Here is a 142833-nt window from a genome sequence, read left to right as displayed (position 1 = left end):
ATGTCTGGTCATCAATGAATTCCGTTTGTTCTACAACATGCATCCTGCACTCTGGCCCCTCCTCCAGAACCCGTGACACCTCTCCCCAAAAAAGAAAGTGATCATTATTAACCACTCTTCCTCCAAAGTCACTGGTGCTTAAAACTGAAGTGTGGTCAAGGTAGAAGTCATCCGCACTAGGACGCACATATCTATTACAGAAGCAGGACTTGCCAACCCCGCATTGTCCTTTCTCCTTCTCTGTTCCTGACAATCCCACGGCAACGAGGTTGTAAATGGGCGATCGGGCATCCTGCTTTTTTGCCATCATAGCCTGCTGAAGCTCATCCTGCCATAAATGGGCACTGTACCAAGAGGTCACTTGAATGTTTGTCCAGTTTGTGCAGTTGCTGATCGGCAGTGGATACCAGATTTGTCCTTCTTCACCGGACTTCAATTTTCATACCTAGCAGTGCAATGATATGAGATCTGGGTTCATTTATTCCTTCGGAATTAGATCCTGTCAAAAAAACACAAATATTACAAAATCAGACAAACAGAGAAATCATGAAAAACACATTTTGAATGAAATAGGAAAACTAAACAGGGACCGAACCTGACCTTTAGCATTAGCATAATCAAAGTAAATAAGTAACTGCATTAATATTAATGCCGTACAGAAACTAAGTTTATATCAAAAACTGCTGTAATATTTGGCATTTGTCAGAGACCCAGCAATGCCAAACTTAGCAATTCAAAATGAAGAACCACTAAATTTCTACATTTTATACATATATTCCCAATTATTGGTCAACAACTATTGTTTTTATTGTTGAAATAACCTGCTTATTATTTTCTGAAATGAATTGATGTTCACACGTACCCTGGAGCAATTTGAGGCATTTCTGTTTAAATAGTACTTCACAATAAAATATTATTTTGACAAATTTGTCAGTGTTGCCAATTAATCCAGCGTCAGCAGTCTAAAATGATTCATTGGCTAATTTCAGCTCTTGTTCTCTTGTGGATGGATTTTCCACATCAAACCAGCATTAATACGATCACATTACCAACAATGAGTCATGTTGGGAGCGGTGCTGAATGAATGAATGAATTTATTACTTAACTTGTGGGAGTTAGACACATGTATAGTCTTTGCTGATAAAACTCCACTTTCTTAATGGTTTGAACATCTCGTGTTACACATCCATCCTTTCAGCAGGGATCAGTGTCACCAATGCAATTCTGGATTGCCAGATCATAACATCAAAAATGACCAACCGCTGAATTTCACAATAAGCCTTATGTGACTCAATCTGGAGTCAAACATCAGGACAGACAGTCATAGTCCAATCCTGTCACATGGAGTGACCACGCATTAGGAACAAACCGCTCTGGCAGGCTCAAAAACCACCACGGGGGCAGTTTCCCCCCCCCCCCACACACACTATAGCTGAGATATGGGCCTGAGTGCCCAAAAATGAACAGACATGTTTTGCACAATTTGCTAAAAAGCATTTTCCAGCCATTTCCAATTGCACAACCGACTTATACTTACTTCGATAGGATTGTGTAAGTCTGCATGTTTTTCCAAAGGATTAACAGTGAACATGGTCTTCAAGGGTGCGCATGCAGGGGGGGGGGGCGGGCTGACCGCGCCAGGCCTGATGCTGCTGTTCAATAATGAAACTGCAGAGGAGAGACCTGGGACGAGCCATGCCTTCTCCACACGGGCAAGACAAGCTTTGCATGCGTTTACGCAGCTGGCAGCGCTGGACATCATCGCTGGGAAATAGCCCAGAAAAGACGCAGGGAGAATAAAGAGAAAGAAAGAAGGGTACATACCATCGCGTCCCCCCCCCCTGGTCTCCTCTCGCATCTGTCAGGCCGGCGCTTGCCGCAGCCTTTCGCCGCCTGATGTGAACACGCGTAAAACCGCAGAATACAAAACCAGCCGCCTCAATTTAAACACTGGACTGACAACGCTAGAACGTGTGCGATGCTTCGGTACACTGATTTACATTACCCGTGAACTGGATTCTCTCATTCAGCATCACAGCTTTCGCTGAAATTAACCACAAGAATAAATTATTAATATCCCCAAGTGATCAATATTCATCCGGATCTGTTCGTGCCAGGGCTTTCCCCCCCTCGTGAGACATTCAGCCGCCGCTGTTTCAGTCGCCTTCCTCTCCGTTCACCACGTTGCTTTTTCCTCCAATAATTATTCTGTCCATTGTTGTGCGCACATTACGCTGCGCCGGCCGCGCACACGAGACGACGGCGAGTTCGTTCCAATCGCGCGCGGCGCTTCGTCTGAAATTGTGCTTTTGGGCTGCAACAAAAAAATCTGCTCGTGTCCGAATCATTCCGTGGCGCAAGACTGCGCGTGTGAAAGTGGGATTTCAAGCAGCTTTTCCGATAATGGCGGCGGCGACCCTCCTCCTCCTCCCCCTCCTCCTCCCCGGACCTAGATCTCCTCTTCTTTTCTTTTGGAAAAAGGGAGCTGTGTGGAGAAACAGAAGCAGCGGAGAGAGGGACTCACCCAGCGGCGCCGTCACACAACTGCAGCAGGTCGGCCCTCCGCCGCCGCCTCAGCGCGCCCTAGCGCGCCGCGCCGCGCCGCGCACACCGGGCGCGTTACTCCAAAGTAATCCATTTCTGACAGGCACAAAGAACCGACTATATAATGCCGCGGGTGCGTTTCACGAGGAAATATGTGTGATGTCAGTTGTCTCTGAAATTCTCATTATTAATGTGATGAAATGCTTCATATGAAGCCCCGATTAAGCTGTATCAATGGAAGATGTGTAGATGAAGTTTAATGAAATAGAAGGAAAAATAAACTGTTTTTGAGTTATATCATAGAGTCACATATAAATATATCTCATTTTACAAGGTAAAAATGAGCTGAAAAATTCAATCTAACCAGTAAAAAGTCACAACTTTAACTGCATGTGTGTTTCAGATTCAGAATCCTTCAGTTGGATTTCATCCATCTGCGAAAGGTACGAACTTACTGTATGTCTCAACAATATATTTTCTTCTGACCTTCTGGAAACTATTTTTCGATTGTTTGAGCTCTGTCGGTCCTTTTTTAGTTTTATCTTATGGAAACTTTACAACTTTACTATTCTGACTGAATAGCTGGAGAAATGGCAAATTAAATGTAACCTTATGAGGTGGTTAGATCACCGTTTGTTGAGACCAAATAGACACACTTAGGTATAGGAGAATAAATAGAATGTTGGTTCCTGCTCAGCTCAAATACTTTGCATTTGGAATACTGCAATACTTTGAGTTTTGGTGCAAATTTGACGACAAACCAAATAGCAACCAAACATAAGGTTGCTGATATAATTGCTGCACGCCACTCTGGTGGCTTTTATCCATAGCAGCACCATCAAGTCACCCACTGTACGGCACACTAAGAGATTCATCTATAGCCACGCTACCATGCGATTTTCACAGATTTCTTGGAAGTGAATTTTGATCCACAACATATAGAAAGATGTTTGCATTGTCACCCTCCTCTAACCATCCATTTTCAACAGCATCATCAGCATCATGATTACATGATGGCGCTGCCGCCCCCTAGCGGACATGCCGAGTATAAACACTCTGTCTCAGGCGCTTCATGCAGAGACAGAGAAAATCGATAGCTTTTAGAACAAAAACAAAAAATGTAGAAATATATAACTTTTAATAATTACATTAAGTATTTTACAAGGAAATGCAAGCACGTTTAAAACCATCAAACCCATGTAATCTGTAATTATGAATCATCTTGTTAAACTGCGTGAAGTATAAACCGATGCATTTTGTTTTAGAACATTAGATTAAAGAAAAAAACCCCCACTTGGACAGTCTCAAAAGGATTTGTCTAAAAGTCACTCCATCGGCCAGGACATCTGTAGTTTATATTATTACCAGCAGGCGGCGCTCTAAACCTTCCCATTTTACAGAGCAGTGGATTTAACGATGAACTCATACTTGTTAATTAATGTTCCACGCAAAGGTCGTTAGATTAAAAACCACCATACTCATGTATATTATGTTTATTAATAACTTGATATAACAGATGTAAGATCGGCACCCATGATAGATATTTATTTTAATTCCTGCATCATAAAGCCCTACAGCTACGGAGTTGATGTGTATCTTTAACTTTTGAGTGCCAGCCATGCTCAGAACAGCCATCCTCCAGAGTACCAGCAGTTTTTGCTCATTTTTCTCTATATTTCAGGACTCACAGAATATTCTGAACTATGACTATGTGAACAACAAACCTATCAAATGAGAGATTAAAGTCTCGTCTCTCATCAGGAAAAAAAAGTGTGGCAATGGCATACAATGATTTAACTGATTTTTATTTTCAATGTTAAATGTTAAGATTTTTTTCCTGACCTCATTCTGGTTCAGATCCTGATTTTTTTTTTTAATCCAGATTGTACGGCTCTCAAAATTGGTAGGAAAGATGTCGATGTGACAGCAGAGGGAGACTGAGAGAATTGGAAGAAGAGTGAAGAAACAACTTTTTTCCACCCCGCCTGGATAATTCCTCGCTTATTCATTGTTACAACAAATTGGAAAACCTTAGCAGCTGGAAGTGCCCAGTGAGGAAACGGGAGTTGTATTATATCAGATAATCTAACACTGTATAAACTGGTGTGTCAATGACAGGAAGGGTATGTGAGGAATCTTTGGATTTCTTATGTAATATGTCAGAAGTCGAGAATAAATGTTTTTATTTCTTACACAATTTCTCTGGAGTTAACAGTTAATGTTTGAGTTTTAAATGTAATTATGTATAAGTCAAGTCATGCAGAGGGCTGTTTCTGGGAATAGGATATTATTAGATTTTCTCATTTTCAAATGTTTTTGGAAGGAAATTGTCTGAAGGGCTCATGCAACAAGGAGCTAAAGTTTAGGATGACACAGTTTACGGCTGAGCTATGCTATGCTCAGCCGTAAACTCATGAAGGAAGAACCCGCCAGGAAGCAGCTCGGAAGGAACTCCTTCGTACAGGAATTGCTAAACAAAGATAGGAACAGCTCAGCTGGAAAATAAAGCAGCAGATTTAAGCTCAGGTGGTAACAATGCACTAGTGGGAATTATTTCTGATTTTCTTTAGACCCTTTTTCATTTCATTAGAACCAAGTCTGTGTCAGATGCTGTTATGTGCGGCGGGTATAGAAACCAGATGTGGTAGGAGAGTATTCTTATGTTGTCCACATGCATGAGTCTTGGATGTCCTTCAAAGGTGAGCCCAAAAAGAAAAGAACAAAGGCTGCCGGTGATTTATCACCATTATAATCTCTCTTACACACCTGGGCATGGTTTTCCAGCTCATCAGTTCAAGTTGATTTTTTTTTTTTACCTGTCGTATCCTCTGGAGTTTCTGCAACAGCTGCCAAAACTGTGTAGTACATTTCAGAATTTGTTTTATGAATTAATTTACACAGTTGCTGTATTTTAAAGTAATTCCGGTCCTTCCCACTGATCTTTACCATACAAGGACGGAACGCGGTCTTGGGAACAGGTTTTTTTTTAAGGTGGTAATTACAAGAGTCACACAGAGATCCCTCTGCCAAGAAAGTCAAGGGGTGGATTTAGGATTTTTTGTTCACTATTTTGAAAAAAACAAATATTTTGATGTGTTGAGTATCCTGAAACTGGATGAAGGGATGGAAGAAAGCATCATAGTTTGGAACCAGATCTAGAAAAATATCTTGGATGTGCTATCAAACTAACGTGGCTTCAAATTCTCGGGGTAGTTTTGCTTGAACAAAGAGTCCTATTACTAGTGTCACACCTTCATGGGACATTATGTCATTGCTTCTATGACATAATGGGGGAAATGAGACGCCTTGGCGGAGGCTTGCAGTCTGTGAGTGCTCTCTGGTAGAATGAAGTTAGGTAGCTTGTACCAGCAGCCGCTGAAATCAGCGTCGCCCATCCCTGGTTAACAGTATCTGCATGAAAAGGGCTCCGTAGAGTAATCAACATGCTGCGCTCACACTTCTGCTGCTCGGATTTGATAGGGGAACACAATGATAGCAACCATTCTGCTGTTGCCAGCCTTGCTGTGCCGACTAAATGATCAACTATCACCTCATGAATGTGTGTTCTTTTTCATTTTTATGGTCTATACAAAGTAGGCCAGCATTATCGATCATTTATGGTGATGCTGGTGTGAATAGAGCGCATACGATTGAAAAGGAATGAGGTAAACATGACCTGCAAGGACTCCTTTCCATATAACTAAAGAGGCAGAGGCACGGTACTAAAATGAGGTTTTGAGTGACGCCGGTTGAAACCAGATTTATTACAAATATTTACAATCCATGTGTAAATCCTCTGCCCGGTTACCTCCACTGCGGACTGATAGGGAACGAGCAGCGTGAAGGTTTTTCCATCCTTGGTTGAAGAGCTGTTGAAACACACATGACTGGTAGCATCATTCAAATTCCTCAGTGCTGAATAATTTACAGCGCCGGCTCAGGGAACAGACAGGGGGAGAGAGAGTGTGAGGGTAAATGGGGCGATAGGAAAAAATGTGGGTCTGCCAACCAGAAGGGGGGCGATGATCTCTCACAGAGCCCTGCGGCCTGGTTGCCCTTCCTAAAAATGCCAAAAAGAGGACTGAACGAAAGCAAAGAGGAATCTAGTGGTGCGGGCCTCTTTTCACATGTGATCATTGTAGCTGCGCAGTGCTGATATGATGCAGGTGATTTCATCCACAGTGGGAGGCAGCCATCAGGAGACAGGCAGGCCTCCTGGTGAAATAACTCCTATCCCACGTGAAGCTGTCTCAGCTTGCGGAAGAAAAGGGAGGGTGCAAACTAAAAGGGAGGGAAGGAAAGAAAGAATGTACTGAGATCTCATCATGTGATATATGTGTGTGTGTGTGTGTGTGTGTGGTGGGGGGGGGGGTTCTCTCCTTTTTATAAAGCTGCTCAGTGATTACATGTTTGTAGTTTGGGGCTCTTAGTCATTTTTTCCAGCCCCTCTCTGTACTCTGTTTCTCCAGCTCTTTTTTTTCCTTTCATTATCCAACAGCTTACTTTCCCTTGACTTCTTTTTTTTTTTTTTTTTTATCCAATTGTGTGACGTGTGAGAGGAGTTCCTGCCCTTGTTTCATGCAGTAAAGCTTAAAGGGAAGGAGAAGGGCTCGCGGTGAGGCTCACATTTACTTGAAGATGAACTGAAGGTGCAAACCAGAGGGGTTTGAGTTCGTATGCTTTGTCCTCACAGGGGACGGAGACAAATTGGAGGAAAGGCAGAGAGCGTGTGGTAATGTGACTGACGTGGTGGAGCAAAGAAGAGGATACGTTATCTAATCCTGTCGCCTGAATGAAAGGTGGATGAAGAGTTGCAGTTAAGGAGTCGATCAGGAACGGGAGGGGGAGTGCCAGCCTGGGTGGAGGGACCACCAGTTCGGCCTTCTTCCAGAAACAACGGGACAGGATGAGGTACCAGGGCAGGGTAAGATCCTGACTGCCATGATGTCCGTTGTGTGTGTGTGTGTGTGTTATCTGCACAGCGAAGCATAAGATCCTTCAGTTCACAGTTTTCCCTCCTGCAGGAAAAGCAGCAAAGCAGTGCAATGAGTCACTTTCGTGCCTGTGTGTTAGGCAAAGTGCATTCTGGCTTTTTTTTTTTTTAAATAAACTTTACATCATTCAGTTCCAACAGGAACTTGGTACTTTTCCACCGTAGCCATTAGCAGCCCGTCAGCGGTGCCGAGGCAGCTGCGGTACCAGAGCAGCTCGCCTTGGGGTAGAGCGGTGTTGGCATACCTTATAAGGAAGACAATCCGAATGTAGTCGGTCCAACAGAGTCGGTCATGGGGCCTGGAGCCAAGTCCCACTGTTAACTTTAGCCCCTTCACTGGTTGCCGCTGCTGCTGCACCTACAAATCTATGGCTTTTTTCGGTAACACTCCCTGCTGCAACGACCCAACCTCAGGTCAGATGCAGGGATTACACTGTATGCTGGTTCTACCGTCACTCCTGAGCTGTACCCTGTAAAGTCTCGCCACAAAAAATGTGTTTACTCCATCACAGCAGAGGTTTGTAGTTCTTGGAAGAAAAGAAAAAACTACTCATGACTGCTGGGAAATAGCTTTCTGAAAACAATGTTTGCTCTGTTCATGGGCTTGTGATTTGTTCCTTGTGGCGTCTCGTGTATCAAAGCGCGTTTAATGCTGTCTTGAAAAAACCCCAAATCTGGACACGATTGTTATGGTAATGTGGATGTGGCGGACACTGGAGAGGTGGCTTCTTCTCAACAGATGTTTCAGCACAGCCACATCTGTGCATCTTAGAAATATGACAGTTGAGCATAAAAGGTATCGGGTCTGAAGAGGATGGAATGAAAGGCTCGCGCCAAGGGCAGAATCTGCAGCAGATCAGAGGCAGGTAGGTCTGGTCAGGATCAGCTGCTGTGAAAGAGGTGACTGATGAGCTTCATAATCATCTTTAACTTTGTGAAATCATCTCGTAGAATTAAAGAAAACTACATCAAGTAAATATTCTGGCTGTAACTGTACCTGCATTATAACATCTCTGACAGCCGGTCTAAGGATCACTTTAGATCTGCGTTTCTCCACTTTGGCAGTGGAAAGAAATGCACATTTCTTCGACACACACACACACACACACAAACACACACAAACATCCACATCCTAAAAGCAATGCACACCGACCTACACCCTCATAGAAACATTTACTGGCATCCACCGAACCCTTGCCCTAAGTCTGACCCCAACATTCCTAACATGCATCCTTTGGAAAATCTGAACCATGAACCACAAGCACTATCTGTAGGAAGCCCACCTGCTTGAGTGGGAGAACAATACTCTAAGGTGAAGCAGAGAGGGGGGAGCTGCAGTGGAAGTGTTCAGCGGCTTTCTTCTGCTCTCACTTCTTGGCTATCTTCCACCGTTGTCCTCTTGGTTTCTTTGGGTTTTTTTTAAAACGGATCTTCCTGCATTCAGCGTTCCCAGATAACGACCTTTCAACAGCTAAACGAGACCCCTGAGAGCGGTTGCATTCAACAAAAAACAGAAGTGGTGAGAAGTCTGGCCCCCTCGTTCCACTTTCGGCTTGCTTTTTTTTGTGAATGTGTAAGGAAACGCAGCAGGGCTTCTCTCATGAATGTATTTGTCATACTGAAGTGCAGCCGGATTGAGAGGGTTATAGTGAACTGATAACACATTGATCTGTACTTCTGGATGTTTATGGTCTGTAAGTATCAGCTGCTGATATTCTTGTCTCCTTGCTTGTGGATTTCTCTGCCTATAGGGCTGCGAGATGTCTTTAGGGTGTGTCTGCAGGTGAATTAGATCCCGTCTGCGCTGCGGTGTTTGCCATCACAGCGTGGTTGACATGCACACACACTTTGACAGTGGCATTGGTCAAATCTCGTGTGGTAAATTAGAGCTGTGTGTACTGTAAATACATGATAACTCACCCGCTCAGTATTGCTGCATGGTAGTGAAATCCACTTTGTCCGTTTATAGTTTAGAACGCTTAAATGTCTCTGTTGTTTAATCTCGGTTAGTCTTGTGATTGTTGTTTTGGGAATGTGTGCAACTTGGCAGTCCAAAAAATACGGCAGTGTCTAATAGACTTTGTGCACCCCCTGCTGGTCAGCGGTGTGTAATTACATTGAGACGATCATAAGCGTGGTCACTGGATTGTCATTGAACGGTGGATGATTCCGATCATCTTTTTTTCCTCTTTCTTCAGGAGGTGGATATCGAAGGACGAGTGCGGCTGGTGATGGAGAGCGCGCTGACGGCCCGGGATCGGGTCGGGGTGCAGGACTTTGTCTTGCTGGAAAACTACACCAGTGAGGCGGCCTTCATAGAGAACCTTCGGAGACGCTTCAGAGAGAATCTCGTCTATGTAATAAATCGCACTTCATATGTTTCGAAAACAATTCATTTGTTGTGGCGATAATAGAAAGTGTCCCAACGTTTGGCCTCAGACGTACATCGGATCGGTGCTGGTGTCGGTGAACCCTTACAAAGACCTGGAGATTTACTCCAAGCAGCAGATGGAACGCTACCGAGGGGTCAGCTTCTATGAGATAGCGCCTCACATGTGAGTCTCTCCTCCACCCTCCTTCACTGCCAACTGCTAATAATCACACGGCCTGTCGAGATTCCTGACTGAAGTTCTCACCGCTGCGTTCTCCTGTGTGCTGACTTTGTTCCTCCGCTGTGTTTCGGCTTGATCCGATTAGCTGTCGAAGATGCTGTTTGTGTTTTCCCTTAGCTATTCCCTGTCAGACAATGCTTACCGGGCCTTGCGGACCCGGAGGAAGGACCAATGTATTCTCATATCAGGCGAGAGCGGTGCAGGTAAAACAGAGGCCGCCAAGAAGATCCTCCTCTACTACACCGTCACCTGCCCCATTAATGACAACATGGCTGCCGTCGGGGGCCACCTCCTGCAGTCCAACCCGGTTCTGGAGGTATTGAATAGTTTACACTTCAAACTGAGCAGCCATTCTCAATTTCATCAAAGGATTTATCTGAGTAATCTGACATATCACTTTTACCTAAAACATTTTACTTTTTTTTTTTGTCCTTGATTTCTCCTTGTTCTTCTAATTTTCTATTTTCTTTACTTTTCTTTTCTTTTCTTTTCTTTGTGCAGGCATTTGGCAACGCAAAAACACTGAGGAACGACAACTCCAGCCGCTTTGGAAAATACATGGATGTCCAGTTTGACTTTAAGGTAAAGACAGCTTCATGGCTGTCTCCAGCTTTTTATCACTAATATAAGCCACGCATCCTCTAAAAAGCTAAACTTGCTTTTTTAACGGCCCCTATCTGCGTCCATCTGCTTCTGTAACGTCTCTTAGGGAGCACCAGTGGGTGCTCACATTCTGAACTACCTGCTGGAGAAATCCCGTGTCGTACACCAGAACCACGGGGAGAGGAACTTCCACATCTTCTATCAGCTTCTGGATGGAGGGGATGACAACCTGCTTAATGCGCTAGACCTGCAGAGAAGCCCCCAGAACTACCGGTATCTGGTCAAGGTGCGGGAGATGCAAATGTTTCAGATGCTACTCGTCTTCAGGATGAGGTCTACGTTATTATTGCATTATTGATGTCTAATATTCAGTTTTCTTTTTTCAGGGGAACTGTCCCAGACTCAGCTCTGTCAGTGACAAGAATAACTGGAAGGTTGTAATGAAGGCCTTATCTGTCATCGGCTTCACCGAGGAAGAAGTGCAGGTCAGGACTAATCCCAGCATTGAATGCGCACAATATTCACCTCCACTGAGGAGCTTGTGTTTTTAGCTGTTTTTAAACGTGTCTGACCTCAGACTCTGCTGAACATCATCGCCGGTGTTCTCCATCTGGGGAACGTGCAGTTTGGGGAAGGGGAGGAAGGAGAAACTTACGTCACCACTGAGAACCACATGAGCAATCTGGCAAAGGTCAGACCATTCCCCGTAGTGTTATTGGATGTTCAAATATGCACAAGAAGGCGCAGCTGAAAGCGGATGTGTTGCTCTTCTTGCAGCTGCTGGGAGTTGATGGCTTGGCCCTCAGAGAGGCGCTCACTCACAGGAAGCTCACGGCCAAAGCAGAGGAGGTGCCCTTGCTCCTTAAGTCTTCACTTGGTTTGCGTGCACCGCGCGCGGCTGTACGTCTGTGTCTTATTTGCATTTGTGTATTACAGATTATTAGTCCGTTAAATTTCGAGCAGGCGGAGGCCGCCCGTGACGCCTTGGCTAAGGCCGCGTATGGCCGCACCTTCACTTGGCTGGTGCGGAAAATCAACGAGTTGCTGGCTGCCAAGGTGCCGAAACACTAGACACCCTGTTTGTGGGCCTGCTTCATTGTTTCATTGTTAACATTATTTGTTGTTGCTATGTTCTGCAGGACATCCGCAACTACAACCGCAAGAGTTGCTGTGTTATCGGCCTTCTGGACGTCTATGGTTTTGAGGTCTTACAACACAACGGGTACATGCATCACGTTCATTTTGACTTTATTTCTGTCATGTCTCAAACAGTCTGTAAACCAAATGGTTTTGTTTTTATTAGTTGCCTCTAGCATTTACGCAGAACTTTAAACACATTTCTTGATCTCATTTTATTCTGATATTTTTCGCTGACAGTTTTGAGCAGTTCTGCATCAACTACTCAAACGAGAAGCTGCAGCAGCTCTTCACTGAGCTCAGTCTAAAGTCCGAGCAGGAGGAGTATGAGACGGAGGGAATTACAGTAAGTCATTTGTTGAAACAAGGTTATTTAATACATGTTTATTGATATTTTGAATCTCACATAACATTTCCCTGTCATTTCAGTGGGAGATGGTGAAGTGCTTCGACAACCAGATGATCTGTGACCTGATAGAGGAGAAGCCCAAAGGCATCATCTCCATTCTGGTGTGCACAGCAGCTCTTAGTATTCATGTTTGGATCTGCTGTCATCTCATCCTCCGTCGCTGGTAGGTAACGTCTGTTTTCTTCAGGATGAGGAGTGTCTGAGTCCCGGAGAGACTTGTGATGCCTCCTTTTTAGAGAAGTTGGAAGACACCCTGGCTGACCATCCCCATTTTGTCGCGTAAGCGTCACATTATTTCTATTATTTTATTATGAAGACGCTCTTCTAACCGCAGCTTCTTATTTCATGTGTTCGTGCGTACATCTGTTTGCGTGTCTTTCAGCCACAAGGCAGCAAATGGGAAAACGCGCAGGGTGATGAGCAGGGAGGAATTCAGGCTGCTGCATTACGCCGGGGAAGTTAACTACAACGTCAACGGTGAGAGGGAACATTTCACCTTTCGCTTCTAAGGGACGACGTTTATTCTAGGCTTCATCTCACAGCCCAATGTGTAGCATGTCTGCACAGACTTTTGTGCTATCGATAACTTCCTTCCTTTCCTTCGGAAAATGCGGATCAAGCAAATGTAACATGATTCAAGTTTTAAAACACTATCCCTGATCTTTGTTTTTGTCTGAAACAGACACATTGTATCTGCAATTATGTTTTTTCACAATGAAAACTAGAAGACCAATGACCCCACCATACTTAATTAACATTTGTATTTATTTATTTTAGCTCAGTACTCAGAATATTTAATGACAGTCTTAGTGTTTTTGATTGTTTTGTTCAGGATTCATCGACAGAAACAAAGAAATGCTGAACTGGAACCTCAAAGAGGTGAGGATAATGTACATTTTCAAAGTAAAGCCTCACCTGAACGTCTGAGTGGAGAAGAGGAAGAGGAGGAAGGCATGCTGTGTTGACATGCGGTTGTGTTTCGTTCTCCGGTCAGGTCATGAGCCAGTCAGACAACCAGATCCTGAGACACAGCTTCCACAGTGAAGAAGGGACACGCCCTAAATGCTCCGAGATGGTGAAATGAAATATCTTTCTTTCTTTTCCTCTTTGACAAACAGAGGCGCACAAATTCACGTAGAATTTCTTTCTTCTTTCTGTGCTTGTGCTTCAGGCTGCCACTCAGTTTAAAAATGACCTGATGAAACTTGTGGAGATCCTCAAGTCTAAAGAGCCATCCTATGTGCGTTGTATCAAACCGAATGATGCCAAGCAGCCAGGTACATTTTTTTTTACATTTTGAAATGCGGTTTATTGTTTTTAGACTAGTCATGTTTATCTACGGGTTGAATCAAAAAGGCGTCACTGTCACTGTGACTTCCTGCAGGACGGTTTGATGAAGTTCTGGTGAGACACCAGGTGAAGTGCTTCAGCCTGGTAGAAAACCTGAGGGTTCGGAGAGCTGGATTTGCCTACCGACGTTCTTTTGAAGCATTCCTGCAGAGGTGATTCTCATATCACGCGTTCATTCTGTTTACTCAATGTTCAGCCTTTTGTAATAATAATTATATGCAAATACTTTCAGGTATAAGCCCTTGTGTCCTGAAACGTGGCCTCACTGGCATGGCAGAGTGGAAGATGGCGTCTCAATACTGGTCAACCACTTGGGCTACAAACCAGAAGAGTACAAACTGGGAAGGTAATGAATAACTGGAAGGAGAGGGAGGACAGTGTGAGGAGAGTTTGCCCGGTGCAGCAAATTACCATACGGAGCTAATGAAGAAACCGAGGCAAACTAGTCACACTTATTTTCCTCTGTTCGGCAGGTCAAAAATCTTCATCCGTTCCCCCAAAACGCTCTTCATCACTGAGGATGCACTGGAGGCAAAAAGGCCTGGGATGGGTAGGTAACAGTGGAACGACAGGGAATCCGAAAATGACAAAGGACAAAGATCCCGGTTAAATGTCACCTTCGTAATCCGACACCAGATTTTATTGTTTCTTTGTTCTGCTCCAGCTTTGACCCTGCAAACATCATGGAGAGGCTACAGGGAGAGAGCCAAGTACCGACGCATCCGACACGCAGGTCAGATCATCGTTTTTTACTTCTTTGAATCTTAATTTCTGATTTCCTTTCCATGAATATAGTGAAACAAATTGCCCCTCACGGGGATAATAAAGTTTTCTAAAGTCTAAAGTCTAAAGGAATTTGTTATATGAACAGTATGCATGCACATGAAAACGCTTTTGAATGACCATCACAATGTCTTTTTTATTTCAATTTAAATACATTTCTTTTTTTTCTAACATTCTTAAAGCTGACTGGCCATCATGACGTGATGAAGGTTAGGGTTAGTGTTGGTGTCTGGTTGTTAATATGTGCAAGGACGTGTTTGTACAGTGATAGTGATCCAGTCTGCGTGGCGAGGAATGAAAGCTCGCAGGAGGGCCAAGAGGCGCCGACAGGCTGCTGCGTTAATACGCAGGTGCTCAATCCATCATTTATTTATTTTTACATGTTGAAACTATATTTTATGGTTGCATATTTCATCCTCCGTCTTCTGTCTTTTGCTCTCAGGTTCATTGAAGGCTTCATCTACCGTCATGAGGAATACTGTGCCGAGAATCAATATTTCCTTGATCACATTCGCTATTCCTTCCTGAAGAATCTGCGTAAAAACCTGCCAGAGACTGTTTTGGACAAAAGTTGGCCGACACCTCCTCCCTTACTTGCCGAGGTACAGAAAGCCTGTACACACACACAAACACACACACGCACACACCTGCAGCGTTATTAATGCAAAGTCCATGCTATTAATTCCATGATTCCCTGCAGGCCTCTGACCACCTGCGGAGGCTGCACATGACAAACATGGTCAGGAAGTACTGCAGGAGGGTTCAGCCAGAATGGAAAAAGCAGGTAGGCGGACAACAAACGGCGTGACCTTCAACGTAGGTGTGCAAGACGAGTCGGCTAACTTTTCATCCTGCATGATTTGCTTTTTCTTTGCTCTAGATGGCACAGAAAGTTGTAGCAAGTGAGCTCTTCAAGGATCAGAAAGACAGCTACCCTCAGAGCGTGGGGAGGCTGTTTTTGGACTCCAGGCTGGGTACATGTTGATGCATGCCTTCCTTATCTTTGCACATATTTAACACCATATAGAAAGCATTACCACAAAATGCATTACATTTACAGCGGCTATTCTACTTGCTTTATGTAGAACATGAGCAAATCAGTCTCAAAGTGACCCAGACCCTTGGAAATGACAAAGTGCAGGTGGGATGGATCCCTTGTTTTCCACGTGTTTATGGTAATAAAGTTGTTGTTAAATCCTTTGGCTACCTCACAGTGATGTCTTCTTCTTCTCAGTACGCCGTTCCAGTCATCAAGTACGACAGGAGGGGCTTCAAGCCTCGCCCACGGCAGTTGCTCCTCACCAACGCGTTTGCTGTGCTGGTTGAAGGGACAAAGATCAAACAGAGGATTGACTATGCAGCGCTGACGGGTAAAAACGGCCCTGATTCAGTCGCGTCCTTTGACAGCTGTAACAGGTTTTCCACTATGTTTGCTTTTCTTTTACCTTAAGCAGTCAGGATTTCTCAATCACTGAACCCTTTGTCAAAGAAAGGTTCTCTAAACTGAAGGGATGATAATCAGTCATGAAACCAAATCAGGGGACATTTTTTTTTGTCTGATAATTGACCATTTGTATAGTTAGGCCTGAGCGCCTATCTAGTTTTCTATTGTATTTTTTCCCTTTCATTTAATTTACTTAATGTATCTTTATAACTTCTGTATGTCCTGTCACTTTCCTATGATTATATTATTATGTCTATGTTCGTTTTGCGAGTCTAAAGGCAGTTTTCTCTCTCACAAGCAGGCATCTCCTTGAGCTCGCTGAGCGACGGGGTGGTTGTTCTGCACGTGCCCAGCGACGACGGCAAGCAGAAGGTCTGTCAACACAAAGCAGCCTCGACTACTTACGAGACGACCACTCTAAATGCAGCTGTCTCCCTCAGGGCGATGTCGTGCTGCACTGCAGCCACGTCATCGAGCTGGTAACAAAACTATCCTTGATGGCTACCAAAGTCAACTACGTCAACATCAGCCCGGGCAGGTGAGGCCTTGTGCGACTGTTTGTCCGTGGTGGTCGCTGTGACCCATCGGTGCTCATCGTTCCATCCCGCCTTTGTTTGTTTCATCCCGTGTGGCTTGCAGCATAAAGTTCGCCGTGGCTCGAGGCAAGCAGGGAATCATAGATTTCGTCAGGGGTTCAGAGTTGAAGGTTTCCAAGGGCAAGCGAGGACATCTGCTGGTGGTGAGTCAGAGGCTCCTCTGATGTCGAGAGGAGCCTGCAAGACTAGTTTTTTTCTTTCTTTTAAAAACACACACACACACACACATTTCAGCCACCTGACTTTTTTCCGATCTGATTTCACTCTACAGACTGCGCCACGGATCAACAGCACATGAAGAAACAGCAACCAGGCCAAACAGCAACCCTATTAGCTAAAGCAGGGGTGGGCAAACATTTTGACTCGCGGGCCACAATAGGTTCTAAAATTTGACAGAGGGGCCGGACCGAGAACAGATGGATGAAGTATTTGTGTGAGCTAGTATAAATGACACATGAAAGCTATTGCATTAAAGGATTTGGCCTTTTACAGGTAGCATTACAGGGATTAGGTCAAATGAATGAGGTTTAATTATAATACAATTTTATTTAATGATATAATTTGGACAAGTTTGGCGGGCCGGATTAAAAAGACCAACGGGCCGCATATGGCCCCCAGGCCTGGGTTTGCCCATGCCTGAGCTAAAGGATCGTCTTTCAAATTGTATCTTGTTATTTGGCAATACCACAAAAATTAAAGTCTCTTATTATTTCATTTACATTATCATCACGACAACAATGTCTTCAACTTTGCAGTAATTACTGCTACTTCTTTAAAAAGGTTTGAAAATATAGCACAGACTCGTCACTGTTCCAAATGCTTCATCCTTTTATTGTCAACCATACAAATAATACACAACTAATATATATATATATATATATATAATACATCAAATATAAATAAAATATATTTTAATGTAAACAATTTCTCTGTAATGTAAGAGAAATAAAATAAACTGATTTTAAATAATTTGCATGTTAATAAATAGATTGATAAATAGCAAATGCATCTTTGGAAAGTCCAGTAGATTGTGTGTGTGTGTGTGGGTGTCGGGGCGTGGTTGGAAAGTGTTTGTTCTTGCAGTTTACTGCTAATTTACACAATAGAAAGTTTGGAAAGTACCCAAGTAAGCCCAGGAATAAACAAAGTAAAAAACAAAGCTTATGCAAGCACTTCATGTAAAGTGTAGATAACTAACACTAACTAGTTAAGCACTGAGAGTCTTTTTTCAGTGCTGAGTCGTGTTCTTTGAAGCCAGCAGCAGGAAGTCTCTTGCCAGCTTGATGAGGTAAAGGTCTAGATCCCTCAGAATGATGTAACCTTCCACTCGTCTGTCCCAGACTGTTTTAGAGCTGGATTCCGGGTTTACGGGTTCCCGCACCGTAGGAGATGTGGGCTTCATCTGGGATCTCTGGATGTAGCTCATCTAAGGAAGGAAGGAAAACATTTTTTTTTTTACAAGACATTGATGACTCTTCTTTAAAGTGTTGGATGGCTAAGAGCCGGACAAGACATTTAGTAGATTTCCGCAAGAAGACTGTGCTTACCTGACTGTTGACTTGGCCCATCAGGTCCCTCAGGTCAAACTGAATGTGTTTGAAGCTCTGAGTTAAAGTATTATGCACCACCTGTCCTGTCGCCTGCTGCTTCTCCTTCTCCAGCTGCTTTCTCTTCCATTCCAGCATATTCCAGTAGGATTGCAAGTCCCAGAAAGCAGCGTGCAATCGTTCCCCGTCCTGAACGAACAACAACAGACGACTGCGAGTTACACAACGCCCCCCCTTTTTCTATGCCTGAAGTTCTAAAAGGGGAATTCCACACAAGTTTTTTCAATCTTTCAGAAATGACGGACATCTCATAATAAAGCATTGAGAAACGTGTATTGCAATGATCAAGGCAATAAATACTAACTGTCAGCATTAGCCAGCTGTAGAAATCTGTAGAGAGCAAAGGCAGGTTCTCGAGCTGCTGGCTTCTGTCCTCAAAGTCCTTACTTCCCAGCTGCTGCTCTTTCTAATGCATAGACAGAAAAAAAAAATCTAAACATTATCTTCAGTGAAAGCTAACAGCGGATATTTACAGAGCCATTTCAGTACCCACGTATAAGTTCTTCAGCTGCTGGACTCGGGTTCGAGTGGAAGTCGTGAGATGAAAGGAGTTATATTTCCTCCTCCCTCGGTATGGTGGTTTAAGAGAAGACTCCACGCAGCTCAATACACAGCAAAAGAGAGTGAGAAACCGCCACCAGACCGCCATCTGAAGGGGAGAAATGGTCAGCGATATGGTTTATATTCATCATCTATTGCTTTAAAACGCTGATTTGCTGCTTTCGGATGTAACGCCGGTCTGTCGGCAATGCTGTTTAAAGAATCAGGTGTTCAGGGACAGATTCACTTTTTTTGGGAAGTAATAAGCTCTCTATTTCCAGTAAGAGTATCTGAAAGGAAGTTCATAAATATTTGTTTAAAAAAAATCCCTCACACATCCTGACACACGGCATCCCCATGTGTTTTTTTTACCTTATGTAATCCAGTAAATACAACTCCGGGGAGCACGTGCATGAAAAAAAAAAGTGTCATGATTCCTCTAATCAGACTTTACAAAATGATGCAAGCACACCACATGCAGCAGCCACATCCCGGAGTTAAGTTTAGCTTTTCTTTCCGGGGAACAAAGTCCTGCTTGTCCTCTTTGGTCATTTTATTCCGTTGCATCATGCTTTGTTGGTGAAACTCAGACTTCTTAGTCAACATCTTTATGACAGAACCAAGGTGACGAGGCTGAGATGAAAGTGATTAAGCTTAATGCACTTGAACAGCAGAAAAGTTGTTTAAAGTAAAGCAATAATGAATGAAATATATAAATCATACAGACACATTACTAAGCATTAAGACGAAGTGTGACATGAGAATCCCATGTGTCAAATAGATAAGAAAACACACACTTCCACCTGCAAGCTGTGTTTTCTAAGAGGTTTTCACATGGTGGAATGGTAAGTGACTCCCAAAATCATATTATATTATAATATATCATCATGCATTATATTACATTATATTATATCATGTTATATTATAATATAATATAATATATTACATTATATTGTAATATATTATATTATATTTTATTAAAGTACATTATTATATTATTCACATTACATTATAATATAATATTATATAATATTATATAATAATATAATATTATATAATAATATAATATTATATAATAATATAATATATTAATTATATTATATTAAAGTACATTATTATATTATATTACACTATTATATTATAGTATATTATATTACATTATTATATTATAATATAATATATTATATTATATATATCTACACACACATGATATTTTAAAGATCGGCCTACCTTGAAGCAGCAGGAGTGAGATGCCATCATGGTTCATTGACACTGTTTATATATTTGCCATGTTCCTGCTTTCAGTTTCTAACAGAGCTAACAGGGTGTTTTCCCTCTGCCTCTCTCTCGGTATCTTGTGGTTAACATATGATTCATGTTTCAGAAGAGAAATGTTATTAAACAGTTCTTTCTTTCTTTCTTTCTTTCTTGATTTAATAAATTGATTTAATAAAGAAAGAAAAAGAAAAGAACGAAAACTTTATTGTCATTGAGATGTTTACCGCTACAAACACTGCAATGAGATTACAAGGGACCCCTCAAATCAATCATGCAGAGAGGGGCATAGGGTGAAGGCGCACCTGGACCAGTGCCTTGCTCAAGGGCACCTCAGCAGCACCCTGGAGGTAGACTGGTCCCTCTCCGGCCACCGGCACACACTCCACATTTTCACCTGGGCTGGGACTTGAACCGGTGAACTGGTGGCTCTCTCTTGGTCCCGACCAAAGGCCCCCACTGCCACCCCAAGTGATATATTATTGCTGAGTTTCACTGTAGTCTTATTAATGGTGAAAGCTCAGAAATTGAGTCAAACCAGCAGCTGGAACGGTTCTGACTTCATCTTTATTTGCATTTTAAGGGAATGTCTTCAGGGAATATTTTGTGAGTTTCATAATGAATAATGACTCAGCATCAGCCAAATCCATAAAAACAAAATAGCCAAACTCTCAATAACATTTCCCTAAAATCCTGACAGTCGTCAATAAAAACAGGAGAGTTGTGTAAATAAAGTCACTATTTAATCCCAGTTTACAGTTTTTTTTTTTTTTTTACTGTTTATTGGTAGTAGAAGTACCAGTAGCAGGCTTGGTGATAATCCACTGCATGTAATTTCCCTACAACATTTATAAATCCTTCGACTTTCAAAGGAATTACAACTTGGGTAATGAATTACATGTTACGTATCCTACACACAGACACACACACACACTTACACACACACCTACACGCGCACACACACACACACACACATACTGAAAAGGATTGTTAGATTGTGATGTCATGATGGGACCTTTTATGAAATTTCCTCAAAAATATTTACAATTCCAGATGAAATTCCTCCTCAGTAGCGACACTGCACAGATGCATTTCCAACGTACCTCTTTGCGACGCTGTCGTTTCTCCTTGGCATGCCACCGTTGGGTTTCTGCTCTGCAGCAAGAAAATCGAGAAGCCTTCTTTGTGCCGCGATTTTGCACAGCCATGATAACAGTCAGGTGTTCAGCAAGGTTCAAAGTTCACCCTGTCTGTAGCTAAGTGCTATAAATCATGTCACTTTTCTTTATTACATTCTCATTGCCATTACCCATTGCTGTTATAGTGCAACTTAGTTATCTCTCATTGTAATTTAGGGTTCAATGAAATTTCCAGAATAAATAAAGCTTAACTAAGAATTTCTCTTTTTTAATGACTTTGTTGCACAAAAATGACACTTCCACTACATAATGAATGCAGTAGGCCACTATGATGGTGCATGAAAACAATGACTTAAACAGAGTCATTGTGATCCACAGGTTGTTGTGATCAACAACCTGTGATCCACTTGTCTTGTTATAGTGTAGTCACTAGACTGGGTACTTAAGAATGAGGGCTTTCCTCATTTTCCTAACTCCACCCCCACACTAAAGGTTTCCTTCATAGAGTAATGTTAAATTTCCCTCATGACACATCATTTTCAGCCAGTTTTTGTCTCTTTCTTTGTGGTTTCAGACATAACTTTTAGTTTTGCTATGCAGTTCCTTCCCCTTTTGAGACTTCGTCAACAAACCACGTCTCACGCACTGAAGTCTAATCCTGTTATAAAGAGTATGATAAATTAATCATGCTATATCATGTTTCTGACTAAAGGGATACTACGCCTTTTTTGGGGGGGGGGGGGGGGGGGGGGTGTTATATGTATCTCCATAAGCGATCATCAAATATCTTCACATAATACACTTTTATCCAATATATTAAATTTGCGGACCGTGGAGAGTCAACTCAATTCAACTTCCTGTTTCATGTCGAGAAAGTCACGTCACAGCAAGAGTCTTGAGTTTTGCCGAAACTTCAGATGATTTCTCCTCAGCGTGGCTTGAGATTTCATCATCCACATTTGAAATCGATTGAATTTGCTCTCAGGAAAGAACTTTGCTGCAGCGCAGGATCTCTAAACGTCATCACGATTACAAATAATTTTTGCAATGACAGACCCTGATTACTTAAATAACATGTTTTCATTTTAAAACACCAACTATATACAGATGGTGGTAAAAACCGACAGGGATGAACACATGCACGATAAACAATTGCCACTTCTCACCTGAGGGAGCTGAGTTGTTCTCTTAAAAGCAATGCCACAACACGGACATGTTCATGTGTGGAAGAACACAGGACAGCTGCACAAAGTGTGGTTGGAACAACAACACATTTCTGGCCTGACTTGTGGAGATGACCTGGTATAAACAAACCAGGCTTTCTATTTAGTTTGGATCACTTTAATAAACGAGAGGAGGAGAAGAGGGTTCCAGGAGGCCAGCCTGGAGGCCAAAGCCTTTCTGCCTGGTGTTCAGCTTCATAATGGGTTTGTTCACCGTTAGATCATCAGATGTTACATGACTATTGTCTCCATTATGTGTGTCTCTTGTGTGTTTGAAAATCAAAAATCATATATCTAACATTCAGCCACCTCAGTCCGCTGCTGCTGTAGTTTAGATCCTTTTGGTTTTTAGCTCCATACATACAAGGAATCCATTCTAGTTTTAATGTAAATGAAAATGAAAAGCAATCAATACTTTGTCTGGATTAAAGCGAGATGGGAGCAAACAGACTGCATCCCTACCTGGAAAATTACCTGCCCCCCCCAAACAAAACTACAGGTCCGTAGAGTTTTTAGTTAGCTCCTTATATTTCATTGTCTAGCGGTGCCTGTCCATTAATGATTGTCCCCAATATCTCACACCTGACCTCCTTTTGCGGAGGTAAACTCAAAGACATCTGAGGATAGTTGCATGAACCCAAAGACATAGGGGTCGCTACCCACTGGGAAGGGCCTTTTATTTGTTTCGACAGCTTGACGTTTGAAGTCCAGCCTCCTGGGTCTTTTCATGCAACGCTGGGTAACTCAAATAGTTCCTTTCCCCTATAAAAGCAGCGTTCACTTCGCTGAATGCTTTGGGCTAATTTTGACATCTCTGACTTTATATCGTGACTCTCTTTGGAGCTGGAAAATGTACGCAGCCATTTCACTCTTCGTCTTGGCGTGCTTGACTGCCGCCAGCCACGCTGACCACCATCACCCATGTCGTAAGGATTTGCATTCATTCCTTTCTTGTTGTCTGCTTTTGTATTGTCCGGATATAAGGAATATTTTTGAAAATTATTATATTACAGAAAATAAGTCAATTTTCTTTTTTTTTACTATAAAATGGGTACAATGCTGAACGTTTTCTGAACTGATTTTGCTTGACTTTCAGATGCACCTAATATGACAGGATGCATGACCGTGGTAAGTTGTTTTTTCATGCTTTTCAGGCTAAACAGACTATTATTCCAGTATGCTTTGAAAAGCATTTTAAGCATATTTGCACTCATTGTCATTTCCTCCCTGGTATCTTTTCCTAGATAAACCGAAAGGGTGAAGTGAGAGGGTACGGCTCCTTCACTTACGATTCAATGGCCAACAAGCTGCGGTTCAGATCAAACGAGAGCCACCCTGCAAACACATCATTAGGTTTGGATCTTCTGATGTTTTTTAACGAGGTAACGGTTTCGCTTTCCTCCAAAATAAATGTCACATTTCCCACGATGCTCTTTTGAATCTTGACATCTGATTCTGTGACTGCGGATCCTGCAGGGGATTTTCTACGAGATTGACAGCAAAAATCAGAGCTGCGAGAAAAAAGCTTTGCATTGCACCATGCACCCACTAGATATTCCCAACGATGCAAAGTCCTACGGGATAATCAACAGTGGGAATCCCTCCATTGAAGGGGAGGGATTGAAATTAAATATATGGGCAGGGTCAATGCGAGGAGTGAAAGGTAATTGATCTGATATTAAATTAGACATAGGTACCTTTTATTAGACATTATTCATGTAATTCTTTTTTTTTTTTCCAGGCCATTATGTCATGTCTGCAACTATGGGATGTCTGCCTCTCTCCTCATTGTACTTCACTGAGTCCACATCATTCATAATCAGGTTGGTGATTTCTCATAACGATTTCTTTTTTTTTTGACAAGACAAACTCTCCAGAGGCAAATAGCAAGCTTTTAAAGTCTCTGTTGACGGCACGGTCTGAAACAAATGTCAATGAAATGTTTGCATGCCTCTCTCGCAGCAACATGGACGTTGAACTGGAGATCAAGGATCCCGATCTCCTCGTGGTGCCTTCCTATTGTCAGGGGCTGCCTGTGGAGGAGACACCTGAAGGGACAGTACATAGCTTCCTGAATGAGTTCATGTAGGTGAAGCATCTCCAGAAGACAATCAAACCCCTCTCCACGAGCGGCCTGCCAGAACTTTTCTCTCCTTTTCACGTATGACTCGAGTTCCTTGTGTGATACCGCTGCACTACATCTCATCTGCTTCGATCACAGCTTCTACTGCGCTATGAAGATATGGCTTTGAATGGATCACACTGTATACATACATTTTGATAGAAAGGAAAGTGATATGCCAGTATTTTAGAAGTAGTTATAATTACTAATAGTTGGTGGGGTGTTTTTCTCCAAGGTGGCACTGCTTATAAAACCTGTAAGATGTGATTAATGGAACAATAAAAATGTCAGAGCTGTCAACGGTGTGATGAGTTTTAATCTCAGATTGTGTCATTTTTAAATGTTTTGATGCTCTGCAGCTTTTTGCATTGATTTATCCTCTGGACCAAAGAATAAGGCTGTGACTCCATTTTCTTTAGCTACCTGTGTTCATGTCACCTAAAAATGCCCATCAAGTGGAAGTGTAACCAGCAAAACTACACATGATTTACTGATGTTCTTTGCTTAGATAAATAGTCATGAAACACTCAAATAGGCCAGGTTTCAAATGGGACAAAGGATCAAGTCTGACAGAGTTCATCGAAATAAGATTTTAATATAAATGTTTTTTATTTACATCACTGATTATATTCTGAATCTGAATCCCAGAATGAACAAATTCAGAAGTGTACTGCCACTGATCTGAAGGCCAGTATGTGATGTACATGGTCACATCAACAAAAAGGTATTCATGATAGGACATTAGAACACGCAACAATACAAATATAGACGTATGGAATTACTAGTGAATTTGGCCACTATCATTTACTGATTGGAAAAAAAGAAGCGCTCACTCTGTAAATTATTTCTAAAATAATTATTCTTAATGCACTGTAGTTTTTTTACAAAGCAGTTTTTCCCTTATTTGATGTAAACACTTTAAAATCTGTGTTTCGAAAGAGGTTATATAAATAAGGTGTTACTTACTCATACAAGTTTCTCTTTATCAAATTGAAATAATGATACATATTTAACTAACCCGATCACATTATTTAAACTTGCTGTTTCCAGTCATCTGACAATTAACATGTTTACATGTTCAAAGGTGCAACATAAAAATGCATTCCAAGCAGTTATATTATCAGACTCATGTAGATGGATGCATGGATGGATGGATGGATGGATGGATGGATGCATGGTTGGATGGATGCATGGATGGATGCATGGATGTTGTGTCCAGTCATCCAATCAAGCTTGTAACCAACAACAAACGTCAGGCAGAGCAGAACCCATGACATGACCCCTTTTACACGCAGTTCACGGTACCCGCCAACAGGTGGCGTGTGTGCTCCGTGCACAATAACGAAAACACAAACTGAGCCTTGCTAGCCACCAAGGAGCTTCCTGCCTGACGTTAGCTAGTAAATAAAACGATACATTTTCCAATTTGAAAAAATTACACGTAGTACAGGAAATTAACGAAAACATCCTGTTTGCAAAGTGCGCACCGTTTGGATTATATTGTTTCAGTCTGTCTTTTATTTACAAGGTAAGTTGTAAAATGGCGGAGTAGCCCACGGTAACATCCACGGAGTTCGTCATTGATGCTGCAATTCTGGGAAAACGTTAGCCGACCTGACATTTGACTCTAGTACTAAAAAGAGTCAAGTGCGCAGAAATAATACTGGGCTAACGTCATTTATAATTAACGCCAATAATGATTAAATCCCCGCTGGTGTTACGCGGCTAATATCGCCATTATCCAGCTACATCGAACGATAATGCCGAGATCGCAACGAAACTGGTGCTGCAAATGTTTGAAGATTCCTCCAACGAAACGTAATCCAGACATTTGTAGCTCGGCGCGACTAGAACAATCAAACACGGTGTTCAAAGGAATCGGCTAACACGTTTCATGTCATTCCACTTAGCATGAGAGCGGTTTGGCTGTCAGGAAGCAAATAGACGCGGAGGTTCGGAGTCACCAGCTTCGGTTGCGTTTGTAGCTCGGAAGTGTGAAAACTGCGCGTCGGAATCATTTTTACAATCAGCGTTTGAATCGGAAATACCGTCGAGCATATTATCGGAACGACCTGTCAATGATTTGCTTATGAGAACGTGATGTTCGAGGAAGTAACGATTGGTGACGCCGCGGCACTTAGACATAGCATGCGCGTCCATTTAAGGCGCTTGGAGTCAACCGTGTCATGTTTACGTCGTATTTCGGGATTGTCCGCCGTGTTACCGGGTTATTACGTAACCACGCCCACCCCGAGTTCCCCTGCCTGCTCTCCTGCTCTCGCGATGACTTCCTGAAAGCTGCGGAGTTTTCTTTTTTCTTTTTGAAAGCTGCGGAGTTCTAGCAGGGAAATCATTTCCGTTTATTTTGCCATTAGAATTTCAGAATTTCACGCCCAAAATCCTAAATAATAACCTTCTCAGTTGAGACCATAAAAAAAGGTTTCCCAGTTTAAAGGCCACTGACAAGTATTTGCTGCTTTTTAACCTAGTATTACGTCATGGCTTTTTATTTTGCCTCTTCATAGAGCTCTGCTATTGGCTGATTTCTATTTCACCCATCAACAGCTAACTTTTGTTGCCTCTGGCCTTTCGATGTTGATTTTCTTTTAAGGGTACATCCTCAACCTTTGCCCCGCATTAAGCGTATTTGCAGGTCACTGGCAATAAAGAGGGCCTACGCAGTATAAGATTGGAATGTTACGGCAGATTGCTGTGCACGCAGATTCATGAGTGTGTTTGAAGTGTAAACCTCACCGTTTAGGAGTGCACAGATTTCTAAACTGCGAGCGCATGATTCACATAACTCATATGACAATGTGATTTATCAGCTCTACCTTTATGCTTCTCTTTCCTGAACATTACAAGACATTTTCCCTACCAACCCCAAGACCTAAACTTGCACTGCCACTGTACAGGATTTATTCAGATTATCTCTGTCATAGTCAGATTGAACTTTAATTGTGTTTTCTCTCATTCTTGTAGGGGTGGCTCATCTGGCAAAAAGCAAAGCATAATCTGATTAAATTCAAAGCACAATCTGATTAAATTGCAAACATAATACCAATTTGAGAGAATGACAAAAAAATGTGAATAGAATACATTATATGGGTTTACGTATACTGTACAACGATGCAGTTTTAAAGTTAGATATTATCGATTTCTAACCTGAGAATTAGCAGCACAGACAGACGCTTGAATGCTGAGGAAAGCGCGGCCGTTAAGCCTCTCAGAAACTGTGTTGATGAGGAGAGGAGAGGAGAGAACGAGATCATAGCAAGGCTGCATTTAATCATTGATGCAGTTAGTTTCTTAGATTAGACCCAAGAATGAATACGTTTCTGAGAAGAATCGCATTGCGTTCAGAGTTAGCTGAATTGTTTTGCTATCAGTGTCGTTATCATTATTATTATTGAGCTGACCTTTAATGAGCTGCAGCTCATTTTCTTGGCCTTCTGTCAAACAAGATATCTAGACATGTTTGTCAAGTCCTCTGCGTTTAAACAGGTGCCGTGTCATCTTTCACTCTTCACATTTGTCTTGTTTTCCAGGTGCAACCCCCCCCCCCCCATCAGCCGGGGTCCATGTCAGGAGAAGCCACCTACTCCAGCATATCCATAAAATGTTAAAGAAATGATAGCAGCGCAGGATTTGCACACAGACTTTCAATGTCCTCAGTAAGCAGAACGTCACAGACATGCATACGTGCATGAAATGTGCCATTGTTGTTTTATTGGTTTACATCTTGGTCTGATTTGTGTTCTGCACAGAGAGGCAGAATCTCAGTTGTATTCGGACGCTGACCTCGAAGATCCTGATGGCAAAAATGCAAAGACAGGAAAAGGCCTGGTATGTTTAAGATCTGTTTTTTGTATCTTCATTTTTATTTTTCTGTTGGTGTTTAATGAGGGGCACGCGGAGGCCTGAGCATGGGCCAATCCCAGCATGCACTGGGTGGAAGGAACACTGTGGACTGGTTCCCAGTGCGTCACAGGGCTATCGCAGATCACCAGCAGCGTGATACACTGCAATGTTATTTCCAAGTGATGCTAATGCACACAAATTGTGTTCACAGTCACGGAAACGCAAAAATGCTTTCATCGTCCACGTGCCGTCTTTTCTCTCCAACAGGCAGCCAGGAAAGGGAAGAGGACAGTCGGAGGAGACAAGGCCAAAGGTGGGGGAGCAGGGAAGCTTCCTGGTGTTGGCCGGGCGAATGGCCACCACAAGGAGAACGGGATGGAGACCATGAGCCTGTTTGAGGTGGTTAAAGTGGGGAAGAGTGCAACACAGGTCAGTAGACGGCGGGGAGATGGATTCTGTCTTGCCGTGTGTTTCGTTTCATTGCATTTGGCACGCTGTGTGTTCCAGTCAGTTGTCGATGACTGGATAGAGGCTTACAAGCACGACCGGGACGTGGCTCTCTTGGACTTAATCAACTTTTTCATTCACTGCTCTGGCTGCAGAGGTAAAGTAGCGGCAGAATTTGGTAGCTGGGTCGAGCGCCGAAAGCGAATCAATGCAGTGAACTTTGCTGCCGCTGTGATTCCTCGTGCAGGGGCTGTGAGCGGGGAGATGTTCAGACACGTGCAGAACTCCGAGATCATTCGTAAAATGACGGAGGAGTTTGATGAGGTGAACGTCCTGCGTTTCTACGTCCAGATTGTAACCTTCAATCTGGGCAGTTACCCAATACAAGCATCGAATATGAAACGTGAGCTTCCTCCACCGACTCGTGTCTCTGTCCATCACCAACAGGACAGCGGCGACTACCCATTAACTCTATCAGGACCGCAGTGGAAGAAATTCCGGATAAGCTTCTGTGATTTTATTGCGGTTCTGGTGCGTCAGTGTCAGTACAGCATCATCTATGACGAGTATATGATGGACACCGTGATCTCGCTGCTCACCGGCCTGTCTGACTCCCAGGTCCGAGCATTCAGACATACAAGCACGCTAGCAGGTCAGTTCTGAAGGACGCACGTCGATTTGGTGTCTCCGCATGTCTGTCTCTGTGTGGGAGGAGCTTCAGCTTCTCCAGGTGTTTATTTTAAGTTTTTTTTTCTCTTTTCTCTGGCAGCCATGAAGTTGATGACAGCCTTGGTGAACGTGGCTCTGAATCTGAGCATAAATATGGACAACACCCAGAGGCAGTACGAGGCGGAGAGAAACAAGGTCGTTGCCAAAAGGGCCAACGACCGTCTGGAGCTCCTGTTGCAGAAGCGTAAAGAGGTGAGAACAATATTAGTTTGAATTTCACTCCAGACATATTAACATGAAGGATTTAGTTTAGGATGTATTCAAAGTTTTTTTTCTCAAATATTTAGTCTGCATTCACACACTTTGAATATTTGTGTCCTGGTAATCACCTCCACGGAGGCGGGGCCTATGTAAGCAGTGGCGTTAGTTGGTCTGTCTGTCTGTCCTTTAGCAACATAACTCAAAAGGTTACAGACGGATCTTGATGACATTTTCGGGAAATGTTGGAAATGTTAGAGTCCGGAACAGATGATTACATTTTGGTGATGATCCAGAAGAGATCCTGAATTATGGATCAGTTTGACATTTTTGTTAACATTGAAGTCAACGGAGCTTCAACATTTGAAAAACATTCTGCTACACAAGTCTTTCCTCACACTTTTAAAAGCATTATGCAATCTGTTCCTTCATTATCTTCGGAATTGTATTTTATTTTAATGGCCCTCAACACTTTCCTGGAGCTCTAAATATACTCACCACTGTACCAAATGTGATTGTCATTTCTTTCCCCCCCTCCAAATACTTGGTTTACAAACAATAGAGAATGAAGATCCGGATTATTCTAAAATTACATTGAAACCAAAAACATTGAAAGTCATGTTTTACTTGGATCCAAAGAAATGTTTCCTCAAACTATTTAACAGAGTATCTCCTCTGTGTTTAACTCCCAGCTTCAGGAAAATCAAGATGAAATTGAAAACATGATGAACGCTGTTTTTAAAGGAGTCTTTGTTCACAGATACCGGTAAGTGAATCCTGCAATGACTTTATTTTTTATATTGTAATTCCTCCAACCACACTTGATTCTTCTTTCAAGCAGAGCTCTGTTCATTTCTAACTGTTTGGCGCCCTCTAGCGTCAAATCTCGGCCCGCGCTAATATGAGTCTTCAGCATTATAAGCCTGTACCCCTGTCTAAACTGAATAGGTGAAAGTCAGCCTGCACTCTGAATGTAATCAATGCTCGTGTGTTGGCCAGTGACTCCATTGCTGAAATCCGAGCGATTTGCATTGAGGAGATTGGGATGTGGATGAAGCTCTACAGCGACGCCTTTCTCAATGACAGTTACCTGAAGTATGTCGGCTGGACAATGCATGACAAGGTGAGCTAACAAATGGTTAAACAAAATCGCAACAGCCCACCAGTAGCGGTGAGTGTTAAATAAGCCCAATGGAAATATCACATACAGTCCATATGGCTTTATTCATTTATTGGTTTATTTAACAATGCCTTAGACCAGTGTGGGCAGGTATTTTGCAGAAAATATTCTGGAGGGCCGGGCTAAAAGGCTGAACTCAATTCTGCATAATATTAATTGTATTTCTTTATTTAAAAAAAAAAGCACAAAATAGCATTGTTTGACAAGCTTGTAAGAGTGTATGTTATAATTAAGCAATTAAAAATTGAGGTTTTTATGGTATACAAAAATTAATTTATTCAATTAAATTTCTCAACACAATGGTAAAATAAATGTGATTGTTTTACCATTTGTGACTTATATTAGTGAACATTTTGAGTTTAATGTACTGTTGTAAAGTTGTGTGGAGGTTCTTAGCATCCTAAATACATCACAATCTTTGTGAATAGCAAAAAAATAGGTTTCATTGTTTCAAAGATAAAATAGAACGTGAAACATGACGCCTGTTTCTAATGCGACTCTAGCAAGGCGAGGTGCGGCTGAAGTGTCTCACTGCTCTGCAGAGCCTCTTCTACAGCAGGGAACTCGGCGCACGACTGGAGCTCTTTACAAGTCGCTTCAAGGTGAGTCCCAGAACACGTCGGAGGCTCGCTGCGCATCATCAAACCATAATGGCATTTTCCAGATTGTTCTCTTGCTGTTTGCTTATATGTTGATCGCTAAAAGGCACGAGCGTAACTTTGTCTTTCGCTGTTTTCCAGCCGATATCCTGTGCTTTAATCACCGATTTATTCTTGCTGACAGGACCGCATCGTGTCTATGACTCTGGACAAGGAATATGATGTCGCAGTGCAAGCCATAAAACTACTGACACTTGTTTTACAGTGAGTAACGCCCCCATTTTCTCTTGTTGAAACCGTATTCTATGACCTTAAAGACATCACACATGCTGATTTTAACACAATATCCCTACAGATCTAGACTGAGTAGGTTGTGGAACAGGGAGGAGACTTAACCTTTAACCCCTTAGAGCTCGCCATTACCGGTAGTCTAAAATCGGCAGAGTATTATCATGGCCATCTTTTCTTCCTCGGCCTAATGACGACCCCCCCGATTCACTGAACTGACTTTTGCCGCTAAGAACGCCCCCCCTTCATCTAACAGGAGCAGCGATGAGGTTTTAACAGCGGAGGACTGCGAGAGCGTTTATCATCTGGTCTACTCGGCGTATCGCCCTGTCGCTGTTTCAGCAGGAGAATTTCTGTTTAAGAAGTAAGTGCTAGAACAAATATGTATTACTGTGATGTACTGTCTGCTACCGTATTTAAATTTAAACTACCGGTAATGAAATCACAAAATCTTGGAATGTGTGAGTGCTTTATGTTCGTCCTGCCCCGCAGCTTTTCTAAAGTGCCTGCAGGCAAAGTAGTTATTTATTTCGCCTGCTCCAGGTATTTTAACAGCTTTTTGTGATGTTGATGATCAAAGGCTCTTCAGCCATCGAGGCCCCGAGGAGGAGGGATTACCCCGGCGGGGCAGACAGAGCCTGAATGGCAGCCTTATCAAGACTACAGTCTTCTTCTTCTTGGAGAGCGAGGTGATGAGTTATTTACATTTTTAACCACGTACTCACTGTAATTAAATAAATACATTTTAGGCTGGCATATGTTCATCTAGAAATTACTTTATCTCATTTTAGTTTTGGGCGAGGCAATTGCCTTTGCTACCATTTAAAAAAAAAAAAAAAAATTCAGCTATGAGATGAGGAATCTTAATTCTAATTTACATGTGACGCTTTATAGCTGCACGAACACGGGGCCTACTTGGTGGATAGCTTGTGGGAGTGTGGATCAGAGTTGTTGAAGGACTGGGAGACGATGATCAGCCTGCTGCTGGATGAGCCCGTGCCAGGAGAGGAGGGTGATGGTCCATTCTTTCAATTACTGGCGCTCTGGATTTCCAGCACCAGCATATAGATAGAAAAACATAATGAAAAGGAACCTTTGTTTTTTTCTTCTTCTTCAAAGACCTTGTTTTGTTTCTTGCTAGCTCTAACTGATCGCCAGGAGACGGCCCTGGTGGAGCTCATGCTCTGTGCAGTTCGGCAGGCTTGTGAATGCCACCCTCCTGTCGGCAGAGGCACAGGAAAGAGGGTGAGTGTGGCCGTCGTGTTTCATTTGAAAGGAGATTCACTTTATTTAAGGATTTAATGTTGTCATCATGGTTGCTTTTGTTGTGTTTTTTTTTTGCATGGAAAAGGTCCTGAGTGCAAAGGAGAAGAAGACACAACTGGATGATCGGACACGAATCACAGAGATGTTTGCGGTTGCGTTGCCTCTTTTACTGGCAAAGGTAATTCAGCACAATGGCCAGCAGCTCGGTGACTTTTCTATCTGGGCCAAAGCTATGATTCCTAACCCTCCCTCGTGTGTCTTTTCTCTCCTCGCAGTACTGCGTTGATATTGACAAGGTGACAAATTTGCTACAGATACCAAAGTTCTTTGATCTTGACATCTACACGACGGGACGGTTAGAAAAGGTTTGTCAATTTCTTTCAATGCAATTTTACATCACGCAACCTTAAAAATCGCTGCTGCATGATGTGCTTACATTTGATCTGTAAGCATTTGGATGCCTTGCTGCGCCAAATGTGGGCGGTCCAGGATAAGCACACTGACACTGAGGTCCTGGAGGCCGTCTCCACCACCTACCGCTCCCTCTGCAACGAAGAGTTCACTATTTTCAACCGCGTGGACATCGCCCGCTCTCAGCTTCTTGATGAGCTGGTAGACAAATTTAATCGACTCCTGGAGGACTTCCTGCAAGAGGTGGGTGCTGGAAGACTCAGCTATGTGGGTTGTGTGGAAGCGTGGGCGAATGTCCGGGATTTCACTGCTTTGATGTCTCTCACGTCAGGGTGAGGAGCCAGATGAGGACGATGCCTACCAGGTTCTGTCCACACTCAAGAAGATCAGCGCCTTCCACAAGTAATGCAATTTGCTTTCAATATAACATTATTTGTTGAGGGGACATTTATGTAGTGAGTTTTTATTTATTTTTTGTCAGGTAAGATGTAATGAATGTAATCTGCATGAATTCCTTTGATGTAGATTTGTGTATTTAGCTTTCCCCCCCCCCTTTTTGCTTGTAGCGCACACGACCTCTCTAAATGGGATCTCTTCACCAGCAACTACAGGCTGCTCAACACGGGTCTGCAGAATGGAGATATGCCTGAACAGGTATCACAGCCCTTAAAATTGGCTCCGTTCGTGGTTCAAAAGTCCTTAAAATGCACGTCTTGTAAATTTACACTCCACTTTCTCCAGTCAAAAGGATTTTGCAAACACGAATGTTGCGTTTATCTAGGCTTGTAGTAGCTATTAGTGGTTTCCCAGCATACCATGGGAATAAATTTGTTCGATCTTGTTGGCCTCGTTTCTTCCAGATTGTGATTCATGCAATGCGGTGCACGCATTACATCATCCTGTGGCACCTGGCTAAGGTTTCAGATAGCACTTCATTCAAGGTATTCAACATGTTTTTTTAGGGCGACCGAGTTAATTATCGCGATACCGCGATTATTATTTAACCGACTTTTTGTTGCTTTTAGAATGACATGGTGACCTTGAGAAAACAAATGAGAGCTTTCTGCTTAGTCTGTCAGCATTACCTAAACAACATCAACACGGCGGTGAAGGAACAGGTGAGATTAAGATGATCGGTCTTTCACCTTGGAATTTTCTGTAGACCAAACTGGTTTCCCAGTATTTTCAGAAATGCTTAAGCGACGTGTTTTATTCCAGGCTTTCACCACACTGTGCGACCTGCTGATGATCTTCAGTCATCAAATGATGTCATCAGGCCGGGAACAACTGGAGCCTCTGGTTTACGCACCAGATTCCACCTTGCAGGCAGAGCTGCTTAACTTCATTGTGGATCAAGTGTTCATTGAGCAGGATGTGGATAACAACAGCACAGGTAAGAGTCGGGCGCCATCGTGATAATCAGCCACGCTGATGATAGAAAGAGGATGTCGTTAATGGTAATGATCCATTTTCTATTTTATTTTTCTTCTTAGATGGACAGCAAGATGATGAGGCCAGCAAAATTGAGGCTTTGCACAAGCGAAGAAATCTACTAGCTGCCTATTGCAAATTGATCATTTACAATGTTGTAGAAATGAACACCGGAGCAGAAATATTCAAACAGTATATGAGGGTAGGCTCAAACTCGTTTTTATAATGAGTTGTGAGGAATGGTTTCTGGTCCTCTGGACAACATCCATTCTCTTTCTTCCTAGTATTACAATGACTACGGAGATATCATCAAGGAGACGATGAGTAAAACGAGACAAATCAACAAAGTGCATTGTGCAAAGACCCTCGTATTGAGCTTGCAAATGGTAAGATTCTGTATCCAGGGGGGGAGGAATGGATCACCTATAAAATAAAACAAGAATATTTATTGTTACCTTTCATCGATGTGTGTGTGTGTGTGTGTGTGTAGGGGGGGGGGGTCTTAAGAGGTTTTTTTATGAGTAGGATCTTTATCCTTTGTGAAACCATCTGTGACAAAACGTGAGAGACGTTTTCTTCTCTCGTTTCTTTTGTAGTTATTCAACGACATGTTGTCTGAACTTGGCATTAATGTCGACCGCTCGTCGTCAGCCTTCTGTGGTATAAAAGAGCTGGCCCGGCGGTTCTCATTGACCTTTGGGCTGGATCAAATAAAAACAAGGGAGGCTGTTGCCATGCTACACAAGTAAGTGCTCTTTTGAATCGAACTTAGAATACTGTGTGTTTTAATCGGGCAAAGCTTTATCATTATTTCCACTTGTATTTGTCTCAGGGATGGAATTGAGTTTGCGTTTAAGGAACCTAGTCCCCAGGGAGAAGGTGGTCCTCCTCTCAATCTGGCCTTTTTGGACATCCTGAGCGAGTTCTCCAGCAAATTAATCCGGCAGGATAAGAGAACAGTGTAAGTTTGAGCTAAAAGATGTGCGCTGTGGTTTACGTTTGCACTAAACATGAGGAGTCTAATGAGGAGCGCTGGTAAAGAAGCTAACTGCCACTGCTTTCATTCTGACACTTCTACAGTCACGTGTATCTGGAGCGATTCATGACCTTTCAGATGGCCCTGCAGCGAGAGGACTGCTGGCTGCCTCTCATCTCGTACAGGAACTCCCTCCAGGTTGGGGGGGATGATGACACAATGTCTGTTGTTAGTGGTGTCAGCAGTCGGGGGTCCTCCATCAGGAGTAAGAAGTCCAAACAAGCCACTGCTAGCAAAAGAAAAATACCTGACGGTGAGCTCTTTTAACATCATTGCTAAATGTGACATGCTGGGTCCCTTTAAATCGTCTTACATGTGCATTTCAGCACTGTGTTGGACGGTGACATTCATTTTCTGAAGTAGCTCTTCTGTAAATACCAGGACTTTAAGCCGTTAAATGATGTTCTGTGACAGAGGAGAGCAGCTGCAGCAGCGCTGACGCAGGTTGGTTGAGCCCTGAGCAGAGCATGCAGACGCCGGTGATGATGCATTCTCCCCACCGCACCTCCACTGTAGTGAGGGATCCAAAGAAGACGAGACCAGAGGACAGCTATGTCCCTGCATACACTTTGTCAACAGAGCAGCATCCCCACCAGCATGTGCCTCCCCAGCAGCAGCCCCAACACCACCAGGCTGCCATTGATTACAAGTGTGAAAGCCTTTCCTCTTAGTGAATGTTTTTAAATGTTTCTGATTACTCTCGTGTTGCTTTTGCTGCATTACGGGCATCATGAGGTCGTTATAAATTAGAAACATATTCCCACAGTACCCAGGTTACTTGGATGTTGACACAGAGGCAACAAGCTGAGGCCTGTCAACAGCAAGAGCGGATTAGCATGCACTATGCCAAGATGAGGAACCACATGCAGCAAGCAATGTGAGTCGGCACTTCTCATCAGACTCTATTTAAATGGGTTGGAATTGTGTGGCCTGTAACTGTTCAGTGCTTATGTGTGCTTCTCAGCCGCCGAGGTTCTGGACTCATGGAGGATGATGAGGAGCCCATTGTGGAGGATGTGATGATGTCATCAGAGGACCGCTTGGAGGACATCAATGAGGGCATGGATTTTGACACAATGGACATTGATCTGGTAACTAAACTGACAGGCGTGTTTTTGTTTTTTGCCACTTAGAGTCATGGGATGCAGGTTGTGAACAGGATGTGGATGCCTCTTCATCTCTTAAGAATTTATAACAAACTTATATGCAGACAGTGCACATTTTTTATTATTCATTCAATCCCCCCCCCCCCCCCCCCCATTCAATGGGGGGGGGGGGGGCATTTCCATTGCATTTTGTTGTACACTGTTCTGACTGAGTTATTATTTTTCAGCCAGCATCAAAGAATCGCAGAGAAAGATCTGAACTAAAACCAGACTACTTTGATCCGTCATCCATCATGGATGATTCTGTAAGAATTTTTCACTGTATATATATTTTATTTATTTAATATGTAAACGAAATATTTGCTATCATGATTTTGGTGTTCGTTAGGAGCACGAGAGCAGGGGAGAGGGTTGCCATGGCTTTATGGATATTTTAAGACTGTAATTCTGGTGTAATGTATGACTTGTCATTTAAGGATGATTATTAATATAATATGTTATCTATAAATGTCAGATATTACATTTTACTAGCATTTACTCCATTGCCTTTCTCATATTTTAAACTCCTAGTATGAAGTTAGATTACAATTATCCAATTACGGCATTTGTGCTCAAACATTTGTTTCTAAATACTGGACTATATTTCTAAATTACTTTTCTGTATGTTTCTAGGTTCTCAATGTTCCAATGTTCTAAAACAAATCACCGTAAATACAGCAAAGAGGATGCATTGTCAAATCCCGAGAAGATGCGGTGGATGGCTGTTCTCTATGGAAATGGGGTGAACTATTAATGGTTTTGAGACACCAACGTTTGCCTCGTCCACACTTTGTTTAAAGGAAGAGTTTGAATTGGAATTTATTTTTAAATATGCTTTCACACTCTGGACTTTTGTCACACCGCAATCAGAAAAGTATCTGCATTTGTTTAGTTAAACGACTTAATATTATAGTTTTTACTAAGCTTAATCAGGCTGGTGCATGGTGAGAGGACAACAACAAACTGAAATTCAGATTTATATCATAGAAATTTCATTTTTCTCATTCAGTAGACAAATATTGTCTGATGTAAATACGTAGTGGCCCATATACAGAAAGGGTGAACACAATTTCATGAGCACCAGCCGATAGAAACATAATCCCTGCAAAGTATTAATACCTTTATGATGCTTGTTGCATTTTGTAGTTGTTGTTGAACTTTGTAACAACAGAGCACTCCGTCAGAGGCATTAATTCAACACTATGGTAATTATCGTCGGCACTAATCACTGCCTCGCTAATGCAATTTAATGAAAAAGCAAAGATTCTTTTAAGATTAAATTTGTTGATGTTCTATTGGATTAGATTGCATTGCATTGCAGTGTTCATGATATTGTGTTCACCTGCTGTATTTTTAAACTGTAGACTTTGGCATGGCATGTAGCCATATATCAAAACATATTTACGCAGTAAAGTATAATGTGATCTGACATGTTGTACCGTTGGAAGGCCCTGCCACAAATGACATGTACGACATTCTCAGATTTCTTTGTGATGTTATTTTTTAGAAATATTTGTCCTGCTTTTATACTTAATAGATGACTTTTGGTTTATAGATATTTTGTAATGACAATCAAATGTAAAGTAATTGTTTCTAATTGTGTAATTTCACATAGCTGAAATAATCCTTTTTAACAAATGTTATTGTGTTACTGTAAGTATGGCCAGCTATTTGTATTTTCATTTCTTTATAATGAATGGGTGCAAATGGAATTCATTGCTCAAATTTAGTGATTTATAAAAGTTGATGGCTACATAGAATATTTTTTAAGACTTGGAGGAGTGACTGTCGTGCATAAAATTTTGCCTCAATCTTAAACACTTCTGTATCTTGAATATTTCTCCACTATGTCGTATCTAATTATATAGACACAACATAATTCCAACCTTTAGAAGAAAGTCTTTTAAAATGTTTGAGAAGGGTTTGTATGTTATCCCCCTACCATTTGTTTGCGTGCCGTGGATCTTTTTCAAATTGCCAATTTATTTTGTGTACCACTGTTACGTGTATAAGAGTTATATAACTATTCTGAATTACAAAGTTTGAGAAATCTTTATAGCTATTATAACTGTATATTATACAACTACAGATATGTAATATATTGTGAATTGGTGCTCATTTTATATTTGCAGTTTGCTTGAAATTTTAGGGGAAGGGTAATGATATAGAATGCAACTTTAAAGCTAGCCTGCAAATAAGCAAGTACACACACAGCACGTTTTATTTGCATTTCAATAAATTGCAGCTAAATTCCCTTACCTCTGTGTATTGGACAGGTTGGCAGATTAAAATCTCACGGAAAATAGTAGTCCATTCAAATTTTAACTCCCTAGTTTCAGATCACATGGTCTTAAGCATTACCATGTACATATTAACTATTCATGATAGATTGATGAGAAAATACATCTTAGAATTACATGTAAAGAACAAGTACTTATCTAGGATCTTTTCTGTTTTACAGTGAACTTCTGAAAACGTGCATACATCTGTATGTTTTCACATTGGAATACTTGTGTACATTAAATTTGTGTTTTTATTTTATTTTCAAAGTGCCCATTGCATTCCTTAAGGTTTGTATCTACTGTCTACAGATGTAACATGAACAGATTCACAGAATAAACACTTGGTGACTGATTATATTGACACGGCTGCCCATCCATACTTCGGCATTGGGTATACAAGACGCAGATTGTAATAACAACATAAAGAAATAGTATAGACTTAGTTTGCAGTTATAAAACAATTTTATATACAACAGTCTAACCATATTAGTAACATTTTAGTACATTTTATTGTAACAGGATGGTACTATAAAGGTCAGGTGAAAGTGCTTGATGATTTCGGAAGCTCTTAAGGACAAAGATGTTTGTGACGATTGTTTTAATGAAGTTTAAACAAAGACACTGGTATTTCCTCTAATTATTGTCTTTAAATAGTTGGATCAAGTTGAGTCCGAACGTGCACTCAGACGGTCCCGCAATTCAAAGAGATGCAACAAAGACTGCACTTCGTGTCCCAGCATGCAACAGTCACCTAGCTGAAGCTAGCTGCTAGCCGCATTTGTGCGTGCCATGAAATAGACATCCGGGCTGTGTGCATGGAAGATGGCGACATTAATCCTCCCTTGCGAATGGATCAAAAACTGGGAAAAATCAGGAAAACACGAGTTGTGAGTAACCTTGAACTTTAAGTTAGTCTAAGACGTTGTGGCGTTTGCTGACTGATATGATTTAATGATAAATACGTAGTTAGCGTTGCGATTTCGCGCCCAGCTATCAAGTGTGCTGGCTGTGGCTAGCACAAGTGCTAACGTCGGCGAGCTAGAGAACATTTCAGGTGGCCCGCTAACGCTAACACCACAAATTATAATAATAATAAGTTGATACTTGGTACGGGTTGTTTCGTATTTGTTTAGCGGAAACTACATATTTAGCCAACCCATCTAATGCTAGTAATTTGGCTAACGTTCGTTTCCACTGTGCCACTATTGAATTTGTAAATAGTCGATATCAATGCTAACTGAAGCTAGTTAGCATTCGTGGAGACCATGGTCCGGCTGCATCAGTGTCATTCTGGTTTACCCACTCGTGAATTCGGTAAGAAAGTTAGGGTTATCGGTTGGTGTTACAACCTCCCAATAGATAATTTAGCTTTCGTAAAAAGTTCACATCCCAAACTAGAGATCGTTGACAGTAATAGTATTCAAAGAGAAGAAGAGACGGCTCTTTACATAACGTGAGTTAGCTGTAATGTTAGCTCCATCGTCGGTGTTGCAGAATAGTTGTTAAACCTTCGCGTCAAACAGCATGCTACCGCGGAAAATTAAAATGGCATTATTGAGGATAAATACTTATCTAAAAAAATGAAGCCGTTTGGGCAAGCTACCAGTAGTAACCTGAACGTGACGCTAACTGAAGTACACATTGCTGTATCGATATATACACGACCATCGTCTAATCTTGCCGCTAACATTATATAAAGATCTATTGATTAGGCAGTTTTTATCACTCGTGCAGTGGAAAACGATTTTTCACGCATTTTCCTTTAGCGCAGCCGTAACGTACAGAACGGAGACACAACAGGCTCATCCATCGTGATAGGCCTTATTTCTGAGTATATGTTAGGCCTGCCGCGAGATATACACAAGGCTTATATCTGCAGTTTACATGCAGAAAATTAAGATCTTGCAAAATAACCGTTTGAAAATGAAAAAGAAATCCCATCGATGGGAAAACGCGTGTAAATGGTCCACGTATTCAGTTTCCCTGTCTGACTGATTCCACCCACTGTGCACTGACAGTAAGACATTTCATATTGAATCCAAGATCAGCTACTGGTCAGACCTGTGATGAAGCTATAACGTTTCAGCCAAATCAAGTGTTAAAATATGTTTCTCGAGTTTTGTGCAGCATTCCATCTACTCTGAGGTTGTACTGTCCTACAACGGGAAAACAACCAACAGAAAAGTGCGCTGAGTCGATTAGAGCTGCGACTGCGACTCTAATATTTTGGCCTGCTTCATTCGTTCTGTCTGTGTGTTAAATATGGATAGAACACTTCCTCGTTTGGAGCTTGGGAGAGTGATCAGGACAGCAAAGCGCTTATATGCTCATTATCAACTGCAGGAAACACGGTTTTATAGATCTTAATTGTTATTTTAAAAAGTACTAAACACTTGAAACTAGTGACTTGCTGTAGTTTAATTATTGGGAAAAAAATGTGTTAAATACTGAATGTTATTAAAATACTGTTGTACAGGTCATTGCAACCAATAATGCAACTGCATTCGAATTGTTTTTCATGGATAGGCATTGTTTAAATAGGCTATTCAATGTAACTTTAAGCCCCTGTGGTTATGATTGACATGGTGAGTTTTGACGAGTCTTACTGATCTGTGTTGTCTTTTCTTTCCTAGTGTACAACTCTGTAAAAGCCTCACAGAGAAAAAATCCAATGGAGGTGAGTTGACAATGTCCTTGGTTCTGTTCTCTACTCATCTTTTCCTTGCCTCTCATTATTGAAATACATTTGGGTTACGCCATAAACTTTTTAAGAAAAATAAATATTTCTCTACATTATGGCCCACAATCATGCATATGTGAATCCAGCTGTCAAGAGCTTTTTGTGTTTAAAACTCCGCCCCCCAGTGCATTCCGCTTGTCTTAACAGCGATTTCTTGTTGCTAAACACATACTTTGACATCTCGGGAAGCCCGTCGTAACTCCGAGTTGTCTTTAAATGAGTACGTCGGTAAGCGAGGACCACCTTTATTCTGTCACTCTCGTCTTAAGATGAATTCTGTCTTGTCTGCTTTTGTCCAGATATTCAGGCAGCGTTGTATGAACTCTGCTGGAACGTTGTACAGGGAAACCTGAAGTTGGATCTTGCTGCCAGTGTTCTTGGAGACATAATGGTATTTGAGCGTATATTTAAAAAAAAAATAATAATAATAATAATATATATATATGTATTTACTTTAGGTTTAATCCTCTGAGTCTTTTGTTGATGTCACCCATCTGGTGTTTCTGGCACCTAAATAGGAACGAAGTTTGGGTCTTTGATTTCGCTTTCATACATCCACCAAGCACACTGAAATATTCACCCAGTCCGACCAGTGAAAAGCTAAATTACATTTTTGACAGTTTTGTAATTTTACTTTCATGGTGCTGACAAACACGTTAGCTGTCTTTGTTCTCCGGCTTAAACAGTGACAATTGCTTTGTTTTGTTTTCAGGAACTCAAAGATGACATGCCATCAATTTTGGCAGATGTATTCAGTATACTTGGTAAATATGGGTTTTTATTTTAAACATTAAGTTATCACAATAAATCAAAATAAATATTTAAACAAACAAAACTCAAATATTGTTTTTGTGATACTTTTCAGATTTAGAGACTGGAGCGCTGGAAGAAAAAATCAAACGTGACCATTACACACAGCTAATGGGAGCGTGTTTGGTGGGTCTAATTCTCTGAATGAACATGTTGTTAACTTTTTTGTGTTACTGATGTTGTCAAACGAACTAATGCAAATCTTTATTCCAGTTTTTTGTTCCGGAGGTCATCCTCAAAGAGAGACTGGATCCTGAAACCCTTGAATCTCTTGGACTTATAAAACAAGCCCATCAGTTCAACCAGAAGATTGTAAAAATCAAGACCAAACTATTGTAGGTCGAGGATACAGTTTGATAGCGCTTGATACACACTGTGCATCTTTCATGTACGTGTATGATTTGTTTGATCTTCTAATTTCTTTACAGTTACAAGCAGCAGAAGTTTAACTTGCTAAGGGAGGAGAATGAGGGCTATGCTAAGCTCATCACTGAGCTTGGCCAGGATCTCTCAGGCAATGTAACCAGCCACGTTATTCTGGAGAGCATCAAGTCCCTCATAGGTGATTACGATTACATGACAATAACTATGTACATGCTTGGCATGTCTGTTTTGCTTCCACAAAGGCTATATTATTAATTCAATTATTTTTTATTTCTATAGCGCCAAATTCTAACAGTTATTTCAAGGCACTTTACAGGTGTAGCAGGATAAGATAGAACCCAACTTCTCCCAAAAGAGCAAGCACTTTGTTGACAGAGGCAAGGAAAGACTTTCCTTTAACAGGCAGAAACCTTGAACAGAATCTAAGACTCATAGTGGGCACCCATCGGTCTTGACCGGTTGGGTTAAGAAAGAAAGAGAGGCGGAGACAAGGACAGGTAGGAGGAGAATCAAGAACAAAGAGAGTGATGGAGAGAACAGGAGCAGACAAAAACATAGTGTCCTTTATACTCTCTCCAGTGAGTCACAAGATAAAAACTGCAGATCAAACCACTGACTAAAGAGCTGCTATATGGAGCTATAACTGCTAATGCTAGCTATAAGGTTACTCGAGTTGACAGTCACAGGTCCAGGTTCTGCAGCACCACGGACAGAAGAGCCTGCAGACTGAGAGAAAGAGGAACGAACAGAGGGAGAGAGTTAAAATAAGAATGCCTGTTTAACTACCATTTCCTTTTGCTGCAGGATGTTTCAATTTGGACCCAAATCGTGTTTTGGACATAATCCTGGAGGTTTATAAGAGTCGATCTGACCAAGACGAGTTCTTCCTGTCTCTCATAAAGTCATACATGTGTGAGCCTCTCACCCTTTGTCACATCCTGGGCTTTAAATTCAAGTTCTACCAGGTGAGAATAAAAAAAAAAAGGGAAAATCAAAAATACCATAATGTCTGAAATTGTTTAATCTGACCTGAAAACTGGTAATCCGAGGCTAAAAATAGTCTTGATTTTGATTTGATTTTAGTGAAAATTAATTGCTTTTATTTTTAATTTTGTCTTTAGGAGCCTAATGAGGAAACCCCAAAGTCACTTCATCATATTGCTGCCGCTCTGCTTCACCATAACCTGATAGAGCTAGAAGATCTCTATGTACATGTAAGAGAAAGGGCATTTCATGTCACGTTAATAAAATATGTCATTGCACAATGTTCATTTATCAGTCAGAATTTGGGTATATGGGACGAAGATGAATGAAAGAATGAATGTCTTTTCCCTGTTCTACCAGCTCATGCCACTAGATGCCGTCATCTTAGAGGAACACAAACGAGATGTCTCGGAGGCCAAGCAAATTGCCCGAAAGCTGGTCATGGTTGTGTTGCCCTCCGACAAAAGTGAAGACAAAGAAAAGGAGAAAGAAAAAGAGGAGGAGAAGAATGAAAAGGTATCAGAGCATTGATTTTCTTGTCGAGGACTGGTGTCCATTTGGATAAAATAAAAAAGAGAGCGCTAACAAAATTGTGGCATGAAAGAAGCCGATGAATAAAGCAGTTCAGTGGGACAGGAATAAAAGGGTGCAGAAATGCCCGCAGTTTAAGGCTTATCAAGCATGAAGCCTTATATTATAATAATTATAATAATAATTATATTATCGATGTTAAAAGATTTTACACAATGTTAGAACCGAGTGGTCTGATGTTGAAGGCAATGGAGTTTAGTTGGCCTCAAGATTGCTTTGCGTCCTTGCATTCATTTGCAGATATCTATCTGTCTATTGATTAATCATCTTGATTATTCCAACTTCATTCTCAATCTCATGTTGCTAACACAACAATCATGGCCTAAATTACAATTTTCTGCAAATCTTCAGGCTGCTGGAAGTTTAGAATTAATGAAATACTGGCTGTGGCCATATCGTTGTCAGATACTGATCCGTAAGTGATTATGGTTTTGTTTCTGTTTAGCTGGTCTCAGGTACTAGAATATCTTTTGTCTCGTTTGCTCATATGTCAGCCTTCCTTCCATTCAGTCAAACGTTGCCATGAACACGTAAACTGGTGCAAACTTTCATTGGAAGGATGACTGCGGTACTCTCCTGTGTGACTAACGTCAGGAAACGCCTGCAGATACAGCATTGAATAAATCTAAAGGCCTCTTCTGTAAAGCATCCACTCCACTTTGTGTTGTAGTGGGGGCAGTATTGCTAAAATACAAACTCTCTCCATCCCTAGCTGTAGCTGGAAGCTTGTTTCTGAACTTGACCTTTAATAATAACACAGTGACAATCCGATGCTGTTCTCTGCGTCCACAGCCACCTGATAACCAGAAGCTTGGTCTGTTGGAAGCCTTACTTAGAATTGGAGACTGGCGCCATGCCCAAATTATTATGGACCAGATGCCTTCCTTCTATGCTACTTCACATAAGGCAATTGCTCTGGCACTTTGCCAGCTTGTGCACCTGACTGTGGATCCTATTTACAGGAGGTATTTTCACGTCTCTCACAATTTGTAACACAACTGCATATTTCATAGTTTGAATCGACGTATATAACTAATAACCAAAGTTTTAACGCCTAGAAATTCTGTGAAAACTGAGAAATTGCAGTTTCTGACACGTCTGTTCTTCACAGCGCTGGCCTGCCGAAGGGGGCGAGAGGGCATGTGCTGCACCCGCTGAACAACAAGCGAGCCCCTCCGCCTGCAGAGACCTTTGATGACCTGCGCAGGGACACATTTAGCATGCTCAGCTACCTGGGCCCCCACCTCTCTAATGACCCTCTCCTCTTTGCCAAGATTGTTCGTCTGGGAAAAGCCCTCATGAAAGAGGTATAACGCTATAATTGTCGCGTTGCTAAACCGTCAGTATAACTAAAAAACGTATTTTGACTCGCATTTATTTGCTTTCAGTACCAAAATGAAGGACGGGCAGATCTCAGAGACAAATTGGTACGTATCGAAACGATGCTTTCTTTGGGAATTTACAACTGTCCTGTAATGTGATTTGAAAGGCTGCATTCAAGAATCAGCCAGTTTGTCCGTGTAATACGTTACTTGAACTCCTGTCGACGGTGTGTTCATTGCAGGATACTCTTTTGAGTTGCTTCCTGAGCATTGCAGACCAGGTTCTCCTCCCCTCTCTGTCTCTGATGGAGTGTAACGCTTGTATGTCTGAGGAGCTGTGGGGTCTCTTCAAGCTCTTCCCCTATCAGCACAGGTGAGAGGCTTATTTTATGTGGAACTTTAATTTAGGTGTCAGATAACACTCCCTTAGGGAGTCCTCCAGGACGTTAGCAAGAACTGTTGCATCAGATTTAAGTATTTTTAGGAGTGAAGTAGAGTGGCTATAATACGTGGTGAATGAAATGAGCTAATATATTTTTTCAGATATTTCTGTGGACACATTTACCGTAATTCCTGGTGTACAAGCCGCTACTTTTTTCCAATATTTTGAACCTTGCGGTTTATGCAACGACGCAGCAAATTTACATATATTTTCCCACTTTTGTTACGAGCCGTGTTTCGTTAAAGCCTATTTATTTCCGTTACGAAATTAACGCCCGCCCGCCCGGAGGGAAAGCCCCTGTCCGCCATCCGCTACGCGGCGTCGGACGCGCCGCCCCGCGGGGAAGGAACCCTCGACCTCCCGGGCGTTCCCACCCCTGCCGCACCACGCTCCCGCGGACGGAGGATGAGGGGCACGGGGGCAAGGGGGACGGGGACACCCCGCCAGGCGGGCGCGCGCGCCGCGCAGCCTCCGACGGGCGGAGAGGGGAGGGCGACGGGGCGACTGCTCCCCCGCGGCTCGAGCCCAGCCCCGCTTCGCACCCCAGCCCGACCGACCCAGCCCTTAGAGCCAATCCTTATCCCGAAGTTACGGATCTGATTTGCCGACTTCCCTTGATCTAACATGCCAGAGGCTGTTCACCTTGGAGACCTGCTGCGGATATCGTTACGAGCCGTGTTCCGTTAAATATTGTTTGTTTCAATGTACCGGTAGACACCTGCAGTTTACGAATATGTGCGGCTTATTTTTGTACAAAATAAATATTTTTTTAAAATTCAGTGGGTGCGGCTTTTTCACAGGTGCGCATAATAGTTCAGCAATTAAGGTAACCACCTTCCTCTGCTCTCAGGTACCGGTTATACGGGCAGTGGAAGAATGAGACCTACTCTGGCCATCCGCTGTTGGTTAAAGTCAAAGCTCAGACGGTGGAAAGGGCCAAATACATAATGAAGTAAGTGACTTTGCAGAAGTGATGCACAATGACTGTACAGCCATTTGTCTTTATATCTTTTATTGATTTTTACTACATTTCTACCCCCCCCTTTAGGCGACTGACCAAAGAGAATGTGAAACAATCTGGAAGGCAGATTGGCAAACTGAGCCATAGCAATCCCACCATCCTCTTTGAATACGTACGTGCATTTCGCTGTTGTCTCATTGAAAGCGTGCGGCAGTAAAGCCGTGTTTGTTCACGTCGCAGGGATCCATCTGTGGATACATTCCCGTAAAGACGATGCGCATCTTTGATGGCTGCCGATGCCGCGTGTCCTGTTGTATTGCAGATGCTATCTCAAATCCAGTGGTACGACAACCTCATTGGACCTGTGGTGGACTCCTTGAAATACCTCACATCCCTCAACTATGATGTCTTGGCCTGTATCCTACACCGTTTCAACTTCATTCAGTCAGCTTGGGAAAAAAAGACGTTTGTGTGAGGTTGAGTCGGCGTATAGTTGGAGCTGGGTATTCGTTGTCGTTTTCTGTGCCTTTTCTTCTTAACGCAATGTTCAGATTGCATCATTGAAGCGTTGGCCAATCCCGAGAAGGAGAAGATGAAACACGACGACACCACCATCTCCTCTTGGCTTCAGAGTATGTGGCTTCATGGCTAACTTGGCTAACAAATTGAAAAACGGTTTGATGTTGTAACATCCGACACGCGCCTGTTCTGCTTGTCAACCAAGGCCTGGCGAGTCTGTGCGGAGCCGTGTTCAGGAAGTACCCGATTGAGCTGGCTGGGCTTCTTCAGTATGTCACCAATCAGCTAAAAGCAGGGAAGAGGTGAGTTGGGTCAAGTAGTTTGCAGTATATGCCGAGTCCACGCACCAGTGGGGGTGGGGGGGGGGCGGGCTTAATGCCTTAATATCACAGTGATCAACGCTAGATTCTTCGTTAATGTGTGCCTTTTTTATGCCTCAGGACATGCACTTTACATTAAACGTCTTTCGTCTCGCTGCAGTTTCGACCTCTTAATCCTGAAGGAGGTGGTGCAAAAAATGGCCGGCATTGAGATCACAGAAGAGATGACCTCGGAGCAGTTGGAGGCCATGACTGGAGGAGAGCAACTCAAAGCCGAGGTGTGAGACTAATGTTACATTCTGTAATGCTGTCTCTTGACTAAGACGTGATTCCTGCCTGAGCTCGGGTTCAGTACCGGCGTGTCTGTCTCCGCAGGGCGGCTACTTTGGCCAGATCAGGAACACTAAGAAGTCATCGCAGCGTCTGAAGGACGCGCTGCTTGAACATGAACTGGCCTTGCCGCTGTGTCTGCTCTTGGCCCAGCAACGAAACGGTGTTATTTTCTTAGAGGGTGGGGAGAAACACCTCAAGCTTGTCGGCCACCTCTACGACCAGGTTTAAACGCCGCACCAAAATCTGAAACTCATCCATCAAAGGATTTATTAGTAATAAATTGAACGGAACCTAACCTGGCTATATCTGCTATAATTGACTGCAGTGTCATGACACCTTGGTGCAGTTCGGTGGCTTTCTGGCCTCCAACCTGAGCACAGAGGATTACATCAAGCGGGTTCCCTCCATCGACATCCTCTGCAATCAGTTCCACACGCCACACGATGCCGCTTTCCTCCTGTCTCGACCCATGTATGCTCATCAGATTTTGGTGAGTGGACGACTGGCAGTGTGACGGGAGAGTCTTCAGGATCAAGGCAATAATCAAGTGTTTCAGCCAGAAGATAAGCTCATTAGTAGATTCTTGTTTCTTGTACAAAACGGTACAAAGATGATGTATCTTATGTTTTGGTTCTTTAACATCATTAATATTGTTTTTTTTAGCTTTATTCATGATTATTTTGTGTTTGCAAGTCATTTCAAAATAGTTGGGGCAGAACTGGTAACATAGAATCCTGATTATTTGTGAGGCATCTTGTAAAACACGCGTTTCTGCAAAGGATATTTCTGCATGCATTCAGGAACACCTTTTAGTTCTAACAATACATCTGTAATCGGAAAATGTTGAATGTAAGAAAATCTTTTTGTGCTCAAATTCCAGTCGAAGTATGATGAGCTGAAGAAAACGGAGAAGGGCAACAAACAGCAGCAGAAGGTGCACAAATATGTGGCGGCCTGCGAACACGTGATGGCGCCGGTGCACGAGGCCGTGGTGTCCCTCCATCCGACCAGGGTTTGGGATGACCTCCGGCCTCAGTTTTATGCTACCTTCTGGTCCCTCACGATGTACGACCTCGCCGTGCCACATGCTGCCTACGAGCGCGAGGTCAACAAGCTGAAGGTCCAGATCAGGGCCATCGAGGAGAACCCAGAGATAGTGAGTAGTTTGTCCGCAGTGGTCGATAAACGTCACTCCCGACCATTGTTACGGTTTAGCTGAAGGTTACAAGGTCACAAAAGCAGCAAATGCATTAGAGCTCAATCTTTTTACTGCAGCATTCCGTGTTTTACGTATTTAAGTGATTATTCCTCCGAAAATACAGCCCTTGAACAAGAAGAAGAAGGAAAAGGAACGCTGCACTGCCCTGCAGGAAAAATTGCAGGAGGAGGAGAAGAAGCAGCTGGAGCATGTCCAAAGGGTTTTGCATCGCCTCAAACTAGAGAAAGACAACTGGTTGTTGGCCAGTAAGTAACCAGTGGCACCAGTAATGCAGCCTTCTTCTCTGCGACTGGTCTTTCAGCGTTTAAACTGCAGACCAAATCATACGTTCATTACAAATGAATTTGTTTTCAGCACTACAAAATGTTTTTATTTGAAGAGGAAACTTAATTTCCTTGTAGACTCGAACTAACGTGATAAATGATGTCTGACAGAATCCACAAAGAACGAGACCATAACCAAGTTTCTGCAGCTCTGTCTGTTCCCTCGCTGCATCTTCTCCGCCATCGACGCCGTTTACTGCGCCCGCTTCGTCGAGCTGGTCCACCAACAGAAGACGACAAACTTCTGCACTCTCCTGTGTTACGACAGGGTACAGACGAGCTAAAATAAAAAAAAGAATAAGCATTCATAATGCTTTCACTCACCCAAACCCACTTGCTTGTGTGACTGCAGGTGTTTTCCGCCATCATTTACACCGTGGCGAGCTGCACGGAGAACGAGTCTCACCAGTACGGGCGCTTCCTCTGCTGCATGCTGGAGACGGCGACCCGCTGGCACAGTGACCGTGCGACCTACGAGAAGGTGCCCTGTTCCAGCCGTCGTTCCTCGCCTGTCATTTTTTGTAATTGTGGCATTTTCTACCCGCGACGATCTGGGAACGAAATGTGTCTCTTTGTGTCGTCGCAGGAGTGCGTTAACTACCCCGGCTTCCTGACCATCTTCAGAGCTACAGGCTTCGACGGAGGGAACAAAGTAGATCAGCTCGACTATGAGAACTTCAGGCATGTGGTGCACAAGTGGCACTACATGCTCACTAAAGTGAGCTGCCGTTCTGACGGTGTTTCTGTTCAATTTTAACAATCCCTTCTGGATAATGGCTTTCGGAGAATGATTGGGGGGGGTGGTGTGTGTACTTGTCTGATTATGTCCTCCATCTCTTCTTCATCCAGGCTTCAGTCCACTGCCTGGAGACCGGAGATTATACGCACATCCGTAATATTCTCATCGTACTCACGAAAATCCTGCCGTGCTACCCCAAAGTCCTGAATCTGGGCCAAGCGCTGGAGCTGCGTGTCCAGAAGATCTGCACCGAGGAGAAGGACAAGAGGCCAGACCTCTATGCCTTAGCAATGGGGTAACACAGCATTGTGTGCTGTTAAGCTCTCTGTTATTTAACATGCACAATTTGGTTATAAAATGACGGATGGGGCCCAGAAATAAGAATTATAGATGTTTTCATTTGAAGAATGTTGGATGCTTAAGATTTTATTTTGTGGTTAGATGGGTTGTTGGGTATTTTAATGTGTTTCTGTCCTAGACTTTTCATCATAAGTTGGTTTTTCCTCTGTGTTAGTGACTTCCTGCTGAGGTCAAAGCTGCTAATAGTGTCCGTGCTTGCATCTATTCACAGTCAAGAATGCAGGCGGTTTGTAATCGCTGAAACGCCATGCCAAGAGTTTTTCTCCTTTTTTTTTTTTTTACACTCAGACGTTCTTGCAAGTATTTGTTTCTGCTTTGTGCAAACAATTTCTGCATCTTACAGTTATACAGGTCGATTGAAAAGCCAGAAGGTTCACATGGTACCTGAGAATGAATTTCACCACAAGGATCTGCCAGCACGAAGTGCCACCCCTGCCAATCAGCAGAACGGCCCCGGAAGCACGGGCAAGCCTGCCACCAGCGTGAGCAAGACGGAAGAGGGGACGTCTGAAGATGGCGGTGAGCGATGAGAAAAGATGTCAAGGATTCTTTCAGTTTCATGGTTTTATCAGTTTGCGATTCGATGTTTCAATCTCCGGAGCCCCTGCTGAATCGTGCATCGATTCACGAGTGTTGTTTTCAAAGAATCGCAACAGAAAGAAACAAATCAGAAGTTGGTGGTAATGAAACTCGGTCATTGTCTGTGTCGTGTCTCTCAGCCCTCGTGTTGGCATTAACTCGTCCTGTTCTCACGCGGTTCTTGGCTTGTTTTAATGCAGATCGTGGCAAAGATAAATCTCAGGGGACGACAAAACCAGTGAATAAAGGCAACAGTGCGACTGCAAAAGTGACTGCCAGCAACGGAAACGGCGCTGTCAACAGGTGGGCATCGTTTAGAGCTGCGGCGGCACTAATCTATCTCACAGAAAAGTTATTCTGATTCCTGGTATTGTCAGCTAGATGTCTATTTGGTACAGTGAGGAAGTAGTGATGCATTTTTCACCCCTTCTGCAGCGCCAAAGCCATTAAAGAACGAGATGACAAAGAGAAGAGCGGCAAGGAGAAAAAAGAGAAGAAGGAAAAGATGCCAGGCGGCACTCCTGAGACAAAGGCGGAGAACCGTCGGGAGAAGCAGAGGGACGAGAGAGCAGGGAAGGAGGAGCGGGCGGTACGCGAGGGTAAGGAGAAGACCCCAAAGGCAGACAGGGAGAAAGTGAAGGCCGAGGAGAAGGGCATCAAAGACGACAAGGTCAAAGCTGGAAATGGCGAGTCTGTAGAGCCATCCAGGGAACGCGACGCCATCAAGGAGTCCAAGAGCAAGGAGAAAGCAGACCGGAGCGCTGTAGCCGGAGCCGTCAAGTCACCAATCCCCAGATCGGAGTCGGCTGAATCCGAGAGGGGTGAGGATGGTTGTGTCTCTCACCCGCGGTTCAAACCTCTCCTTGCAAGTATTTCAAGCTCACAGTTTCTTCTCTTCTTTCACAGATCACAAAAGACGAAAGATTGACGGTCACTCTTCTCCGTCCAACTCCTCGTCTGTTAAGGTTAGTATGGCTTGAGGAAGGCTGCCCGTTTCCTCTCTGTGCCGGAGCATTAGCCGCATTGCACATTCCAGCAGCCCCGAAGACCACCAAGGAGAGTTGTCACAAATGGCATCTGGAAATCCAGCCCCAAATCCGTGGGAGGTGGAACGAATTCCATGGACATGTTTTGGAAAAATTGGGAGATCATCCCTCAAGGACTTAGCCAAGTGATTATTGTATATATTGAGTATTTTTATAATGAAATATAAATCTATTTTCATATTAATGACAGCGGTCGGTGTGCCTTGGCAAGAATTTTCTTTTTTTTTTTTTTTTTAAGAATTTCTATATTTCTTGTGGATTTTCTTTTGCTTTTTGAAAATTACATCCACCTGAAGTGAAACGGCCAAATCAAGAATCTTTGCATCTTCCAAAGGCTTTCGCCCCCCTGAACATCAAGAGCAGTGTTTTAACACTTGAAATGGTGCCTGATTTTATTTCTCCATTTTGTGAGCCAAGAAGATTCCCTGGTTAAAGCATATTGCTTTCCCCGGCAATATCCCTGGATCCGGCATGGAGTCGTACGGTGTCCAGCAAGCCCCCCTCCACTGCGGGAGCATCTGCCCCCCCCCACCCAACCTTGTCTCCAGTGGTTACGACGGCCCGCATTCAGCCTTCACTCCACAAGACGTGCATCCGGCCAGTCCTGCTGCAGTGCCGTCCCTGCAACAACCTGCCAACGGCGTCCCCGGTCGCACGGCGTCAACGGTCACACGGCGTCAACGGTCGCACGGCGTCAACGGTCGCACGGCGTCAACGGTCGCACGGCGTCAACGGTCACACGGCGAGCCTTCAGAGGGAAATCGGAGCCACCAGCAACGGAGAATGAATGTCGCAGATTTGAGTCAGCCCAAAAGTACAGAGGGAGAAAGTCTGCCCCTACACAGAGAGAGTGGGAGGGAGAGAGTGGGCGGCGCCTGAGTCGTCTGGAAGCTTGTGATAGGTCTTTATTTTACCCTTCCACCAGAGAAATAGGCTCATACCTATTCCTGAACTGTAAGTGACAGCTACAGTTACCTATGTAGGGATGCAGTCAGGCACATTTGTCTTGCACACACAGGTACATGTACACACACACACACATTATTTATACCACTTGCACTTTACATGTATTTAATACCAGCTGCACTGTAGACTTTTAAATTATGCTTACTGGAAGTACGGACGTGTCTGTAGTTAGGACTAGCACTTCATTTTTATATGCTCAGGGATTCTCTAAGTATTGACATTCCAGATGTTGAGCTTACGAACTCTTCTTTATGTCATAACCTTGTCAAAGCCTTAGTCCTTGAAGGTCAGAGGTCGAGGGAAAAGCACGGTGTTGGTCTGGCCAGCCCCCAACTTCCCCACCCCCCCCCCCATCCCTTCTTCCAACTACTGCTGTCTACAACCTCCTCCCAACCCCCACCCTCTCCCAGCTCATCTGTCATCTCCATTCATCCCTACAGGACGGTAGCAACGAACCCAAGGAGACCACATCCAAGGTTTGAGCTAGCTCTGCTACTTCCTCTCTTTGCCTGTTGTTGTGTGAAGCTGATTCAAGTACACCGTTACTCTCCGTCTCCCCCTATTGATGTTGTTGTGATGGGTTGGACCACTTGTCTTTTCCTAGTTGATGGCAAAATCCCACCAGTCTTAGGATGCGCCACAATATTACACACCACGAGAATTAACAATACAAATTCACTTTAGACACCCCCCCCCCCCCCCCCCCCCAAAAAAAGGCTCGCCTGTCATCAGGTTGTTGCAGCATTGAATGTAAAGGGGTTTAGATGAATGAAATGAATCTCAAGTAGTTTAGAATAATAGCATTTTGTCCGCTTTGAGCTCTCGTTTAGCCGGAGCTGCTTTTCTGATTTTGTGCCTGTGAATATTTTTCTGGTTTCTGTCAGAAGATGAATGAATTGGAAGTTGGTGGGTGAATATTTCCAATCACTGAAAGGCAGAAGTCTGAAGGACCTTTTTCATTTAGCCCCAGATCAACAAGCGGCACAGGCAGGTTAAGCCCCTCTAAGAACAGCTTCAAATGGTTTTTGAGTTGCAGGTTAGTTTACTGAATTGTTAGTTGCTGTTAAAGGAAGATTCGTGGTCGATGGTAAATGGACTGTTGCGTAGCGCTTTCCCACATTTTGCTTTACAATTTGGCCTCACCTCCCCTCACTCGCACTCCAGTGGGTGCCTGCTGCCAGGTCCACTGGGCTATTTTGGGTTCCAAGGACACTTCGACATGTGGACAGTCAGAGCTGGGATTCGAACCACTGACCCACTGATCACTGGACGACCTGCTCGACCAGTGACAACAACAGCCGCACAACAACTGTTTTAGTTTGTCATAAAATGTCTTTTAATTATTTCTTTGTGTTCGCTTCGGGTTCGGGTCGTCTGTTATAATTCTGACCAATAATGGATGAACTGAATAGCAAATATTGTATGGTTTGCAATAATACTATGCAGATACTTTTTTCCCTTCAAATATAATCAAAGGATTCTACCTTTTTATAAACATAACTCATTAATCCATTTAAATTCTGCATTACACTTCAAAACTGTGGCATTTCCCATCTTCCTTTAAAAACGATAGCTTTTTTACTTTAAGAGACGGTGGCTCTGAGGAAGAGACAGGAGGCGGAGCTAGAAGTGGTGAAGATGAAGATGCTGAGGTTCTCCTTGGGAGTGACCAGGTTGGATAGGATTAGAAATGAGACAATAAGAGGGACAGTGAAGGTTAGACGTTTTGCAGACGAGGTCAGAGAGGCCAGACTTTGATGGTTTGGACATGTCCAGAGGAGAGACAGGGACTATATCGGTAGAAGGATGCTGAGGATGGACCTGCCAGGGATCAGGGCTAGAGGTCGACCCAGGAGAAGATGCATGGACGTAGTGAGAGAGGCTGATGTTGGGGAGGACGATGCAAAGGACAGGGTGAGGTGGAGAAGGTTGGGTTGCTGTGGCGACCCCTCGTGGGACAAGAAGAAAGTCCACTAGTAGTACGTAAAGTGTACTTTAGATCATTGTGAAGTACGTAAGCATTGAAATCCACATTCATTATCTCGGTATTTGTAATTGTTTAGATTGATGTTGGGAAAGACTCTCGTCCTCGTTTTCACCACGTCCGTTACAACTGCAGATATTCTACGCGAGCAGCGTAACGACTCTTTACAAAATGAGCATGTTTGTCTTGTTCTGTTCACACATGATTACATTCGCAGCACCACGTCACCTACAATTCACTAAGCCGGTCCAAGAGCAGAGAGCGGGAGCTGGAGAAGAACGACTCAGACAGCAACACGCAAGGGCGAGCCAAAGAGAAGAAGGACGAAAAGGAGCGCAAAGACAAAAAACGAGTTAGTATTCACAATATGCCGCTGCAAAAGGTTGAGGGAAGGCGATCCTTCGTTTGTTTTCCACTCTTTTAATGTGTCTCGTGTTTATATTAATAATATATTAACGCTGCCACAGTAAATGCACGTCTCGTCATTCGTCCTCAGGACCACGCCGTCAACGACCGAGAGGCGAGCCAAGAATTCAAACGCAAAAAGGATGAGAACGGAACCAGTATGTTTACCAGCAATGATTCTGGCGCGTCCGAGTCAAGCGGGACAAAAGGCTAAAGCAAGAACCTCTGTCCCTAGATTCCTTCAAAAACAGCACGAGTCCTTCGTGTGACTCCCCGCCTTCAGCCGAGAGAGAGAAGAGCAAAAGATCCAAATCTTCCAGTAAAGAGAAGACGGAGTCTGTGAAGCCTGAGCGGACGTCTTCTGGAGGCAAAAAGGTCACCCCGGTGTCCCGGATGAAGCTTGTACTTCCATTCCTGCTGACCTTTTAATCCATTCTTTTGTTTTTGTGTCGCAGGAGTCCAGGCACGAGAAAGACAAATCTGAAAAGAAGGAGAAGAGGGACAGCAGCGGAGGAAAGGAGGAGAAAAAGCAATATCCTGAAATGTTCTCTATTTAGAGCGAAGGCGTTTGATTTAAATGGCTTGCAGAATATCATCTGAAATTGATGGAACGTTTAGGTCAAGTCCTTTTTATATATCAGATGATAAGGCGTAAATGGTTTAGATTGGTTCTTCTTTGATTTGACCCCCCCCCCCCTTCCTGAGTAGCAGCGGCTGATCCGTGAGTATCCGGTACGTAGCATGAAGAGTACACTCAGTATTTACTCAACACGGCTCGGAGTGTAAAAATGGCTGCATCAGTCAGAAACTTGTCAAGACGCCAGATCGAAGAGATTGAATCTTTCTCCAAACGCCCTGAGATGCTCTAATTATTTAGAACGGCAGAAGGCGCCATATTGCACTGGGAAGCTTGCCGTCATTTTCTGTAATGAAACCAGACGCCATGATTCTTTTGCTCCCGCTCGGCATCCTTTTAAGACTATGTTGGCGTCTACGAAGACGTGGCCTGAATGCTTCGAGGCTTAACGCTGCTCTTTGACTCGGTCCGTGTCTTTCTTTTGTGTGCTCCATTTGCCATTTCCCTTAATAATCCTACTCATAAATCCTCTGACAAGCACAGATAATGTGCACCGAAGGTAAGACGCGCTCCGCTCCACTTTAAACTGTTCCTCATTCTCCTCTGGTCAGCGGCTCATGCGTTTCCTCTCTCCCGATCTAACGCAGAACTGGAGAAGTCGTTTTTATCTGGGAGGCGTCTGGAGCTCCATCTGCACCACGTTAACTCCTCCTCTCACATTTGGCCCTGTTGCTTTGCTATAAAACTCCCCTTGTTTTGTTGTTGGATGTAATTCTGTCAACTTAAAGACCACCTTGATATTTTTGTCACTTCAGTATAAAGCAAACCAGCCTAGATGTTTTTTTTTTCTACTGTTACTAAACAAGGGGCACAATGTGCTGCTTTAATAATCAGAGGAGCGGTCCTGTGTGAAATGGGTCTTTGTAATGATTGGTTGTGGATCCTTTAATCGTTAGTTTATTTTCGGGGTGGGGGGGCGGGGGGGTCACAGGCTTAGCTTCCTGGTTATTTTATTGGAGATACTTTGCTTTCCATACTCGCCTCATATCCTTGTTGAGATACATAAATAGTTTTATTTATTTATCTCCATCTTTTAATCTGATTGAAGCGGTAGGCGTAAGTGTGGAAAAAGATACAATGGACCAGTTTGTATATTGTGTAAAATAAACTTGTTGAAAGTAACATGAGATCCACGGCATTTTAATTGTGTTTGTTTGTTTATGACGCTGACAGTCCTGTTATGTATTTGTCTTTATCAGGTTTTTACATAAGTTATGAATACAAAACCAGTTCAACCTTCGTTCAAATATAGAATTGCAACGAAAAATCCGACAAACAAAAACATCAGAAGCTATGTACTCCGAATAGGTCTTGAAAATGACTTTTGGAGATTTTATCTGCTGTACTCAATGAGTGTACGCTTTTTTCTTTTTTTAAAAACAAACCAATAAATCATAGTTTTCCTAGTGTGTCACTTTGATGTCTGCTATGTTTGTGTTTCTTTTCTGCAAAAACGTCGCATTCATCCACAGAAGGATGAATCTTGTTGTTAGCTGGGTTTGTCTAAGCTCTCTGATTGTAGGAATATATTCAGTTCAGTCTGTAATAAAATTAAAAAGATGTCTTATTAGAAAAATTGGACAGGATAATTCCACTCCAAAGAAGAGCCAAAAAAAAGGAATCTTTATTTTAAGATAGAAAGTTTGTAAAGTAATCTTCCACATAATAAAGGATGCAAGCCCAAAAGGTGAATATAAACCGGCTTTTATTAAGGAAATGTAATAAAATCCTGTGTACATGACCTCTCCACAGAGGCTCATTTTGTCCATACATGCAACTCGTAGTTGAGGTACTGTTACAAATAAACTGGGAAAAGTAGAACTTGATCAAATCTTGCCACCAGATGCTAAATAAAACAAGGTCCATCTCCAATTGTAGTTTGCAAAACTATCACCAAATTCACATGCATTTTATCTGGGGGGCTGAGGATGAAAAAGTCTGATATACTAAACAAATGTAGGCGTACACGGTTTGTCGCATTTGTAGATTTCACCTTTTATATATAAAAAAAAATAAAAGTTCACATATACAAACAGACAAGTGTTTCATTTTTCATTCACAACCGAAGAAGCTATGGTGTGTTATCATTTACCGGCGAGCTCCACAGCTGCAGATGCTGCGTTTACATGAGAACAGCTTCTACGCGAGTACAAAGTGTAAACCATAAACTCAATTAAACTATTTCAATATGCTGTTACATAAAAAGAGGTCACACTCCCAATCCTGAAGGAGTTGATTTCAGCAATATGGCACTAAAGTGATTAAAAGCAGTCCTCATCTCAATTAAAAAATGGTCACATATATGATTTAGAGAAACAGACTCGACTGTATCTGGTGTCCAACAGGCTTTTTTTGCTTTTCTTTTTTTCAACATAACACCATCGAAGCAGTTTGGGATGACCACAAGTTTCATACAGTTGTTTTCTGCAGCAAAAACCAGGAACAAGGTTGTCACTTTATTTGATGCTTAACCCTATCGATTGATGCTTGTCCTAAACATTATGTAACTGAGAATAATAGCCTTATAGTAAAACAAGTAAATGACTTTACCACTAAATATAACATTTATCCCACTTAAGAGATTTCACCACAAAAAATATGTCTGTAAAGGATTCAAATGACTTAATAGGTACTCCAGGGTGGTTTGTAATGCAAATCATGGCTTTCTTCTTCATTATAATAGAAAACAACTGAAGTTACATCGTTTGTCGAATTGTCATGTGAAGAAAAGTTGCCCTAATTCCAAAGATTTTTTGTTTTTGTCCAAGTGAATAAAATTTTCTTTGCATTGCCATGATGCCAAAAATGCTCCTTAAGGCACTACAAGAGGCAATCCTCCTGTTTCCAGAAGCAAAAGTCCCGTTGTGTCGCTGCCCTCTGTTAGCGTGATGGGCCTCACAGCCCAGAATGAGCACTTGTTGACTTGTAGGCTTGAGTCCAAGCTGATGACAAAGAAGGTCGCCGCCTTCAGGACGCCGGCCTTGGGATGGCGGGGGGGGTCACACCCCGGCGGGAATCAACACACTTTTCATTTCTGCGGAGCCAAGAGATATGCAAAGACGACGATTCAATACAGTTGTGGGGTGGGGGGGGGGAACTCACTTGTATTCTCCAAACTAAGCAATGCATGCTGGGAAGTCAAATCCAAAGACTTTTCCATGTCAGAGCAGCTCATGATTAGAAATTCAGAGAAATTACCTGGAAACAATGAAGGACATACCCCCTAGATTTTGACGCTCTCTGTCCCGTACACGTTGTAGCCTTCACGATACGTGGCAAAATTCTGGCTGTTTGCTGGAGGGGCTGGCTTAAAGTTTTGGCCATTCTTTGCCAGCTTCAGTTTTTTGGTTTCTTGTCGTGACTTATAGCAGAACTCTATCAGAGCCACGGTCATTGCCAGGCCAAGCCCTCCGACCAGAATATAGAAGACTCCTGCCACGTTGCTCAGACTTAGTGCACTTGTCTTGTCCTGGGGGAGGTAGAGACCACCGTTAAGACTTCTTTCACTGGTGCCGTGAGGTTGACTTCAAACACGACAAGAACCCTACACTGCGTGTTCACTCTGTTGCTCTCGGCCTAAGCAATAACACTGAGGATGCTCTTAATAGTGTCTCTGGCATAGATGCAATATTAAGCCTACAAGTCTTCTACACTAGAGCAACTCTAACGCCAACTTCTCCTGTCAGGTTCTTTCTACGCTGACGAGCTGAATGTCTATCCTGGTTCATGGTCTCTTTACGAGCCCACATCTAGAGGAAGGTGGTCGTGGTCGTACAGGTCTACCCATTAAAGCCCTTGATCCACTATCGTAGCTGCTCAGCGTCAACACGTTGCATTTGTACAATCAACTGACAAGCTGTGGAGGGGCGAACGGAACCATTTTGCTGCTATTAAAAGCCAAACAGTTATATTGAAATGAATTTATGTGAGTTTTACCATTTGCATTCTGGCCCTGAGGGGTATTTGGGCTCCTAATGGCAGTAAATCCTACTTTTATATTTCAAAAAGGCCGTTATCTTGCTTGTATGCCTCTTTCCATTCATTCAAGACGTTGAAAACGGTTCCTTACTGTGATACTCCGTCTATATGAGACAAGGCTATTAAATACCATATGACCATTTTCTGCTCTGATGGCATTTAAAGGTCAGTTTGGACTTTGTCAGAATAAGGACACGTCGTGTCTGAGATAACATACAGCAGTCTGCATACAAATGATGAAGACCACCAATAAACTACATTTCAATAAAGGTTTGGGAGATTAAAAAAAAATAGCAGTATAATGGTTTCAATTCGATGACTTGACGTTTAAAAATCTGATGGCATGGATTAAAAAAAGAATCATGCTGCAATTTTATAAATCTGGAAATGTCTACATACGGCAGTGATGAAGTCGATGAATGAATTATGACCAGAGTGTAAACATGTTGGGACTATGTGTGAAGGCGCTTTTAATGCTTTTTTCCCACACGAGGGAAGCAGACGAGTGTTCAGAAGTCTTGATTAACATGTCGGGGAGGATGTGTGTTTTGGATGCTTGCAAATGAACAGTTGGGTCAAAATGAATTTTGCAATCAGTATAAAAAGACCTGCAGCGACTGACCTTACTTCCAGAGTCCTTGGTTCCACATTCACCCTTATCGTACCACCATTTGTTTTTCAGCTTGTCTAAGATGCCTTGCTCACTGAGTTTCAATACTGCAAGGTTTACAGGAGTTCTTCACGTGGGAAATAACATAAATAACATCATATTATGTTATTTTATGTTATTCAACTTTTTTTTTTATATATCTACTTTATACTGTGCAAAGCGATATAGTAGGGTCCTGGCCAACACATCACAGATAGCAAGCAACACTACAGTATGCATATGCTAGTATATATGCGACCTCTGATAATCCATGACTACCCGGGCATGCCAGACCCCCACCTATATCGCTTTGAGTAATCGGCACACACTGATCACAAGAAGAGAAGAGATTTGGACTTGCAGAATAAAAGCTGCTGTTGCAAAGCTTTAACAGAATGAGAGAGAACAGACAGCAATCGCTGAGGGAACATTTAGCAAAGTGGATCTAACAGGAACCCTTTTCTTGACTAACAGACAAAACACAGCTGTTCGGTTTCACTGGCAGTTATTTTAGGCTAATGTCTCACAAAATCACCCCTTTAAAGCACAGTAATGCAAATTTAGATCCTGCTTTAATAATAATCAGGACTACGGTGAGCTCCGTTTATCCGTTAGTGTAACCGCTGTTGACCTGCTAGATCAGGAATTGTGAACGTGAGGATCTCTGAATGAAACTCCTGATGAGAGGGGGGGTTTGTTCTGATAGACATTATGCTTGATTCCATCAACTGCTAGATTTCCAGCCTTATTTCCTTTCAGAAAAAGGTCAGCATTCAAAATCATACGTCATCAAATATATTGTATTCACCGCTGTCTTTCATGTACATCAAATAGAATGCAAACCACATTTTCTGATTGTTTGTAAAAGAAAGAAAAAAAAGACATGAAGAAGAAGAAGTCATGCATGATTTTCCTGTTCTCCAGTCAGAAAAGTGAAGTTATGATGTCAAAGCAATGAAGAATAACTGAGGCACAGCAGAGCAGGGAAGAATGAGAGGGTTTGAACCATTTTGGATTCATGCGTTCCTTCTTTATGAATTTAGATTTTACATACTGAGCTGAGCCGACTCTCAGACACACCACCAGGTGGCGCCACGGACTGTACAATGATGTACATAATTTCATCAACAGTCTTTATTTTTTATGTATAAAAGAAGTATCGGATCAGGACTCGGTATCGGTTCAAAATCAAATGACTCGGACTCGGAGTCAAAAAAAAACCTGATTGGGACATCCCTCGTTGTGTTGGTGAACAGCTCCACCTGTCAAAGAGTAAAGTCGTCTCAAACCTGATGGTGGCGTCCTCAGCTCCACGCAGTGAAGACAGACAAACAGTATGAACATGTGTCAAACGACGCCTTTTAACCTGGAGTCTATTTGATTGTCATCCATTCAAACTCATTGATTAAGTAAATGGCATGAACGGTTTACCTGGACACCTGTGAAATCTGGTGCAATGCAATGCAACCGCTAGTGCTATAAATCCTACATTTGGGAAGTATAATGTTCAGAGGTGTATTATTAAAGAGTTTGTCAAAAATATTGGTCGAAAGTGACGGACAGATGTCTTTAAGGTGACAGTTTGCGTCGCTTGGATCACGTTGTCCCTATAAACGTAACAAAAATAGTATTTATTATCGTCTTTGGTATATTGTTCAGGTGTCTCGATGTGTCTGTCCTGAGTGAGGGTCGACTTTCACACATCAAAACTTTACCCTTCAGTCTGTAAGCATAACAAAAAAAAAAGAAAAAAAACTCCCATGCAAAATACTGACCCTGGAAAACATAAACCACACGCTGTACGATGTCACCTTAACGTCATGCGGCTTAAACTGTAAATAATGTATTCAATCATCCAGCTACGATCGGTTAATAAAAACATGAAAATGACCTTTCTACAGCGTAAATATAAATTCTGATTTACGTGTCATTAATTTAACATGTTTTTTTCCAGCAGTAGTTACATACAATATATTTCCTTCTCATCCTTAACTTGCCCACTCATGCATTTCTGAAAGAGAAACAAGGACAAAGAAATGTGTCAGATGTGATAGTCTTGCGTTAGTAATCTCCTCTCTTTCTAACCAAGGGCTCGAGACAAATTGCCAGCGAGAGGAGACGGCTTTGTTGCGTTATCCCACCGCTAGTGTCAATGTCCTGCTTACTCAGGATTCCTTGACAATAACAGCGAAGTTTGCCTCGTCTCTTCTCTCACAATTTGCGGTGGTCATGATGCCGAGGAGCAGAGTCAAAGCTGGATCCACAGTCGGCCTATTAACGCCTGCTGGTGTGTGAAACACAGGATCAGGGGCCTCAGCTATGGATCGGCTTGATCAACCGATTTGAAAAAAATATGTTAAATTGTTTTTATTCATGTCGACTAATTTGAATTTGACATATTATTATTTACACTAGCCAGAATACAAATTTCATGACTCGTCTCTACATTTTAGCATGTCAAAGATAAAGAGGTCAGCGCTTTTATTAAACAATGTCACTGTCCTGTAATTCTCACAAGCGGCCACTAGTGGCTGCTGTTTAGCATAAGTCGCATCATATCAGGTCTCCTGTGTGCTTTCACAGAGGCTTTAGAATAATAGTCACTGTAAAATAAATGATTGCGAGCCGAATCAAATCTTCTGGTATAGATGAGGCCCCCGGTCATTTCTCACACTCGGCCACTTGCAGGGTTTACCAGGCCAGTGTGGCCGTGGATGGATGGACTTTGACTGGCCTTGATTTGAGACCAACCAAAGTTTTACTGTCAGTCTCAAGCCAAATTTGTGAAAGGATGTTTGGACAAAAAAAAGTTTGGACCATTAGTCATCACACTTTCATTAGAATTCTCACGTTTGCCTGCGATGCTTAGTCCCCTCAAGACAACGCTGTTCCCCGTGCCTGCCCTACTGCCCAGGGGGGGCAGATTGGAGAGTGCATATATTGTTCAACTTGGGGGGGGGGGGGGTTTGATAGTAGGATAAGATGTTAAGATCTTCCCTTAATCTTTCCTACCAGTGGTTTGAACGCCACACGTGATTTATGAAAAGCTTTTGCATTGGCCTGTAGATATAGAAAACAGAGAAACGCTGGCGTCCGCCTTTCATAACTACAGGCCAAAAACACAGGATTACTTTATCACAGATAAAAGATAACACTTTATACTCAGATGCCAAAACGTCTTCTTCTATCCTACTTCTGCACTTTGGTTTATCTCACATTATTGGGCTCCCCCCCCTCCCTCATCCATTAGTCAAGTAAAGGGTTCCCAGTTGATCACATTTGTATAATAAAAATACAAAAACATTATTAAAGATATTTGGGCCAGACATTACAGTCAGTGAGGACAGCCTTGCCGATTACTCTGTTCTAGGATACCCGACTTTGGTGACATTGAGGCTGACCTTAGAGTCACCTCCCCCGCTGCCGCACTCTCCCTTGTCGTACCACCATTTGTTTTTCAATTTGTCCAAGAGGCCTTGCTCATTCAGTTTTAACACTGCCAGGTTAACAGCATTTCTTGAAACGATAAAACATAACTTGTAAGAAAATGAACAGGTCCGTGAGAAATCTAATATAGAATATTAGTAAGAAGTAGTGATAAATATCAATGGTTCATATGGGAAGCACGGAAGGAACAAATTGGTAAAGAATTTCTCTGGTGTGGAAGGGTAAGAAGCATTTTTCTTTTTTTTTCTTTACAGCAAAGGAAATGTTAAATATTAGAGAGGTGGCATGGGGGGGGGCTGCATTGCTTGTAACTGAAGTGTGCGGGATGGGGACATCCTGTCATTGTTGAATCAGAAATAAGAACGTCTAGCATGCAGCTTAACATTCAGCACAACTGACTCGCATTTAAACTAGCAAAAACAAACATTTTGCAGTGTTGACTTTGAAGCAATACGAGAAGGCACCACAGAAACCAGGAGGGAGGGAGGAGGGGTGGGTGGGGCAAACAAGGTCGAGGACGGTGATGATGCAACATCGACATTCAAATGGATTTAATGAGTGGCTGGGATACCAAAAACCTTTAAGAGACAGACAGTAAGAGACAAAAAACCAGATAGATGGAACAGAACAGGACAGAAAATGAGTGTGTCGATTACACTGACAATACTCGTCACTCATTGATGCACTTTGAAGAAGAAGAAAAAACAAGAATTAGGGAGTGAGGAAGAAGAGAATGGCAAAGGGAGACATCAGGGTAGGTGGAATACTATAACAACATGGAGGACATTGTTATAATATCCCACCCACCTTAATGCAGAGCCTTTCGGTGTGGCCACGCCATAACCCTTAGAGTCGAGGTTGCCGCCCACTTTCATGGTGTCGCAGGGTTTCCGCTGCTCTATGTACTCATTCATAGTGGATTCGAGAAGAAAGGCAAACTTTCCTTTTGACTTTCGTACCCGGGAAACCCCGTCTTCTGTCGTTTTGGCAAACACCGTAGGCTCAGCTGATTTCATGTAAGACCACATTTTCTCATAAACTGCTATTTTGGAGCGCTGCATTTGAAGACACAGAGAGAGAGAGAAAACAGAAAGTCATGCATTTAATAAGACATAAACACCTGTGGAAATATTCCTTATGCGTGAATGTGGAGTGAAAGCGTTTCGACATTTCGAGGAGCAGCTGTATCAACCCCACAGCAACAGATCAAATGAGCAGATGTTCAAAATGTTGAACTGGCCCTTTAAAGTCACTCTGAAGCTTTAGCCGCTGCACTTCCCGACCATGCCTCGTCGCCGTCACCGATTGGGTTCAATCAGCAGTGCCATTGACTCCAACGTGTTTCTGCGTGTTGGAATACGCAGCGGTTTTACCCTTTAAATGTCCAAAGTGCAGCAGAGGCGGTCTGCCAGCAGCCTGATGTCTGACAAGCTGGCAGGTCAGCTGAAGCACAATGCAAACCATGTTTAGTATTAATACCTACAGAGAGATGCGACCCCCTCCTCCTCCCCCCCCCCCCTCTTCCTCCTCCATTTGTGCAGCAGGTCAGGGTTACAAGCAGGACCTCAGATTTAGTTACATCACATTATCTGTGTGAATGTGTGCAGTCACAAAGGTTTGTTGTGCAGCTTAATGATAAAACAGACTTTGGTATTGAATATAGTGTATATATATATATATATATATAACCACCTCATTGTACCTGGGACATGCTGTCAAATGTTTATGTGTTGATGGTTTGTCTTCAGAAGACCACATCTCTTGTAAATGTTGTGAGAGTTGAATAATGTTCTCTCTTCTCTGAAGCATCCATTGTTTTCCTTTTTGTTTCTCGGTGTGATGTTCAGCAGTAACCGGTGATAAATATTCATTTAGTCGCTGATAAGCCGCTGAGGCAGCAGGAGCGCAGAGCCCGGTGCTGCTATTTAGATGCGGATGCTGAAGTCATTACCATTTGAGGTTTTTGTGATTATTGTTAGTGTTCTTGGTGAGAAGCGAGATTTGCTGTCGCAGCTGTCAATCTATACTCTTCAGTATTTTCAGTCAAAGACGCACAAAGGAATGTGCAGTATTTACAGTATCTACAGTATCTACTGTAGCTACGGACGCATAGAAATAAAGAACCCGCAGCAAGCTGGGGTAACGAGGCATTCTGTTGGGTTTTGGGAAAGTTTTGGGAAAGTTTCCCTTTAAACTTGTGATTCGAGTTCATAGTCGCTCTGTCAAAGAGGAAAGAGAAGATTTATATGACGTTCACTATTATATAAGTTATAAACATTTCTCCTTTACAACACATATTGTTTTGGAATTGGATTTTTTGTTTCTTAATATTTCTTAATATTTTTAGGCATTGCATCATCAGGTTTTCAGTTACCCTTACCAACACTGCACAGTTGTGCAAATTCATGCATTTACGGTATTTGATATGGAGGAATGGAGTCTTTGATGCCGGTTTAATCCCGATTTCATGGTCGGTAGTTGCGTGAGTCAGTCCTACATCTGGCAGGTGAATTAAACTATGTCAGCTCAGCGGTGCTGTATAAATAATTCACTGCAGGAGTAATGGATTGTGGGCTCAGGCTGGTAAGTGAATCATTCTTGACATATGCACAATTTCAGTTCCGCCGAGTGTTCACACAAACACTCCTAACATGACAATAATAGCTGATGACAGGCTGGACCAATGGCGTGAACACAACCATTCCTTTCTGCGTTCGATGCGTGCTTGTCCGGAGGAGGTTGGCTGCTTGTCCCCAATCAGCAGTCAATAAACCGCTAAATCACGATAACCTCCTAGCTGATAAGTGAGTTTGTTTTAACCGTTCCTTTATCCATTCTGGAATGAAACTGGTCTAAACCCATCATCTTCCAGCTCCACCAGTCCATCCCTCAGCCGCCGAGCGAAGGGTTGATCGCGAGTCACTCTTTGTGGATCCGTCACGCTCTGTCACGTGCCAACGCTTTGTTGTTATATTGTTATCTGCATTCAGCTGTTAATTACATGCATCATGAAGTTTGTCATTAAAACTCATTTACTGCATGTTCATGATCAGCAGAACCAAATTAATAAAGTGGCCGAGAAGCCGTGACCTGCATGAACGATCGTCTCCACAGGCGGCGTAATGAATGTAAATTACCCACAGCTCCCTCTTTGGAATGGAACATTAACCCTGTTTTTCCCACTTTGAATTATATTATATTAGTATTTTTTAACTCACTTTAACAGTTGCGTTTTGACGACAGGATTATGGTTGCTCTAACCCGATAATGAACTCACTCATGAACTTTTCCTCTTAACGGAAAACAAATTGGCTTTTTGTGTGGAAAGGGAAATTTGTAAACAATATAAATCCAAGAAACTCAATTTAGTCTCTCATCTGTTGTCTTTCCCTGCAGCCATAGCGACAGAGCTCTTAATATGAAATGCTTCTCCAACCCCTCGATGCCATTTCAACTATGAATATATCTCAGTTATCGAATGAAAGTCGACCAGATCCCTGAATTCTGCTGCCGTCTCTTCCTGCTTCTCTCATTTCCTACAGAAAGACAACTCTTGCCTAAACAATCACATTTTCTATAGTGTAACCGGATGGGATGTAATTAGGCAGGCAGGTGTGGGAGGGAGCACCTGTGGCCCATTTACCACTGATTGGGGGGGGGCGTATATAGGTGCTTCCCCTCCCTCGTTCCTGTCTTTGTGTTTTCCCCGTCAAAGGCAGGTTGGCCGTAGACTGTCGCTGCCTTGTCGCTCCTTTTCTTTTGTTTGTAGAGTGTTTTTAAGGACGTTTTTAGAGTGTTAAATAAATATCTTGAATTGTTGAATGCCGTGCTGGTCGTCACTGTGAGCGGACCTGTGGGTGGGGAAACCTGCTAAAACGAGCTGGGGACCAAAGGAACACAAACTAGATCTTTAGGTTGAAAGTCCTGAAGTGGCGTTGTTGGCAACAATCGTCTAGCCCCGTATGCCCAACGCCACAATAGCTTTAGGAAATGTTGGCGACGCTGCGCCCCAAATGAACTCCCTACTTTAAGTCCTCAGCTCAGTTTGGCAGCGCAGACGATGCGGCTCATGCCTTCATGCATGAGTTTGGTCCCAGAAATGTTGCACGTGCCCCCCGACCCCCCCCCCCCCCCCCCCCCCCCCCATCCCAGCTAAAGCATTCCTGTTTGGGCTGATTCTTCTCTCCTGCTTGCAGTGAGAAGAAATCCGAGCAGATCTATCCAAACCAAACAGACAGAATCATGCTGTTCAGCCATTTCTGCATTTCACACGTTCACAAAAGCTGTCAGTAATTGTCAGGAGAGACGGTACGATTGGAGGTTTTAGAACTCCTTATGGACTGAGGCACCAACTCCCCGTGCCTTCCTGTTTATTTCCAAATCCAAGACAGTCCTGGGTACATATTTATCAAATGTCTCATGCTTAATTGGAGGAAACACACCAAGAGACCAACTAGGACCAAAAATAAACAGAGCTCAGAGTCAGACACTGCATAAGACTGACATTTCCATTTCTGTAGAATAGTGCGTCGCATTTCGGATCACAGTTTTGTGACAGAAGCCCACAAATTTGGATGTTTTTTTTTTTTTAAGCCGAGACAGACGAAGCCGGATAATCGCACTGAACTGTCTGCTCATTTCACTTAATTCCTGAGGAAGCACTGACTGGTTCAGACGTGGGCGGAGGCGTATTTATACTTCCAAATGACTTACCCACTAAAGGACCTGCAGAATCCTTTCACCTACTTCCTTCCATGTTTGACATTAACTGGCCACGTGTTTTTCAGACTGCATTTTTTTTTTTGGATCAGGAGACATTTATGCACTGTACGTCCTCGATGAGTGCATCTGTGCCCTTGTTCTGGCAGCACGTTTGAATATTCGAGATAGTGGAGGCACAGAGGGGATAATTAAAGTTCGCTTTATGACTCTGCTGTTGGTTAGATGAGGGGACATAATTGTCCTGGTTTGCATAGCAGATTTATTTCAGTGACCAGAGTGTCACACTGAAAAAAAAACCAACTAAAAAAGAACTTTTGACTTTGATGAAGAGAAGTAAAGTTAATTCTGGTGATGAAATGGACGTGTCGACAGGCGCGTCCTCCTCACGAACGAAACATCTCAGCCGTCCATCGTGAAGTGGCGTCTTTTAAACTACTAGTGGGACAAATGCAGCTTTAATCAGTTTTCTCTCTCAAAAACACTTAATTCCTTTTTCATAAATCACTGAGTTACACCTTCTTATGATGCACTGCATTAATCACTTTTTTTTTTTTTTTTGCACTCCATTAATCACATGTACGGTAGCTCTATCAGGGGGGGGGGGGGGCAGACTTTCTATTATTGATTATTCATTAAATGTATTACCTGGCTGGCAGTAAATCAAAACTGAGAACAAAGCTCCAAATACTAACACCTGTCAGAGCTGTTGTTGTTCTTACACGTGTGTGATGACAGCATGGAAGGTTTGGGAGACTCACCCTGAAGAACTCCTTTGTGGAGCCTGAGTCTAACGTCCCGTAGGCAATCTCTGTCTGCTTGGCCAGGTCCTCGGCGCCCTCGATCGGAGACACCATCCTCTCCACGGTGAGGAAGGCGGCCAGGTTAGCCGTGTAGGAAGAAATGATGATGAGGGTGAAGAACCACCACACTCCCCCAACGATACGCCCTGACAGAGACCTGAAAGGAGGGAGCAGAGCAGACGGGGGTGGGGAGCATTCTCCTTGGTGTCCGCTGCGCTTGGCATGCTATCGGCTCAGAAGCACCCGCTCTCAATCTGGTGAATTTTATACTCATTTTTATCAGTTAAGATGCTATCTGCATTTTCCCTGGATCTGCGTGCTAACTCATATTTGCATAATTTCATGTAAATGAGGAGTCATTAACTCAATGTGGCTGCCTTTACAGCTGATTAATTCTTTGAAAGTAATAACAGGCCCCATTAATTTAATATAGCTGTGTCCACATGCTTTCTGGAGCCGATCCATACAGAAATGCTCATCCAGCGGCAGCCGGAACTCATCAGCCCGCAGGATCATGTCAGACGTGTGATGATCACAGATGTCTCTCCAAGAACGCTCAGGTTCATTCCAGGGAAGCCGGGCTTGACAATCTATCACGCTGAGGATATTTCTTTGTCTCCCTTGATTTGTACCAAAGAGGACAAATCAGAAGTTATAGAACCGTGTCTGCTTATTGAAGTCAGGTGTGATGCTCCATCACAAAGTTACTCCCATCCTGTTCACTGGTCCTGAACCAGTGTCTCAGCGTTTCCCTGAGATTAAAGCAGCACAGCTCCGGGTTCATGAATCTGAATCTGACTGCTCTCGTCTCCGCCGCCCGTCCCCAACTTGCACAATCACACACATATTCCACTGAATGTGCTGCTCTCGGAGGATCTTGGGCTCTCATTGAGGATCCATTTGCTCAGCTTCATTTCACCGCAAATGTACTGCTTGAAACCCCTTGCCCCCCCCCCCCCTGCAGTATTGTTTTCAAAGCTTTTTTTATGTAATCGTGATATCCTAGTGTAACCGGATGGGATGTAATTAGGCAGGCAGGTGTGTGTGCCACTGATTGGGGGGGGGCGTATATAGGTGCTTCCCTTCCCTCATTCCTGTCTTTGTGTTTTCCCCGTCGAGGGCAGGTTGGCCGTAGACTGTCACTGCCTTGTCTCTCCTTTTCATTTGTTAGTTTTGTTTGTAGAGTGTTTTTAAGGACGTTTTTAAGGTGTTAAATAAATATTTTGAATTGTTGAATGCCGTGCTGGTTTTCACTGTGAGCGGACCTGTGGTTGGGGAAACCCGCTAAAACGAGCTGGGGACCAAAGGAACAAAAAAATAGATCTTTAGGTTGCAAGTCCTAAAGTGGCGTTGTCGGCAAAGGTCGGACCGTTTGGCCCCATATCCCCAACACCACACTAGTGACACCTTCAAGACGATTATTATGTCGTTCTGATTTAAACCCAACAATATATCATGACTCCAAACTCCAGAGATCTGCTGGAGGTATCAGGGATACATTTCAAAAATGCTCGTGTTACCACTTTCACTCAAAAACTATAAAATGTTGGAGGTAAAGTACAACACCCCCCCGGCACTCATTCACAAACTATAAACTCTGTCATCAAACTCAAGACCTGAGAAGATGTTAAAAGACTAACTGAAGAAATTCAAAGCGCTCATTCATCTTCACTCTTTGGGGCTTTTGTTTCTCTTACTAAATGATCATGCATATTCCCTAGCGGTCTTGCTAAATGTGGTATTATTGATTGGATTAAGTTCACTCCTATCCCTCAGCTGTTGCTTCCTAGTGAAACAAATGACTTTTACTAAAAGTCTCGCTTCTTAAAACCAACATTTCCCCCACCATCAATCATTCCATTATCTGCCTGAAGCAACTGAATCTTTCACATTTCTTTTTTCACAGCTTCAAGAAAAGATGATGCCACAGCACACCAGTGATGAGTAAAGGCATGGATGGATGAAAAGAGGGTATGACCATCTAACTGGGGGAAATCATGATGCAGCTAGAGCAATGACGGTGGATTTTCTGCACAAAATACATTATATGGACCAAGTCGAAGACCGTAAAATGGAACATGCAGCAAAAACACGGTAGCTCTCCAAGAGTCGAAATGAGGTCAAGCAGCTACTTTGAATGAGACGTAATGACCCCTGTGCATTTTACAGCTCTTGGCATGGTGAATATAAGTTATTTTGTGGATGCAAAGCATCACTGCCAGCGTGCGGCTTCAAAACAATTGAGCAGAATGAGGTGTCAGGGATGGGAAGAATGTGCTGTGAAAGTGGAGTGTGAGCTTTGCTGGATGGCAACAATAGAGAAGCTGAAAATAACCTACATGCACCATGGCGGGGAGACAATGTGTATACAGGACTATAAAATGCAGAGAGATGATGACAGTTGAGAGGTGATGGATAGGGAACAAAACAACCAACCTTGGTGAGATATCGCATCCTTGCTGCATGAAGGCGCCCAGCGAGAACCACAAGCTATTAAAAATCCCAAAGTCGTTCGGAGGGTCGGGGGGGCTCTGAGGGTCTTTGATCTCATCGTTCTCATCCAGATGCCACTCATAAGGGCTGAAACGGCTCACCAGGAAGAGCACCACACTCACGCCAATGTAAGCAAAGACTATACACATCCAGATTTCATAGGCGAGAGGGTCCAGGAAGGAAAACACCCCTGGCTTGGACTTCTGAGGCTTCTTAATCATTATAGAGATGCCCAAGCTCATGAAGGGCTTGGAGAAGTCTATCACTTCCTCCCGCACCAGCGTTATAGTCAGAGGAGCCACGGCTATGTCAGCTCTCTGGAAGAATAGAGACAAGCACACTGAGAGTTACTCTTCCAGAAGCAACCGTAAATAATCAGTGTCACTTATTGATTCAAAGTCAAAGCATGGCTATATAAAAATGACACAGCCTGTCTGGTATTCTCGTGTTAATGGGATGCCCTTCGTTTTGTTACAAGTGAGTTCACTGAGTGAGCACATCGGGCGCGGGGAAATGCAACGCCTCAGAATATACCGAACGCCAGACATGCATTAAAGGCTGCATGAGGGACTCTGCCATTTGGAAATGAGTCACTCAGTATTTGCGTTGGCTCATGCCTTTGTCTTCATCCAAATCTCCTCCGTGAATCGAGCAGAGGGTTGGAAAACAGAGGTGGAGGAGCTTTTTTAAGCGGACCGTGAAACAGCCCTGGATCCTCTGCAAAGCATGACAAGCTCATCAAACAGCATCTCGCTGTGGTGGCAACCAAACGCACGGGAGAGCCAAAGCGAACTTAAAGATGTGTAAATATGTAACGCAGAGGGATTCATTGCGGTCATAAAGTCTGGATGAGGCCTCAAACTCAAACAGATGTTCAGTATTCATTCATGGGTGAGTTGATTTACATCTGAATTGTCTGAAACGTTACGCAAACAGCTGTTGAGGTCAAATCAAAGATCCAAATCATCAGAATTACAATCTTTTTTTTTTTTTTAAACCAGATGCTTTTTAACATGGCTGATTACCTGAATCTTTGATTTAGCAGGTATAAACTGCTGCCAAATATGATGAAATCTAATACGTCATGTTAATTTTCAGTGTAAACTTGCAGCATAATTCCCTATGCAACAATATTTTGGAACAAATCAGGGGGGTTACATACAAAAAAAGGAATAAATTAATTCCTTTACCCCCCCCCCCCAAATGCATGGACACACTGGCACTTACCCCGTAAACCAGCTCGCCCACCATCCCGTTCCATGTCTTGGTCTCCGGATCTCTTGCTCCATACTTCCCATCAGGAACTACCGAGAGCTTATATTTTATCCCCACATGTTTTGCAATCTCAGAAGCTAAATCGACACAGTAGCCTTCATATCTGTCATTCCCATCCATCTGCATATAGTTTTTCTTGTACATCACATACGGAGCTTCCTGTTAATTAGACATAATTGTCAAGAAAGAACATGTTAACAGTGGCGAGACCTGATGGGTCATACAAGGCCTTGACTTGTTGTAGCATGCATGCATGCAGGGGTGGGTGGGAAACAATCAGACATAGGGGACAAAAACAGCAAAGGTTAAAATGATCTACAAAGCATATACATTTAGTTGGGGACTAAAACGGGCCGCTGCAGGATTAAAGGCCGACTAGAACAGCCGGGGGCGTTGAGCGCCTAGCACATATACATGAGACAAATCTGAACAAATGGGCAATAGGCGGGGGTTGCATATGATTTGCATCAGTGTGGCACAAAGAGGAGGATGACAAGATGAATGGAGCACTTTTCCAGTTCATAAAGTAATCGTCAGCGACAACATGGAGATAAAAAACATCAAACACATGGAGTTAATTCAGTCCCTAAACGAATATTAAGTGCAACAATTTTCATTTTCATCCACATTCACTGCTAGAACCTCGTCTTCCCGTCTACGGTAAGGTACGACTTAAAACTAAGACTAAATGAAAGAGTCACATCCCTCTAATAACAGGATGGCCTTTCATTAAAATTATATTAAATATGACATTTTAAAGTCATGCAATGTAAGAAAAGAAAAATGATGTTAATGACATGAGTCTAGCTAAAATAATAGATGTCCTCATTCAAACCAGAGGCATGGCTGACAGTGAGGAGAGAATGCCTATGTCGTCCCTTCCTCACTCTGAAGGTCGTAATTCCTGTCTGTTCATGAGGTTCAAGTTTTTCTTGAAATGAGGATGTGTGATTTTAAATTCTGAATTTGCCTAAGATGCAAGCATAATAGGCAAAGTCAGAAGAAAGGAGAGGCCGTGGTTTTAAATGTAAGATAAGGCGCACCTTATCTTACATTTAAAATAGCTGATGATGAAATTAATGCCTTTAACTAATCTAACTGACACTGTCTCCAACCCTGAGCCCGATATACTGGGAGCACTGGTTCAGAGATGCATTATACGTAAATTGGGTGTAAATTTGAACAAGGGATAAACAGCCCGAAGTGGCCACCTTCAGGCGTTTATGTTCTCGTGTGCAGCCGGTGTGTCGCTGACGCTTTACTCAATGAGAGGGAAACACGTTTACTTACGTATGCAGGCAACGTGAGAACGATGGCGTTTGTCTACAGTTATCGTTACCAAAGCCGTTATTGTGACGTCACTACTACAACAGCCCACCATGATATAACAAAACCAAAATGCTTTAGCACCCACACGGATACAGTTGAAACACTCTTTGTGAATCGACTGTTTCAACATGTAGTGAGTGGATGGAAAGCAACTCAAAACAAAATAATTCTACCCGCCCAGGACAGATTGCAACAAAGGACACCTTGACCTTGAGTGGCAGAAATCTTAAGGTGAAACACTTAAAACCTGCTTGAGAGTGTACCATAATAGTAGTGACCACAATTGTTCGGTTTTCCACAGAAGAGGACTCGTTGGTGACCTGCTGATCCATAATATATACAAATTTTTCAAACTCATTCCAGTAGCCGATCTGAAAACAAGACAGAGATACACAGTTATTGCAGGATGCACAGAGACATTTTTTTTTTTTTTTTTACAGTAAGTACGTCCGAGTCGGTCGGCTTGATCTGCGTAGCATCAGATTCTAGTGAAAGCTTCTACTGTTGTGGTACTTCTCACTTCACCTCACTATTTATGGAATTCTCTCACATAAGAAGAAAATAGCAACAATAAAGCATTTGAAGACTGGCAAAAATGAATAATAATTGATTTTGCATAAAGTACAAACGGCATCAGACAGACACTGTTCAGTGTAATAAGCCTGAGAACTACAGGGCGTTCAGTGAAAACGACGTTGGCGTCTCCCACTTCTGGTAGGGGGACGCACAGTCGTCTCACTACGACGTTGCATCCGTGAGCTGCTGCAGTGAATGCAGACGTTGCAGGGCAGTTTAATTTTAGATGCAGCTTTTGTGGAGGCATTTTCATATTTGTGGGTCAAAGAATGAACAAAACCCACAGCAGTGCGTGTGTGCTGTGTCTGTTTTTAGCTCTAGCCTGTCATGTCAGAACAGAGCACTCTGGGAGCAGACATCGGTCGCTGCCGGCTCACACTATCCTGAGAGAAGAGAATGAAACTGTCCAGTTGAAAGTAAATAATCCCCCCCCCCCCCCCCCCTAAATATTTTATTGTATGGGAAACTTGGGGTGTAAGTCAGAAGCGGATTTTTAGCCTAAATGAGAATGTTTCAGCTTGACATCGGAGGAAATTACGAGGTAACACAAATTCAAACCAGCGTATCTTTTTCTGAGGGGGTGCAATTCTACCTCCGTGTGTATCTCTAAGCAGGCAAAAGGAAAGCAGAGCCGTTCCTTGTCCTAGAAAAAATACACAGACATTCCATTTCTAAAGTGGAACTGCAGCCAATTATTATTTTTTGGAACGAGAATAAAGGACGTGTCTTTTACCAAGCAGATCACTGCAGCTTAAAAAGGACAACCGAAACGGAAAACTTTCAGTTTCGTTCCTCGAGGACAAAGCTGAAAAATGAACTCCCAAAAGTCACATTTAGATAAGCATACTCAAAAAAATATTTACTACTTATAGTCTTGCAAAGAAAACACACACATTTCACGTTGCTTGTTGCTGGCTGCCTGAACTCCATAAGCATTTTCCTGAAAATATATTTTCATTACGAGGGATTTCCAAAGTTACACATTTGATATCTTTGCCATATGCTAATACTGATGAGAGTATTTGATTCAGAATCAATTAAATGATGTCAGACATTTCCATGGCTTTGTGCTCACTCACCCTCCTCGGGCCTCCAGACTTCATTTCATACACATCGATTGTGTAATTTGCTCGTCGGCCAAACGTGTCAAACTGGATGTTTCCTGACATGCCTTGCACTTGAACCTGCCAGCCACAAAAAAAACGCATGACAACACCATGACCAGCACCAATACATTTTGATTTGTAGCATCTCAAGTTCTCTCTGAGGCATTTTTTTTTGTCCAGGAAATTTGTGAATTTCCTATTTCCAATAGAATACCTTTTCATGCAAGGTATTTTTTGCACCAACGGGAATGAAATTGTAAAACTGTCCAAAGAGGTAAGAAGTAGGTTTTAAAAATGATATAGATATAGATAGATATGCCAGGAGGAGGACTTTGCAATTGTAGTTGGTTACCATGGAGATATCGTTCCGATTGAGGAGTGAGATACAAGAAATTGAATTCTAGATAAAACAACAAGAGCAGAGCTGGTTACAGAGACAGTGAACGCCCTCCCCCACCATTTTCAGTGCTCTCTCTATGTCAATGCCTTGGCTCCAGGGCACAGCAGGGTTGGCGAGGCAGTCGCCTGCACTCCCCCTGCGAGACACGTCCACGCGCTGACGCCGCAGGTACCGGAACGCCTCCACCATCACCAGGATGGCGTCATGGGTCAGTGCCGATGTGTACTGAAAGACAACACGCAGTGACACGCCACTGACATTATGCAAGCCCAACACTTCGATGCTATCAGTGAAGGTTATTAAGTCTGCAGCAGTGGCCGAGGCACGGAGAGCAATTCTGCTGAGGAAAAAGCATCACGTGATACGAAGCAAATGCAAACAGGGAACATTGAAAAAGTTCAAGCTGACTTATGCTCTCTGGATTCAGCAGAGAATGAAGCTTAAAACTTGGAGGGAGGAAGATGTTAAATGAAATGTAACTGCAGCAACTGAGCTCGCTGACCTTCAGCGGAGTGTTTCTGGCTTCTGGAAATTCTCTTTCATCCAGACGCTCCCAGCGTTGGAGGAACTGCTGCACGATGGAGCTGTCTGGGCTGATGATATGGAAGCCTGTGATGTTGGCCCCACCAGAGAAGACCCTGTCCAGGCTCATGTTGGAAAAACCCTGAGGGCAAAAAGGTAGCGGTGGCAGGTAGTGGAGCAGTTGATCGTTATCTACACAGAATAAAATTGATTTAGTTTGGCCCTCATTAAGTTGTTTTAAAATCTTTTCGTTCTTGTGCTTAGCCGTCAGTCAGTAAATATTAAACATTTTGAGTGCTGCATTTCTTCTCACTGCATTGCATCACACTGTGCTGCTCTTACCAGGTTGGCGAGTATATAGTGGTATCCTCTGCTGTTTTTCCCCGAGATCACCATCTACAAATCACAGGAGTGAGTTACATCTCATAACCCCGAGAACATTCAGAGGGCTGAGATTCAGGAATGGCAAATACCTTCATTTTCATAGCACGGTGCAGTCGACAGAGCGAAAGGGACGTTTTAGGGCAACATTTGGGACGCATTCAAACACAATTGTACATGTGTGTGCTTTTATGACACACAGAGAGAGGGGAGGAACTGTAATTGCAGCGCTTGTTCCTTTCCATTAACTTCAACATGTAAAAGAAGGTCAAGGCTCCTGCAAATCTCTCTCTCTTTCCCTCTCTCTCCCCCCCAGCTGCCCTAGCTCCACATCTAGCATCCTCCTGTGCCGCTGTTTCAGTAATACAGTAGATTTAATACAGTAGATTAAACCCAAAACGTTGAACAGCACCTGTCTGAGTAAGCAGAACCAGCAAGAACTGCACTTACTGATTTCTTTCAACTTCTCCCTCTCTCTTCCACTCACTGGCTTCCTCTCTCTCTCTCCTCGCTTCTGATTCTCCATCACCGGGTATGAAGCTTCAAAAAAGACACTGTGGGGGTGGATGGTTGTTTTTTTTTTTCCTGTCTTTTCACTTTCTGCACGCCTACACAGTTTTGATAAGTATACTCAGGCACAGAAATCAGTTCAATGTCCAGAGTGGTACTGAAAACATGTAGGAGAGATTTTATGAAGAACTTGAATATGGATGAGAAAATTTACACTGAAAACAAGAGAAGGATCCCTTTGATTTAATTCCAGTGCTATTTCTATATTTTATTTCCAGGTCTGACGTACTTTTATATACATTTCTCATGCAGTTTCACACCTGTGCAATTCAAAACCCGCCTCTTCTTTCACACCTACTGGTTGTCTCTAGAGATGGAGCGTCCTTGGCATGTCAAGGTTGAGCCTGCGATTGCCACACTCGCTGAGATATTCCAAACAATGAATCGAATTACCTTCTATAGAAATGCAAAATGATTTTATTGTGTCTCACATTTCCCATCGACTCTGAATGCCCCGCATCTCACCTTCTTTCCTCATAAGCAAATATTCCTGGAAGCTTTTCTGCTTATTGTGTTGAAAAACAAAATTGCATTGAAAGGCTTTTCATTTGGCGTTCATCCGTGTGAGTCAGCCAGAGCGACCCAAGTGTACGAATATGGAGACGTGCACTTAATAAAGCTGCGATGCCTGCCTGGAGCGACTGGTCTAGACTGATTGTCACCAACACAGCCAGGAAGAAAGCACAAGACTTCAAAGTTGCTGTTCCTGACTCAAGCGGCCATCTTTTATTGCTTGTTATAACTACGAGGCACACAAGAGTGCAGAAGAGGTAAGGTTTGTTCTAAATGCAAAGTGCTCTGAAGGCAGAACACAAACGCGAGGTTTCATAAACCAGTCATAAAGGCTACGGTTCCACACCCACGATTCTGGCAACGAGCTCAAGACATCGACAGCTTTTCCGAAGTTGGGATATCTGGCTGCCACTTCACAAACACGGATTCCTGGGGTTCTTAGTCGATGTTTGCATTGAGACAATATCATGGCTGAGAGTGCAACGAATAAAATAACTGTGAAGCGTGGCCACAAAATGTTCAGCTATCGCCCAATGCCTTTTTAAAATAGAATTTTTATTTTGGCCGCACCATTTTTAGTTGTAGTACTGACAGAACACAACCAAAGTACTCACATTATGTGAGTTTAACTTGATCAGGAGATGTGGTCATGGTGTAATTTTTATTTTGTTCTAATTTGATGCATAATTATGAACCACACTTTTATTTTATTTAGACATTAGCAATGAATAAATCATTACATTGTGGCTATACGATCAATCGTTAAGACATGTTGGCTCTTTTAATTATAGGTTACTTTGCTCTTACTGTATAATTAAATCTCTCATGATTATGAGCCAATTACATATTGATGTAACTATGAGAATAATATTGTACGTCTGTATGCTGTCCACTGCAGACACACAGGAAGCAGGTTCTGGACAGTTATTTGTGGAAGAACCGAGTCAACCTGGAGCCATTTCAAATGCTTAAATTTAAATCCACCGGGGATCTGGTTTTGGTGTAACTGCTCCTGCAGGTGGAGACTGACTTCCAGCAGGAAGACTGGGCTTGCTGCCTGCACAATCCCACCGATCTGAGATGCCTACGCCGTGTTGACATACTATTTTTGCTCTCTTCATGAAGTAACATAAATAATCGGCAACGTCTCTTACCAACATGGAAATAAAGGCTGATTCAACACTGTAGCCATTAGCTGTAGCACAGATCGATCGATAACAGTATTTATTGATCCATACAGCAGCATATTGCCCACTGTTGAATCCAAGCAGAGTTAGCGACAAAGATCTTGATAACTTTCTCTCCTAATCATTCTGGTAAAGTTCTTTTTTCTAATATGAGATGTTTTCCCACCATTGTTTGACTGGAGGTCGTATTTGTGCTGTGAGCTGCCTGCTTCTTTTCACGGCGAATGTAATGTTCTTCTGTTACCATAACTACACATCACATCTGATTGGTCGAGCTTAAAGAAATTACCCAGCCATCATAATTTTGAGGTAACGCACTTACATAATCCTGTTCACTGAGCCCAGAATTTTAACAAAGCACAAACAACATGCTGGATGAAACATCCCACAAATTGCATTCTTTCATCTCAAGAACATAGCTCGCCTCCGTCCATCACTCACCTTCTCCGCCGCCGAAACCCTGATCTATGCCTTCGTCACTTCCAGAATCGACTACTGCAATAGCATTCTCTATGGAATACCATCAAAAACACATCTGTTTGACATTGCTTTTAATGTATAATTTTACTGTTGGAGTTTCTATTGATTGTTTAACCGTGTTCACTTTTAATGTATTATTTTACTGTTTGAATTTTATTGATTTTATATCCGTGTTCACATTTTTATTGTTTGTATTTTCTGTATTACTTTACTGTTTTTATTATGTACACTGTAAAGCGTCTTTGAGTTCTCAGAAAAGCGCTATATCAATAAAATGTATTATTTATTATTATTATTACAAATGAACTTCCTGTAAAGAGGCCACCGAATGGGTTGAGCAAGACACACGTCCTCATAAAGCATCTTTGCTGTGGGTCTGGCGTCATCCCCCTGATGGTAATGCGGCTACAAAAAAAAGTGGAATCTGGGCATAACAAATATTTTTAGATCCTGACGCTCCAGTTTCATCATCCCATGGGACGGATTGGATTGCTTTTAGTGAGCATATGAAACCACCAGGAACCCCGAAGAGGTCAAAGCGCCACCATCGCCGGGATACTTTCATTGCCACAGGACACATTCTTCCTCTCTGACACAATCAATTTCTCACCAAACAGCCGCTCCGAACAGCTGGAGGAAAAACGGATGCTTGTACGTGAGAAGGGACCTGCAGCTCCGATCGTACTCGCTGTCTCCTACATTGTTAATGCTTATTGAACGGAAAGGATAGCCTGGGTGCCATGCTGTGTCGGCTGCTTTCTACAGTTAATGCTCTCATCAGGCAACAGGGCCAAAGCCTTGTAGGCTGAAACAAACATCCCCTGAAAGTCAGCTGCTGCTGATGATTGGCGATGCCATCCACAAACAGTGAAAACAAGTCATATAGCAAATCAAATGAATTGCACACTGTAGAATTTATAATGACTTGAATCATACGCAGCTGAAGTAAGGAAGAGGAAGAATAAGAACTAGTCAAAGCAGATACAGCAACAATGCAGATTTAAAATCACCTTTAAAATGTTGCTATAGAAACATGACTTCTCAACGTATGCACGGTTCACACATTACGGTGACAAGAATACTCTGCAAGGGGCCTCTAGAATGGGCATCTGGCTGTGGCTTCACGATTGCATGTCCTGAAATCTAAAAGGTGTTTCTCATGTTCGACTCCAACCTTTAAACCAGAAGTGAAGAAGTGTTGTTTCAGGAAGGAGTCCTCTAAACAGCAACTTCTGCCTCTGTTGAGGATCTAATTATAAATATGAGGCCATCTCTTTGTGCTGTGATGCAGGAAGAGAAAGCAGTTGTCTCCAGCCTCAATTATCTTTAATTGTCCATCCTCACGGCTCTTCCTCGCTACGCTGTGCCGTATAGGAGGCCTGAGCCGTAGGACCAGCATCCTAAATATTCCAATGGGAATCGACTCTAATTAAGCCAACTGGAGCTCCAGTCCGACGCTGAGCTGGAGTTCTGCCCAAGTGTCTTCGAGAGGATTTGACTCCTCTTCCTCCGATAAAGGCTTCTCTCTTGGTTCGAGTGATTTGCCATTCTCCTTCCTGAGAAGCAGACATGGCATCCTAAGGTTTATAACCGTCTCGTTTCACTAGTCAACTAATTATTGTCACAATACTCGAAACAGGAAAAGTGCGAGGAGGATTTGATCTGTCCGAGAGGGACACGGAAGAAGTAAAAACGCAGGAGGAAGAGGAAGGACATGGCTTCCTCGGTATCAGTCAAACCTTCCTTCACACAAGGCCGAAGCTCTGAATGGAAATTAATTTGATTAGTTCATCCTCTCTGGAAATTCCACAACATATGTAATCTTTTTGACAGATGGAATCTTGAAAATGCTGCATGTCCCTGCTCCTTTAGTCTTTTTTAGCTTTTAGACTCAATATTTACTCTTTTTTTATCACATGAAAAAGGCTCAAGTTAATTCTTCTCAACAAAACATACTGTGTGTATCTTATACACAACATTAGAAACACAGTTCATGCACAGCACCATTTCTTTTCTCCTCTTTTATTGATGCACCTTCTATATAGCATTTTAGCACCTCCAAATGCTGACACTCATCCTGCCTCCTGCAGCCTGCAGTATTTTAGCGTCCGCTTTTAGATATGCCCCATAATTAGGAAAAGAAGATCAAGAAACGCACACTGATGGCTAAAATTCAGAAATATTATATTTTTTTATGCCATGTCATTAAAACCAATCCCTACGGAAAGCATCTACAATTCATGCAGAGAATTAAACAACATCCACACAAATCTTTTTCGCTATGCTACTTCCCCAGCCTGGAATTTAATTGACCTCCGGGTGTCCAGCTTTTCTCCCATTCCTCACCGCAGTATGAGACGGTACAAGCATGTTAATAAAAGCACCCACGCTGCTCGGCAGGCTGTTTCTGTTTCTCGTAGCAGCCATCAGCTAAACATTTCTGAGCGTCGCACTTTCTTATTTAGAGCCAAATTTGACAAAATAAAAAAAAAGTATGTGAAGTTAAAATGTCCTCGGTACCCTTGTTGCAGCTGCGAATCTGCCAACTCTGTATGTTTGATGTTGTTTTTCATTTTGAGCTGCTTTTCAGCGACTTCTCTAGGGGTTCCTTTGGATGCCTGGGCTACAAAGACGACCGCACCTCTCTTACAGCCAACGCTTTGCTTTTTCAGCAGCGACGGTTTCATCTTTATAATCAAAGTAACAAATATAAAAGGAAGGCGTGAGGACAGATAGTTCAATGGTAGTAGGGGTTTATTTGCAGGGTAATCAAGTTTAAAAAAATAGTGCCCAAAGACACTTTTCATGTCTTTATTAGTAGTTCAAATTGAGGTTTCATGAATGCACTCAATAATAAACTTAGAATGAATACACAGGAAAAAGCAAAACTAGTTTCAGACTGAATTTAAAATAATCATATGTGAACTCTAAAAAAACAAATATCAGGATTTCTCATATCTTGATTTTTGTAGCGTGGCTCATTTTAAACTGTTCAAAGGCATGACTTTTTCCTCCTAGGTGAATAATATCATCTTTAATTTGTGTTTTATACATTTCAATTTTTACAGACAGGAAATAAATACAGTTTATGATAATATGGGATGATTATAAAAACATTAAAAAAGAACCTGATTGGAATTTTGTTATGCTAATCTCATAGCCTGGAATTTCATTGTACCTCCGGGAGTCTGGCTCTCCTATTCCTCACCACAGCATGAGACAGGGAGGCTTACGCTACATGGCTCAGTTCCCACAAGCGCTCTATCTTTCCAGTCTTTTCTCTCACTCCATTTTTCAGTCTGTCCACCGTGCAGTAGGAGGCTAGAGGTGACCAGTCCTCTGGCAGTGCTTATAAATCCACCGTGCTTCTGTTATTGATGAGAAGCCCTCAAGGACTTCATCACTTTGTCTTTACTTTGCTGAGGGGGTGAGCAGACTGATACTTTCACAGAAGTTAAGCGAGCCAGCGGGGGAGCAAAAAACCCCACAGTGCATCCATCAGCAAAATGAGCGAGAGATATATATGTGTATAAATTCATTTAAAATAGCCAAAATTTGCTCCAATCAGAAACACAGATCACATTTCAGATCCCGTCCAGAGCAGATGCTCTGAGTATCCTGAGTGATCTCGGTTGTGTTTGCTCACTCCTGCCTTTGTGAGAGATTTTTCCCTCAGGCTAGGATGGTAGGCTATTTATAGTAGGCTCATTGTTGTTGCAGTTATGGGACAGTGTGTCCTACTTACACTAGGAGCAAGTGTTGATGCCACAGCTCACATAAAGAATTGTTCTCAAGAGTCGCTAGCATCTCTTTGCCACTCTGGAGCATCCGGAGAGACGCTCCGGTGACAGATGCTCTAGAGGCAGCCATCGTTCACATTCGTCCACCACAGTAACGAGATTAGGATAAGATCGGCCTGACGCGGCACCAACTGACCACCATTATCTGATTGGATGGCTGATGAATCTAATAAGGAACAAATGAGGACTCGACATTATTGACAGAAAGAAACCTATTTTGATGACAAAATCCTTTCTGTCACTGAAACGACGAGAGCCTCGGGGGGAATAGGCACACCGATGATGAGTAAAACTTGTTAGGAAAGCAATGACGAAGATCATTATGTGTACGGCGGTGTGTTCGTTTGCACTGGGGCCAAAGCCATCTTGCTTTCTGGAGGCAGGAGTGATCATATTTAGAGGGCCTCCGTAATGCACCTCCATTCTGAATGAGAGAACAAACGAGTGCTGAAAGATCAATAAATCAATACTGATTTATGAAATGCACTGTATGTAGTTCACAGAATGAATCGTAATGCTTTAAAGACGACTTGAAACGAACAAGGGAGACCTCGAACTCATCAGGAAACTGTTTACTGAGCATGAAGGAGCTTCATTTTCTCAGATTTTCATGTAGTCTGGCCTCTTTATGCATCTAACAGCAACGCTCTCTGCTGGAGGGTAGATCCAGAAAACAGTTCCAATTATAAATATCGTCTATGAGGGGAACACATCTGAACACGGCATCATATTTCAACAACAATAAAAATGCTTTCGGCATCATTAACACAAAAAACGACTTGATGGGTTTTTAGGAACCTGGTGGTACGGTCGGTGTTACGGTCCACACAGCATCCAGGAAGGGTGTGGACCATGCCAACGACATGTCCCAGTGGGGTCAGACTGCTGATTGGTGTCCTGCCTTCGTCCACCACTCACAGAGAATGTGTCAGTCGTGGCGCCTTATATTGAGGCTGCAGCTTGCCTTTGTTTGTTCTATGCGCTGTTGTGATATCCACCTGTTTTGACAGCTTTGGCTTCATTTTGTGAGACTGGGCTCAGAGACAGCTTCAAAAACTGATTACCTTCTCAACATTGTGAGTTTCGATGCGTCTAGGTGACACACTAGGTGTCGGGGTGTGAGACTTGAGTGTGGTTTGTTTCCTGATTTTGAGCAGATCCTTTAAATCTAGGTACGAATTCAAATAATTATTGTTGTTTTTTAAATTACATTGAAAGACAAGCCTTTTAAGACATTTTTGTGAATTGCACATGATCTACTTAACAAATTGCTGTGCTGATGGGAGGAGGCAAGAGACACTAAAAATCGAATTGAAAGTTGGAAAAGATCCAGGTTTTTTTGGTGCGTGTTTTTTTTTACTTTAGCAGTATCCGAACAGGAGCTTTGTTGATGCTGCACATGCTTTATTGGCTTTTGGACTATTGTACTTTCAGCTTGTCCCATGAGGGGTCACCACAGCAAACCAACGTTCTCCACTTCACCCTGTCCTTTGCATCGTCCTCCCCAACACCAGCCTCTCTCATGTCCTCCCTCACTACGTCCATGTCTCTTCTCCTGAGTCGTCCTCTAGCTCTGTTCCCTGGCAGTTCCATCCTCAGCATCCTTCTATCGATATAGTCCCCGTCTCTCCTCTGGACATGTCCAAACCATCAAAGTCTGGTCTCTCTGACCTTATCTCCAAAACGTCTGACCTTCACTGTCCCTCTTATTGTCTCATTTCTAATCCTGTCCAACCTGGTCACTCCCAAGGAGAACCTCAGCATCTTCATCTCCACCACTTCTAGCTCCGCCTCCTGTCTTTTCCTCAGAGCCACCATCACTAAGCCGCCCATCATGGCCGGCCTCACCACCGTCTTGTAGACTCTCCTACCACAGAGCACACCTGATACTTCCCTCCACCCATTCCACATTCTCAATTAAGACTCTTTTAGTGTATTTATGACGCATGCAGCCCACATTAGTAAACACTAAATGTAAATCAACAATCTTGTGGGAACACTGCAGCAGATGATCGCCTAGGAAACAAGGAGGAGGCTGTTGAATTAATTAATCCCGAGTGACCTCAAACATAAGAAGTAACATATAAGAAGACTTAATTTAAACGCACGCGTCTCGCCCGTTTTAACACAGTCTACTAAATGAGAATTCTCAGATCTGAGGCAATCGTAATATGCTCCAGGTGTTTACTGTAATAATGAAAAAGACATGAAATGTGAGGAGCAGACTGAAAATGAAGATGGTGTTTGAGGACAAGATGGCATGTTCAGTCCCTTCGAGACAAAGCAGAGCTGGAGGCCAAATGAAGACATTTAACAGTGTGTGTTGGACATACCTGCTGCAGTATGGAGTTGATCCTGTCCACTTCACAGTCAATAAGAAAGCGTTTCTCCTGCCGGCGGTCCATCTCCTCAATGATGCGTCTGTACTCTGTGGGGTCCACAATGTTCCCCACCGAGCGAGCTGTCACTTGCCAGTTATTGGCCACCGCCGACTCCATGATGGCCTGGAGGACTGCAAAGTCTGAAGGATCAGAGGGACAAGAGCAATCACACAGCTGTCTTTCTGTTGTCTTCGAGCCCGGCAGCAGGTAGACATTGTGCTGTGAATCTAAATTGCTGTAAAGAAGAACTTCAAGAAAATGTATTCTAGTAATGATGCTCAAAAGCTTTTAACCAGCTTTAAATCACAAAAATACTCAAGATGCACTATATTGATGTGCACATGAATAATAAAAATCACCTTGTGAATTCACAGATTAATGAGTAAAAAAAAAAAAAAAGAAAATCTGTAGTACACGGTAGGTGGAGAACGAAAATGTCTTTGGCAGATAAAGAAGGTTCCTGCAGCATTTAGACTATATTTTCAGGTTTTTAAAAGCTCAACAGAGGTTTGTAAAGATGGAATAGAATAAAGACAGGATGCAGCAGAAGTCCAGAGAGAGAGAGAGAGAGAGATCGATTTACCCACAAAAGATTCAGTTAAAACTGTGGAGCCCATTAAAAAGACAGAGTGGTTACAGGGCATAATTAAGCAAGCATTAACTGGGAAGTGGCTGCGTCCCGTCGCAGGAGGCCTTCCCGGCCATCTCTCTCCTCCCTCGCCGAGGATTTCAAACTAGCCAATTTAAGGATAGAGTTAGCGCAAGATGAAAGCAGAGACACAACAATAAGAAGTGTGGCACATACTCTTGCCAACGCAGTGAAACGGACTGCTAAAGCAGCAGTTAAGCGAGCACAATAGGAGCACCTCAATGTCTACCTCACAGAGCTGCGTCACGGGATGAATCAGGAGCTGAGCTAACAGTATCCCGGCTGAGCAGGGGGATACCGGAAAGATCCGAGCAACCTGCAGGAACTTGCACAGTAAAATATATTCTGAAAAGGGTTAAGGACGCATGGTCAGCAGTCCAGAAGAGCAGCCAGAAGAGCAGCTTCTAAATCAGCCCAGAAGAGACAGCATTAGCTGAGAATAAAAAGAAAGTTGTTGTTCTCTTCGTCTGGGATGAAAAAAGTCATTTGTGGCTTCTTTTTTCCATCTTGGAATTACCATAAATGGCCACTAATGTCTTAATAGGTGTTGTAGCGGCTCATCGAGCCCCTTCGCTGCTGAACATGCTCTTTTAATATTAAAGTTTCTAGAATTTAGAATTAAAAAAACAAAACGCAGGTCATACCTGGAAAATGTACTTTTGTTTTACCATTGCTTCACTTAAACGTCGGGCCGTCATTGTGTTCAGCACCGCAATGAGATTTTTACACCTTAAGATTGGTCACATTCCCCTGCCGAAGGGGGGGGGGGGGGTATCGTGTAATGGATTTTAAATACGTGCTACGTGATGAGTAATTACAATATTTACACATGACATGACCTTTTTATCATCCTTGGTCGAAATGATTATCTATCCATCATCCATCCATCTTCCATTCTTTCACTTGCTTGAGCTGTCCATATATTAATTACCTAAAGGTTCAGTGTGTCGGATATTTTTTAATAAAAAAATGGGTAGCATGGCCAGTGCGTTTAGCAGGAGCTAACGTAGCATCAGCATCATTTAAATGATGGTGAAAATGTCTAAAACAGACATAAATCATAGCACAGAGCCACCAGGTAGGTGGGTCATATAAACAACGACAACGAGTAAACATGACATTTATTTAACCTTTATTTAAGTTAATTGAGAACTAATTCTCATTTACAGTAGCTTTCTAGCTGAAAGGCATCTTTTTAATCTAATATTTGAAATCTAAAACATCGGCGACCATTAATAATCAACATGTCCCGAGTGGAGCCTCATCGGACATGTTCACCCTCCGTTCCCTTGCCTTGACCTTCACGGTGAAACGCTCACCAGACAGCGCTCGGATCAAGTGTGGCCTTTAAAGACAAGTGGCTTTTTGCCAGATATCACCCAATTAGCTGCTCAAGAGTTTCAAGAGGCAGATCAGATGTGTGTCCACGTGTCTGACACTCAGGAGGTGGGGGGGGGGGTGTTCAAAGGGGCTATCTGTGTGACCGGCCTGTCTAAGAGCATCGTGGAGAGGTTGATCACAGCATTTCAAAAGCTGCTGGGTGACTTGCTATTGGATCTGTCATCACCGAGAATGTATCTGTTTGAACTTCTTCTTTTTTTGGTCCTTTTATCAGCACCGAGATATCAAGAATCCGGCGGTGCGTCACTGGTGGCAGAGAGGAAATTAAAGGTGAAGCTCCACTGCCCCCCGCCCCAGTATTCTGGCTCATGGCTTCAAACAGCATAAGCTGGGATAGTCGTGACATTTGGAGGCGTGTAAGTCACTGCAGGAGAAAAAGGATTTAGAAGGATTTACACCTGATTTTCTTGAGTAAACTGTATATTTGGGATTTAAGCATTTACACGCGCCTTCTTACATAAGAATAAAAGCTGCGTGTAAAAGTGCAGAATTGAAGAATAAATTAAAATTGATATGTAACATCCTCCCCGTTAATAACTCTTCAGTAACCACGATGTAAATGTTTCATTTGAATGTCAAAGGACATCCAGTCTCCCGGTGGACACGAAGGCTGGTGTCATTTATCAGTTGGTGCACAAATGACAATAATGTCTTCTGGTTGACTTTGCCAACAGATGGTATGTTTTACAACAGCCAGCAGGCAGAGCAACCATCAAGGGCATTTTACACAATCAATTATTCAACGCCGTCATGGAAAATAATACATATTCAAAATTCAAAAGCATTTTGTCAAAGGCTAGACATCAGTTAACACGAATCGACTTAGTGCTGCGCGATAGTGCCGAATGTAAAATATTCATGAAGCATTTCAGTCCGTAGCGTTCAGCAAAGAAACTACCAAGTTACCAATTCCATCAGCGAGCGGGGAAAAGGAAGCAGAAATATCTTCAATACACAGGAATATTTGTGTTTTTTAAAAATAACATACAGTCGTATGAGAACAAGCAAAAAATGTGTGCATACTCAGAAACACTGACCTCTTCAAATGCATATTTAATTCTTCCTGATCCACATGATCTGGATCCAACCCATGGTGCCACATCATGATCTGTCCATTCCAGGGTATTTTTTTTTTTATTGGACCAACACACAATGTTTACAAAAAGTCATTGGAACAATATCCACCCCTACACAAAAACCAGCAGAGCTAGCATCTGTTCCTATCAAGCGATTAAACTATAAGCCAAACACTCTGCTGATGTTCCGTACCCCGCATTGATGCTCAAGCCACCAAGCTCAAAAAAAAAAGCATTAAACACACTTTGCTTTGAAGTTTGTCCAAAAAATGCACCCGTAGGAAAAGCTGAGATATGACAGCAATTGTTAGAGCAAAGCTCAAAGCAGGGAGCCGGGCTTGCATGTGGGATTCTGTTGAATATATGAGCTCAGTAGCCCACACAGCGGTGCCCGGGAGATCAGCACGTACTCCTCTGATATGTGTTCTTTACAGCTCGGAGGATAAAGCTTGGAACAATATGGCTGCTGGGTTCAGCAGTGAACAAAATAATATTGTGGGTTGCTCATAGACTTCTGCAGCACGTTGGAATAAAGCATCTAAAATGCCATCATTGTTTCTCTTCAACAAATCAGTCTTCATCTTTTTGCCCACATCGCTACGTATATAAACTCAACTGTCGAATCATAGATTTACAAAGGGATGCATGTCCGGTGTGACAGACCGTTCCGGAATGAAGACGCTGACTGAGGATCTTCTGGCACAGGGACATGCATTTCTTCTCGTCTCGCCCTGTCTTGAGCAGCGGCTCATGTGACGGCCAGGCGTGGTGTCATCCCCCCCCCCCCCCCCCCTCCCCCCACCGTCTCTGGAGAAGGTGACCTCTTTTAAATTCTCTTGCAGGCATCTGCGCCATTGTCATGGGACGCCCAAAAGCTGAGCGTGACACCAAAGGAAACTCAGACAAAGCCGCTGAACCTACTTCAGAAAAATCTAAAAATAAATAAAGAAATAAAGAAATCTCACGGCTTAAACGTGTCTCTGAAAAGGAGCCTGTTTTCAGTGGGCAATACTTACAAAGCCAGTGAAGTAGAATTAAAGCTGCCAAATAACAGTGAAAGGACAGTTTTGAGTTTACAATTAGCCTATCAACGCAGACTCACGCTACAGACCAATGCAGATAACAGCTGATCCAAATGATCGGAACTGCAATGAGCCACTCCAACCAGATCCCAGATCAGAGCTAATCAAACAGATGATGTCCTATCTAATGACAGCTGCAAAGTTAACGTTGACTAGTTCTCCTGTCAAATTTAAAGTGTTTAAATCAACGTTCCATGAAGTATGTCATTATCTTCAGCTGCGCTAAAGGTGGCTCATTTGCACATAAATGCATGTAGGTATATAGACTAAAACAAACAAATGCTTAAAGCACAGACATTTGAATTTGAACTGCATACAAGTGAGAGCTGCACTGACGGCCGTTTTTCAGCTCCCTATATAAAAACACACCCTCCCATCTCTTCAGCAAATAAAAAAAAAAAGGCATTTTCTCTTGAGGAAAAAGGAAGCGAAGATCACATCAATCTCCTCCATAATGCAAAAAGACCACCCGTGTAATGGCTGTGGTCCTGCAAAGCAAGTGTACCGAAATAGATGAGAGCGGTTTGAGCGACACAGCGCTAAGAGGGTCGAGGCAGAAATGGATTAGAGGGTTTGAGGCCGAGGTGATGCTCTTACAGTCACCTGGTGAATTAGTCCTCCAAGTAGAGCAGATTAGATATGACAAGCTGGATCTTACGGAACACAGAGGGGAGGATTAGTTGGTGCATCTGACAGTGTGTCTGACCGTGCATGGCCTTCTGTGCTATTTGCTGTTTTATGATGCAGGAGAGGCACAAAGGCTTTGCTGACTCCTCTGTTCCTTCCCACAGTGCTCGTCTGCATATGGTTTCATTTGAAGATTTGCCCATATCGTCTTCCTTTGGCTTCTTCCTTCTCCTTCTCTTGACTTTGCCCAGAATAAAACCCTCTGTTCCTGATCTGCTGGACTCTGTGTTCTCTCTAATCCACCTGGGGAAAAGTAAAAAATGAATTGCCTGTGTCTTGTGTTCTACTTTTTTTGAAGTGATATAGCATCATGAGTGGAGAGGAAGACGGGATCCATCGCCGTTGATTGTATGTTGTTAAGACCATTGGATATTGCAAATATGATTGATCCAGTGACACGCTTTTTATTGACAAGATTTCAAAAAGTCTCAGGTCTCCAATCAATTGGAATGTTTTTAGCAAGAACCACTGAGAGTGACTGGACAGGTTGAAATGATGAGCTGAGCGGCAGCGCCTCAGCCGGAGGACGATATCCGTCACTTGCAAAAACTCCTGACAGATGCTAATGTCTAAAAAAAAAAAATCTAAATTCTTCTAACTGATTGCTTCAAGCATTCGGCAAATGATAAGAGATATTTGATACTGGTCTGCAGCTCATCACACTGCCTCCTAATGGTCATGTACTAGGACCACCTGCTTTGGGCCCTGAACTGATGACAAACAAAACAACAACTCTAAATCATATCTTCCAAAAGTTACAGTATTGATGTTCTGATGATGGCGACGGAGACAGATATTTAGATATTTAGGGTAAAAAGTCTCTCCTGGATTGTCTGCTTGGTTTGAGACATTTGATGCGTATCATTTCAATACTCATCAAACAGTGTGTTTCTCAGCATTCCCTGGTGACTTATGTTGAAGGATCTGCTTTTGATCTCCTTATATTTATTCACGTATCCTTTAAGTACCGTAGTCACCTGTGGTGAAAACTCGAAACGGGCGAAGGCACGGCGGGTCATGAACCTTCCAGCTCCTTGAACATTGATCTCCGCAATGAGATGAATGCCTTTTACCCAAACACCTAAAGCTGGAACTGAAATGATCCAAATATATGTTTCGTGTTCTTTCTGTTTAAACTGGTGCGTTGAAGACTAGCGCCAGAGACGCTGTCTATACTGTGGTGAAGCAATGCATCTCCAACTTTCTAGCGCAGAACAAAGATTTCCAAAGTTATGCGACGTTTTAAGGCTGTTTAGAGTTATGTAGTGTCTTTTTGTAGGTTTCTGTTCTGTTCATTCCCGGCCAATCTACTCAAGGGAGGACATGCGTCTAAATTTTTCTTAAAGTGAGAATGTCCCTGACAAATGGTCATGGTCATTTAGTCTGAGCCTATAGGGCTTTTATTCGCAAATGGTCCTATGCTGATGGATCAAATTTTATAAATTGTCGCTTCCAAGAGTGGAAAATTCAGGAAGATGTTTGGTATTCCAGATGAATAATTCCTTTGCATTATTTTATAGATACAATACTCTAAATAGTGCAAACATTTAGTTTGATTATGTTTTCATGCTGCACTTCGTCTGCATGCATGAAGGTTCGGGCATCACTTGGTGCCATTTCGAGCATCTGGAGGAGAGGAGTCAGCGCCCGAGTGGAGAGGTTTTGTTTATGTAAAAAAGAAGAACAACACCGCTGAGATAGCTAAAGCCTCAGCTGTATCTCCTCATCGTGCATACTGCCCTTTGAGGTTTTCACCAGTGACGTCAGTCCACAGCACGTACAGCACATACACACACGCCTGCAGCATGTACTTCCTAAACACGCTCCATTCACAGCTATAGAAGGCAATCAGATTACCACAGAGAATCTAAGATTCACCTCTGAGTCAGAGATGATTCTCAAAGACATGGATCCGATTAGATTTTCCATAAGAAAAATAAAAGTCCTGTGTAACCTTGGAGTTTCTTTTCTTCTTTTAGATTGGCACCATTGTGCTTTCATACACACATTTCACACACACACATAGATTTGAGCCTTGGAGGGACAGTGGTCATATGTGTCCGTCTGGAAGTGAAGGAACAGGGAGGTGCTCAAAGGGAGGGACAGCTGCTTTATGTCTCTCAGTCGCTCTCTCTCTCTCTCTCTCTTTCCCATTGCACATCTTTAACAACGTGCAATTAATCAGATGCTTTCTTGCAGAGAGAAAACCTGCAGCGAGGAATGCGAGCAGGAGACAGGAGTGGCTGCTGTTAGCTTAGACTCAGTAAGCTGTTTTGATGGCAACATAAAGAAATTACACAATAAGAGTCAATAGTTATATCTATGCAAGAACTATACTTACATTATACAGCTTATAGGTATTTATACTTAATTTGTGTAGTAGGATTAGTTAGTTGGACGGTTCACTTTTCACGCTCAATCACGATACTACTGCCTTTTACCACTTAACTTCCTTGCCTGTGAAATGGTCCAATCAGGTGTGTTGGAGCATTCCACAGGTATCCCACTCTTTTGTTTCCCCCTGCTATCAATTGAACTAGTTAAGGAGAACCAAGAGATTAATAACTCCTGCCTTAGTCAGAATATCTAGGGGTCAATGGAGAGGATGAGGACTGAGATTTAAACTGTAATGCAATGCATGCAACAGCTTCCCTAAGTATGAAATGGAGAACATACTGATTAAATATGTCTTTAATGAAAAGAAGTCTCCTTAAATCATCCCCATGGTACACATTAGCAGAAGTGGATTTATCTGTTGAGACTGTTATATCTTGACCTAAGCACAATCTTTGTAAGCTGCTTGCTCTTCAACTCAAGGGAACTGAGCAGAAGGAAAGAAAAAACAAAACAGCCATGGTGGATTATTCCGTTAAAATTGCCACAGTATAAGAATATCAATTATTACATGGTTTATAACACGAATTTTTTTTTATATATAATATAACAATGTTGTGCAAACTACTTTGTGGTCTCATAGTTTTGTAGGTTTTAGTTTGCCAAGGGGGATTACAAAGTTTTTCAAACAAGTATCAATAGTACAACCTTCATTCATAAGGTGTAATTATAGTAACGTAGGTGAATATGGTAAATAACAACAACCTGGTGTGTACCCACTCCTGGTGCCCAGCTGGTGATGCCCAGATGTTTCTCATTTCAGGAGGCCTTTCCTGCCAGTGGCTATTAGCCAGTCTAATGAGGATATTTCAGAGCCGGTACATCCAGCATAAATAGGTGATGTTGCACTGCAGCAGAAAATCATGAATTATGATCCATGAGTGTGGAGGCATGCTTTCCTTTGTTGTGCATCCCTCGGATCTGTAGAGGTACTTTTTATTTCCATCTCTTATGTTTGTTAAACAATTCCACTAATGAGAATTGTGCTGCGTGAAACAGTATCATCCACCCAGTATATATATATATTTCTTTTTTTTAAATGACATGTGGAGCAAAATCAACTTGTTTTTTAACACTTATCACAACTGTGTCAGTAGAAACAAGTGAAATCAGTTCAGTGCTACTGTCAGAAGAGAGCAACTCCAACATGAAAGTGGAGCTGCAGCTGTTTGATCTTGACATCATTTCCAATTTGAAATCCACCCTGTAAATTAGATGTGCCATAGCATTTTTTTATGGTGGTTATACTGTCAACCTATGATAAAAAAAAAATCCCTTTGAAGGTGCGGTGAAAGGGAACACACTCTCCTTTCTCAAGATACTATACAGAAGGGAATTGGCTCATTCATTTTAATGATCTTTACAGATTCAGGCTGACTGATAAAAATGTCCCGCTTAGATATGGAATTTCTTAATAAGAGACAACCCGCCCCCACCCCCAATAATTCCCTCTCCCAATGTTGAAGACTGAAGTGACATTCAGATGAGTGTTGGATTCATCACTCCAGAACCTTTGACAGAGAGGAACCGGATGGGGCTGCCAGCCAAAATGAAGCGAGTAATTCGCCTCTGAGCAAACACAAGCTGTGCAGCATGTGGGACTCCATCCTTAACGACAGTGTTTACTCTGTGTCATGCTGTGGAAATGGGCAGAGTGCTACAGATGGTGGCCCGTCAATCTCAACACAGCAGGTCAAAAAAAGGCCAGGAAACTAAAGCAGAGCTCCGAGGGCCGCATCAAGAGGCACTTCTCAGAAGGTTTTATTGTGCTATGAAGAGGCTGTAAAGTCATTAATCATTTTCCTCCGCCTCGCCAGCCACCCAGTTATCGGCTGCTGCAAGTCTGCCGCCGAAGCACAGACACATCGAAGAGATCAATTAAAGCCAGAATCCTTTCCCCGGTTTGAGAGTGTCCTCAAACACAACTTTATATTACAATTACAGAAGAGTGGCTGTTTTATTCACTATAAGGATTTCAGATATAAATTCCGTATATTTGTAAAAACATTCAAGAGAGAGCAGTTGCATATAATGAAAACAAAATGGGGGGAAAAATGGCTTTTTGAGAACTCGTTGCATGAGAGAGCAGTAGCTTGTACACCCACCTCAACTGGAGATATATAAAGCGGGATGGGGGACGTGAAAAATGAGCGCACTTATCCTGGAAATGCACCATGTGCGTTCAAAAATACAGCGGAACCTCGGTTCTCAAACCAAAAAAATGGAAGTCCAACAGATTTTTGGGGTTCGAACACATGAGTGGAGCCGAGGCGAACCAAAGGCATGCAAACGAAGGCGTAGTCTACTCGAGTAGGTTCACTTTGAGCCGCCCTGCCATAGGAGAAAGACTAGTTTAAGTTTCCATTATTTCTTATGGGAAATATAGTTTTGGTTTTCAAACAACCGAGAACCGAGGTTCCACTGTACTTGGAATGCACAGTTCTGAACACATTTAACAGCAGAGGCAGAACCCAGAAACCTTTACATCTACTTTGTAAACACACACTGATTCAAGCCATTTTGTGTGTGTGTGTGTGTGCCCAATCTACACATGCAGGTCAACGTGATTCCTCTCAAAAGCAGCCTCTGAAGATGCTGACCCTTAGAGAACGGCAGAGACCCGGCCTGTAAATAGCTGGCCTACATGAGGGAGGCCATTAAGCACAGCCAGAAGTGGCAGAATGTTGCGTTTCTCCCTTTACATAATCCAATTATAGCTAAATGATAATCAGAGAGTGCCGAGGATTAAAGGCTGAGGCAGCTGGATGAGCAGCGGATCAGGAGCACCTGTGAATGCCGCGCTCCTTGGAAGCCTGGAGCTGCTGACTACCTCTATGAGCCGCATTCAGCATTAAAGTGCAGCAATTTAGGATTATTAGTGGCATAGATTAAAGAGCGTCAGATGAGTCAGAGTGATGATTGGGCATAAGGGATCATACGCGCTGTGTAATAACACGTCTGCCTGAGAACAGCTCGGTGAGGAAACTACTCCTTACACTCTCTCTAGCAATTAGATGTTTCGCACTCATTTGCTTCTTCCTGAAAGCTTGCTGCGTCTCCACAGGCGAGTTTGAATGTGCGCTCCCTTTGACAGAGGGCCGCTCTTACCTCTGTCAGTGTCGTAAAGGTAGACAAACTTCTCCCATTTATAATGGGCCAGCAGACTGAGAACGGTTCCCCGCAAACCAGGCCTCATCTGGATCACAAACTGCACGTCAGCGTCGATGGGGAAGCTGGGGGTAATGAAGGAGGTGTGGAGCGCCCCGCAGAAGGAGGTCAGCGTGTTCATGGATCTCCTGTCGTAGAAACCAAAGATGGCGTACACTCCTCTGGAGAACTGGGAGCAGACTGGTGGTGGGGACAGAGAGTAGGTTCAGGTTAGGGGCCGTCACCTTTGAATTCAGTCATGAGAGAGATTGACAAACAGCACAAACCGACCTTCCTAACATCTTTTTATTATTATTTCTGAAATTAAAAATGCTATAGGGGTAAGGGTAAGCTCGGATGTGAGCGAATCCATAATGACATTAATCTTCCGACTGAAGCAGGAGCGATCGGAGTAAATGGGTGCCATGTGGGACGCCTGCTCCCCATGGGCATGTTCTGCTGCCCCGGTGCCCTTCACTTCTCCTTGGTATAAATGCAGCTTTAGGTAATCAACTAGAAATAATGAGGAAATCAGGGCACTGGCCACAGAGCTTAATGGACAGACACCCTGACACATGAGCACGCAAATACGCAGACGCTGCTCTATCATGTGTTATAAATGATTCATGACAAATCCTGCTGCCTTCTGCAGGCCCATGACAATGAGTTCTGGCCATAAACAGACAAAAGGCATCAAAAACAGAACCTCCTTGGCGGAGGTAACAAATCCGTTGACATGCTCCGATGTGGGATTGACGCTTGTTAGAAATCTCCATCTATAATATTAAATACACAGTGGGCCAAAATACAAGTTAAAAAAAACATCTCGATAATCCAATCCGGATGAAACTCGGTGGTGAGCTAGAGGCCCCCGCCCTACATGACTGTGTCAGGAAAACGTCAGAGCAGGTGATTGATCCATACTTTTTGTTTCAGCCTCCTTCGGTGGACAACAGAGCTCAACGCAACACCGATCCTCCTCAGAAGTACTGATTCCCAAATCTCGTCTGCTCTCATAATATTCTGCTCATGTTAGCCAAGAGAGATGGAGGGAAGCCATTACGGAAAACACATCCAAGATCAACCAGTTCTATTCTCAAAATGGCAGCAGTCTGTTTTGTTTGTCAAGGTTGCATAGACAGCCTCTCCAAGAGGACTAATAAAATAATGTATTTAAGCTCACGAAGCCGTAACAACACATCACATGTAGTAGATTCTTTGACCAACCATGAAGAAATGCATCATTTACTTCATTACAAAGGGGAAGTTGGAGCTGCCCCCCCACATTTCCGTGCAGAATACTGAGTTGGTATGCAGAGGAAATTTCACCTCTCTTCCTTTTCTATCCGCTTCCAACTTATTTCTTCCACCGGTTAACAGACGCCCACTCCTGCCTGTTATTGCTGTCGTGTCTGTTGCCTTCTCTTTTCGCCTCCCCTCGCCCTGCTCTGCTTGTCCCCTGCTCTCAGCACCTTGTCAAACCTAACAAGGACATGTCGGAGCACCAGTGCCATCGACACTGCCATCTTCCTGAAACTTAGGGCTTTGCCGCTTTGAGGCTTTCACCTGCAGACAGCTGGGGAAACTTTTATGAATGTTTCATAAGCCTCACTGATGTGGGGGTAAACGCGGAGCGTACGAGCACAGCGGAGCCGAGCCTACAAAGTGAATTCTTAAAGCACGATGGCTGAGGGGAGATAATGGGGGCTTCTGTGCTCAGTTAAAAAAGAAGCTCTGCAAAAGCGGTGGAAAAATGTAACTTTGCGCACATGCATGATGACAGTGAGAATGAGCCGTGAGGAGGAGGCCTCTCACTGAGACCAGGAGGTGATCATCCTTGAGAGGAGTAACTGGTGAGAGCCTTTATGGCCTGAAGGAACTGGATGATGCAATCTGACAACACGGGGAAAATGTCTTTACCTTTTGCGACGACAGTTAATAAATGTTTTATGCACGAGCTGCCTGGTGGGAAGTTATTGTTCCCCTGCTGTCTGAAAGAAGTGCCTGCAGCAATATTAAAGGAAACAGAGCAGCAACACTTAAGACCGTTTACCCGAGGTGGAGGGCGGCCATGTTTGTTTTAGCTGCATGTTCTGTCCTCGTGTCCGTAAGTTCCAAAAGAGTAGAAGACTGTTCTGAACTAGATTTTAACTGTACTTTTTACAGTGTTACTTTAGCTTGTCATTGATTCTGCTGCTAGAGGGTTGAGTAAAGGCAATCATGCACAGAACCACAGAAGAAGAAATGGTCACGCAGACAGGATTGAGGACGGGAAGATGGAAAATGAGATGAGGAAGAAATAAATACACGATGCAAGCAAGGAAACAGAAAGAGATCGGCAAATGAAAAGCCAATCACAGGAGAGCCAGTGACCTTACTGATACTGTCTCTTATTTGATATATGCACTCGTGTCAAGTTATGAAGTTTATATAACTACGTTATATACAGGCTGGAACCTGTTCCAGCTGAACTGGGTGGAGGCGGGAGAGAGACGAACAACCAGGACCTTCTTGATGTGACGCAACAAAGCTACCCACACCATGCAGCTGTGACCGGCTCGCTATAGATAGGATTACAAAATATCATTTTATCATTTCTGTCATGGTAGAAAAGTCAGATAAATGTATGAAACCTTCACTTTACAGGCACCAGAATACAGGAAATATATCTGTTCAAAACATTAGATATAATAACTCACAATTATAACCATGCAGGTAAACAAGTTTTTTTTAAATGTTAAAGGGAATGGAGATGGAACTGTTAAGTGGTTTATTTTGTGTTATACCAAAACAAATACATTTATGAATAATTATGTGACTGAATACCACCACGATGAACAACTGTGGGACGAGATGCACTTTGAATGAAGGAGGTCGATGGAGGAATAGCTTGTAAATTCCAAAACGATCAGCCAAATTCTGTGTTTCCACATAAACACCAACATTTTCTGAATTGATGATTTGCAGGCTCTATATATTTATTCCAGGTAACATTTGCATTCTGCCAGCGGCTTTTCAGGTTGTTGGCTGGACCGGATGAACAACGATGTTGTGTGAATATCTCTGGACTGTCTATGTCTGACAGCTGAGCGAGGATTTGTTCCAGCAGCAGGTATTTCCAAACCAAATATTATCACAGTTGTAGTTATATTAACACAGAACCAATTTTCACCCTCCATAGGTCAGTTTCAGCTTTTAACTGAGCCACGGAGGAGTAAAAAAAAACACTAATAATACGACACATATTGGGTCTGAACTGCAACACAAGACACAAATTAATCAGTGTTAAATTTACACCTATCTCACCTGAAGGATATAAATCTGACAGAAGGAACAGTGCACCGTTATAAATGCTCTCCGTGTTTGACATTTATTTATTTGGATCCACATTACAGTCTGCATTGTTGTGCAATTTGTCTCAGTTGACCAACCACAGGGTAAGTAGAGGGCTTTTATGGACTGGAGGAGTAGGTGTTCTTCCTCAAGCAGTTTAGTTACATGTTGGCTGGAATACCCGCTTCTCTAAAGATTACAGCTTTGTTAAAACACACATTTTCTTCCCGTGGTTTACCTCTAACAGATACTCATTACACACACACGCAAAAAAAAAAAAAAAAGCAAGGCAACGCTGGTCGGATTAGCTGTAATCTGAGAAATACAACTGGATTCATCTTGCATGCTAAAACAACATGACAGGAGGAAACAGAGAAGAGGCCTGTGGCTATTGGAGTGCTGCATGGAAGAATACACTTTAATACGCAGTAAAGGCACCGCTAACACTACACCTACACACGCTGCCTGCAAAACATCATCCAAGGAGCAACACAAGAGACGGGAATAAAACTCAACACAGGATTCACATCAAGAATGTGCAGTAAACTGGACAATCTGACGACCGTCATTCCTATTGCCACCCCCCTCCCGTACTCTCAGATCTGCCTCCTCTCTTCGCCTTACTGTCCCATCTGCCCGTCTTACCACCATGAGGAGCAGGGCTTTCAGCCGCTCTGCTCGCCGCCTCTGGAACGCCCTTGCCACCCGATGGCCGTAATATTTATTATTTCCCTCACTTCAAATCCAGACTCAAGACCTTTCTATTTCACTCTGCCTAGCCCACCTAATCTCCTTAAATGTTCATAATTTTATTGATTCCTTGCTGTTGAAATTATATCCTTTAACTTTTGGTTATTGTTATTGTTTTGTGCTTTGTTCTGTTCTGTGCGCTGACCTTGAGTATCTAGAAAGGCACCTTATAAATAAAATGTTTTATTATTATTAGAATGTATTAATTTAATGGGCTAAAATTACCTCGTTCACAATTCCCCAACCCTAAACATCAGTCAAACACAAATATCTCTGGAATCTCAATGAAGTATCATGCGCGAGTAAAACCCCAGGTTATTTTATAACACGATTATTTTTAATTCAGCAAATCTGCGAAGGCAGCGCCTTTAAATTATTCACTGCCTTAATGGCATTTTGGGGTATTTTAAGAATTCTTCTTTGAGCCCTGCAACTTTTTGTCCTTGCGCAAATCTCAGGTAACATTTAGAGAGCGACAGCAGAGCCCGTCTGAGGCAGCCTCACCAAAGGGCATTATGCAAGAACACAATAAACTGCTGCAGCATCACTGTAGCTTGTCAGTAGTGATCAGTGTCCACCCTTACAATGCTGACATGTAAGCACATCCTGATGCACAGGATGGAACGACAGAGAAAGACAAGAAAAAAGTCTTTCTTGCATTATGTCTGTGATGCTTTGACCACGCTTGACCGCCAGAGATATCTTCGGTCACGTGATTACAAAAACAAAAGGAGGCTTTTTTCTCTTCAGCCAGTTCTTTAGCATGAAAAAACAACTTTACTGGGAACTCTAATGTATTTGCTCTGCTTGGTCCATGAACATTGTCCAAACTGTCCCCTTAAAGAGACAATTTTAATGCAAAGACATCATGAAAGATTAGCATTTGTATTATTACCCATTGAGAATGTGATGTCACATGTGAGCATGAATACTTGTCAACTTGGGGCAGGGCATCCAAACTGACAGGACCGACTGCAGTAGCAGCAGCACAGATATTTGCATCAGTGCAGCATGATAAAAGGACATGCTCTTGGGTAAGTATCTCTTTCCGTTCAAGGGCTCATAAATCAAGAGAACCCATTTAAAGATATAAAATGGAGCACAGTACATTCTTGTCAAAATATCTGACTATCTGACTAGATGGGTTTTTCATGATGAGCAATTATTGACAGATGGATTTAGGCGTGACCAGTTTAGCGCAGAGTTTTTTTTAACCTGTCATTATCAGCAACCTCACTGAGTCTGCTGCTGCCACATAATTATTTTACGTTATTAATATTCCTGTTTTAATCTACAGATAGCATAATGACTGAAACAGGGGGAAACAGAGATCTTGCTATCAAAAGGTAGCAGCACCTGAAAAGCTCACTGACTAATGCCTTAAGTTTAGTTGGTTGCCTGGCAACCTCAAGCAAATATTAAGATCCCAAGATATTTTTGTGCCCCAGCTTAAAACTTTGGTCAAATTATGTTGTCGGCTCATCCTGGATAATGTCCCAATTTGAAAATATTTTGTACAAATCAAGACGCAAAATGTCATTTTCCCTAAATGTCAAATCATGCTAATTAAAAAAACTGTATAAAAATGATATAGAATATAACCCGTCAACATGGGATGATAAGATTTTCATGTCCTGATCAGCTGATCCATTGTTTTCCTGCCTCACCATGTACGTTCTGAAACTACTACTTTTTTATGTGTGGACGTGTCCTCCTGTTTTCCTACATGACCTGATACCAGACCATCAATGTTTGAAATATATTTTCATCCAGTCAGGGCAAAACCTTAAATTGTCCATATTTGGACATACTTTATGAGTCAATACAGTCATCACTGTCTTTACAATGCAAAATATGAAGAAGAAGGAGATGAAGAGGAGGAGGAGGAGAATATCTGGCAATGAGAACTGGTCTACGCTGCATCAGTAGGACTGTCCGCTGCCTACACACTGAAGTGCTCCAACATTGGCCTCTGTCTGAGCAGCATCACACTGGTTGAGTCATAGCAGAGGGCGGACAGGTAGCTATAATAAACATTCCAATATGAAACACACTCGATTTAATCAAACTGATCAAATAAAACTTCTCCTCTAAAAATATTACATAAGTGACAGAGGAAAGCCGTAAAAAATGCAGGCTGTGGAAACTTGTGTTGTGACTACACATTTGCCGATCGGCTAAAATATCAAACCGTTGTCACAATTACAACAAATTATAATTTATCATTATGATGCAATTATTTACAAATTGAATAAATACTTTGGAAATTGAGATCTGAACTTGTTTTTGGTCCGCCCTGCCCTACGTGCACCAGCATTGCCTCGCCCCGTGAGCGTCCATCCCAGTCAGCGGCGCTCTCTCCACCACCGCTTCCTGCCCTGACCTCAGTCTTAATGGATGCAACCTTCCCATTTCTGCATTTCCGCACACAATCTGTCCTCGCCCGGGGCGAAGTGTCACATCAATTCATCCTGCAGCATCACTCCGGCCTCACAAATTGGAGGGTAAAAAAAAAAAAATCACAATCACACAGTGAATTTCTCTTTGTCATAAGCAACAACTGGAAGTTGTTTGCTTTGTGGTGCAGCAATGGATGTTTATATGATTGTTTGTTTTGCAGCTTTTACATACCGATGTAAGAGTCGCACTGAAGATTCACCACCTCTGGACGGAAGAAGTTGGACAAACACTAATATATTAACAAAGAGGAGCCGAGATAGAGAAAATGAAAGCTTGGTGAGAATTGATTTTTCCATACTGAGCACACACACACACACACACACGCGTACTAGTACTGGACTTCGGCTTCCACATATCGATCTGCCCTGTCAATAACACAGTCATTTGCCATCAGGGATTTGTAACAATCGTTATATACTGACCCAGCTGGAGGACAGCCGTGTCGTCCTGTTGTGTCCATTCAGAATCCACACAACAAATGTGACAGATGAGGCCTGAGCACATTTATATAACCGAGCCGTCATTCATTTAGTCATTCCATACTGAACGGGAGGCGACCCACACAGATCATAGGGAAAAAGCAGATTTAAAAATCCGACTATTATCAAGGCAAATATCGATAATATTATAGAAATGAAGGAAGTGAGCTGTAGGAAAGGACCCTCATAAATCAGGATAGGAATCCATGTGTCATAATAAAACCCTAATCGCCACTTTGGCTACATCAACACCTGCCAAGCAAGCAGTGCATTATGCAATCCAGACTGCTAAAATAAGAATAATGGAGTTTGGTGCATTTTCAAGCAGCGTCTTAGTCACAAACTGGCCTGACTGGTCTGTATAATGAGCAGATCGCTGGTCTTTTTCAACTGTGAAGCATCTAGTTTACCCTGTATCAGTTTACCTTACTAAAATTAATCCTCCGGATTATCCTTTTCTTTTCTTCTTCTAATCCTTTAGGAAGAAAACCTTTAAGCTTCTTTCAAAAACAAAGGGCTCATTTGAACTCAAACTGTATCCTGGCTGCGGTCTGAATTTTAGGAATCTGGGTGACTCAACGGGCCACTGTTTCCTTATATAACTCTACAGAGTTCCACATGTGGAAGGATCACGTCTTTGTCGCTCCCTGACGAAATGTCTTAAAACACATAAAGATATCGTCACGACTTTACTTATCTGAGAGTGTCCAAAAGACAACCTGTGGGTGAAAGAGGCGCCCGGAGTAGAAACAGCTCACTGACCCTGTCACAAAAGATGCTTGTGCTCGATGAGTAATTTTACATAATGGCTTCCTTCTGACCCTCTGGAAATGAAAAACAGGCCAGAGAAGGAGGGATCATGCTTCATCCGTGATCCAGACAAGACAAGCATGTAATATTCTTCTCTTCTTCTGCTGCTGAAGTGCCCTTGGGCTAAACACTGACCCCCCCACAGCCACTCCGGTGTAATCACTGAGCAGTCAGCAGTGCAAAGCAATGCTTGATCTGGGTAGGAGTTTGTGAATTTACACAAATGTGCGTCTGTTGCGCTCGCCAACAACGACGCCGCCTCAACAACATTTTCTTTACGGTCGAGCGCAGATCCAGGGGTTCAACCTGCTTCTGGTTCTGCCATTGCCTCTCACTTCATTAGGCTATACAGCCGCCCTCCACAGCAGCAGCTTCTTTAAGCATGAAGGGGGAAGAAGGAGAACACATTCATTCTCCAGACAGAACTTGGTGCTCTGTATGGTACGGGAGTGACTAGTGGACCAATTAGGAAGCTATCTCCCTCTCCAGCACACTTCCCATCAAATCCATCATGTTTGTAGCGATGACTACACGGATTACAGCATGTCACAGCTGATGTGTTCAACTCTAGGCTATTTATCCATCAAAAGTGTAGTCAGAGGAATATGTGCCACGATGCTGCTGCTATAAGCCAGAGCAAAACAAAAATAATTAAAAAGCAGGACTAAGTTAGAGGAAATGTATTCGGATATGTTGCCAGGTTTTACAGTACAGTACAGTGATTTGCAAAGATCACTTAAGGTCTCTATCGGGCGTCGCAGCCGCGGATGCCACGACAACCAGAGTGGGAGTATTTTATTTCCTCATGTGTAAAGACATCTCAGGCTGCAGACCCACTTCTTTACATAACTCAATCACTCCGTTCAGTCGAAGGAAGTCTTTCATGCTCCATCCGGCTGGTGAATATTGGAGCTTGTGGTTTATTTGCAGCCACATGGCAGGGTGTGTATGCACGTGAGACTTATTTTAAATCACTGATCTGTTTCACTTCATAAACATCTGTGTCATTTCTGGATTCATCTGCCATTGAGACGAATGACAGTGTGTGTGTGTGAGTGTGTGTGTGTGTGTGTGTGTGTGTGTGTCCATATCATTACTTAGATATAATCTGAAAAACTAACAACAGTTAAAACCCTTTAATTTTTTTTTTTTTTTTTGCTGATCTTATGCAGAGAAACCTCTCCGTGCATCCATCGTGGAATAACTCACATGCGTGCGTGACAGAGAAGCTGTTGGAGGACTCCAGGTTGTCCACGTTGTAGTTGAGGTGGAAGGGCTTCTCCGTCGCATTCTGGTTGGTGTTATACAGCTGGACGGCAAACCTGAAGGCGCTGTGCTCCTGCACTGTGGAGCGCGTAAACAGTCCGCCTGTAGAGAGAGAAGACGGTCCGCAAATCAGCGCACTGCGCTCGTAAATCCAACGCGCATGCAGGAATCTTATTAAGACTTATCAGAGTTAAGGGAGTGCCGAAACACAAAATACGCAGCGTCGCGCCAAACGGCTGGCTCAGCGCATGAAAGGGCGCGCAGGATCCAGACACGCGTTAGGTTTTCATGAGAAGTCAAACTTAGGAATCACGCAAATTCGACTTGCAGAAGCGTGTCCGTCCCATTCAGACTGTGTGAACAAAGACATGCAGCATTCAGCACCAACTTACCGATGTTGATCTGATTAGGAAACCCGGCCAGCGAGTCCCTGCAGAAACAGAATAAAACAAGCGCCGCGGCTATCGCTATTGTGCGGGGCCACATCTTCCCCCGGTTAGTGGGATCAGCTCGTGGTCTGTGTGTGACGGCGGTGCGGCGAGGAAACCATGGACACCGGCTTGGAGGGAAAGAAATCCACAAGATGATGCGGCGGGGTCTCTCTCACTCCGCTGTGCGCGCCCACGCTGAACGTGCGCCAGCGCGACTGCAGCGCTGAGCCCTCTGCTGCTGGTGCTGGTGCTGATGCTGATGCTGGGAGCCGACACACAGTGATTTAGCGCAAAGATGGTGGAGGCGGAGGAGAGGAGAATCTCCTCGCTGCGGATAAGGACCATTGAAATAGAAGCGAGTGGGAAGAGAGGAGGAGGGATGGGGGGGGGGCGGTTATCAAACTTGGTGTGACGTTAAATTACAACAAGCGCATCCTCCCGCCTCCCCCCTCCACGTCACTGCGGAGTTGGTGAGTGAGGCAGTGGGCCTGATGTGTGTGGTGCAAAGGCAGAAAACACCAGTAAGTGTGTGTGTTCTATACACTGATCTATCTATCTATTTATTTATCTATCTATCTATCTATCTATCTCTATCTATCTATCATGCAGCAGTAGACCTACACGAGCATTACGATCTTAGGCTGTCCCCCTGAGTGCAGAGGTGGCGGCTAATGCACTGATTTATCACGTTTTAATCACTAGTTGCCAAGTGGCCCCATAACTCGTGCTCAATATTCGTTTTCTAATTGACTCACTTGTGATAAGTCATTACATGTTCATTGTCCAGCTGATCGAGGGAGCGAGGGAGCAGCAACCTCATTTTAGGGACCATCGTGTGTGTGTGTGTGTGTAGTGAAATGAATGACAGCAGCATCAAATGTTTGATGTTTCTGGTATGAATTGTCCAGGTAATCTATATTTTCAATTCCAAATATTTTTATCAGAGGCATTCCGCTGAATTTATCTCATGCAACTGAAAACATTTCACTGGCGCATGGCAGACAGCAAACTAACCCCTGGAGGGCATTGTAGCCGTGTTACCGTTGCGCTGCCTCTTAAGCACATCTTGGGCATTCGTCCCACCATGGCAAACGAGATCTGCTCAGGGAGTCTCTCGCTCGCTGTCTGATAAATCAACCGCTTTAGCGAGATTCAATCGAGTGTAAATATCAGCAGGTCATTTGAGCACTGCCTATGGAGTTGAAGCCTATAAGTGGTGGACCATATGGTGGGTGCGATCAATAGCAGCGTGTTGATATGGCTTCACGCCAAGATGTTAACATGTGCAACGTGCAGACAAACCGTGACCTATGAACCCACAGCGCCAACAAATGAAGTGTTGGTTTAAAACTGTGACATAAGACGACATAAAAAACCACCAACTGTAGAGAGCATGCATAATTATTTGTAAATGCCAATCTATCAAAGTCTGTGAATTTAATCTTGTTTTTTTTATATAGCGATTGTTTGTTGTGCACACAAGTTGAAAGGAACAGAGGGGCCTAAATACGGGTGTATCCAGGGTTAGATGCAGCACTGTTAACAGAGGAAATATTTAAGGCTTCATTAGAGCCAAACGCTGCTGGGAGAACTTGAAAGTGTGCAGCAGAAGTTCTTTGATGCATGCATGGCCTCGTTTTTCCTTGGGCAGGTGATGTAAATGAGAGCTGGCACTGGATAATTAAAGATAAGACATTCAGCAGTCAACTGGGACCTTAAGCACCTCTGTTTATTCGTGGTCCAGGGATCGAAAGGTAAGAAATACAGTCTAAAAATTGGAATAGCGTGTTGCTCTCCTATCTGCAGCAGACTTTGCTTTTATGTCACAGCTTTCAATCAGCCAATTACATAACGAGAGGGAACCTGGGGTGAATAGCATGCAGGGGATTAACTGGGAGTAACAATACATACAGAAAATTCACTGAGTGTATAGGCTTGTATGCCTAGCATGCCTGCTCACCAAGCAAAGGGGTTCCCAAGAGAGGCTTCACATGTAACTACAGTAAATGTCAGGAGATAACACGATGATATGGTACTTTGTGTCACGGCACTCATGGTCAGGGATGAGAGTGGTCGGAAGCTCATCGGGAAAAACTGGATAGCAAGAAATAAAGCAAGTCGAGTGCTGTAAAACTCCACAGCTCAACCTGTCATGTTTCATTCTGTGGAGACTTGCTGTTAAAAGGCAGGTATTTATGGCTCAACTCAGAGTTACAGCTCCAGCAAGAGCTCTCAACACAGGACATAGTTTAATTACCTCCGCCAAGGAGTTAGCGTTAAGCCTAATAGCCTAAAAGTCTTAGGCAATGCCTATTGATGATGGGCAACTATGTTATGAGGCTAAATTATGTTTTTGCCGGCGTCTGTCTGTCTGTTAGTAACATAACTAAAAATGTCACAGACTGATCTCAAAGAAAATTCCGGGAAATGTTCAGAATATTACCAGGAACAGATGTTTTCATTTTGGTGATGATCCAGAAGAGATCCCTGATTCTGGATCACGTTGAAATTTCCATTAACATTACAGTCAATGGAGCTTCGAAATGTGTTCCTCAATATCTCAGTTGATTATTGACGGATGTTTATGGAATTTGACACAGCGATGTAGGGTGGGGACCTCTATCAAACCCCCGAATTTCATCCGGATCGGAACCGGATTGCGGCTATAATCGTGGTTTTTCAATAAATGGGCTACACTTGCATTCTTTTTGTAATTTACATCATTCGAGTCACTCCTGATGCCATTAGGCTGAGGCTCATCTTAACAAATGTGTCAGAAACAGAGGAAACACTCAGGAACTGGAAGAGGACAAACCACACTGAGGTCATTTCACGCTAGAGATTTTACGACAGTATGAAAGTCTGTTTTAATTTTAGGCTGCTGCGTTTCAGTAAAGGGCAGAAGGGCGGCAGCATATTCCTGCGGAGCAGATGGGTGTATATCTCCCTCTAGGTGACCCATGAAGACAGTACTGCGGCTGATGACCCAGTTTGCACATGCAACATGATGTAGAAGAATACAGAACATGCACACTGGTGATGACAGAGTTTATTCGCTTAATGAAGAACTTAATGTGTGTAATATGTCACTTAGTTAATACATCTTCTGCTAGATACAGCAATTACAGAGCTGTGTTTTCTACATATACATACAGTCTCTCCTTTGCGAGATATAAATATGTAACTGATATTATAGTTAAGATAAGCAAGTTGGGGTTCTGCCATGAATGCACTCAAGTAATTAATAGGATTTTGAAATCAATTTGAAACGTCCTGGGAGACATTGTTAAAAGGCTTTAACAGGACAGAGATGAGCCAAAGTCAAAGGACAAATTAATTGGAGCCTCGCGGCAGAAATGTCAAACAAACTGATGATTCTGGGATGACTGTGCTACACAAGTAGAAAGTACTGTACATCACAATAACTTAAACAGGATGTGACAATTCGCCTGAGCAAGAATGACAAGGACCCTGGACAAGCCGCCAGTTCAAGTGACTCAGACATTTTAATTCGTACTTGAACAGTAGCTGATCATCCTATCACATTGATGTGATGCATATAGCCATGAATCTGGGCTGCAATACTTTGACAGACCAGGAAGGACCCAGTACTCAGTCCATCCGTCATCTGTTGATTAATTTTCTGAAAATTAAAATATCAGAAAATGGCATGATTTTTCTTTTCTTTTCTTTTCCCATGCTTACCAACCATCTAAAATCAATTTCCTGTCATTCAACAAATGGAATAATAAAAGTGTTGACATGCTCACTAGTCAGGTACAATATTTAAAAAGTTAGTTTAACTTCCACTTCATATATGCACCCACCGCAGCTCGTTGTGAGGCAACAGTGCTTACCACTGCGCCACCGGGCCACCCTTGTAATTAAACTGTTACATGAAAATAATCTCAAAGAAAGAAAAGAAAAGGGAATCAGCTGAAAGGAAATTATATTTTGTTGAACAGATGGAAATGCATATTAATTGAGAAAATGGTGGTGAAATGGAAATCTACAAATCTGATAATTAGGAAGTGTTATTGAGCAGCATGTTGGTAACCAGACGGGGGTAAGGTGCAGTAGAGCAGTATGTCTTTAACCAAATGTCCCGCAGGCAAAACGTGGACAAAATGCAAAAAAAATCTATTAACCTTGCAATTTTAATTATTGATGTTTTCTGTCATTCCTTGTGTCTGTCTTCCTGATCAGATCTCCCCAACAGATGTTTTAAAGGACGGAGCAAGCATTAGACTTCCTTCCATTTTGGCTGACTTAGCGATGCAGCAATTGTCTGCATCCTTCACATTACTTCTAAAACTGTGACAAACCTTAGTCCACAGATGCTCTGCAAGACATTTGAGGCCATGCTGAACCTTTCAGTATTACAGTATATCAAAAAATAAAATTACAAATGTACGTAAACAAATTCTGAATGTGCCTCAAAAACCATTGCAGTTTTTATAGCAGCAATCTCAACCGAGGCGAATTCATTTATTAAATGACCTGTGATCGTCCATCGGCCAAACAATTACACAGTGAGGCATTAATTAAAAGCAAAACTTTAACATCTGGGCTTGTTGCAATAACAGACTCCTCCTCCTCCTCATTAAAAGCGGCATGTAAAACACCTGAAACAAACCAAGTTGTTCCTCCATTTCATAAATTTAGACACTTTATTAAAATAAAAGAACTTTAAAAAAAACAACTAATGATCGAGGGACGAGTTGCGCTTACCTTTTAAAATACCGCCATCTGCTGGTTCAAAGTTGTAAATGAGGCAGAGTTGACTCTTTTTGTTCTTCATTTCACTCTCTTAATGGATTTAACTTCTACATTCTGATCCAGCGCAGACATTTCTCATAGTTGTTTGCTGGCTTAGGGAAGGGAAGACGTTGAAGACTACTACTAATACTACTACTATACTTTCAGTTTTATTCCCGTGAGATGTCGCCACAGCCAAACCAATGTTCTCCACTTCACCCTGTCCTTTGCCCCCCCCCCAACAGTAATTATCAATTAGCATTTAGCAAGTCATAAGTTTAATCTTTCCCAGAGCACTTGAAGGCAGCATCAGCCCATGTGTATCAGAGTGGGCAGAACTTCAAGTATTTTTGACAAATGAGAAGATGATCCTAAATTGCTTTCAAGACTGGCATATCTGGCAGATATATTTCAGCAATGGAATGACCTGAACACAGCAATGCAAGGCCGAGATGAAAGCCTGCTCAAAAGTACAGATAAAATATTCGGATTTCGCTCAAAGGGTGCAGCTCTGGTGACCACATGTGGAAAGTGGCAACTAGAAACTGATCAAACTCGTCGTAGATTGATTCCTATTTAACTCATAATCACCTGTTCAGTTATTGTTATTTTTTTTAATCAAACTGAATTCTTTTTCTCTTTAGCAAATAAATAGAATTCATTTTGTGATCTTTAGGATACGTTTCTCCCTAAGCATTGATTTAAACTTTTCCAGAGTAGCATTAAAAATCAGTAAAAGAAATGTGAAAGGTATTTTTTTTTTTACTGATAAAGTGGTTTAATAATTATTGTTAAACTCGAGATATTCACACAAAAAAAGCAGGGCAGAGTACTTCAGTAGATTTCACAAATATTTGTACCTTCCATCCATCCTGGGCACAGACAATAGAATTCAGATTTAAGTGATGTGTCTCTGTACCAAACTGTGATTTTCTGATGTTTGGTTCAGACAATTCATTTCACTGAATGTATTATTGGCTCCAAAAGGACCAGCACTGCCCACCTTTTGCATATAAATTAAAAGGTATGTTTTCCGGCTGCAGTGAATCATCATCAGGTTTCAGTTGTGTGGACAGTCTGTGGATCTGCTGATGCTCCCACGCTGTCCCTCCTCCTCCTCCTCCTCCTCCTCCTCAGAGCTGTTTACCACTGCAGCGCAGAGAGAATGGAGCTCCTCCAAAACAGAAAAGAGTCTCTCTGGCAGGAAGCAGACGGACAGGTCAGTCACGCTTGTGTAAATGTCAGGACTTAAAATAAGCTTCTGACAGAGGGCGAGTCGAGACGCCACTGACCGTCTGCAGACAGTTGGACCTTCTTCCCTCGCTCTGCAGCAGCGTTCTGGAGCACATTGAGGATGCATAAGGTCATCAACAGATATGAAGATATAAAGCATTTTTCACAACAAAACTTTTTACTTTAAAAAGTCTTGCCGTCAGTCGACGTTCGTCTTCCTCCACCTTCTTCGGCTGTTTATTCGGGACTCCCCTCCCCAAGTGTTCTCTCATCTCATTCTGCTTTGTCGCCGCATCTCTCGCAAACTGCCGCAAAGTCATAACTGCAACAGTCAAGCAGACATCAGAGTCCGCGGGGAAATTCTGCCATATGCCGGTAACGTGTAAACACTGACGATCATATTAGATCGCCGGCTACTGTAAAGATATGAAATCCGGCCGCCGGCGCCGAGACGCTGAGGTAGCGCGGCGCTCGTCCTGGTACCTGCTTTGCTGTGTTCCCTCTTGGCCGTGTCGACTTGAACCTCCATCTCTCGGAGTTTGTCGGCACAGCGCTCTTCAATCTCAGACACTCTCGCCTGCAGGGCTAAATGGGGAAAAAATAACAGACCACTCCTCAATACAGTCGCTCACACAGATGATTGATTTATCGGTGTATTTGTACAGCAGGGGATTTTATTCCGACTGTTCCTCATAGGCAACAAGAACTCCACCCAACTGCACAGTGGTCCTCGGCTCTGCCGAGCTTCACGGTTACTTCCAGGACGTCGTTTTTTATTTAAGCCTTTAAGGGTCGGGGTTGACACTCCTGCTTCTCCTCTCCCATAGAACCAGTGTTCAACAACAAGGGTCTAAAACAGTCACTGTGTGATATAATGCCTGCTCAGCATCAAATGGCAGAGAAATACAGAGCTGCCTACAAGGGTGTTGAGAAGAGCAGAGTACCAAAGAGCTAAAGAGGCACAAGGAGTCCAGTGGAGAGCAAACGAGAACTACAGGAAGGGTGAATACTGGACTAAAAGGACCGCAAGTGGAGAATTAAGTTCGCCATGGCAACGTAAATCTTGTCAGTGTTGTGTTTTCGGCTTGGATGGTTGTCGAGTCGCCAGGTCGAACTCGACTAACCCTGCCTGAACGGTCGCACTCAGAGTTCTCTTGAGTCAAGCTACTCAGTAGACTGATGTGACCTGCTGTGAATATGTGGAGACTGTAACAAGGCGGGGGGACGGGGGGCGGGCGGGGGGCTTCTGAAAAAGAGCAGGAGTCCTTTCTTCAAGTCAAGGTTGAAATACATTCTCGTCACAGTTGCTGCCTCACCGTGCTCGCCGTGCTGCTGCTGGCTGAGCCACTCAGAGCGGACTTTGTCCAGGCTGACTTTAGTCTCCTCCAGCTGGGCCTGGGTCTGCAGCAGGCGCTGCTCGGCCGCCTCCTTACCAGCCGCAGCCTGAGAGACCTCCATCCAGCTCTGCGCCACCTGCTGCTGCTGCTGCCTCAGTTTCCTCTCATCTGAAGAGGACGATTTAAGGGACCAGCGCATCAAAAGAAAACATCAATACCAGACAACCAGGTGACGCATTAGAACGCGGCGGCAGTGCCCGAGTGCTCACGTTGGTCTTTCAGATCAGCCAGCGTTTTATCAATGAGCTCCGGGGTTCTTTTGAGCTCCAGTGTGAGCTTGTCTCTCTCTTCACACACCAAACTCAGCTCTGCCAGGAGGTTTGTGATGCTGCAGGGCAAAGACGACAAGATGGAGAATGAATGGTTCATACGGGGCATAACAAAGCAAGACAAAATCTGAACAGACAGAAAACTGTCCAACACTGGCCAAGCCTGACTTTGTACACTATTGTCATGTAATAAAAATGGCATACTGAATTCTTTTATCCATCATTTTTAAAGCAATGCAACTTTTCTAACATTAAAAACAAAAACAAATCAATAAGTAGTACCCCCCACCCCACCCCTCATGCTGTGAAAAAGCTGCACAAAGTTTACTAAACCACCAACTGCAGTTCCTGAATTCTTTAAATCCAACCAAAGATGATTCTTAAAACTCATTTGGGATCTTCTGATGCCCAGATTGCTGCAACGCTGAATTCGTTCCACAAATATCTAAATTTGCCGAATGAGTGTATCTTGATTAATGCAATGACTGGCAGAACTATTTAGAAACTAGCTTTCTTGCACCCCTCACGCCTCACACCTGTCTTCAGCCTGTCCCGCCTGTTTACTGGCCTGCTGAACTTTCTGCAGAGCGACCCTCCTCATCATTAAACCTGCAAAAAACAACAACAACATTGTTACTTTCATCGCCAGGCATATGCAACTCAAGCAGAAGCAGCACATCAAGATCCGTTCTAATAACACCTTGGATCGTTTCCACTCTTCCATTAGCGAACGTTAGCCTCTGGGTCAAAGCGACGAGCCTCGTTTGAGCGGCAAACAATTCCGCCACCTTGCTTTCGAATGCCAGACTGAGCCTGTGAGGCAATGACAAAAAGATGTGAAAATACAGCAATAACTGTGATGATGAATCATTGTTTCCCCTCTCCATTTTAGAATTGGAGTACAATTCTTTCACCTGTGCACAGCTTCTGAGAGCGTTTTAAGCTCAGCCTCTGCTTTCCGATTCTGCAACTTCAGCTGCGAATTTTCCTTACGAGTTTGGAACAAGTCCTGTTTAAAAGTCTGGAAAGAAAAAATGCACATCCATGTAAATAAAGTATCAAATTTACGGCGATGCTCAGTAGTCAGTACTGAGGATGCCTTTGTGCCCCAGCTGCTGTTATTAAAAACGACAACCGCTACGGGCACGGAGTAAAGACTTCACAGAGTCAGCATTCTGCGCGATGGCTCCTACGTGCGAGGGTTTATCCTTTTCCGAGAGCGGCCACAAATTTATTGCGTTTCATCAAATTTGTGAGCAACTACGTAAATCAAATCACTAACGTCCTTTTCCACCCTTTGCAGGTCCAGCTCAGCTATCCTGTCGTCTAAGCCGTGCTTGAGCATGCTAGCCCGGCGCTGCTCCTGCTGCATCTGCTGATCCATGGATCTGACCTGAAGCACAGACACACAACCTTCAAACGCACAGGTCAGGACTGTGGTTGATGGTACACACACAGGACTGTTCATACTTTTGAAAGAAGTTGGTCCTTCTCTCCTCTTAGTTCAACGTCCTTCGAGCGGAGCTGGACACATAACTTATGGACTTTCTGTCTCCAGAGCTGAAGCACATGAAGGCTTTCTGATCCATTCCTCTCGAGTGGATTTGCCAAGCTCTATTAGAGAGAGAAAAATATACATATTTACTGTATATATCAGGTTTAAGCAGTCTCTGTTCTGTATGAAACCCCCATCAGACACTGTTACACCTGTTGAGTCATCATATACACAAGATTTAGGCTGGTCCAACTGTGGGGTCTGCATAAGAATCTTCCAGCCACACATTTTCTAAGACTTAAACTACACTTGAAAACGGCAACAAAACAGCAACAGCACACAAAGTGACATTCCTGGGCTGTGTATTAAAGTAGAAGGTTGCCATGCCAACAGCGATGGCAATTAGCTAAGGCTTGAATAATTGCATTGAAGAATAAACACTCACTTTCTTCACCATCTCCTCTTCTTGGAGGGCGACTATCTCATTCACAGAGTTAAGCCTGATCGTTAGGAGCTCGGTGGTCACCTGAAGAGCTGCTTTCTCTTTGTTCAGCCTCTACATAACAATGAATATGACAAAAAGTACACACACACACACACACACACACGTGGGAGGGATTATTGCAGCAGGCATGGCAATTCAAAGACGCAACGCTGACTTGCGCCACAAATCTGAACACTGTGGAAACGAACAAGGTTTTAAGTTAAAGTAAGGCAATTACTTTACAGTAGGCTGATTGCAAATCAATACTGTTTGTATTGGCTTCACCTCAACAGCATCGTTTAATTGCTCCTTCTCGCTGTCCTCTGGGGCAAGCTGGCCGATGTAATTTCGAAGGCTGTGCAGTGTTGCTGATTGTGTCTCAAAAGCTTGTCCCATTTGGCTGAAATATAAACCCCATTCCCCCCCCAAAAAAAAACAGTGAATCTGACTTGCAAAGTGCAACAGCCGATTAGCCGCTCTGAACGTTAGAGTTAGATTGAATGTGGCACCTTAAACCTTCTCTCAGGCCATCCCTCTCAGTGGATGTCTCCATTAGGGCGCTTTTGAGCTGCAGTACTTCTGAGGTTATTGATTCAAGTCTGTCCTGCAGTTCACCGTTTGCTTTCCTCGCCGCGCCCAACTCGGCACGATGAGAGGCGTTCAGCTGCTGCAGCTAAAAAGGGAAGAAGCATCGAAATTGTTCAGACCAATACATACGATGATGTAATATATCGTCAGTTCTTCCCCTCCTGAAGAACGTCAGGGGAGGAACAAACCCGCGATGAAAACATAAGACTTGTCTGGAATCTACTTTTCAGGAAGATCGTGGTATTTAACTCACGTTCGCTATTGTTCGGCCAGAGCGCATGTGCTACGTGAATAAATCCGTAGAGTGACAGAACCAATGGGGATTGGGCAAATTAGTTCACACAGCTCATGCTAGGCTGCAGTGATGTCAGCAATGAGTAATGAGCGCGAGCCACTCTGGAGCCACTCGGATTCTGGTGATTAAATTGCCAGCTATTGAGTCACGTACATCCTCCTCCCGCTTCTTGTGGATCTCTTGCAGTTGTTGTGACACTTTAAGCGACTCCCGTTTGGACTCCTCTTCGGTTTGGACCCTGCCCGTCTCGGCCTTCAGAGCCAGCTCCCTGGCCGACTCTCTGCTGCTCTCCGCATCGCTCTTCAGCTTTGCAATTTGCTCGGCGGCCTCCCCCTTCAGTCTTTCAAGCTGCGTGAAATGAAAATGTTAAACTTGTAGCTTTTTATTTAGGAAAGTAATCATAGTGAAATTTGCTTAACAAGAGCAAACCTACGCCGAAGCTGCACATTTCCTCCAAAGGTCTCTTCACCTCACGGGTTTCACTCATATTAATACGCGGCACCAATATTTAGATTCGTCCAGCGTGAAAACATGATGCAACTAGAACTTAGGTCCTTCCATAGCATTTGGAAGAGGGGAAAACAGTTTTTCCACCTCCACAGGGCACATTCACCTCAAATTGAATTGCAAATCGTGCAAATCTGTTGACAGGTTTATAAGCTAAATGGCTGCCCTTGGGGTTTTGGTAATGTTTAAGAAATTTATAACCAATCTTAGATCGAATGCTTTATATGGATGTACTCTGATATTCAATGGTGCCTCCTTGGGGCAATGCCCCCCCCCCCCCTCTTTCATTCATGAGTGAAAATGACAACCAAAATACCCTCACCTTGCAAGGTAAAAAAAAAAAAAAAAGAAGAATCACGCCCCATTCAACAAGCTTCATGAAAATTTACAAAAAGGAAATAAATAAACACAAATCGTGTAATTCTGCAAAGACAAGACACACAAACCCAACTCCTCACCCTGTTAATCAGCTCCATTGTAATTAAAATCAACAGACTGCAATACTGTACAAAGAAAAACCAGCATTTCTCAGGTGATCCCCGTCAACAGAAACGAAATGAAATGTTTGGTCGGTAAATAACAAATACCTGTGAGCTTAGTTTCTCCTTCTGTGAACTGTTGTGAACGAGCTCCTCTTTCATCTGACTGAGTTCGGTCCCAGCTTCACGCAGCGCTTCACGCATCGCTTCCAAATCACGGCTCCGTCTGTGACACAAAAGTCGTGCAGACTGAAGTTTATTCAACCCGATTCATCGTTGAACTGTTTATTGGCCATAAAACATCTTGGCTGAGTGCCACCACTTCCTACCTGTTCACGGTGCCGTCTTTTTCTCTCATCTCTTGCCTGTGTCGCTCTGCTGCGTCCTTCAGAGCTCCCACCTGCTCCTTCAACCTCTCCACTTCCGCCTTGTGCTTTTCAGCCTCCAGACGCCACTCCAAATCCCATCTGGACCACTGTTCACGTCTCTCTGCACCTCTGTGTTTGAAAAACAATCAAATCGTGTTTCCAGTTTGCCATCCTAGTGCTCGACAATAATGGAATTGATAAAACATACCTCGCACTACTATCTGATGGACGATCCACAGGGATCCTTCCTCTGGTGCTCTCCTCTCCTTGTAACATCATGATCTTCTGATTTTCCTTTCTCAGCTCCAAGATTTCCTGTTGCGCCTGGCTGATTGCAAGCCATGGGTTTGCAGGACGGGGATCGTCTGACGGTGGCGATGCTTTGCCTTCGTGTCTCCAGGAGGTAGGCAGCGTTGTCCCCGGGACTTGAAGGCCTCCCCGTGGTCCAGCCAACTGAACGCTGGATGTGAAATGCGACGGGGGCACTAGGTCATGCTGGTTAATCCCTGAGTGATTAAAAAAAAAAAAAATGTTTAGGTGAGCACGTTTGTAAATTAATCTGATCATGAAGAGTCACATAACATTCAACACAGAGTAAATGGAGAACAGAAATTGTGTGTATAGCTACTATATATAGCGTATATTCACATATATAATGTATATGGTGTGTACACACACCAGATTTTCTCTTGTGAGAGGAGGAGGAGGAGGAGGAAGAAGAGCACGATGCTGGAGTCCGGTTTAGAACCAGCCTTGAAATATATTTTATATTTAAGACTGTAAATCTAAACATTAGGTAAAACAGGGATTTATCAAATGACATTCAAGCTCAAATCTCCATGAGAACAGTGTGTGTTGTTAGTAGTTTAGTTATATAAGAACTCCATTACCCAGCATGCCACAGGAGCAGAGTATGCGCAGAATGATTAAAAAGTGTTTCCAATACAATAACGCCTGCACCCGTCTTTTTTTTTTTTTTAGTAGTTACCAAGATAAAGACGACAAACTCCTTGATCGACGTCTAACCACTTATTAATTCAAGTTTAAGAAAAACGCTTATAAACGCAGACAGTCCTTAGCCATGGCTAGCTAGCACATCAAACCCAACATTAGCTCACAGCTCCGGGTCGAGAGCAACGTAAACTTACCTGGAACGGAGAGTGCGCTGAAATCTCTGGGCACTGCGAGCCTTTCTTTTGTCAAGTTATGTCGATCCATGCTAAGCGAAACCCACTGCTCTTCATGCAGCAGACAAATAAATGGTCAGATCGTTTTGATCGTCTATCAGCGTTGACTATCCCGGGACTCGTGCCTTAGTTGTGGGTTAAAAACTGAAAGGTGAGGCGTCCTCCGCTCAGATTTTTCCGTTTGATAACTTTTAATATTCAAAGCACGCGTTTTCTACATTGCAGTGACAGGTTCTGACACATCTATGTTTATTACGGTGATTAAATCAGGTTAAATCGCGCGGTGCATCACGGGAAAGGGGAAGGCACTACCTCTAAAGAGAAATTACGTCCCTGACTTTTGCCTTCCAGGGTTACCTTTTTCTCAAATTGCCTTCACATATTGTTACAAATACACTGTCCCTAATTTTGTGTCATTGTTATGCCGACTCTACACGGGGTGTATCACGTCAAATGCACTTCTAGACATCCTTTTTCACCAAAGACCAGACTCAGGACAGTAGATCCATGAACACGGTCGCACTGATTGGAGCGTCAGCTTGACTGACAGGTATAGCATTAAAGGCATTGAAGGTCTCGTCAGACAACCAATAACAAATAGTCTATATTTAAACACAGGAGAGATTACAAAACTATCATGATTTTTTCGATTAAAAAAAAAAAAAAAAAGACAACCCTGCATAAGTCCCAAAACTATTTTGTCATATGAACTTAACAATCAAATGCCTGCTGAATGGAAATGAATGAATGGCATTAGTTGGTGAGTCCAAAATAAAACTCCTCTTTTATTCTCTCTCTAGTCCAGCAGGAAAGGGAGAACTTATCGCACCTTTTAATGTAAATAGTGATGATTTGCTTGTGTAACTGCATTTGGGGTCTGAAGTGCATCTATAAATATAACAATGGGGATTACTGCATGCTCATGATTATGAAATACTAAACTCCAGGTGAATGTTAGGTGCTCTAGATGTTAAAGCAGCAACCTGTAGACAAAAAACAAATCACTTCCTGGTTGCATTTATGAAATGAAAAGCCTCAGTGATACCAGCAACAGTGACAGGACAGTGAGGAACTAGATTTCAGACATTTTGGGAACTGATGCGCCTGCTCATTGATGTGTGTTAACTCGTCAGCATTTTCCACGTTTAGTGAATATTTCTAAGATATTTAACTTTAATCAATTTAAGCACTTTAAGATAAACATTTTGTCCCATTCAGGAAATTCTTCATCTGCATTTCAGCTGTCCCTGAGAAGCAGTGGACAGCCCTGGGAGCGCCCAGGCACAAAATTGGGGTTTAGAATCTTTCTTAAGGATACCTTAATATGGAGAATGGGGGGAAAGACTTACCACCTAAGCCACAGCCATTTCAACTTGTATTTCTACAGCTGTAAAATAATTAGTATATGAATACTTTACATTAACTATTTCCATATTTTGACACGTTTGTGTGCATGTATTCCTCTATCTGCAGTTGCTGCTCGTTTCGCACGTATTTCAAATCTAATTGTAATCATACTTTCACTGCCAAACAAAGGACGCCATTTATTGCTTGTAATTTAATTGGCTGCTGAATTGACTATAATTACCATAAACACTATATTTCCATATAGCCTATCCTGCTGGTATCCTGTGTTATTCTTGACCGGTATCTTCTTGTATCTGTTTGATTATAACAATGGCAAATCTTCTTCTCTACAGCTGCCATGACCCACTTTCCCTCTGGGGTTCATTAAAGTTTCATCTAATCTAATCTATTTATGGTGTATTCAAGACAACAAAGAGACATTTTAGTCTGATTTATACATATAAACGGCCATATATATATATATCGATCCAACCTGGCAATGCAATAACATAAATGAAATAAATGATAGAGTTGATGGCAATACATAACTGACAACACATAAGAGGAACATTGGCAAGAAAAGCCAGAGATGCCAGTAGGGAAGTGGTTGTTTGAGGATAACCGTGGAAGTGCTTTACATTTTTTGGGCATGTTGTTGTACTGTCCTCTCAGCACTTGGCTAACACTGCAGCTGGTCTTGAATAACAAAGCAGATGTAAAGCGATATCAGAAGCAGCGTCGGGAATCCAGAAAAAAGAGGTAATACCACCGGCCCTTATTAAAAACAGAAAGGTGCAGCTCCGTGTCTTTGAGGGACACTTACGCTCTAATAAAAGTAGTTCTCCAGTGGTGACTGTTAAAATATCAAAAAAGGCAGACAGCCGGTGTTCAATTTGGCAGACTGATTTTGGTTCATGTTGCAGGGGCTCGAGGATATACGCACCCACTCCTCAGACATATCATTCTGCTCATCCTGAGGGATTCTGTGGAAGCTTATTTTTTCTTCTTCTTTGTACTTCTCCCACATTGCAACTGTCTGCTCATTCTGAAAGTCTACCCACCCGAAGCAGACCTGCTGTGTTGCCAGTCCCTATACCTCATGCTCACATGTCATAAGGGATTCATGAGTTCTCCATCCACCCTGGAACTATGCTGTCAGATGTTTTCACCCCTGTCTCCTGTAGATGAAAGTCCTTCTCCATGGCAACTCAAAAATCTCCACTTTCAGCAAAGCCAACCACTTGATCACGCTGCCTAACCAAACAGCATCGGGTCATGGCCCGATTCTCCCACCTCCCTCAATGACTAGATGAAGGTGCAACTCCTGGCAGATCCATATTGCTCTGGCATTTGAGTCATGTATTGGGGACTATACATATTATGCATTCACTTAAATTTGTCCGAGTTCTTATGAAGAGGTTGAACTGGCATCAGCTGCAACGCGACATGCTCAACTGATGTCAGTTCAGCCTCTTCATAATTAAAGAAAATGTTAATATTTCTCACATCCTGACTTACGGGTATACAATGGGCATCCTGGCAGACCCTAGGCCACGGAAATTGCTGCATTTTTATCCCTAATCAAGCTGATTCAGCCCACAACATCAGAAGAAACTGTCCATGACTGCAAATATCTGGACTGGAAATTGTATCTTTAATAATGAAGTCTTCCTTACAAGATGTGCTTGATGAACTTTTTGCTTTCCGCACTGTGCTTTAAAGGATATATGTGGAAAGGCCCAGCTAAAATGAGCTGGAATGCAGTATCCTTTTTTTTTTTTTTTTTTCAGTTGCTTGGTAATAACAAATCTATTAATCATTCCACTTTTGGGAACCCACCATTTACGTATCTCTGCATGAGCATCAAATTACTATGTTTTATTGAAATGAAAAACTTCCTTTTGGGTTTATCACCCAGCTTGAAACAGACATCTCTTCCAACTGCTATCAAGACAATAGCTCTGCTCTATATATGCACAAATCACCATCACAGCTGCTATTCAAGACCGCTGGGCTTTAAAAGGGATATATGTGGAAAATGTTTTCCCTGTCAGCAACTTTGTGATCTATATGCTGCTGAATGTGGAAGGTTTCAGTTTGACAATCAAATGTTTATTTAAACTACAGCGTAACAATGCTGCAGAAGCCCGAGCCCACATCCCTCATTAAAATATGATTTTGCTGCTTCTGAGATCCTCCTGGTGGTCCATAAAGAACCGAAGTAACTTTTCTAGCTCATAAATCAGTTTACTGTGGCAGCTGTAGATAAAGCTGAATAAAACCAAACGCGTGTCTCATTTATTCTGCTTGTTAAACCAGGGCGGAACTGTTATTGCAATACTTTTTAAAAATGCAATTTCCTATTTGTCGACGAATATGACGAATTGATCTTGTTTACGCTTTGCACAGAGATAAATGATTATATCTAATTTAAAATAAATTACAAAGCCAAATTGGGGAGGGGGGGGGGAAGGATTGCAGGACGCTTTTTCATGTTTTTTTTTCTTCTGTAGTATTTTTCTTTTCCTATCCTGCTTAGTCTTATCACACTTTACTAAAAGGCATGTGACAATTACATTGATTATATCCGGGATGGCGAGCCTGCCATTCTTGCGCACGCTTCGGCTCTCCTGTTAATAAAAGCTGGACGGATTCTACTCACCTGCGCACAGAGAGCCTGCTCTATACGAGCGCTGCGCGGGGTTAGGGGGGCGACCCGATGGTTTCTAAATTAGGATTTTTTTTTTTTTCTCAGTTGTTGGAGGGTGAATTTAATGCACTGGCGTATCCCAGCGGTTGCCTAGTAACGCGCTGGCAAGTGGAGAGCTCCGTGGTGGGCGCTCCATTAAAAATCGTTGGCGCTCCTGACCTTGGCGTCGTGAATGCGCAAAGCGCACAGGCTGCGTAAAGCAGGGAGATAAGATAGTAAAGATCCGCGCGTTTGATAGTGAAGCTGGGGACATATTTCGCACGCAGTCTATTGTCTCCTCACAGGGGCGCATATAGCATGGAGGAAACCTCGACACGGAGCGCGCATCAGCTCCTGTAAGATCAGGTGAGTTAACCTAATCATTCTATTTTTATTTTCCATGGGACGAATCTTTGTTCTGATTGTTTCATCCAAAGCGAATACTCATCGATAGACAACATTCGTTTCCAAATTGTTCTCTGTTTTTGTTCAGAATAACATCATCCTAGACTCAGATTGAACAAGCTTGTCAGGCTCACCGTGCACACACGCACGCACACACACATCCACACACACTACAGCAGTGTGTCGATGCTATCTGGGCTGTGGCTGTGGCTTTTCTCCGTGCATGCAGGTCTGGATCTGTGCATCAATTTATGAAACGGGTAGAATCCTTATGTTGAGTTGCTGCCTGCATGTATCTTCCATGCATCGATCCCTGCTCATATTTACTGCCCTGCTAAATTAGAGTTTTCATCCACACCAGTCGAATTACAAGGACATTTGGGAGTCCAAGTGTCTGACACAGCGGCTCATGCTTTCATGTTAAGGGCCCCCAGGCTATATACCGGAGGCATAATCGATAACATGTTGTCCTGGAGCATTTGATTAGTTTGATTAATTCATGTGTCTGTCGATGATGAAGGTGTAGTAAAAGACACAAGAGACATATAGCAATCATTTTAATAGGTCTGTAAGTGAGATCAAGTCAGTCAAATGGGAATTAAAGCTGTTGAGGAAAGTCTGCCTATATTAGTAAATCAATTTGATTTTTGAACTCCGTTGCTTACATTTATTGGAAGCCTTAAATGGCAATAAATATTGAATCCATGATTTAAACAAAATCATTTTCTGTTGTCTTAATATTGTGGTGCATCAAACCTGACTGATGGTTTTCTTATATTACACATCTTAAATTTGGTGCCAGCTTTTAGCATGTCTGTGCAATCTCTGAGCACAAGTTGGAAAAATAATTATGCAAAAATGAAGTAGACTGCGTCGACAATCATCAGCTCTAAAATAAACACCCTACGGCTGTCATTTCATTTACAAGTTTAATTTTATTCAAACTGCAAAGAAAATTGCAAGTCTATTGAGCATAATATCAAAAATTCAGATCGAATTAAATGGTCACTTATTTTAAGAATTAATTTATCCATGTGGTCTAAAGCCCCAGCATGCATCTTTCATACAGTCGGCACAATGGATCACTTCTCACTGGTGTATTTATACAGTCCACAAGTGCCAACTTGATAAGTGCTAATACCAGGTTTGTGAGCGGAGCGGATTTTATTTCCCTCCAAATGATTTATTATGCATGTCGGTTTCAAACTAGAAGATGTGCCCCAATCTACAATAGAAAAATCTAGAAGAGCACTCAGAGAGCGCAGACCTCCGCCAAGCAGCTCATTCCCTCCAATAGATTTACACCATCCACACGTTGATTTGGATCATCGGCAAAAGGTTCTAAATTGTTCTTGGTATCTTTACACACCAACCATGAAAAGTAAAAGTGAATCAGATGTGTATTCCTAACAGATTTTTGAATGCGGTTTTCGATGTTAAAATGTAATATTTATTTTCTAAAATCATTCTGGATTCGATTCAGATGAAATTTGGTGGTTAGCTAGAGAACACCCCCCTTCATGACTGTGTCAAATCCCATAAATCTTGGCCAATAATGAATCAAGATATTGAGGAATACATTTTGAAGCTCCATTGACTGCAAATTTCAAACAAATCCATAATCCAGGCTCTCTACTGGATCCTCACCAAAATGCAATCCTCTGTTTCTGGTAACATTCCCAACATTTCCTGAAAATTTCATCAGGATCGGTGCAGACCTTTTTGAGTTATCTTGCTAACGGACAGACAAACAAACACCGCCGATCACATAACCGCCTCGGTGGAGGAAAAAATCAGTTTCTTTATTGTTTCCATTTTAACGTCTGGGAAGCCGTACATCACTGTCACATATCAGATAGGGGATGGAAGAAGGCGGGCTTATCTTTTATTGATAATGGGGAACATTTATTAATACAGACTGATCTGGCCTGTGGCAGCGCTGCCTCTCTAACGAACCTGTGTGATGTTGCTCCATTTTGTCCCATTGTTTACATTTGAGAAAACCGCAATGATTTAAAAGCATCAGGTAACGTGCTCCTTCACACCTGTGAAAGAGAGAGCATCCTTCATTTATCTGTGCTTATGTTCCTGCCAGTGTAAACAAGATGCTGCAGGCGAAGGGAAAAGAAAAGCCAATGCACCACATCTGGTTAATGAGTCTCTCATAGTAGGAGGACGACAGTGTCTTTAGTTCTAATAGATAGGCTCATCAGATTGAACGAAAGCGGGTCTGGCTGCATGTCTTCCACAACGCTCGAGACTCTACTTGTCAATAGATTTGATTAGGTTAACAAGCTTGTTTTTGCTTTGTTCATTGAACAAGGCAGCAAGAATCTGATGTCGAGTGTATTAAGCCAACGGCTCTCCGAGAAAGGACGGAGACGGGATGCATTTTGGATGACAAAGTAGTTAATTGGAAGGCGCAGAACACAGCTTGCTCGCCGTGGTTCTCCATGGGCGAGCTTACAGTGATGCCTAATTGGCATACGTAGTGCGTGTAGCTTTCTGTGTGAATGTGCATTTTCCTGTTGGTTGCAGCGTGCCCACCGGTAAACCCGCGACTATAGGTAGCACTTGTCGTCACACATATGAAAGCAGAATATGTTCATGGAAAGCAGAACTGTGCACGTTTGCATGCACGCAGTCCAATATATATAATATACCAATATCTGTTCCAGATATGATGATGAGAATGTGTCTTCTCAGCTTCAGGAAATGAAATTATATGATCAATCGCATGATAATTCATATAAAGTAAGGGATGATTGTGGTATTGGTATCGCAGGAGAATCCGGCAGCATTACAGTTATGGCTTCCAGGTTGTTTGTCCTTTGAAAAAGGAACATGTTTTTCTACATACTGGACGTGAACGTAAGCAATACATTTCTGCTGCTCTTAAAGGCTGAATAAAAGACCTTCACCCTCCATTTTTATCTAATGGACTACCCATTAGGGTGGAGGATGGGACTTGGGCTTGGAGGAGGCACTTATAGTGTATGTCAGTACTTCCCAGATGTTAGACAGAAGCATTACCTATTTTTGAGACATTTTCTAGACGTATCACTGCACATAGCAATCAGTTCAGATGATTTCATCCCAAGGTGATACTTTTAATTTTCCTTCAGTGGATATTAAAGATGTGCCTGACTTTGCTCTTGAGGTTATTTCATCTTCATAATAAAAGAGATGTTTTCTCAATGTTACTCTGTCATTGTAGCAGATAGATTTTTCTTATTCCCACCTTTGCCTCCTCCAGTGATCCACAGACTTTGACATTATGCATATTTGATATTTCAATAAGTACATTAATTTTGTGTAGAATTTCCCCTTTAATTTTTTACAGAAAGTGGCTGAATAGGCACAGATGATTTGCATTATTTGAATTAAATTAGGATAAGTTATTAATTAGCTGTGATAGAAATATACTGCAATAAATCTGACCTTTCACATTGAACTTATGTGGCAACATTTTATATTAAACAATGTATATGTAATTAAAATGTGCATGTAATTTACAAGAATCAGCATTCCCTGATCTCAAAGATTTAATCTGCTTTAAAGCAGCAGTTTATCCCCAGAGGTGATCAACACTGAAGTGTAGGAGTGACTGAGGAAAACCAATGACAAGGAGCGCCGTGGGCTTCATGCCTCAGAGCCATGGATTGTGCCTCGACTCTGCCACAATGTACGAGGAGAAAATCATACTCAAACATTTGACCTGTTCTGATCATCTTCTTTTCAGATTTCTCTGTTCTGCAATGAAAAGTGGACGTGGGGACGTCCCATACCTGGCTGAGGTGCGTCTGGATTTGATAACCGTCTCAGCCAAAGCCGCAGCGACGGATGTCGGTTTGACAGGGTCGCTTCAGAGGGGCTGAGCAGACACCACAGTGTATTTGTGCTGTGCAGCAGCACTGCTTTGACCAGACCATGTGGCTGGCTACGTTTAGAGACCATCTGTTGCCTGCACACCTTCTACATCAGCAAGGGACTGTCACCATTACCCACTGTGCTCTTCTTTGGTGGATACTTTGTTCCTGCTGGTCATTCACAAAGGCAACAAGCCAGAAATTTTACCCGACAGTGACCACTCAGTTTGGAAAACTGCGTGGCCTCAGGGTTCCTGTGCCCAGCGAGGTGCTCAGGCCTGTCGATCAGTATCTGGGGGTCCCATATGCCGCCCCACCTGTGGGTGAGAAGCGTTTCATGCCCCCCGAGCAGCCCTCCTCTTGGTCAGGTATCAAGAATGCCACCCACTTCATGCCCGTGTGCCCTCAGAACATTCACTACACTGTCCCGGAGATCATGATGCCCATATGGTTCACCTATAACCTGGACACGGTAGCCACTTACATTCAGGATCAGAGCGAGGACTGTTTATACCTGAACATCTACACGCCGACAGAGGATGGTGAGTTGGGGAGATAAAGTCGACAGCAATGAAGTCCCATGTTCATTGATCGTTATTGCGTTGTCTCCGATGTTACACTGCTGTCGTCATAATCATAAAGCACGCTTATGATCACCGCTCCGATCACGCCATCGCTGCCACCACGGGCTGACTTACCATCCAAAGCGCCGTGTTTTACCTTTTGCAGTTATTATCAATTGGAAATAACAATCTTTTTTTTTTAGTATTTATTCATTGGCAATTATTGCTACAGAAGCTGCTGCGCTTTAGTCACAGATTGTGTGTAGATGAACAAAGACCCACAACGGAACATAAATGCATTGGATATTGTTGTTTTCCCCACTAATAGATACCCCAGTGAAATGTTGCTGAGGTTTAGGTGTTCAAGTATCGGTTCACCTAAAACGAAGCAATAATTTTGACTGTCACTGCTTAACATCCAAATGTAATTATGAAAAACGACTTAGGAGAACTAGTGGAGCTAGCAGTGCCCACTTTTTGTAAAATGTACAGCTTTTGTTTTTCTGTAAATCTCTGCTTCTTTAAACAGTGCATCTGTCGGGGCTCAATTAGCGAGGTACACGATTCAGCTCCTGTCGATCACTTGCTGCATCCCTCCCATTCATGCAGTCTATTAGAACTGAACTGCGCCAAATAAAGGGACATTTTGCATGACAGGGAATCTGTAGATTAGCAGAACAACATGATATTACGGTGATGCGATAAACTCTAACCTCCAAATATCGGTCATATATTGACAAATGCATTTCCCTTTCAGGTAACTTCTATGCACCTTATAAACATGTTTTATTTAGAATGTATTACCTCCCTCATCCACCATTCAGTATAATACAAAACCTTCAGCATTTCAAAGTTGAACTGCTTTCAGCTTGCTTTTGTGTGGAACATCGCACTTGCTGACTGACTTTTCTATAGTAGCGTAGCAACAGCAGATAAACAGCCTGCTTGAGAGGTAGCAGTCCAAAATGGTGCAGCCACATTTTGCAAAGCTCCTGGTCTGAGTGCTCCCTAACGCCCCCCCCCCCCCCCCCCCCCCCACCCGGAGCATAAACAGGTTAATTAAATCTCAATTTTGCATTCTCATTTCAACAGAAATAAAACAACTCATCCCTCTACATTTTTATTTTTTCAGAATTAATAATCGTTTGTTCAAAATACACCGAGGGCAGTGCAGTGACTTTCATTAAATATTCATCAGTAAAACCATATACCTCTTATCTTTGGCAACTCCACTGCAGTGCTTTTGCACTTTGAAGAAAAAGGAAACAGTACATGGAGATAAAATCAACCGTGAAAGATGTATTACTCCACTCATTGCAGAGGCAGCGTATGACAACACACATAAAGAATTCAAAAATAACAGTGTGTATGTGTGTGTGTGTGTGTGTGTGTGTGTGTGTGTGTGTATAGACACACATCGTACACCATTTCCTAGAACTATTTAAAAAGGAACAAAGATCGTTGATTAATTTTCATTTTGTCATAAAGAAAGCGTAGGAGGAATGAAAACATTTAAATTCACTCAACTTCTTTTTTTTCCCTGTAATTGATGGTTTATCTTTTTTCTCCTGATTCGGTCCATTTGATTGGATCATATTAAATAAGGCGCACAATCAAACATTCTATTTTGAATTTTGTACTTCTTCTTTTCCTCATGTGAACCCCAGGGAGCCTACACAAGAAAAAGGGGGCGGCTTTCTCACATGCTGAGACTCATGTATCTGAAGGTATTCTTAAGAGCTCGAAGTCTTGATGCATGGATTCTTTTAGCTTGAGTTCGGTGTATGGAGATCATTCAATTCTTATAGTTCTCTCAGTGTAACTGTCGGGAGGTCTTTTATTTTGAAAATATCTTAGCTCTAAATTATACAAGCTCAATCACAACCATATAGGTCTGCTGCTCCTGCATGTCATGCCCTCCTAAAATATTGCAATCCTTTGAATAAGTGCTTCATCTGCAGCCTAACACAGCGATCATTATTCACTTGCCGGTCTTAGATTTCTATATTAGGCACAGAACAAATTGATCTCCAAACATGCAACATAGATTTTCTATTTTCCATGAAAGTTTCTATTTCAAATCGCACCACTGGAAAGCGAGAGCTCTAGTACAACAAATGATTGGTTGAGCGCCGGATTCAACCATTGTTAATTGCATTTTACATTTAGTCATACGCTCCTTACCATGCATTTTATGATTCTCATTGCAGCTTACAAACATCAGGCCTTACCACTGCTTCTAAGCACCTTCTCCAAGCGGTCTTTACCCATACTCCATACTGAGCTCACACTGACTCATGCTTGCTTTATATAATTTAGATCTGTTTCATTACCTCTGCTCAGCATGTGTGTGTTGACATTGCAGATATAAGGGACTCTGAAGCTCGACCCGTGATGGTCTACATCCATGGAGGCTCCTACATGGAGGGCACTGGGAACATGATGGACGGCAGCATATTGGCCAGCTATGGGAATGTCGTTGTCGTCACACTCAACTATAGAATTGGAATATTAGGTGATGACGGCGCGTCTCGGTGTGGTAACTCTCAATGAGGCTTCCAATGGGGTGTTTAGCCTTTATTTAAGATGTAGTTATTTAGAGAATAACATGTGACAGTGATCATTAATTCCACCTTGTGCTGCTGTTGTTAACCTATAATGAGAGAAGAGACACGAGAGAAAACCTGAAACAGTATGAGAAAATATAAACAGCTGAGAGCTTCCTTTTATTACAAGTGGTGTCCTAAGGAAAAAAAAAGAAAATGGTGCAAATTCAAATCATATCATGTACTCGTTAGACCCAGTCATTTTTCCCATTATGTAGATTGATTTATCTAATCTGTACAAGATAATCAGCCTTTGTCTTTCTTGAAGAAGAAAAAAAAAGAAGAATTTAAACTCTATTCATAGACGCAAAATTCCCAAGGTCAGAAGTTTTCCATCTCCTTGTTTTTCAATTTTAAAACATTGTATTTTTAGATTCGACAAGACAAGACAGGGGAATAAGTAATAAGAACAATTTGAAGATGAAAGTGACCTCTGTGTTGTTTTATGATGTTCACGTAAGAAGATAGGCACAAGTAAAATATTTATTTATGTACTTTTATCAAGTCACTTGGGAATAGAGCCTTCACGTCTGATGAGGAGAGCCCTGATCGCTTCCTGAGGGGCGCCACTGCGCGGAGACGATTAGGAGTAGTTGACGAAAGTAGTCGAGACACTGTGGATGAGAGCAAATGCATATTTGCACGAGAGGAAAAAATGGTTTCAGTTCATTCAGATGTCCTGCTGGGCTACAAGTTTAGATCAAAGCCGTGCGCTACATGGACCGTAGCTCTACTTCAGCTCTGGTAATGCTGTCTGTCTGTGTGTCTTAGGTTTTCTCAGTACTGGTGACCAGGCAGCAAAAGGGAACTACGGGCTCCTGGATCAGATTCAAGCTCTACGTTGGATAAGTAAGAACATTGGTTACTTTGGGGGAGACCCAGGCCGCATCACAGTTTTTGGATCTGGAATCGGTGCTTCTTGTGTCAGTCTGCTAACTCTGTCCCACCATTCAGAAGGTAAGAATCTTCCCCAATTTGAACACAACAGAAAGACAAAGTTTTTCAACTGGAATTTCCTTTTTTTTTTTCAGAATCAGAATCAGTTTATTGCCATTATCAATGAGGGTTCACAGACTAGGAATTTCTCTCGGTGAAGTCGTGCAACATGTAACAGTAACAGAAAACGGCGAGCCAGCCAGGAGTCGAACCTGGAATCTTCTGATCCGTAGTCAGACGCGTTATCCATTGCGCCACTGGCCCATACATTTTTGTCCCAAATGCAGCTCTAAATGGTCTGTCAGAGAGATAAAATGTTCAGATATGGGAGCAGGGTAAAAGGGGCATTTGTTTAGTAAGTGATGGCTTTTGTCCCCCCCATTCAATCTAATCAGGCTAAAAGCTTTGCCTCTTAAAACATTCATCTTAGCGATGTCTACCAGCATGAGACCGTTTTCCCTGTTCCATCATGCTCACCTGCATCGCTGTGTTGTTACCGTCCAGACTGACCAATATTTAAAATTGGTGTCTTGTTTTTTCACTGCATTCTGTGATTGAGAAAAATGAGGTTAAGATTATTTCCCCAAAGACAAATGTGTGAACAAAGCAGGGCCTGATGAAAATAATTAACCCACGCGGACAACATACACACTCCACACAGACAGGATTCTAACCCGGTAACTTCTTGCTGTGAGGCGACAGAGCTAACCACTCCACCATTTCTTGTAAAATATGTATTCAATTCACTCACCAAAAATCACAGTCATAAAGGGGTACGATATTAAATATCATGAAAAATGTCTTCTGTATCTGATTCTGAATGAGGTCAAGAAAAAATATTACATTTTAACATTGAAAATCCCATTTAGATTCAAAAATCAATGAATGAATCTATAAGCTGTAGTTTGTTTATGATGTTTATCAGATGTCAATGCATATTAAATTACAAAAAAGAAAGTTGTTCAATTTAAAATATTGAATATTTATAGCATGTATAATGCATGTCCTAGAGGAGCCTGCTAGCCACAGAAAGAAAATTATGCAAAAATATGTATCTTCAATGGATATCATGTCTTTTGTTAACACTTCACCAAAGCTCAATGCAAGAATCAAAGGTGGGGGATTCCATACGAGTAGCCATTGGGAATTCACTACCTTATCTTTGCCGTATAATTACCCTGGTCCGCCCATTGATGCTGGACATAATCACAAGACGGGGCGAAATGGTGCGGTTTCATCAATGCCAGGGAGACTGAGGCCTTTTTTGTGTGTGATTTGAATCAGATGCCCTCGCTACATTGCAGCGAACGCACAGAGCCCTCCAGCTGTCTTTGAAGCAGACTAGCTGCTGCCCTAAAATCTAAATAAATGACAGCAAAAAAGGGGAAAAAGTGACACTCTTTTTTGCAGCGACTGGTATGTCTCAACCTCAGCAGAGTATTTTTCAGTTCAATATATACAACATATCACTTGTCATTTTGTAGGTGGGACACAAAATCCTTGGGGATAGAGGTGACGTGCTGCATATAAACAATTCCACCGAGCAGTGTTTACTGTATCAACATTGAGGGATCAGGGTTACTGCATATTCAGCTCTCTGTACAGACCCACTGCTGCACAGTTTGAATCAGCAATCTATACCCAACACATTCAACAAACAATAACGCCAACAGGGGAAACAATGCAAATAGGCATATTTTCATAAGTTTGACCATTATCATGACAATAGAACAGACCAGTTAATTTCTTCCTCTAACTCCCTGTCTGAGACGATTCACATTAGTAGGACTCGACTAAACTTTTCTCAAATTTTGTTTTCGACACACTTAGCCTAGTTTCATCTTCCTGACATTTTTGCTGCCACAAACCATTGATTAAATTGAATCGCAATTAGTGCAAAACAAATCATATATTGGCTCGAAGTAGTATGATAGGTCAAAGCTTATCGCTGCTAATTGGGCTTGTATTGTTCTCAATGTTCTATCCAAAGGTTTGTTCCATAGAGCCATTATCCAAAGTGGCTCAGCACTATCCAGCTGGGCTGTTAACTACCAACCAGTCAAGTACACGCGAATGTTGGCGGAAAGAGTTGGCTGCAACGTGCTGGACACCGTGGACATGGTGTCCTGTTTGCAGAAGAAGAGTGCAAAGGAGCTGGTGGAGCAAGACATCCAACCCGCGCGATACCGTGTGGCATTTGGTCCTGTAATCGATGGCGATGTCATACCCGACGACCCAGAGATTCTGATGGAACAGGGAGAGTTCCTCAACTATGATATCATGCTGGGCGTCAATCAGGGAGAAGGACTGCGATTTGTGGAGAACGTAATGGATCTGGAGGACGGTGTGTCTGGCAGCGACTTTGACTTCGCTGTCTCAGATTTTGTGGACAGCTTGTACGGCTACCCGGAGGGGAAGGATACGCTGAGGGAGACAATTAAATTCATGTACACAGACTGGGCTGACAAGGACAACCCAGAAACCAGGAGAAAGACCCTGGTGGCTCTGTTCACTGACCACCAATGGGTGGAGCCCTCAGTGGTGACGGCAGACCTACACGCTCGCTATGGCTCGCCTACATACTTCTATGCCTTCTACCACCACTGCCAGAGCCTCATGAAGCCAGTGTGGTCCGATTCAGCGCACGGAGATGAGGTCCCTTATGTGTTTGGCATCCCAATGGTGGGCCCTACAGACCTGTTCCCCTGCAACTTCTCCAGGAACGACATCATGCTCAGTGCTGTGGTCATGACTTATTGGACCAACTTTGCCAAGAGCGGGTGAGTAATAGCACATCCGGTGGCGAATAAAAGTTAAATGAAAAGCACATTATTTACCTTTAAATTCTCACTCGGGCGGCTCGGTGGCGCAGTGGTAAGCACTGTTGCCTCACAGCGAGATGGTCGCAGGTTCGTCTCCGGCTTGTGGCCGTTCTGTGAGGAGTTTGCATGTTCTCCCCGTGTCTGCGTGGGTTCTCTCCGGGTTCTCCGGCTTCCTCCCACCACCAAAGACATGCAGCCTAGGCTGATTGGTGACACTAAATTGCCCGTAGGTGTGAGTGTGTGTGTGGCTGGTTGTCTGTCTCTGTGTTGCCCTGCGATAAACTGGCGGCTTGTCCAGGGTGTCCCCTGCCTCTCGCCCATTGACTGCTGGGATTGGCTCCAGCTTGGCCCGCGACCCGATAGCGGAATAAGCGGTTAGAAAATGAAAAAAATGAAGAAAAGAAAAAAAAAAAAAAAAAAAATCTCACTCAGTACTATTTTATATTCCTGTAGTATAACATAATTGGCTGGTGCAGACCTTTCCTTGTCTTGTTTTCCCTCGTACGGTTACGTTTGCCCTTCGTTTAGGATTACAAGATAGAAAGATACTGCTCTGAGTTATCGCATCTTCTTTGTTAGCACAGAACGGACAATTAATTTGAGCAATTAATATAAAATCCTTAACATTATAACTCTATTAATTAGCTCCATCATTCATTCGCAGACGCTTTTTACTGTACGATAGGTCTACTTACCCTTGTTCAGAAACACTTGACCTTACCATTCATCTAAAGAAAAGTTTAATTTTACACACTCTTAAAAGTGAGGTTTTACTGCAGAGTTGCATGAAATGGTTTTAGATTGTTTCCACCACCTAATGCAAAATTGGCACTGTTTTTTTTTTTTAAAGAGCCATTTTAGGCTACAGTGAAACCTCTCTTTACACACATAACAATTTTTCAGCACTTTCGGCAGACTTCCTGAAGTTGATGGATTTTACAGGGTATATCACATAAATGTTTAGAGCACCGCTTAAACGAAAAGGTTGCAGAGAAGATCTGAAACGGCAGTAAAGATGTCTGCGATAAATGTCTGCTAACTTCACATCAAGGTGAAGCACAAATAATCATTACAGAAATAGATCAAAAGTGTTTCAAGAAAATGTTTGGGACACACATTTAGACCCATATTATATATATTACGGCCCAACAGAGTGGACCTGTAATGCACAACTTTGATAGTCTGTTAACACATCATACCATGGTCTTCATTAAAGTGGTACTTATTATTCATCTGAGTATAAAGTATGTTAGATTATGGTTATACACTTGAAACAAGGAGCTGGGGGGGGGGGGGGGGGCGAGTTCTCTCTCCTCAAGGGCCTCCCGTTACCTGTGCTGTCCTTTCTCATTCAGGGCTGCTGTACTCAGAATGTGCACGTAAAATCCAAGGTGCCACTTTTTATAATGAAAATACAAAATACATCAACCAGAGGCATTACATTGTGTTGACTTTAGTTTTTTAGTTTTGGTCTTCTGTTAGTTAAGTTCTTCTTTGGGTTTTACGATCAAAGATCAGAGCTTTTTGTTCCATTTGGAGTGGAAATACAGGAAATCATTGTGACGATATGAGGAAAGGTATTTTATCAATAGCCACCTACATCATTGTATGGAAAAATAAATCACATAAATAATTAAAGGCTCTAAAACAATGAAACATCAAAAAGACAGTTTAATTACCCCTTATTCTGATTTCATGTAATCATCATAATGCAATGTAAAGAGATGCTGGCCGAGGATGAATAGCCCGTCTTCTGACCATAACTCTTCAACCCTATTCATTTCTAATGACTTGCTTTCTCTCTCTGTGATGTGTCTGTAGGGATCCAAACAAGCCAGTACCACAGGACACCAAGTTCATCCACACAAAGGCGAACCGCTTCGAGGAGGTGGCCTGGTCCAAGTACGACCCCTATGACCAGCTGTACTTGCACATCGGCCTGAAGCCTCGCATCCGCGATCACTACCGTGCGACCAAGGTGGCTTTCTGGAAGCATCTGGTGCCGCATCTCTACAACCTCCATGACATGTTCCATTACTCCTCCACCACCACCAGGGTCACGCCACTGGACCCAACCCAGTCCAATGGTAAGAGATCTGGCACCAATGGCCAACCTCCTGTATCTACCGCCCACATTGATGGGGAGGGGGGGAGGGAGATGGGTCCCCTGATCATGCCGAACCCAAGAGATTACTCCACAGAGCTCAGCGTCACCATTGCTGTTGGGGCGTCACTACTCTTTCTCAACGTCCTGGCCTTCGCCGCTCTGTACTACCGCAAGGACAAACGCAGTCGGCAGGACACATCCCAGCAGCCCAGTCCCCAATGCGATAGCAAGGGCAACAACGTGAGCCACACCAACACCATTGATGAGACCCTGTCATCCCAGCAGAGGAACCAGTGTGAGGCCCTTCACAATCCTCTTCATGTCTTGCCAAGCTTGGACTTCTCTCTAAGCCAACGTCGCTCCCCTGACGACATCCCTCTGATGACTCCCAACAACATCACCATGATCCCCAACTCCCTGATGGGCCTCTCCAACATGAGTCCGTACAGCACCTTTCCTGCTGGTTATAGCTCTGCAGGTCTCCCTAGCACCCACTCTACCACACGAGTATAGACTGGAAGGAGGCAAAGGAGATGCGGAGGGGAAATATGAAATTAGTAAAACATGGAAATTAAAAAAATGTATTAAGAATGTATAGATAAAATAGGATTGAATATGTTCATTCTGTCTTTTCCAAAGCCGTACAACCACCAACATCCTGCCTTTGCTCTCTATCATATAGCTAAGGAAGTCTAACTGCTCTGTCATTTTATAATAACCATTTTCAAAGTCAAAAAAAAAAATAGCATTTCATTTTCCACTTTGGCTTTTTTGGAACTTTACCTAGCAAGAACTTAGTATAATGTTTATACAGCTGGATTTGTAACGGAAGCTTTTTCTTACTCTGTGATATGTATTTTGATCTCGTGGAACAAATTGACATTCAACTCGTGGCGGATGGAGGTGAGATCTGGAAAAAGCTAAAAAGCAGTATTACTATTATCAAGCGATTTTATACATATTTCTCATGGTACATCGCTTATTATGAAAATATATTTCTACCATAATTACTTTAAATGCCTTGTAACTCACTCACATAAGGAATTAATGTGGAATCATGACATTGATTAATTGAAAAATTAGATAAAATGTATTCACAATACTTCTATCCGGTAGTGCAAGATATAGCAACTTCACGTGTGTGTGTGTGTGAGAGAGAGAGAGTTACTGGATGTGAGTCTATAAAAATGTAAATTAGCCATTGTTTAAAATTAACCAATCACTTTTGCATATGCAGTGTTAAGTAATCTATTGTAGTGTTTTTGAAAATGTTTGCTATTTATTTTTCATGTGTCCACAATTTTGCTTAATACATCATAGCAATATAACTTCTGCTTTACTATAAGAATAGAATTGCTTAAAATGTCTTTTCCTATCAAGCCAATCCATAAAACCATTGGGCTTGGCTTCTTTGTACAAAATAAACTTAGAGCTACATTATATTTGTTTTTTTTGTTTATGAAATCTGTAAGGTCGTCAGAAAGACAACTGTAATTACATAGTAATTGTATGTATAGCAATTCAATTATTCGCATTTAAAATTCGTTACATGAAACGTAGAAATCACTGCTCCTTCTCCACGTCGTTTGGACCCTATGCGTAAAATATATATAGGGGTCACTCCGATTGGACATGATGGGCATCAAGCTTTAGGATTGCATTTCTTTTAATTTATCATAATGTTGTTTAATCTAAATGAGACAACTATTAAAAGATTTTTGGAACAAAATCTTGTCAAAAGTTGGTGTTTGATTTCTCCATATTGTGAAAATACAGAAAATACAAAGGACTTGGTTATCACACAAACCACAAAGCATTGCACACAATCAAGAAAAACTGACTTTTAAACTGTCAGATTTTTTTTTTAAACCAGATCCATGAATTATTCCCTCAGAAGTTAAGGAACTTGAAAAAAATATATATCTTTTGCATAACCTCACTAGCATACAAACAAAACAAACAAACAAACAAACAAACAGATAAAGGTGAAAACGTAACTCCCTGGTGGAGATTAAAATGCATGACTTTGTTTGTTCCAGCGATAAATGTTATGCTTCTTTCCTGGCCTATGCCCTTTACTTCGATAACTTTTCTAGAGTTTATAATCCAACCAATGGGCATTGGTGTAACCAATACCTACTCGGTGGTGGTTAGTGACAATACTTCTCCTGTACAATGTCCTGCAAAGTCTACAGAGTTCCACTGAGTAACCATGACAATGTAAAATGTTCATAACAATACAGTGAGTCAGAGTTAACCTTGACTCATGGGTTGCCTTTTTCCCAGTGCACCTCTTGTGTGTGCTAGCTAATACATGTGATGTAGGCTAATAAACCTCTCCTCCTCCTCCTCCTCCAATTAGATGAGCTAAACAGAAAATCAATCGCAATCATTCACCCATTTTGTGCTGCACGAAACAGTTTTCAAAACCTGGGAAAGAGGACCAATTAATTAGCAATTGCGACCTTTAAAGTTCCCAAATGAAGACTATCAGTCCTGCCTCTCAGTCTGGGGAAAGACGTTCCATCTCCCACAAGGTGGGATTTGGTAGCTGGTCAGGCAACCATGAGGAAGTAGTTTCAGATAATTAAAAATTCTAGCTCATTCAAGCGCCTAGCGACAGCAATATCACTGGAGGCCAGAAGAGCTTTTGACAGGAAAAAATTGCCATGTGTGTGTGTGTGTGTGAAGCTACAAAATACCATACATTTATCTTCTACGAGGTGACTGCATAGACACTTTTTTTTAGTTCGTCACTATTGAGTTTAGAAAGAATAATTCATGCTAATATAAAACACGTCTTATTTAATACATTAAAGCCTCAAATACAATCCTCACACAAACACACACACACACACACACACACACACATGCACACAGATCAATGAGCAGGAGACAGAGAGACAGCCACTTACAATTTCACAACCATGCATTCGAGTGAAACTGCAGCAGATACTGTTTTGAGCAGTTCAGAAAACATTGCAAGCATGTGAGGTAGAAAAGGTGCAGTTCAGTAATTTAATCTCGGATGTTGAATTTAGAGGTGGAGGGTGAAAAACAGAGAGATGAAGAGGGAGAGTGTAGCACACACACGGAAAGAGAAAGGTGCAACATGGGGACATTAATGTTCAAATTACAGGCACAAAAAAAAAGGACTAATCCCAAAGCCATGAAGATACAGTCAGTGCAGCACAGCGCTTCACACAAATGTGCCATAAACCATTACACATATTCCACATTTGTCATAAAACTGCATATTAATACACCCAGACCACAAAAATAAAAGTCAGGATGCACTAGCAGCAGGTTAAATTTGCGATTACATGGCCACTAAGAGACAGCTAAGGCCACACAAAGCAAGTGAGGGTAGTTTCCACATTGACCCTATCATTAAAATTATATTGAAATTCAAGTTTAGTGTTAGTTGTTAGCAGTTGTTGGTGAAAAATTGTCATCCCACACGTCCAGCTGCTCTTCTGTCCAAGGACATTTGAAAATAAATTCATCCATTTTAGTTTCCCAGTCTGCAGAGGACAGGAGTTTGGCACCAATCTATAAACGTGTTGCTGCTTTGAGGTTATTCTGGCTGTGCTCGTCGAAGGCTTAGAAATGAATGTCCTTCTTTGTCTGTCTCAGTAAAGTAATGTTCATTATAAATGTTCATTCATGTAATATAGCAAAGCACAAAACCTTCCACATTCCCTCCCTATATTTTATTGTTTTCCCCATATAATTTCTGATTCCTGGTGGTGTCATAGTGTCCTTCCGTTATTCATAATAAAATCAGAATTGCTCTTCTGACTTCTGACTGAATCTTTGGAGGGCATGGTGGGTTGCATGTCTCATTGTGCTGGATATATTTGTAACACTAAATCAGCGGAGTCCGCCGCTCTTTTAATTCTATGATTTAGATATAGAATCAGGTTGAATGTGGTCATGGCAATATAATTGATCAAATTGAATCAGGTTTAGTTAGGCCAGTGTTAATGCAAGATAATGTAAAAAATAAATAAATATATATATAAATAAAATTTCTTTATTTATATATATAATGTTCTGTATCTGTAAAGATATTTTATTAATTTATCGCATTGATAAATTATTTTTGCAATAAATCTTAATCAAACATGCAAACCGTGTTGAGAAGGTCCCCGTCCTCCCTTTACCTCCCCATGCCGTAAAACAAACCGTCCAGGCACTCACCAGGAGGTCAATGCTATTCAGTTCTTATCAGAGATAGCCTGACATGATTTTGCCCTCCGAGTGCTTGTTTGCCTTTTTGTTCATTTGTCGCAAGATAACAAAAGTCACATTACCATATCGGGGATGGGGAGGTGGTGCAAATATTGTAACAGAGCCCCCTCCTCTCCTGCACAAACACATGCACATTAGCACTTTCACTGTTGAAATGCTGGTGAGTGTGTCAGTAGCAAGGCAAACAATTACAAAGAATGACTCAACGGTAAAGCGCTGTCACATATAACACATACTGCATGCACAGTCGCATACGATTCACAGATATTTAGTACAGTACACTCGTTGTAACTGCCATCCATGACCAAAACACAGGTTCCATTCTCTACCTGATTATGCAAACTACATATTGATATATGCAATCGCAGCCCTTACGCTACAGCCATGATCCCATCTGCAACGGCATTTATTTATTTATTTAGGGGTGGCAGGGGCTCAGTTGGTTGGGCTTTGGACTGCGAAGCGGAGAAGTCCACCAGTTCAGGTGCCCTTGGGCAAGGCACCGCTCAATGCCCTCTCCACATGCTCTGAGCCCCTATGCATATGTGCATGTGTGTGGTTGTCTTTCAAGGTGCCCTTGCACTTGGGTGTAACCGGAATTTCGTTGTGTGTTTGCAGTGTAAAAAGTGTGTAACATTACAATGAATACAAAATATGATCTTAAACTTAATTTATGGAATATGGTGC

At 42.7% G+C, this 142833-nt stretch overlaps 9 protein-coding genes and 1 non-coding gene across 10 annotated transcripts in view; 5 read left to right on the top strand and 5 right to left on the bottom strand.

Moving 5' to 3' along the window:
- The window catches only part of arhgap35b (Rho GTPase activating protein 35b), a 5761-nt gene extending 5451 nt beyond the window's left edge, over window positions 1-310 (bottom strand). Inside the window, exon 1 of the mRNA XM_068744671.1 lies at window positions 1-310. This exon is cut by the window's left edge and continues 3410 nt beyond it. Within this exon, the coding sequence (XP_068600772.1) occupies window positions 1-310 (310 nt within the window).
- A 6841-nt stretch (window positions 311-7151) lies between these two features.
- myo1ca (myosin Ic, paralog a) lies at window positions 7152-16876 on the top strand. Its single transcript, XM_068744464.1, has 32 exons — window positions 7152-7468; window positions 9736-9894; window positions 9977-10092; window positions 10267-10465; window positions 10651-10731; window positions 10859-11038; window positions 11139-11237; window positions 11330-11443; window positions 11530-11601; window positions 11689-11808; window positions 11892-11974; window positions 12130-12235; window positions 12319-12399; window positions 12486-12577; window positions 12681-12775; window positions 13131-13177; window positions 13293-13373; window positions 13470-13575; window positions 13683-13800; window positions 13881-13994; window positions 14122-14198; window positions 14313-14381; window positions 14697-14781; window positions 14874-15033; window positions 15132-15215; window positions 15312-15405; window positions 15517-15572; window positions 15666-15801; window positions 16177-16247; window positions 16316-16413; window positions 16515-16614; window positions 16743-16876. Exons 1-32 carry the CDS (start codon window positions 7451-7453, stop codon window positions 16767-16769), a joined length of 3138 nt encoding a protein of 1045 aa, XP_068600565.1. The 5' UTR covers window positions 7152-7450; the 3' UTR covers window positions 16770-16876.
- A 789-nt stretch (window positions 16877-17665) lies between these two features.
- LOC137900289 (uncharacterized) lies at window positions 17666-21206 on the bottom strand. Its single transcript, XM_068744353.1, is given in 6 exon segments — window positions 17666-17870; window positions 17872-18207; window positions 18383-18484; window positions 20199-20352; window positions 20997-21048; window positions 21203-21206. Coding segments are annotated over 6 exon segments (819 nt in total). The 3' UTR covers window positions 17666-17699.
- A 1899-nt stretch (window positions 21207-23105) lies between these two features.
- On the top strand, window positions 23106-24344 carry epd (ependymin). Its single transcript, XM_068744748.1, has 6 exons — window positions 23106-23181; window positions 23352-23383; window positions 23500-23637; window positions 23732-23918; window positions 23997-24078; window positions 24218-24344. Exons 1-6 carry the CDS (start codon window positions 23106-23108, stop codon window positions 24342-24344), a joined length of 642 nt encoding a protein of 213 aa, XP_068600849.1.
- Window positions 24345-28007: 3663 nt separating this feature from the next.
- Window positions 28008-37728, top strand: stag2a (STAG2 cohesin complex component a). Its single transcript, XM_068744989.1, has 33 exons — window positions 28008-28051; window positions 28145-28223; window positions 28506-28667; window positions 28746-28842; window positions 28933-29009; window positions 29133-29337; window positions 29455-29606; window positions 30305-30378; window positions 30612-30735; window positions 31296-31394; window positions 31576-31655; window positions 31936-32043; window positions 32260-32368; window positions 32574-32691; window positions 32821-32924; window positions 33031-33123; window positions 33221-33310; window positions 33396-33599; window positions 33688-33758; window positions 33923-34010; window positions 34217-34297; window positions 34382-34474; window positions 34575-34749; window positions 34850-34989; window positions 35072-35173; window positions 35384-35532; window positions 35620-35748; window positions 35868-36076; window positions 36238-36472; window positions 36590-36700; window positions 36788-36914; window positions 37157-37234; window positions 37602-37728. Exons 1-33 carry the CDS (start codon window positions 28008-28010, stop codon window positions 37623-37625), a joined length of 3831 nt encoding a protein of 1276 aa, XP_068601090.1. The 3' UTR covers window positions 37626-37728.
- A 2344-nt stretch (window positions 37729-40072) lies between these two features.
- thoc2 (THO complex 2) lies at window positions 40073-58873 on the top strand. The gene is made up of 37 exons (XM_068744352.1): window positions 40073-40137; window positions 41884-41927; window positions 42290-42381; window positions 42703-42754; window positions 42856-42926; window positions 43014-43135; window positions 43229-43362; window positions 43989-44149; window positions 44306-44398; window positions 44529-44684; window positions 45552-45724; window positions 45871-46066; window positions 46324-46454; window positions 47374-47475; window positions 47572-47656; window positions 47807-47900; window positions 48036-48116; window positions 48209-48305; window positions 48484-48601; window positions 48699-48878; window positions 48982-49146; window positions 49537-49812; window positions 49979-50120; window positions 50310-50467; window positions 50551-50679; window positions 50785-50916; window positions 51048-51232; window positions 51641-51816; window positions 52077-52179; window positions 52312-52697; window positions 52783-52841; window positions 56090-56224; window positions 56369-56435; window positions 56513-56652; window positions 56733-56809; window positions 57374-57413; window positions 57502-58873. Exons 1-36 carry the CDS (start codon window positions 40073-40075, stop codon window positions 57399-57401), a joined length of 4605 nt encoding a protein of 1534 aa, XP_068600453.1. The 3' UTR covers window positions 57402-57413; window positions 57502-58873.
- A 1264-nt stretch (window positions 58874-60137) lies between these two features.
- On the bottom strand, window positions 60138-113297 carry gria3a (glutamate receptor, ionotropic, AMPA 3a). The gene is made up of 16 exons (XM_068744524.1): window positions 113285-113297; window positions 107450-107524; window positions 107001-107159; window positions 97921-98160; window positions 87476-87663; window positions 78554-78607; window positions 78192-78353; window positions 77747-77914; window positions 77263-77367; window positions 75871-75978; window positions 74231-74437; window positions 72947-73320; window positions 70469-70667; window positions 65796-66043; window positions 64943-65057; window positions 60138-60383 (listed from the first exon to the last, which is right to left on the bottom strand). The coding sequence occupies exons 1-16, from the start codon at window positions 113295-113297 to the stop codon at window positions 60138-60140; spliced, it is 2661 nt and encodes an 886-aa protein (XP_068600625.1).
- Window positions 113298-113299: 2 nt separating this feature from the next.
- cchcr1 (coiled-coil alpha-helical rod protein 1) lies at window positions 113300-120579 on the bottom strand. The gene is given in 20 exon segments (XM_068744523.1): window positions 113300-113360; window positions 113362-113443; window positions 113539-113584; window positions 113662-113801; window positions 113963-114064; window positions 114796-114984; window positions 115086-115204; window positions 115682-115754; window positions 115846-115958; window positions 116060-116166; window positions 116428-116538; window positions 116598-116759; window positions 117086-117196; window positions 117410-117524; window positions 117634-117797; window positions 118161-118355; window positions 119102-119219; window positions 119323-119490; window positions 119570-119867; window positions 120510-120579. Coding segments are annotated over 20 exon segments (2544 nt in total).
- An 8340-nt stretch (window positions 120580-128919) lies between these two features.
- On the top strand, window positions 128920-138405 carry LOC137899951 (neuroligin-3-like). The gene is made up of 6 exons (XM_068743983.1): window positions 128920-129400; window positions 131089-131148; window positions 131787-131936; window positions 132799-132984; window positions 134954-135743; window positions 137607-138405. Exons 1-6 carry the CDS (start codon window positions 128920-128922, stop codon window positions 138403-138405), a joined length of 2466 nt encoding a protein of 821 aa, XP_068600084.1.
- On the bottom strand, window positions 133155-133227 carry trnar-acg (transfer RNA arginine (anticodon ACG)). The gene has a single exon. It is a non-coding gene; the product is annotated as a tRNA-Arg (tRNA).
- Window positions 138406-142833: the final 4428 nt, after the last annotated feature.

The sequence above is a fragment of the Brachionichthys hirsutus genome, chromosome 10 (assembly GCF_040956055.1).
Source record: "Brachionichthys hirsutus isolate HB-005 chromosome 10, CSIRO-AGI_Bhir_v1, whole genome shotgun sequence".
Classification (NCBI taxonomy): domain Eukaryota; kingdom Metazoa; phylum Chordata; class Actinopteri; order Lophiiformes; family Brachionichthyidae; genus Brachionichthys; species Brachionichthys hirsutus.
The sequence above is the reverse complement of the archived record's forward strand: the minus strand, read 5'-3'. Positions and strand labels throughout refer to the sequence as shown.

What these genes read in the sequence shown, in the direction of transcription:
- myo1ca (XM_068744464.1), top strand. An exon ending in GGCAAAAAGGCCTGGGATGG is followed by an intron (nt 14,199 to 14,312) that starts GTAGGTAACAGT and finishes GTTCTGCTCCAG; the next exon opens with CTTTGACCCTGCAAACATCA. An exon ending in GTTTTTGGACTCCAGGCTGG is followed by an intron (nt 15,406 to 15,516) that starts GTACATGTTGAT and finishes TGCTTTATGTAG; the next exon opens with AACATGAGCAAATCAGTCTC.
- epd (XM_068744748.1), top strand. Translation starts at nt 23,106, where the DNA reads ATGTACGCAGCCATTTCACTCTTCGTCTTGGCGTGCTTGACTGCCGCC. An exon ending in TGACAGGATGCATGACCGTG is followed by an intron (nt 23,384 to 23,499) that starts GTAAGTTGTTTT and finishes ATCTTTTCCTAG; the next exon opens with ATAAACCGAAAGGGTGAAGT. An exon ending in GTCAATGCGAGGAGTGAAAG is followed by an intron (nt 23,919 to 23,996) that starts GTAATTGATCTG and finishes TTTTTTTTCCAG; the next exon opens with GCCATTATGTCATGTCTGCA.
- stag2a (XM_068744989.1), top strand. Translation starts at nt 28,008, where the DNA reads ATGATAGCAGCGCAGGATTTGCACACAGACTTTCAATGTCCTCA. An exon ending in TGTTGCAGAAGCGTAAAGAG is followed by an intron (nt 29,607 to 30,304) that starts GTGAGAACAATA and finishes TTTAACTCCCAG; the next exon opens with CTTCAGGAAAATCAAGATGA. An exon ending in GCTGGACAATGCATGACAAG is followed by an intron (nt 30,736 to 31,295) that starts GTGAGCTAACAA and finishes ATGCGACTCTAG; the next exon opens with CAAGGCGAGGTGCGGCTGAA.
- thoc2 (XM_068744352.1), top strand. Translation starts at nt 40,073, where the DNA reads ATGGCGACATTAATCCTCCCTTGCGAATGGATCAAAAACTGGGAAAAA. An exon ending in AAATCAGGAAAACACGAGTT is followed by an intron (nt 40,138 to 41,883) that starts GTGAGTAACCTT and finishes TTTCTTTCCTAG; the next exon opens with TGTACAACTCTGTAAAAGCC. An exon ending in CTCTATGCCTTAGCAATGGG is followed by an intron (nt 51,233 to 51,640) that starts GTAACACAGCAT and finishes TGCATCTTACAG; the next exon opens with TTATACAGGTCGATTGAAAA.
- gria3a (XM_068744524.1), bottom strand. An exon ending in TAGAGAGAGCACTGAAAATG is followed by an intron (nt 77,368 to 77,746) that starts GTGGGGGAGGGC and finishes TGTGGCTGGCAG; the next exon opens with GTTCAAGTGCAAGGCATGTC. An exon ending in GGATGCGATATCTCACCAAG is followed by an intron (nt 70,668 to 72,946) that starts GTTGGTTGTTTT and finishes CCCTCCTTTCAG; the next exon opens with GTCTCTGTCAGGGCGTATCG.
- LOC137899951 (XM_068743983.1), top strand. Translation starts at nt 128,920, where the DNA reads ATGTGGCTGGCTACGTTTAGAGACCATCTGTTGCCTGCACACCTTCTA. An exon ending in TGAGACTCATGTATCTGAAG is followed by an intron (nt 131,149 to 131,786) that starts GTATTCTTAAGA and finishes TTGACATTGCAG; the next exon opens with ATATAAGGGACTCTGAAGCT. An exon ending in ACCAACTTTGCCAAGAGCGG is followed by an intron (nt 135,744 to 137,606) that starts GTGAGTAATAGC and finishes ATGTGTCTGTAG; the next exon opens with GGATCCAAACAAGCCAGTAC.